The sequence below is a fragment of the Zootoca vivipara genome, chromosome Z (genome assembly GCF_963506605.1).
Source record: "Zootoca vivipara chromosome Z, rZooViv1.1, whole genome shotgun sequence".
NCBI classification, from domain to species: Eukaryota; Metazoa; Chordata; class Lepidosauria; order Squamata; family Lacertidae; genus Zootoca; species Zootoca vivipara.
The window spans coordinates 18073765-18214591 of NC_083294.1; the positions used below are offsets into that span (position 1 = coordinate 18073765).

General features: G+C 48.0%; 6 protein-coding genes across 7 annotated transcripts in view; 2 read left to right on the top strand and 4 right to left on the bottom strand.

Annotated features, from left to right (window-relative positions):
• Positions 1-20420: 20420 nt before the first annotated feature.
• CNGA2 (cyclic nucleotide gated channel subunit alpha 2) lies at positions 20421-36432 on the bottom strand. The gene is made up of 7 exons (XM_035112388.2): positions 36306-36432; positions 31918-32075; positions 29149-29247; positions 27511-27678; positions 25895-26002; positions 24790-24896; positions 20421-24194 (listed from the first exon to the last, which is right to left on the bottom strand). Exons 2-7 carry the CDS (start codon positions 32031-32033, stop codon positions 22783-22785), a joined length of 2010 nt encoding a protein of 669 aa, XP_034968279.1. The 5' UTR covers positions 32034-32075; positions 36306-36432; the 3' UTR covers positions 20421-22782.
• Positions 36433-40079: 3647 nt separating this feature from the next.
• On the bottom strand, positions 40080-52463 carry LOC118084327 (mitochondrial fission factor). Of its 2 annotated transcripts, XM_035113734.2 has the most exons (6): positions 46691-52463; positions 45801-45970; positions 44686-44771; positions 44163-44324; positions 42013-42091; positions 40080-41328 (listed from the first exon to the last, which is right to left on the bottom strand). In XM_035113734.2, the coding sequence occupies exons 1-6, from the start codon at positions 46887-46889 to the stop codon at positions 41197-41199; spliced, it is 828 nt and encodes a 275-aa protein (XP_034969625.1). In that variant the 5' UTR covers positions 46890-52463; the 3' UTR covers positions 40080-41196. The 2 variants fall into 2 exon arrangements, with proteins under 2 accessions (XP_034969625.1, XP_034969630.1); XM_035113739.2 differs by lacking the exon at positions 44163-44324.
• Positions 52464-64578: 12115 nt separating this feature from the next.
• Positions 64579-66494, top strand: CLDN2 (claudin 2). The gene has a single exon (XM_035114201.2). It carries the CDS (start codon positions 64740-64742, stop codon positions 65430-65432), a length of 693 nt encoding a protein of 230 aa, XP_034970092.1. The 5' UTR covers positions 64579-64739; the 3' UTR covers positions 65433-66494.
• Positions 66495-83154: 16660 nt separating this feature from the next.
• On the top strand, positions 83155-95969 carry LOC118084258 (G2/mitotic-specific cyclin-B3). The gene is made up of 11 exons (XM_060270305.1): positions 83155-83251; positions 83972-84055; positions 84457-84527; positions 85843-85951; positions 89239-89331; positions 89699-89791; positions 90573-90710; positions 91152-91307; positions 94656-94805; positions 95008-95138; positions 95705-95969. The coding sequence occupies exons 1-11, from the start codon at positions 83183-83185 to the stop codon at positions 95772-95774; spliced, it is 1164 nt and encodes a 387-aa protein (XP_060126288.1). The 5' UTR covers positions 83155-83182; the 3' UTR covers positions 95775-95969.
• Positions 95970-103857: 7888 nt separating this feature from the next.
• Positions 103858-120835, bottom strand: ARR3 (arrestin 3). The gene is made up of 16 exons (XM_035112206.1): positions 120819-120835; positions 119621-119651; positions 118964-119024; positions 118555-118599; positions 117503-117702; positions 114533-114592; positions 114150-114217; positions 112964-113099; positions 111569-111653; positions 111367-111439; positions 110302-110439; positions 109267-109350; positions 107994-108017; positions 107632-107684; positions 107169-107178; positions 103858-103954 (listed from the first exon to the last, which is right to left on the bottom strand). The coding sequence occupies exons 1-16, from the start codon at positions 120833-120835 to the stop codon at positions 103858-103860; spliced, it is 1182 nt and encodes a 393-aa protein (XP_034968097.1).
• A 12899-nt stretch (positions 120836-133734) lies between these two features.
• Positions 133735-140827, bottom strand: part of IGBP1 (immunoglobulin binding protein 1) — a 7941-nt gene continuing 848 nt past the window's right edge. The window contains exons 2-6 of the mRNA XM_035114041.2: positions 140054-140374; positions 139357-139552; positions 138180-138259; positions 135010-135122; positions 133735-134234 (exon numbers count right to left, since the gene is read on the bottom strand). Of these exons, the coding sequence (XP_034969932.1) occupies positions 134080-134234; positions 135010-135122; positions 138180-138259; positions 139357-139552; positions 140054-140374 (865 nt within the window). The 3' untranslated portion in view covers positions 133735-134079. The remainder of the gene's footprint in view (positions 134235-135009; positions 135123-138179; positions 138260-139356; positions 139553-140053; positions 140375-140827) is intronic.

Below are 140827 nucleotides of genomic sequence, written 5' to 3' on the forward strand. Positions count from 1 at the left end.
ACGTGGGATAGAGTGAAACCACCCTCATAGTTCAAATCATTATGAATGTGTAAAAAAAGGGGAGGTGTCTGAAGGGCTTAAAAAACAAAACAACTTTGTTGCCATTATTAACAACCTCTGCAGTAGCAGGGTATTACATAATACCGCATACAAAGCAAACAAACAATAAACAATGAGAGAAAGGAATAGTGACGCACCAATATAAATTCAGACACCCGCATTTACCATGTGGCATGGATGGTGAATGTTGAGCATCCAAACCATAGAAAATAGAATTCCAGCCAAGGGCGTACCCACCATGCGGGCTGTGCCCCTCCCTAGAAGCAGGGCTGGTGGGCAGAGGCGGAGCACAGCCCGGCGGAGCGCGAGTTCGCCATTCCCGCCGCACTGCGCCGCACCCTCCCTCCAGCTCCCCGTCGCGCCCTCTGGCAAGGCCAAGCGCGGCGGGGAACCAGAGAGCGCGGCGCGGCGGGCGGGAACGCTGAACTCGCGCTCCGCTGGGCTGGGCTCCGCCTCCGCCCACCAGCCCTGCTTCTAGGGAGGGGCACAGCCCGGCGGAGCGCGAGTTCGCTGTTCCCGCCCACTTTGTGGCCCCTCCCCTTCCGTGCCTTGGCCCCTCCCCTTGCCCCCCCCCCCTAGTTTTGATCCTGGGTACGCCCATGATTCCAGCAGGTGACATAAAAGTGTTCTGGAGCCTCCATCCCTCTGGAAATGGGCAGGGCTTTCTTTGAGCATTAGCACTGGAGTCAGGTAGATAATATAACACAGAAGAGTGAGAAGCAGGAAAAGATACCACTTGCTGTTGGATAGAGCAGTGGTTTTCAGTCAATGGGGTGCCTTGAATGATAGTCAGGGGTGCCACAGGAAACACTGGCCTCTGTCCCTCTTTCTTTCCTTCATTCCCTCCCTCCTCTGATGCCCTCTCAGGTCTCTGCTTCCCAAAGGCTTGCACAGCTACAAGCTCTGTTTTTTTTTTTAAATACATTTTATTCCAATTTTCCGAATTCAACAAATTAACAAAACCAATCTTTTATACAAAATCTTATATTCACATCTTTTACCTTGCTCCGCCGAGCTATGACTTCCCCCCCTCCCTTCATGCGGGTTTCTTGTTAATTCCTTTTTTTGCAGTTCCTTTTTTAACATATTGGTCAATTCGTAAGGTTTATTTTAATCCTGCGAGAGTTTTTAATGATCTACAGTTTTTCTCCATATAGTCCACATATTTACTCCAGTCCTTTTGAAACCTTGTCTCCCCCTGGTCACGAATCTTGCATGTCAATCTAGCAAGTTCAGCATAGTCCATCATTTTTATCTGCCACTCCACAATTGTAGGTAATTCCTGTAATTTCCATTTTTGGGCTAACAAAGTCCTAGCCGCGGTTGTTGCATACATAAACAGTGTTTGATCTTCTTTTCTAATCTCTCCTCCTATTATTCCTAACAAAAATGCTTCTGGTTTTTTTGGAAAGGTATATCTAAACATCTTTTTCAATTCATTATATAAACTTTCCCAAAATCTTTTAACTTTTTCGCATGTCCACCACATATGATAAAATTCACCATCTTTCTCTTTACATTTCCAGCAACTTTTATCACTCATTCTATACATTTTAGCTAACTTAACTGGAGTTAAATACCATCTGTACATCATCTTATATACATTTTCTTTCAAGGCAGTACATGCTGTAAATCTTAAAGTTTGATTCCATAGTTTCAACCACGCATCATATTCAATATTATGCCCCAAATCTTTTGCCCATTTAATCATCACTTCTTTTGTCAACTCATCTTTTGTATACCACTCCAACAACAGATCATACATCTTTGCCAAAAGCTTTGTTTTGCCTTCGCACAGCTACAAGCTCTGAAGGGAAATGGTCCTCCAGCAGCGGCATAGCTAGCTGCTCAGGTGCTCAGTGCGGTGCGCATGTCCTGCAGCCGGGGGTGGGGCAAGCCGCCCATGGAGGTGGGGTGTGTTACGTAGAGCCCCTCCTCTGTCTCCCCCTCAGCTGTAGGGTGGCTGAGGGAGAGGTGGTGGGCAGACGCAAGCCCCCCACTGCCATTTCAGGCAGTGCGGAGCCTGCAGGCGGCCAAGCCACCACATCACTCCCAGGAGAGATGCGTGGCTCAGGCACACTGCAGGCCCCACGGTAAGTGCCAGCCCCTGCGGTGTGGTGCCCAGTTCCAGCTGCTAAACTAGACTGAACTAAAAAGTTTTGTGAGCCCAATTTTATTATTATTTTTTAAACTCATATTTTTGTCATTTTGTCACACCCCTCAGTGATGCCTTGGCCATCTAGCACATGCTATGGGGTTCCACAGGACATTATTCTTTCCTTAGTGCTTATTTAATATCTGTATGAAGCCATTTATATAGTGGACAGCAGGAGTTTTGGTGCAAGGTGTTGCCAGTATGCTGATGACACTTGGCTCTACTTCATAATTCCAAAGTTTTGGATCAGTGTCTCGATGCGGTGGTGGACTGGAGGAGGACCAACAAAATGTGCTTTAATCCTGGGAAGATGGAGGCTTCCTTGGGTAGGTGGTTCCCTTGTTTGGGGTATAAGCAAGTAACCTGTTCTGGATGGGGTTGCACTCCCTCCGGAGGAGCACATGCAATGTTTGTGGGTTCTTTTGTATACATTTTTGTCACTAATGGCCCCAGTATCCCCTGTGGCTAGGAGAGCCTTTCATCAGCTTCATCATCACACACCCACACACCAGTCATGGCTCAACCTGATTCCTCTACCACAGGATGACTCCAGCACATCTGACAGTATCACCCTCTCCTCCCCTTCCTCCGAAAAGAGGCTGTATTACAGTCTGTATTTCCCAGAGAGCATTGACCACTATAACAAACTGGGTGACATCAGTGACTGACATATTATTCTGCCAATAGTGAACTCTCCCTCCAGGATGCTGTCTTGGGATTAATGAGGGGCTGCAGCTTCCACTCATGCTTTTACCAAAGCTATAATTAATCCCTTTGGCAAGGCCTTAAGCAGTGCATTAAAGAAACACACATCTGATTATTTTATTTTTTTAAGGCAGTCAAAATGGGAGCAAATCTCATCATGAGTGAGTGGGAGGGATGGTGACATTTATCCAGCCACTGAGCCTGAGGAGCATTTGGATAAATGCATGCTCCATGCACTACTGGGAGAATCCTTTGCTGCCTTCTCTCGTGGAATCAGGAGTCATTTGGCATCTGAATCTTGAGTCCCTGAATGCAGAATTTGACAAAGGCACCTGAAGCTGCTGCTGCTGCCCTCCCTACTTGCACGCCAGGCAGAACCTGTGATGCCATGTCTGAGATGTGCACTGCTTTGGCACAGAGGGGTTGTTTTCCTTGAATTCTCCTCCCACCCCACCTTCCCTGCCATACAGACAATAAGATCCATTCCCTTCCAGCATGGAGAGTTTGGGCTGCAACTGGAAATGAGAGCAAACAATTGCTCCACAAAATAGTTTTCATACATTTGGAAAAAGCATCCTTCCAAACTTCCCAAGTCATAATATGTTTAAATTAACATGCATGACCATTGCTTCGAAATATGCCAATCTCTCTTGCTTACTTCCCCAATTTAGTGCAATTAATTAACAGCTCTCATCAGCTCAAAGGATTCTAGGGTCATGCACATGGTCAGGAGTCACACAAATGAGGTCAAATTGGACAACTAGTAGCCTCACGTCAGCCTGTTCTGGAGGAGATTGCTAAGCAAGCAAATAAGCCACCTTTTAAGCGTCTTGCTAGGTGTTCAGTTGTTTATAAGCACAGAGAAAGAATCAGTGGACAGAGAGAGACAGAGAGAGTGTGTGTGTCCACCCAGCTAAGCAATTGGCATCTGGGGACGTTGAACCAGAAACCCCAGGGAAGCTTTGGTAACCAATTACTTGTCCCCAGCATTGAGAAACCCAAGGTATACTGCCACTAAATATGGAGCGTTCAGTCCTGTTTATTATCCATAGTAGGCAGCAATAGAGCTATCCTTCATGAATTTCTATAAACTTGTTTACAACTACATGTGCTATTATGAGCCCAACACTTCATTCCATGAGTTAATGTTCAAAAAGGATTCCAGAGCACAGCCACTGTTTTTTCTTGCCAGAGCACTAGACCACAATAATAGCCCTGCTAAATCAGACCAGTGGCCCATCTTGTCTAAGCTCCCATTCTCACAGTGACCCATCAGGTGTGTCTATTGGGAAGCCCACAAGCAGGATCTGAGCCCAAAAGCACACTACAACCATGTGTGCTTATGTGTAAGGAAATAATTTCTGCTTCCTGCAGGGCTCCCCATAGGCCAATGGGAGAACCAAGCACTCCCATCTCACTTCCCCCAGCCTTGCCATAGCCTCTCGATGTCCCCCCCTCCTTTTGTGTTTCATTGGGCATCCCATTCCACAACTACTATCAGGGTCAGAATGGCCTCCTCTCCGCTGTTCTCAACCATGTTCATCCCTGTTACATTAAATAATTCAGACCGTCACAAATCCCGTGGCATGAAGAAGGCGATTAGGAATTAATAGGCACAGGCTAGAGCTGCAGAGCCTGGTCTTTTTAAAATAAATGAGTTTAGATAGAGCACATGAGAGGGATACATCTAAAATTCAGCATGACTTATTGATGTCTATGCTGGATTCCCCCGTGCTATCCCTCTCCACTTCCTCTGCCTCCCTATCAAAAACTCCCTCCAAGCATACACAAACAGCCACATTGACTGCTGCAACCTCTGCTGCAACCACTCAGATCTATATGTAACCTGATACTGAGGGCAGGTGGGCTACAGGAAGGGGGACATTTTCTATTAAAGGGTCCTGAGCCCTGTTGAGACTGCTGAGAGCTCCAGGAATGCAAATTAATAACCATAGCCAGGGCTGTTGCTCAGGCAAGCAAGACACGCTCCATCCAAATCAGTGCATGTTGAGTCAAAATAGGAAGAGAAGAAGAGCCTGCTGGATCAGTCAAATGGTCCACCTACTCCAGCATCCTGTTGTCACAGCTGCCAGCCAGATGCTTCTTGTGTTAAACCTGCAAGTAGGATATGAGCACAAGAGCAACTCTCCCCTCCTGTGGCTTCAAGCAACTGGTATTCAGAAACATCGCCATGGAGGCAGAGCGTAGCCTTTGACAGCCCTGTCTCCTTCATGAACTTATCTAATTCCTTTCATAGGGGTTGTAGAATCTACACCCAGGCGGCTCATGAATTGCTAAAGAGCATGAATATATCAATATTGGGCTTCAGGGCTGGCTGTTAGAGGAATGGTTTTTGGAGAGGACTCAGCCTCTTCTTCGGAAGGCTAAGCTCTCTCTCACTCCCCCTCCTCTCTTTTAATCCTTTGATATTTTTCATGTCAGAAGGAACTGAAATTGTGTTCCAGTGATACAAAGATGGGCTCTGGATGTTTCACATAGTGGGGTGGGTTTTCAAACTGGGTGTGTGTGTGAGAGAGAGATTATTTGGGGAAATCCAAGTCAGGATTCCAGAATCCATGTCATGTAGTTATGTTATCAGCATAGGAGCCAGTGTGTGCACTGTGTCATGTGGTAGATTATGTGGGGTGGGGTTTATTTGGGCCCCCACAAATAAGATCTTGAGAGATACAACTGGAAAATCAACCTTGGAGGGAAGAGTAGAGGTCATTGTATGGCCTTGAGAATACCAGGAGAGTTCTGTAACTGGATCAGACTGATGGGGACCCATCCAGTCCTGTGAATCATAGCATAAGTATAAAGATTGACATAACTTAAATATGACATGGGAGTTCCATCACAAACCTTGCTTGATACCAGCCCCATCTCAAAACATGTCCTGAAGGCATTCAGGGAAACATCCTTAGTTTCTCACACCTTGCATAAAAGTCAACACACTTAAATCTAGTTGCCAAGTACACACAACTCAACTCTTGAATGGGGGTCATTAAAATAATGATAAGGCAGAGAGCAGACAAAATATAACCAGTTCAGTCACAGCCCACTAGAATGATTTTCATCCAAACACTTAATTTGCAAGTGAGGTGAGAAGCCAGAAGGAAATACTGGGATAAATTCAAATTCACAATAAAACTAGCTGCTCATGTCAAGGCCACACACCCCTCTATTGATGAGCCTTGTCCAAAAGGATATAAGGACCCTAAAATTTGTAGTCAGGGGTTCTCCTAGCTCCAATGGGGACCTTCATTCAGCGCTCACAAGGAATAAGCACACTTAAGGCTTTACATACTTTTCCCCTTTCCATTTCTCCAAAATTGTCAGACACTTCTGTAGGCTTTTGCAAATAGGCAGGGGTCCTTCCACTCTCTGGATGGAGATGTGTATGCATGGCAGGATATGCATGGCGATTTTGGGGAAGAGCTCGCCTTATTCAATCTCTCTGCCCATCTGCCAAGAAATGTGGCCCTCTCTCTCTTGCATTGCTTTGGCAGCAAATTAGATCCTTTCCCTCCCTCCCTCCTTTGTCTGGTTCCCTTTCTGATTGGACCTACCTAGAAGGTACTTAAGCATTCTTCCATGCATTTCTGTCGAAACAAATGCATGAGCCACTGCCAACTTCTCTTGAATGCACCAGAGGGATTTATTACAATGAGAGGGTTAAAAATAATAATAATAGACAATATATTGCTTTCCCACCCCTCCCCGCAAAGCAAGCACCAGAGAAATGGCACTGGCTCAGCCTCTTTGATACCAAGCTGGAGCCTCAATCTTAGCTTTATGATTCTTTCTCATCACATTAGGGGCATATCAAAGCCGCCGCCCCCACCCCGTGTCAAGGAATGTTCATTGACAGGCTTCCCCAGATGCACATAATCCACCCTGATTTTTGAACAAAAGCAAAGCCACTCTCTGGAGCTGTGCACAATGCCTGATATATGGATTGATATTCAGGAGCTCAGTCCAATATTCAGATCAGCTGTGGCAGTTTCTCCCCAGAGGGCGGAAGAATTGTGTTTCCTTCATATCTTTCTCTCCAGCCCACATAACGCTCCTTTCTGTAGCAAAGGAGATGGCATCTTAAAGGATTCTTGGAAGCAAAGATCAAATTAGAGAGCCTTTCACAAATTTGCCACACGTGTATGACTCTGAATCAAGTTGTCCAACTACCAAGGCACAACCTGCCCCCCCCCTTTAGGGAAAGGGTGAATGAAGGCACAGTGGCTGTGCTCTGGCTCCACAGATAGAAGTAGCTGAATACCAGCTACTGGATGTAATGCTGGTTTCCTAGCCAGTGTGAGAAGGGGATGCTGATTAGATGGGCCCCTGGCCTGAACCAGAAGGCTCTTCCTATGTTCATATCTTGCTATACCAGCCTGCCCCCCCTCTCTCTCTCCAAGGAGGGGAGCTGTATTGCTGTTGTTTTATAATCTTCATTTTTGTTTGAAAAATATGACAAAAATAGAAGTATACAAAATGTGTAACATGTTTTTATTCCATCCCCCTACCCCCAAGCACCAGTGATGTTCATTTGCTGGATTCTGGATAGCTGTGATGCTTGAGCAATGCTGCCAATTCATATCTCATCAGAGAGAGTTGTGAGATGCTGATGGGTCCCGCCTTCTCCTGCCTCTTCCTGTGGGAGCCACCATCCTTGTGCTCCTGGCATTTCCTCCAGGAGTTTCCTCCAGGAGAAGTATGGGCAGCTGCCACCTACTCAACAAGCTCTATTTCATCATCTACTGCCTCCAGCTTTACTATTTTACTCTCCTGTTCCTACAATCGGTTATCAATATTGTTCTCCAATGGTTCTGTGTCTTGTTTCTTTGGTCCATTTTCACTCACCATTTTATTCATCTCAGCTCTAATATCTTTTAGTTGTTCATCCAATAATTGCTGTAAGATGCCAACATTCAATGGGATGTCTAATAATATTTTCACTATACTGAATGTTCTTGGTTTTATTAACAACTCAATCTCCACTTTAGGGTCTTCACAATATTTACAACACACTTAAAAAAGGTGGCTTATTTGCTTAGCGGTCTCCTCCAGAACAGGCTGAGGTGAGGGTACTAGTTGTCCAATTTGACCTCATTTGTGTGGCTCCTGACCATATGCATGGCCCCAGAATCCTTTGAGCAATATTTACCTTAAGAGCTTCAGTCTCCCATCTCCAGCTTAAGGTCTTCACAGTGGTCCTCATCAAACCGCATTCTTTTCCCATAGTGATGAAGAGAAATTAGTTTCACTTTGAAGACACCACTTTCATTGAGGAAATGGAAAGTTTAAAATAAACCTCTTAGCTGATTATAAACTTTCTTGGTCACGAACAATTAAAACATGCTTTTTGTTTTGCAAAGGTCTTTTAATGATAGTCTCTTCTTAAATCAGCAGTTAGTTCATACTCCAGATGTAAATTTTATCCAGCAGACAGATCATCTCAATTGTGATTTATAACAATCTCAAAAGTAATTAAGAAAGAGAGGCTTTGCTGACCTTATGCCCTAAGGGCTGTTATGTATTTGGGCAAGAGGAAGGTTCCATTACTCTAAGTGATGCCAGTGTGGTGTAGTGGTTAAGAGCGGTAGACTCATAATCTGGTGAACCGGGTTCGTGTCTCCGCTCCTCCACCTGCAGCTGCTGGGTGACCTTGGGCTAGTCACACTTCTTTGAAGTCTCTCAGCCCCACTCACCTCACAGAGTGTTTGTTGTGGGGGAGGAGGGGAAAGGAGAATGTTAGCCACTTTGAGACTCCTTCGGGTAGTGATAAAGCGGGATATCAAATCCAAACTCTTCCAAACTCTTCTAAGTCACTCACCCCCATCAGGCTCCCTGAAGCTTCTCTGTCTCCCAGCATGAAAAGCCACTTTTTCAAAGCATCAGAGGTTGATCCCATGTTCCCTCTGTATTCCCAGAGTGAATCTGATAAACAAGATTTATGAAATGACTATCATTTATCACCATGTAATTATCTCTGTTGATGAACTATCGACAGGAGATATCTAGTCTGGCATCTTCCTCCTCAGAAGTTCATCATGAACAATTTCCTAATAGGTAAGTTTGTTGAAATATATTGGCTGCCCAGTAAGTGACAACGTGGGAGCCCTTTTATCAGCATCAATGCATGTATTGGGTGTTTGGAAATCAACCCATTGGAGGCTGAGCCAAACCTGGACAAACAATTGATCAGTGTCTTGTATATTGGCTGGTTTAGGAAAGTTAAACAATACAATGCAGTCAACAAACCAATAGAGTCAGCAGACTGCATGGAAGAGGCCAGGTTATTGCTTTCCAAATGTGGCTTAGAACTAATAAAATCTGAAATCTTAATTTGTTGTTTTTTTAAAAGAGATGGTGAATTCAGTTCTACATCACTGCTTAGGAGCACAAACTATCCTAATAAAACACTAAAAGAAATTTAAATGCAACCCTGCGAGGGGAAAAAAAGGTCTCATTGGGAGTAAGGAAAGCTGCCTGGCTGTGGGAGTGGGAAGCCTTCTCCTTCCTCCAATTTTTGCCCCACCAAAACAGCCAAATGACCATATAATTTCACAACTGCATCAGCCAGAACACAAACAAATAAAACAAACAAGCAAATAATGAGCTAGCATTTAATTAATTAAATATAAGTAGAATAAAATAGCCAAATGTCTTTCCCATTTTCCCTATCCCTCAAGATGTCTGGGTCCAGCTCAGAAGTAGCAGGAATGACTTGCAATATTTAAGAAGAATTATTGTTTTATAGAGTGATAAACAGTGTCTCTGCTGCTGAGCAAAGACCCTTAAAAAGTGGAGCTTTGCACAATATTTTGGGCTGGCGTTTCCTTGACAATTCCCTGCCTTCCCAAACATGCTTCCTCTCTAATGCTGTCTAATGCTCTTTTGCAGTTGCATGTTATGAATAAGCAGTTGAACCAGCTGCACAGATTAGGTGGTTTTAGATTAATGAGATCAGATCAGATTAGATTTTTTTTTAAAGGAGAGATTAGATGGAATCGATAAAACTAGATTTGGGGAAAGAGATAATAAGCATGAATCAAGAGAGATTAGGCCCCTTGAAAAGGAGACTCAGTGCCCAGTCACTGCAGAGAAAGTGTGTACATGTGTGCGTGGGCAGGGAGAGAGACCCCTTTTCAGGTCTATTTGTTTGGCTTTGCTTGGGGGAAAGCCACAATTATCACTGGTGCTGCTTTATTACTTATGCAGCAGAATCACAGGGATAGATATGGCTAACACCTTTGTGTCCTCCTCATTTTTCATGCTGTCTCTCTTCCTCTACTCTGCTTGGGAGTTAAAAATACGGGCAGCCAATGGTAAAATTTCTTCCCTGGGCTTCCCTGGGTAGCCTGGCTTTGCTGCCAATACTCTCTTTACATCAGGAGTGCTTTGATCCTTAAAGAAACCTCTTAGGAGAGGCAAATGATCTGCATATTCTGTATCTATTCCTTCTTAATGCATTCAAAATTCTATCATAGTATTCCAATGGATGCCCTTCTGGATCCTGTACTACTTACTCCCTGTACTTTAGTCCAATTCATAGTTGCTTCCCCATTCTTCTTATTCCTGCACTCAATTATTTTTTTAACATTTTTATTCCCCACTGGCTCTTGGGGGAATTTGAGTCCCACTATTTGATGTATGTAATCCACAGTTCCTAAGATTTGAGTGACATAAGTAGGTCTTTTAGTATTATCAACCAGGTCTATTTTGCTCATTACTGCCTTCACATGCACTAGCAACTCTCACTACTCAGACTCCCTGAAAAGGGTTCTTAATAGGACTTGGATATGTGCTCTGTTGCATGTTGGTCTAGGCATGTTGACTGTCCAGTTAGCCAGATCCATAGAGGAGAATGGTCTGTACCGTTTGTACAATTTGTACAATTGATCCCTTAGGATCAACTGGAGAGAAGGTTTAAACCCATGGTATGTGATGGCCAGGTCACTAAACAGAGAGTCTGTAAAGTTTTCTTGAATAATCCAACCCCCCAACACACACACACACACACACACACACACACACACACACACACACCATGTCTCCCCAGTGGGATAAATTACATTCTATGGGGCTAGGAATTCCTTTTAACTTCTGGTCTGGGTAATCCTTGCTATGCACACATGCCAATTTTGTCCCACTGGCAGTCACTGCTCTTTGCATTCTGCCTACTATTAGAATACCATCAAAATCTTGGAGAGTCAGTGGCAGTCTCTCTTCTACATGTCCCTGGGATCCAACCCCATTTGCCTCTGTTGCCTGCTGGGCAAAACTCCTCTCATACAGCCCTTTATTTATTTTATTCTGCGCTGGCATCCTTAAGACCTTTAACTGCCAGGCAGATGACCCAGTAATTCCAGAGGCAATGCCTCAATGTGTGAGGAGTTCTGAGCTGCTCCCTCCAGCTGCATGGCTTTAACCAGCCTCTTTTGTTTCAGACAGGAAAGGAATCTGAAACTAGCATTTTGCCTAAATGAATAGTTTAGACCTTACCATTTTGTAACCAGGCATATTTTACTGCCTATGCAACTTTTTCTGACTGCTGTATGGAAAAAGCACATGAATCTGACATTTGGAGTTTCTTTTAAGTAAACCATTTTATAACTTACCAGACATGTGGCCTGTTTTGTTAGGAAAGTGGGATACTTTACAATTCACTGGAAAGGCACATTCTAAAGGCTTTACAGCCTATATTTCTATGCCTTTTTGCTGCATGTTTTGCAATGTTAAATCCTTGCTGGGGTTCTTTTACCAAAGAGTAAGGTAAAGGTACCCCTGACTGTTAGGTCCAGTCGTGACCGACTCCGGGGTTGCGGCGCTCATCTTGCGTTATTGGCCGAGGGAGCCTGCGTGCAACTTCCAGGTCATGTGGCCAGCATGACAAAGCCACTTCTGGCAAACCAGAGCAGCACACGGAAACGCTGTTTACCTTCCCGCTGTAGCGGTACCTATTTATCTCCTTGTACTTTGACGTGCTTTTGAACTGCTAGGTTGGCAGGAGCTGGGACCGAGCAATGGGAGCTCACCCTGTCGCTGGGATTCAGGCCACCACCCTTCTGATCGGCAAGCCCTAGGATCTGTGGTTTAACCAACAACGGCACCCGCATCCCTCACCAAAGAGTACTTGCCCCCAAATTTGGATTTTGGCTTCTAGGATTCCAACACTCCTTATGCTCCATTGGAGGACAAGGTCAGCAGTGGCTACAAGGTAAAAGGCTATGGGCCACCTCCAGCCTCTGGGGAGCAGAGTGGAGAGTGTGGCTGTTGCACCTGGTTGGCCATTGAAACAGGTGCAACAGCACACTGGCACCACACACCATCCATCCTTGTCTGGGAACTAGGACCAGCCCAGTGAGGCAGACTGCACCAGAACCCACAACCCCGTGACCCTGGTAAGTGAGACAAGTGGGGGTAGCCCACTCCACCTCTGGTGGGGAGGCCATTGGCAGGGCAGCACCTTTGAATTTTACCTTAGGTGGTGAAATGGGATAGGTCACCCCGGTACAAACACTGGGAGAAGAATTTCTCTTCTTTTCTCCCCACCAAAACCAAACAGAGCAACAGAATGACTCAGTGCTGCAAAGTGTGAGAAGAAAACAGCTGTATTCCTGGCAGACTATTTGTTTCTTTTTGGGAGGGGGCAGGAAACTCCCTGATCTAGCCATGTAGAAGAAGAGCCTTGCAAAGTGTTGTGCCTAAGAAGTGTCCTCCTTATAAAAAGTAGGATAGTACTGCCCCCAGAGAAGACCAGAGAGTGGGATGTCCTTTTCAGGAACCCAGACGTCTCCCACCTTCAATTCCTCTGCACCCCCCTCCTTCCCGCACCCTCAATCACAGGCTGTTAAAGGAAATAAGCCTGAGGTCTCCTATGCTTCATTTTTCCTTTCATTGGAAAATGTGTTATTACAAAAAGGCACCATCCCTTATAAATCTCATTGGAAGAAATTCTTGTTTGTAATATATATATTTAAAACTAATCAATATTGGCTCTGGGCAGTGCAAGACCCAAAAGTGGTGGTTTGAATTAAAGAGAAGAAAAGAAAGAGCCATAATGATTAATGGGTACACAGGGCGTGGTAAAAAGAGCAATTAACAAGTCTGAATTATGTATAGCTTGGCTTGGGTTGCAGGGGCCCTGCCCCTCCTCCTTCACACTTCAAAAGTGCCTTCCTAGCATTTTCTTTTTCATCCGACCTTTTCACTAAAGTCTCCTTTATGCTGATGGGAATTCAGCTAAAGGAGCAAAAGGGACAGGAGTGATGAAAGGACCATGATCCCTCTTCAAAGGCAAGATCAGCCCACTCAACACGGTGGCATGAACTGACTGCAGAGGACAGGGAAGGCTCCCTAACAGCCCCTGATCCAGGAAAACATGAATCAAAATCTCTTTATTGATCTCAGACTGAGCAACTCATGATTCTCTGAGAGGCTAAGCTAGGATTTGAACCTGGAGCTTTCATCACCAAGATCTCTCCTCTTCAGGGAGGGGAGACTTTGCGGGCGGGACCCGCTCTACACGCCAAGCAGGGGGGCGTGTTTGGCCCCCTGCTTCACCTATACCTGCTGCCCCGCTCAGGCCTCTGGCTGGCCAATAGGGCCGGCCTGTGGGCAGGGTTTACCTGCCTTAAAACAGCGCGGCAGCATCTGAATCCCCCCTTCTGCTGCTGCATTCAGACAATGGTTGCCGTGGCCTTCTTTTAAATGACATTCAACTATCTAGCTCTGGGCTGTTAGTGCATATTCGGAGTTCAAAAACAGATCAGTGTGGCAAGGGTGCCTGGTTAAAATTAGCAGCATCCAAGCATCAAGGTCCCTGTCCCATAAAGGACACTAGGCGTTATTTGTATTGGAGACCTGCTGGCTCCAGCCCACTAATCATTCACGAGGACGGTTCCCGGCTGATGAGGCACCAATTCATGCGTGTCCTACATATGGCAATTGATGCATACGGGTTTCCAGCAAAAGAATATGCTGCCCACTCTTTCAGGATATGGGGCTGCAACCTCTGCGGCGCATTTAGGCCTCCCTACAGACAGGATCAAGGAATTGGGCTGTTGGAAGTCGAACGCCTATAAGGGGTACATACGTAAGAATCTATAGCTTGCATCCACTTACCTCTCTTTCTCCTACCTTCGTTCCGCAGCTTCACCTTCAGTTCAAATTTGGATTTGTGGGCACAGCATTGTGCACTGGGCACGAGTGCGGGCTTGTGATCGTGGCCTTGGCAACAACCTGGGTTTGCCAGCGGATGTGTGTGTTTCCTGGATTTCTAGGCGTGGTATGCGTTGGGAGGAGCTGATGCCTGCTGTGTTGGCTCAAGCTGCCACTTGCGGTCCCCCTAATATCCTCATTATCCAGCTGGGGGGAAATGATCTTGCCTACAGGAAGAGCGTGGAATTATTGCTAAATATAAAAAAGGACTTTGATGGACTTGCCTGGGACAACTTTGTTTTGGTCCACACTGCTCAAGAGGAGAGTGTGGCGCGAATGCTATAACCCTGTGGCTTTGGAGAAATCCAGGAAACTCTTCAATCGTGTGGTGGCATGCAAACTGCGCAACATGGATGGCCATGTTATTGAGCACCCTGGAATTCGGTTCAGTGAGGTGGCTCTCTTTCGCGATGATGGCGTGCATCTTTCCAATCAAGGAAACGACATCTGGCTAGCTGATATCACAAGAAGCATTAGGGCTTGGTTACAGCGGTGAGGGTATTGGCAGCGAGCCTTTTGGCTCGGGTGGCAGTGGGCATTGGAATATGGAGTTGTCTGGTGTATTTGAGGACTGGTTGTGGCCATCATCCAACCCTCCTCTTATAGGGGTATCCCCTTAAGGGATCCCACGGTCGTGGATCCTGTCCGATGCCCTGCTGGGGGCTAGGGCCATGGCACGACCCCTGGTGACAACAGGGGGAGCTTTCAGTTGTATTTGCATCAACAGGCTCCTCCCTTGGGGTGTTAACCTTATATGACCCCCGCGGAGTGGGGTGGAGTCATGTTTGCTAGATTGTCCAATGCCTAAGCCAATACCTCTCACTTGCTCTAACCAATAAAGTTGTGGCCTTATTTTACCCATTAACTCAAATTCCATGTGTCACTGTGTCTTCATTTCTCGCGGGGGGCAGGTCCTCAAACCGCAACTACAGTTCTGGCTCAGCAGCTGATCCACATGTGCCATCTCATCCCTACAAACACTACCACCCCTGGATAACTGCCAGAATGGAGATTCTGCGTGCATCCAACAGCATTAGCAACTCTGAATTGTCAGGAGAGGAAGGGAGAATTTCCCTCACTCGATCTATTTTGGATTTGTTAGACCCCAGCTAGAGCCCTTGCCCACTTCTGGGCACCATAATTTAAGATGGATATTGACAAGCTGAAACACATGCAAAGGAAAGTGACCAAGATAATAAAGGCTCTGGAAACCAAGCCTTATGCAGAATGGTTGAGGGAGTTGGGTATGTTTAGCCTAAAACAGAGGAGACTGAGAGGAGCCAGGAAAGCCAAATATCTAAAGGGCTGTCAGATTCAGAGGGGTACCCAGGTTCCCTTGCACCCTTGGCAAGGACCAGAAACTCAAAATGTTTGCCTTTCATAACCACTGTTGTATTAGGATTTCTAAGGCTTTGCCAGTACCCGGTTCATCCACTTGGCTCCTGAACCTGCCTCTGTCCATAGCTGCTTCAAGGCAAAATTAAGGTTAGGCAGATCACGAAGGTAGAAAGCATAAAAGGCAAGATGACCAGTAGATGCACAAGACAAAGGAGGCGCAGCATCTGCAGCCCATGTAAAATCTTTTAAGGGATAGTCACCAGCTCCAGGCTAGGATCTAGCAACCCTTTTGAAAGGGCAGGAAAATAAAACACTTGCTTATTTCAGAAATTGTTCAAATTACGCTGGAGAGAGGAGCAAGCTTTTGAGCTGTCATACACATCAATATTTAAGAGGCAAAGCTTTTCCTGACATGAAAAAGATAACTCTTGTGAAAAGTGTCACCTCCTAAAGATTGTGTGTGTGTGTGTGTGTTCAGCTATTGCTAAAAACACAGTAATAGGTCCAGTAAAAAGTGACAAGTACCAAGAGTACAGAGGTGGGGAGCAGAAAAGGCAGTGATAACATTGAAACAGATGATTGTGTGGATTTGCAAAGAGCAGAAAACCTCCTTTCATAACATTTTGCACTCTGCCTGTGCCGTCGGGGTAGGGTCTGCTCTGCTCTGCTCCACCTCCCCACCTCCTCCTCCATCAGTCCATCTCTTAACTTGTCTTCCTGCCTTCCTGTGCTTGCTGTTTTCCCTTCTGCCTCCAACCTTCCTCCCTTCCTTTTTTTCTTCCTCCTGTAACTCTTGCCTGCTCTCTCATCTTTTTTTCCTTCCAAGCCCTGCTGGGTGCTCAGCTCACACGTCTAATAGTGCAGTCAGCTGAATGGGGGAGGTCCCCACAGGGTTGCTGCAATGTCTCATACCCGTGACCTTATTCCTCCACTGAAGTCCCCGGAGGAGCCTGCATGCCTTGCCCAGCCTACCAGAGCAGGGGAGTGGCAGCCCATGTAGTATGCAAATGTGTGGGCGTGTGTGCTTCTAATCATTCCAAACCAGAGGGGAGGGGTGCATCCTTGGTGGGGGCCAATCTGACCAACCCTTAGGCACGCCCCTGGTCATATGCAAGATGGAGCAAGCTTGTTTTCTCCTGCTCCAGAGGGTAGGATCCGAACCAATGGATTCAACTTACACACACACACACACACACACACTGACGGAACAGCTGGAAGAACTTTCTAACAGTAAGAACTGTTCAATAGTAGAACAGACACCCTTGGGAGATGGTGGACTCTCCTTCCTTGGAGGTTTTCAAGCAGAGGTTGGGTGGCTATCTTTCAGGGATACTTTAGCTGAGATTCCTTCATTACAGGCAGTTGGACTTACTAGATGACACTCAGGGTCCCTCCCAAATCTACAATTATTTTATTGTATGCTATGACACCCCCACCCCCAGTGCAGCAGTCACAGGTAGCAGGGCCTCCCCCTGGAACTTCTCCTACTTCTGGGCCAGCTCAACAAATGGCCCTTTATAGGCTTCTTGCAAGAGCACCCCTGGTGGGGTGGAATTGTGGGCAAGAGCCACAGCTTAGTGGTCAAAGCACCTGCTTTGCATGCTGAAGGTCCCAAGCTCAACCCCTCAGCAGCATTGTCAGGCGACACTGGGAAAGGGCCCCTGTCTGAAATCCTGGAACCCTACATTCTCACCCTCACACATTTTTGGGAGTCTCAAGCTTGGGTGCTGTTCTTGCTGAAGTCTAGCTGATTACTGTACTCTTTGGCTCTGGGAAGAGCCTTTCCCATGATGGTTAGGCTGATATTCCTTCCTTCTTTCCCTTCAGAGGGAGGCCTCCATCTCATATCTGAGCATCCATAACTCTTTGATTTGGCTGCAGAGCTTGAAACATGGATTAATTAGAAGGAACCCCAAACCAACCACTAATGGCTTCATTTAAACCCCCCAAACAGCACTTAGAGTTCAGAAGCAGGGAAGCCAAATTGGCAGCAGTAAAGGTTGTTGTGTCAGATGCTATCCACAACCTTCTGTCTGATTTCCCTTGGCTTTGGTGGATTGGAATCAGAATCGCATTACTTTGGAGTAAATGCTAGTGTCAGGGGAGGAGGGAGGGTGGTGTTTGGGGCTGGTGTGTCCAGGAACAAATGGATAATTTGAGCATGTGTTCAAGTTCCTGGCTTGCTTCTCCATGTGACAAATCATGAGTATTTCCTTGCACCTGGATTTCAGCTTTTGCAGGATAGATTTATGAGGATAGCAAATAGTATTTTCCCACACTAATGAAAGGCATGCAGATATATGCAGAGACCTAGCAGTGAAGTATATGAGTGGGGCTAGGGCAGCAGGTGTCCTTTTGGAAATAAACTGCCCCAAGGATTTTACCTGTTGTTTGTTGTTTAGTCGTTTAGTCGTGTCCGACTCTTCGTGACCCCATGGACCATAGCACGCCAGGCACTCCTGTCTTGCACTGCCTCCCGTAGTTTGGTCAAACTCATGTTCGTAGCTTCGAGAACACTGTCCAACCATCTTGTCCTCTGTCGTCCCCTTCTCCTAGTGCCCTCAATCTTTCCCAACATCAGGGTCTTTTCCAAGGATTCTTCTCTTCTCATGAGGTGGCCAAAGTATTGGAGCCTCAGCTTCACGATCTGTCCTTCCAGGGAGCACTCAGGGCTGATTTCCTTAAGAATTGATAGGTTTGATCTTCTAGCAGTCCATGGGACTCTCAAGAGTCTCCTCCAGCACCATAATTCAAAAGCATCAATTCTTCGGCGATCAGCCTTCTTTATGGTCCAGCTCTCACTTCCATACATCACTACTGGGAAAACCATAGCTTTAACTATACGGACCTTTGTCGGCAAGGTGATGTCTCTGCTTTTTAAGATGCTGTCTAGGTTTGTCATTGCTTTTCTCCCAAGAAGCATGCGTCTTTTAATTTCGTGACTGCTGTCACCATCTGCAGTGATCAAGGAGCCCAAGAAAGTAAAATCTCTCACTGCCTCCATTTCTTCCCCTTCTATTTGCCAGGAGGTGATGGGACCAGTGGCCATGATCTTGGTTTTTTTGATGTTGAGCTTCAGACCATATTTTGCGCTCTCCTCTTTCACCCTCATTAAAAGGTTCTTTAATTCCTCCTCACTTTCTGCCATCAAGGTTGTGTCATCTGCATATCTGAGGTTGTTGATATTTCTTCCGGCAATCTTAATTCCTGCTTGGGATTCATCTAGTCCAGCCTTTCGCATGATGAATTCTGCATATAAGTTAAATAAGCAGGGAGACAATATACAACCTTGTCGTACTCCTTTCCCAATTTTGAACCAATCAGTTGCTAGGATTTTACCTAGCATTGTCCAAAGAAGCCAATTTCCAACAGTGAAAATACTGCTGGGGTGGGAAAGCTACTCCCTGAAGGAAACAGTTTTTTCATCTGAGAAGACTGCCTGGGAGGTACCTCGAAGGATGCTTTGAGGCCTCTTCCTCCTGCTTCAGACCTCAAGGCTTGGGTGAAATTTGCCACTGAGCTCTCCAGCTGCTGCAGTTGGCTGCATGGTTTCCTCCAATCTTGCCCTCGTCACAGGATTCTTGAGGCTGAAGCCAGTACCAGGAAGACCCTCAAGGGATGCCAGATGCTCCTCCAGCTTCTCCCAGGGACTGAGCTTCCCCCAAGCAATGCTGAGTCTCCCTATTGAGGTCCTCTACATTAGCACAAATGTCTGTTTATTTGCCACTGAAATGCTAGCCTTAATTTCATTAGGGCATTTGGGAACCTCTGAAGTCCAAGCACCATAAGAAACCAGGCAGGCTGCTTTGAATTCTGTCAAGTAATGGTTTAAAGGTTTAGAATTTTCCCAAGTAGGTTAATAGAGTGGGCTGGGTAGGCTTTTCAAGGAGCAGGCATGCATACGCTGTCACTGTCACCCTCATCATCAGCTCTTCCGTGTTTCCCTGGGATTGTATCTCTGCAGATGAGCCCTGCAGCCGCTGTCCAGAGTGCTGAAACAGCTCTCACTCTTGAGGGTTCTCTGTTATAAAAAAACAAACAAGCAAAACATTGTGTACACAGATTGCCCTTAAGCAGAATCTGTGGTCTTGCATTCCACCCCACACAAACTGACTTGTTGTGGTCTCAGCAGCAGCAAAGTGCATCATGGATCCTGGATTTTTCACACAGAAAATGAGTCAAATGCCCAGCTTGCCTCAAGCAGTAAGCAGTAATGACAAAGCAAGTGGCAGGCAACCATGTGGTCATGTGTGACAGGGGCCCTTTGCAACCCTTATTTTACTCCATAGCTGTCTACACCCACTGCCCTTCCCCCAAAGGGGTTCCAGTCACACATGACCTCCAAAACTATCCTCACCCTTCTTGCCATCAGCTCTGTGTGTATTAACAGGGTATTAATTCAGGGTCATTTGCAGATGACACAAAAATGGGAGGGGTAGCTAATGCCACAGAAGACAGAATCAAGATTCAAGATGACCTTAATAGATTTGAGAACTGGGCCCAAAGTAACACAAAGTAACACAATTTCAATAGGGACAAATGTTGGCAGGAATAACCAGCTGCACAAATATAGGAAGGGGGGCAACTGGCTTGACAGTAGGGCATGTGAATAGGATCTAGGGGTCTTAGCAGACCACAATCTGAATTTCAGCCATGCAGCCATGCAGCCTCAGTGAGGGAACCTGTTGTGGGGGTGTTGAGTTGGACCCCATCAGAATTCTGCACCCACGGTCACAGTGCCCCTTGCACAAACACCCCATGCTACACCACTGTGGGATCAGAAGGGTTAGGGGGAAGGAGACAAAGGATCCCAGTGGAACAGGACCCTGCCATGAGCAAGAAGGGAGCCACTGTCACACCATCCCTTCCTCACATGAAACATAAGATACAAAATGACAAAAGATGAGTTTTAGCAACCATATTTATAACTAATGAGTAGCCTCAGCAGGGAAACTCTTTATAAAAAGTATTAATGTGTGTGACATCTTGAAATGAGCCCTCCTTCCCTGGGATAGGTTCAGGAACAGTTGGGGGGCAATGCAATAGGCACTTCAGAAGCCTGAGGGTCTGTGAAATTCATGCTGACCCACAAGTCATTTGCATGCAGACTCCCTCCCAAAGGAAAATGAATGCAACAGCACATGGATTGGATGAGCAGACCAGCTCACCAGGCCTTCCGGCACAACAGGGTTTGATTTCCAAAGAGAAGATTTGCTTCTGGCTCCAGGGGAAAAGCTGGGCCTCTCTGCTCTGGGTTTCCGCTTGAGAGATGCTCCCACATTCAGTGTGTCTCCATTCCAAGCAGGCTGAGCCAGGCAGGACTGCAATTCATTCCACTGTACACAGCACCCCCTTGTGGCTCACCATTTGCAGTTGGGAAGCCAGAGGTTTGTGGGATCTGGAAAAGAATGTATTGCTGCTGCTGCTGCTGCTGCTGCTGCTGCTGCTGCTGCTGCTGCTGCTGCTGCTGCTGCTGCTGCTGCTGCTGCTGCTGCTGCTATGTAACATTGCTAGACACACACACACACTGCAAGGAGAGCTGCAGGGCAATTTGTTTGTTAAGTAAATAAGCTCATGGAACATTAGCTTGAGCAGACCCAAAGCCCCAGGGTAAAAGAGTCACAGTCTGCGTAGTCCAACCAGAGCAGCCAGGAAACCGGGGGGGGGGGGAGAGAGAGCAGGGAGGCACCTATGCAACCCATCTGCTAAACCCACTGGCTGCTCACATCTGAGTTCTTTATTTTGAAGATGTGTAACGTGCCCCACAGGACGCCTGTCAGTTGTGGCTTCCTTGGCTCAGATGTGTAGAGTCCACATCAAGTCATGTGCCTGCCAGACACACACTGGAAGCATTGTGGGCTTTTTGAGTGGTGGGTCCTGCTTCCATACCCAGCAGCTCCACCCCAAATTCTTGTGAGCTTCTGTTTCATTACAGAAATGGATCTGGAGGAATTCATGGTTCGAAGCAGGATCTGAGCAAACCCAGTCAAAACTTGATAGAAGCCCTTTGGCTAAGCATACTCCTCCTCCACAACTAACCTTGAGGAAAGTGGCCCATTTTCTTTTGGTGCATAAAAATGGAAATTGACAAGAGGGTTCCAAAACTGAAATCTGAGTTTTGGGCAAGTAAACAGCCTTTGGGTCCAAAGTTCCTTGTTCTGTGTAAACTGGCTCAGTCATGAACTGAGGCAAGAGAGGAATGGACAAGGGAGAGAGCTGCAGGGGTGGTGGTGTTTCCCTGAGAATGGCAGAGCTATTGTGCATTACCCAAGGGATATTGGTGGGTTAAACCAGAAAGAGGGGTAGGGCCTCAACCAAGTTTGTCCTGATGTTCAGCTGGCCATTTCTACTCAGCACACATGGGACAGCCACTTCAGCTTAATCCTTCATGTGAAATGCAAGGAGATTTTCCTCTCCAGCATTTCTGGGATAGGTTCCAGGGTCAGAATTTGTGTTGGGCTCAACCACATTCCCTGGACAATTGTGGGGTCCTAAAGTCGATGCAGTCGATGCTCTAAAGTCGATGCAGAAGGAGCAGTACGTCTTCAAGAACTGAGGGGGAAACTCAGCCAGGAGGGACCTTAAAAGCCTCAAAGAGCAGAAAGGGAACGAGACTGAATGAGACAGCACTGCCCGCTTGAGCAGCCAGGCAGCAGAACCAGGGCTAAAGAGCTTGTGTGGGATGGCAGGATTGCAGGCATACAAGCAATCTTCAAGTAACACATTTCCAAAATCTTATAATCCTCACTGAAGCAGGTGGGTTCAGGCCCTAGCAAACACCAACAGCCCACACACCAAAGTGCACACATCCCCTTCCTTTGCCCTCTATGCAGACTTAGGGAGCATGGTCAGCTCACAGGGAGAGGCTTTCTCTGAATGTGCTCCACGAACAGGAAGGACTTGGACCGGCTTAGAGAATTTCACAAAAGTAGTTGTCAAAATAAGATTGTGAGCAGGTAATGTGGTCCACTGTAGTGGGTTACTTGATGGGAATGTTCCAAATAAGCACCTGCCAGAGGCAGTGCTATTTGGCCCATTTGGGGGAGAGGGTGGGAGGAGGAACATGCAACTTGAGGAAAGAAATGGAGGGTATCTGACCTTCTCAAAGCAGTTCAAGAGAGACTTAAAGGGACCCTGGTGATAGTCACCAGGAACATACAGCTGGGAATGGGCTACAGAGAGAGAAAGTTTCAGCTAGGGAGCAGTAGTTTGGTGGAGACAGGGTTACTGCAAGGCAGTCTGGGTGGGCATCAGATGCAAGGAAATGCTGCTGCCTCAAATCCAGATGGCAGCACAGTAGGTTAAGGTTTGGCTTTCCCCTCTTCTGTGGATGGGCTAATGGAATCATCAGAGAAGAAGTCATCCTGCTGGTCTTGCTTCACTTTGGTCTCCAGGGAGGTGACACGCTGCTTGAGCTTCATCTGGGCAGCATCATACTCAGCCAGGAGGCGGGAGAACCGGGCATTCAGCATGTCCAAGCTGGCCTCCAGCCTGCTCAGCTTTTGCCCCACATCCATACTTTCCATGCCCTCTGCTGCAGTTTCTTCATCTAACAGACCTTCTTTGGTGAGGATCTCTCGTCCACGCTCCTCCAGGACTTTCTTGGCATCTGGATACTCTGTCACTGCTTCCATGAGGTCCTCCTTAGACAGGCAGAAGAGATCGGAATAGCCAATGCTCCGGATATTTGCCGTCCTCCGGTTCCCCATTTTGCTTCCTTTGATGTTGAGGATGCTGATCTCCCCAAAGCAGCAGCCTGATGTGAGCATAGCATACTGTGTCACGCCATCATCTGCCACAACAGCCAGCTTCCCTTCCTTGATGATATACATCTCCTTGCCAATGTCCCCCTTCCGGCAAATATAGTCTCCAGGGCTGAATACCTGGGGGCGGAGCTTGAGCACCAGCTCCACCAGAAGCCCAGCCTCACAGTCCTGGAAGATCCTCACTTTCTTCAGCGTCTCCAGGTGAACGTTGATGGCTATCTCTGCCCGCAGCTTGTCAGGCAGGTTCTTCAGGACCTCCCACTCCTCCACAGTTTTCTTATTGGTCCAGAGGTAGTCAAACCACTTGATCACCTTGGCCTCCATGTCCTTGCTCACTTTGCGGAACTGCATGTAATGCTTGACTGCATCAATCTTGGCCTGAAACTCTGCCCTGGTGGCGTTCATGTTGGAGATCATGGAGCCCACATTTCCCACAATGGTAGCAAAGATGAGGACACCAATCAGGAAGTCAAAGATGACGAAGAGATACTCTTCATCACGTACAGGCGGAGGGGTCTCCCCGATGGTAGTCAAAGTCAGTGTGGACCAATAGAGGCAGTAGATGTACTCCCTTGTCAAATAACCAAACTCTGGGTCTGAGATGTTGGGATACACCCAGGTGTCCTCTCCAAAGCCAATGGCCTTAGAGATAGCATAGTAAATGCAGGCATTCCAGTGGATGATGACCAAGATGTACATCACCAGGTTGCAGATTCGGAAGATGTTTGGGTAGCTGGTCCGTGTCTCTGTCCGGTCAAAGAACTCAAACATGCGGGGGAAATGCAGCAGCCGGTTGAAGCGCAACTCGGGGCGGTTTAAGCCGACGGCAAAGTAGGCAAAGTCAGTGGGCAAAACAGAGAGGACATCCAGCTTGAACTGCATGGTGGCAATGTACTTATCACGCAGCTTCTTGAGGTCCTTGACGAGTAATCCCTGCTCCAGGAAACCTGCCAGGGAAACACAGTGTGAGGCATTAAAACACAGCAAAATCTTTGCCTAGTGCTGTCACTGCAGATATGGTGATGTGTTTATTTCCATCCAATCTGTTCATTCCACATGCCTTGGATTTCACCCATCTCCAGCCTCGTAATCCAACTAGAGCCAGGTAGTAGAAGCATTGTGGAGAGCGGGAAGGACTTACAGCACACAGGATTCCAAGCAAAACAGGCCTCCCATCCTTGGAGTGGTGAGCTTGTAGGGTGGGTGGTGATTGTTGAAAAGATGTCCCAGCCCCAGATAGTGGGAGAGCACTCCTCCCACCCACCCAGCAGCATTCAGATCATTCATTAGCTCAAGATGATATCAAGACAGAGGCTTTTGCCAGACCTGAATATTGTTGCCCAGGTGGGTAATTTTAGGGAAATTATGCAGCAGTGAAGGCTGATAAATCTTTCATTGGGGAACTCTATTTTTCAGAACTGCTGTTAATAAGATTTGCTTTATTGGGGCCATTTTCTGTCTCACAAGGGCTGGAGGTGGAATCCTTAACCAACATAGTGAGAGGAAGGCTGAGACAGGCTCCTCCCCACACAGCACCCTCACCTGTGTGAAAGCGGATGACAATGTCTGTGATGTAGATGCTATCTGCGAGGTAGTCTAGAACTAGCCACCAGATCCAGTACTTCCTTTGAAGGTCGTTGAAACAGGCCCTGTGGTGAGGAGGGTGAGAGAGACAATTAGAAGGCAGCAGCCCTCTGGTGGCGCAGGCAGCTGATTGGTAAGCAAGGAGGCCAAGCTGCACCACTATCTGGACAGGGGTAGCCTAACTTCTGTTGTCTATGCTCTGGTAACCTCTAGGTTAGATTATTGCAACATGCTATTTGTGGGGCTGCCTCTGAAGACAGTTCAGAAACTTCAGCTAAGTGCAGAATTCAGCAGCCAGGTTACTCACTGGGGCAAGATGGTTTGGACATATTACCCTGCTCCTGGCTCAACTGCACTGGCTGCCAATTCATTTCCAGGCTCAATTCAAAATGCCTCACATGTGTTTCCCTAGCAGGTTTCCTGGAGCAGGGACTATGCATCAAGGACCTCAAGAAGCCCTTCTTCATGTGCCTCCTCCACAAGGTTTCTAGAGGGCAGTAACATGACAGCAGGCCTTTTCGGTGGTGGCACCCCGCTTGTGGAATGATCTCCCCAGGAAAGCTCACGTGGTGCCTTCATGACATATCTTTAAGCACCAGGCAAAAATGTTTCTCTATAACGAGGCCTTTGACTTATTAAGCATTCTATGACATTTTAAATATGTTTGGGGGTGTATTCATGTTCTCATTTTGTATTTTTTTATGTTGGGAACCATCCTGCGATCTTCCAATGAAGGATGGTATACTAATTTAATAAATGAATAAAATAATACTAATAAATAATTCAATGTGCTGGAAGTGTCATAAGCGACCTCCCAGAGTTTCAGCAGTGAGTTAACCCTGTAACTACTGAAACTCCAGCAAATTAAGGCTTGTTAAATCCATTCCTCCTAGGAAGAGAAGTTCTGGGGGAGAGGATCAGGAGAGAAACGGCAGGGGGGAGAGGAGGCACAAGGACTCACATCATGCTCTGCAGATCGGTGCAGATAGGAGCTCTGGGTGGAATCTGCACCCCCCCTTCTCTTGTGCCCCCAACAACAACAACATGGGTTCCAAGGACTCACCGTGCGACCAACGTGCACCAGTTATACAGGACTGGCACTGCAATGACCATAAGCCATCGATAATACCAGTCCCCTGCGGGATTCAACACAAAGACTTTCCATTTCTTCCTGCAGATAGAAGCAAAACATTTCAGTGGCCACAATGAGTCTTCAATGGCTCTGGCCTAGAGGGGAGATGGTGGTGGAGAAAGCCTGCAATCTTCAAATCCCTGGTCTAAATTGCAGCTAAGGCATGAATTCACACTGGGGGGGGGGCTGATTTGGAGTACATGAAACTGATATGGTTAAGTGAGCGCACAGAGACCTCCTTTACCCAGACAGATGACCGGTGGCCACAGCACAGTGACTGAGAAGTAACACCCCAGGCCCACCCCCTTCCTTCCATCCAAATGTCCAATCAGCCTTCCTGTTGCTGAAGTGTCTCATACCTTCCAAGCTGCCCAGCGAGAACATGAGAAGAACCCTGAAGCATGCTGATCAGGCTAAAGAGGGCCCATCTAGTTCAGCATACTGTTCTCTACAGTGGCCAACAAGATGCCCCAAAGGAACGCCCCCCCCTCAAGAGCTGCCTGCTCTCCATTCCAGGTGTTCTGAGGTCTCCATTCAGTACCTCAGATTGTTACAGAGGTGTCCAACCCCATCTTGGGCCTTATGGGAGGGGAAAGGGGTGGGCTGGCTCAAAGGACATTAGATGGGAGAAGGCAGGAGGTCCAGGCTGCTAGAATTACTAGAGCAAACCCAACCTCCCGGTCCCCTGAATGGTCTTGCTGGCATCCCTTGAAGGCTGTCAAAGTATGGCAAAAAAAATTCAGGCAATTTTTATTTCTAAATTGTAGAATGGGAAGAAAAGGAATGCTCCGTTCCTCTCCTCAGACTTGTCCACAGTGACCAACAACCTCAGCACTTGCACAACATCCTTACACAATGGCCTGGACACTCTTGTCTGCTCCTGTTTTGCAAAAGCCTCACTGGGCCACAACAGCCCAGAACCATTGCTGCTCTCTTTCACTCTCCAGCAGCCTGCCCTTCCCTCTTTGCTCAAATTACCATGCCTAATGGCAAGGTCCAGCCTTACCAATGAGGCCTGCCCCTTAATTATGGTGGAGGAGGAAAAAAGAAAAGGAAGAGAAAAAGGGGAAAGAAGCAGGAGGGGGAGATGAGGAAGAAGTAGAAGAGGAGGAGAAGGATGAAAAGAAAGGAAAAAGAGGAGGAGGAGGAGGAGGAGGAGGAGGAGGAGGAGGAGGAGGAGGAGGAGGAGGAGAGGAAGGAGAAGGAGAAGGAGAAGGAGAAGGAGAAGGAGGAGGAGGAGGAGGAGGAGGAGGAGGAGGAGGAGGAGGAGGAGGAGAAGAAGAAGAAGAAGAAGAAGAAGAAGAAGAAGAAGAAGAAGAAGAAGAAGAAGAAGAAGAAGAAGAAGAAGAAGAAGAGAGTGAAGAAGAGGAGGAGGAGGAAGAAGAGGAAGATGTAGGAGGAGGGGAGAAAGAAGAAAGAGGAGGAGGAAGATGAAGAAGGAGATACGGGGGGAGAGAAGAAGAGGGAAGGTGGTGGCCTATGATTTCCTCTCCTTGCCCATGCAGAGCCTCCCACAGCAGCTCCAGCCAGCCAGGAAGGAGTCTCACTTTGTCTTTCTGTCATGGGTATCAAACCCATCACCCCTTGCTGCAGCTACTGCCAAAGTCTTGACATCTGGCCCTCGAAATCGTTCCAGGAAGGAGTCTGTCCGCTCCTCTTCTTCTTTCAAGCTTTTATTGATCCAGCCCCGGATAACCATCACCAGGCGGGCTATCCTAGAAAGGGAAGAGAGAAGGGAAAGGGTCAAGCTTAGCAAATGGGGGAGGGGGGAGAGGACACCCATACATTTCCAGTGGAGCAGTGGGGTGGAGTCTCCCCTCACATTCACCCTGGGCAGGAGAAGTGTACAAGTTCTCTCTCTCCCCCCACCCTCTGAGCTGCAGTTACACAGCCCCACTCTGCCCATTGCTTCCCCCTAAGTGCCTAATCTAGGTGCTAAAGCATCTCACTCCTTCCAAGCTGCCAGGAGGGAACAAAAGAGCCCTGTAGCTGGATCAGGCCAATGGCCCATCTAGTCCAGCATCTTCTTCCCACAGTGGCCAGCCAAATGCCCGTTATGGGAAATCTGCAAGCAGGATTCAAACACAAGAGCACTCCCCTCTCCTGTGGTCTCCAGCAACTGGGATTCAGGTGCATTTTTGCCTTTAACAGTGCAACTGGAGTATAGCCATCCTGGCTAGTCGCCATTGATAGCCCTCTCCTCCTCCATGAATCTGTCCAATCCACTTTTAGAGCCATCCAAGTCAGTGGCCAGCACTGTCATCAGTTTTCCTGGGAATCAGCAAAAGAGGAAGACAAAGTCCTCGGGGCTTGTGAGGGTTATCCTCTTCCCCATCTTGTTCAATCAAGTACTTCTTAGGAGGGGAAACAGCTAGTAGGGCCTCCCCTGAAACTCCTGCCCCGTTCGAGGCCATCTCCACAAATAGCCCTTATGGGCTTTCAAGAGCACCCATAGCAGGGTGGAATTGTGGGCAAGGGCCATAGCTCAGTGGCCAGAACACCTGCTTTTCATGCAGAAGGCCCCAGTTTCAACCCCCAGCAGCATCACGAGGTGGGGCTGGGAAAGGACCCCTGCCTGAAACAGTGCATAGACAGGATTGGATCATACTAATCCTGCTCTGCCTAAGTATACAACAGTCTCTTATGCTCCTAAGTCTTGCAACACCAGCTCAGCTATGGGTAATGAATCAAAATAATAAAATCATAGAATTTTAGAATTGGAAGGGATCCCCAGGGACCACCTAGTTCAACCCCCTGCAATGCAGGAGTCACAGCTACAAGAATCCCTGGCAGATGGCCTTCTGACCTCTGTTTAAAACCTCCAATGAATGGAGAGTCCACCGTCATCTAAGGGAGTCCGTCCCACTGTTGAATGGCTCTTACCCTCAGAAAGTTCTTCATAGAGTTGAGTCGGAATCTCCTTTCTTGTAACATCCCCATCTAGAGCGGAGCAGCTCATGGAGACTATTCTTTGGTTTTGCCAATGGGCACAATTTCAGCGCAACCTCCACACCCATCCAGGCTGACACCCCCCCCCTCCACTTCCAAAGACTGCTCCTCCACAGAGTGATGGGCTCCTGTTGCATTTTCCATCTCCACTGCAAAGGCCACCACAAAGCCCGAAGAGGAGACCCTTTCTCTTGGCTGTGGTTCATCAACCCCACAAGAAGCCCCATAAGGAGTACCTGGAGAGGCCCCCTGTCTTCTTGGATTTCTCATCCACATTATCCAAGGCGGCAACACGCTGCAGTTCTGAGGACGTGTCATCATTGACTGACGGCACTCTGTAGAGAGACCAGGTAGGAAGGATGAGCCTTAGCTGCCAAGCAGAGGTGGGAATGGAGCGGAACACCCTCCCCTCATAAGGGGGTCTGCCCCTCTCCATGCCACTGCCTCCTCCTCAAGCTCCCTTCCCACATCAAAGCAAGAACTCCACATCAATCCAAGTTGATTGACATGGGAGTTGTTATGACTCTCATATTGGCTAGAGAATTGCCCCCCCCCACACACACACATTAGGGGAGTTGATTCATGACTGTGCTCAACATAGGCAGGAAAGCAAACTGGAGGACTTTGGGAGCAACAGCCTACTTCAGTGATGGCGAACCTATGACACGCGTGTCAGAGGTGACACACAGAGCCCTCACTGCTGGCACGTGCCCCATTGGCCCATTCACACTGTTGTTGTGTGTTGTGGGTCCCCCCAAACACATTTGTTCTCCCACTCCTCCTCACGCTACAGCTTGTCTCCACCCGGATCCTTTGTTGTTGTTGTTTGTTGATGGTAGCCAGAGATTGGTTTTTTAACCCCTTCTGTGCTGTTTTTTCTGGCGCTTTGGCAGACTATGATTGGGTGTAACAGCGTCCGTTTTTAACCCGTTCTGTGCTGGTTTTTTTGGCGCTTTGGCAGACTATGTCGGTGCTGCGTGTTAGTTCCAGTGAATGTATTATTCGTCATTTATTTCTGTTCTATTTCCCCCAAAAAAAGCATAGCAGCTTTGAGGCATCCCCCCAAAAAAATCAAAGCAACTTTTGCACCCCCAAAAAAACCTCCAAAACTTTGGTCAGCAGCTCCCCCAAAAAAGATCAACAACTCTGGGCACTTTGTGATAAATAAGGGGTTTTTGGTTTATTAAATACAGTTATATATTACAATTATACATTTTTGTTGTTTAAACTATAAATATCGCGAAATTATGGTTTTTTTCTCGAAGTGACACACCACCCGAGTTATGCTCGGTTTTTTGGCGAATTTTGACACACCAAGCTCAAAAGGTTGCCCATCGCTGGCCTACTTCCTGCCTTGACCACAAGGTGGAGTCTTATCCCTGAGATCCTATCCCTGCTGGCTGCAAGGAGAACCTAGGGGAGACAAAAATCAGATCTTCTCTCGCCTGTCCCAGCCACCCTTATTCCAGAGCACACCATGCTGAGATGCAGAGAAGTCAAGCATTTGCTTGAGAAATGGGGGTGGGATCTGAAAGGGCTGCTTCACAAAGGCCCAGCTGTGGAGGGTCCCAATACATTTTCAGAATCATAGATTCATAGAAATGTAGAGTTGGAAGCCACTCTGAGGGTCATCTAGTCCAACCCCATGCAGTGCAGGCGTCAGACCTCTTGGCTCATATGGGGATTGAACCCACAACGTTGGCATCATTAGCACCATGCTCTAAAAGTGTGTTTCCTATTGGAACTCAGAGTTGTGAATTCACCCATGGAGGAAACTTTTCCCGGGCCTCCAGTCTCACCAGGAAGGACCATTTGCTCTCATCCCTGAACTCCTTCCCAAGTGACCCCGAAAGGCTTCCCCTCCTCCTTTAGCCACAGTTATGCTAGGCAACATTCCCCTTTCAGGGGGATGGACAACCTGATTCACTTGCCCCAGGCCTTGGAGGGCTAAAACAGCTGGGGTCCCTGCCAAGGGCCTGGCAGACTTACACAATTAAGCCAAGAACAAGAACCCTGCCCTGGGCCTCAGACAAGCTCTATATGGCTATGCAGCAACCAATTATTGAAGAGCATGTTTTGGGTGCCTTTCTCTTACACACACACCAACACTGGGTATCCAGCAGAGCCGTCTTACCCATTAGGTTTAGTGGCACCCTGCACCATGGCACCCGCCCATCAGGAGCGCCCAGCAGTGGGAGCATAGCTGTCAACCATAGCTGCCAAGCTATCCCTTTTTTAAAGGGATTTTCCCTTATGCTGAATAGGCTTCCTCGCAAGAAAAGGGAAAATTTGGCAGCTATGCTGTCAACCCTCCCTTTTTTGCGGGAAACTCCCTTATTCCAAGCCACCGCTGTCAACTTTCCCTTTTTTTGTTGGAAATTCCCTTATTCCAGAGCCGTTTCCCGCTGCTATCCTGGATTGTTAGATATACCATAGACCAGGCATCCCCAAACTTGGGCCCTCCAGATGTTTTGGACTACAATTCCCATCTCCCCCAACCACTGGTCCTGTTAGCTAGGGATCGTGGGAATTGTAGGCCAAAACATCTGGAGGGCTGCAGTTTGGGGATGCCTGCCGTAGACTGTCCCCGGGACAAGTGAGGCTGCTGATCCCTTATTTTCAAATCCAAAAGTTGACAGCTATGGGAGTCCAGGACCGACTAGGAACAGCTGTGAGGCGAGGGCATGCTGGGGGGGGTGGTTCTTCCTACGGCCAGCCGCGCTCTCTCGTTTCCAAGGAGGCAGATGCAGTGCACAAAGCTATGAGGTGCCCTTCTCCCTCCTGCCCGCCCTGCGGCAGTAGCGGGACTCCTGAGGAAGCCCGCGCGGCAAGCAAGCCTCGAGCTGCCCAGCGCAGGGGGAGGGGCGCCGAGAATGTCGCCCCCTGCCCCTTCTGCTCCACGGCGCTGGATATGATTAAGACAACCCTGGTATCCAGTGACAAGCTGGCTCTTGGGCCAGGAACCCCCTGCAGCAGACCTCAAGGCCACCTGCTGTGACAGTTACCTGCTGTGGTTGCTGAGCTCCTTTCTCTCTGGATCCCCATTGGAAGTAGTTTTCATGGGTTCCTGTGGCTGGTGGTTGGCAGGGGAAGCCTTTAGACCGTTGGTTTTCTCCATCATTCTCCATGCACAGAAGGCAGCAGCGGCAGGAGGGAGAGGAACCTGTGCCAGAAAACACAGACAAGAACGAATACCCAGGAAAGATCCTGGGAACAAGACCTCTTCATGTTGCTTTCTTCCAACAAGTTGTGGGGAATAGATGCTGCCCCAGTGCAAACAGAGACCACTAGGGAGCTCCTCCTCGGCTTAAGGTGGGGCTTGCCAGCTGGCCTAGAGAGCTCACTCATCCCCTCCCACCATCCAAGTACATTTTCCTAGCCCATAAAAGCCCCACTGATTTTGGTGCCAGCTGCTAAATTAAAACAAATAAGAACATAGACACAGCATGGAAGGGGCCTGAGAGGTTGTAACATCATTTGGTGAGGGACAGGGGCACTAACCCCCTCTTCAGCTGATCTGTACAGGGAAGCACCATGGCTCAAGGGTAGAGCATCTGCTTTCTTTGCAGAAGGTCACAGGTTCAACCCCCCCCCCCCCACATAGCAGCATTTCCAGGTAGGCCTGGGGATGTCAGCTGGAAAGTATACTACCGATCAGGGAAAATGCCACTAGACTTAAGAGGAGCCCAGCATACTTAATATTTAATGAGCACTGTATCAGTTGAGAGAACAGTGCATTCCAAGGCAAGTTTTCCCCAACTCCAGAGGAAGTTTTTAGATCACATTGTAGTCAGCTTTTTAATGTTTTGCTGCCATTTTCCCATGCTTTTGTAATTTTACCCATTAGTTTGCTGGAATTTTATAGGATTTTGATGCTTATGTTCCCTGTTTTGGTATGTTCAGTTTAGAGATTGCTTATTGCTGCAGTGACTGTGTAGCCAGAATTTTTGTTTTTTTTGGGGGGGGGGGACAGAACCATTGTGATTGGTCAGGTAGTTAAGTATTTCTATTGTTTTACTTGATTTAGGGGAGGGCAGCTGCTCCTCCCTGCCTGCCCCTTGGCTAGGCCCATGGTTGGAGGAAAGACACCAACCACATATGTACCACCAGGCACTGTTCCCTCCAACTCACAGAGACAAAAGGCCCCTCTGCTTAGTCTTCCTGCCATGATTTGCTTTCTGGCTCTGCTCAGGAGCTCCCAGGGTCCCCATCAGATGGGCGACCTTTATCTTGGAAGAGTGAATTCTCCCAAGCCAGGCACAGGTTCCCTCTGGAACCCGGAAATTTGGCAAATGCCCACCTGCCATCTTTAGTGATCTGTGGCCCCCTCAGCTTCTTTCCAATCACCGAGGGGATGAAGATCAGGTGTCAGCCAACAGCCTTCAAGGACTGATTAGCTGTCCCAAATAGGCCGACTGCTTGAGGTGGCCAATCCCCATTTTCAGTTTCTCAACAGCATGACAGAGATGTGATTCATCTGCTTCTCAATTACAATAAAGAGAAATGAAAGCTTCATTTTAAAATGTCAGTTTTTGCCACTGTTTCCAGACTCTGCTAATGTGAACTGAGTACATGCATAAATGCTTGAAACTTTCATTTGAATTCTATAGTGTACAAGGGAATTCTGCTTCATGCTCTATTTCTCCACTCTTTAAACTCTCTGTCCCCTGCCTTCCACACCCGCTTTGTCTCCCATGTGGTCCCTCCATGTTATTATTCAAGGCTTCTCCCAGAGGCTTTCATCTTTGTCACTGTTGCCAAGGCAACCACATCAGCATAAGCCCTTCCCTAACAACAGGTGTGAGGTGCTCTCCTAGCCATTCTCAATAGGTCCACAGTAGTACCGTAATGAGAACCCTGGCAGATGGGTGGGGGGTGGGAGGCACTGGGGAAGAGTGTTGTTCATTCTAGACTTTACAATGGGTGAGAAGAGAGAGATGGAAATGGCAAATATCTGTTGACAAAGGAAACCACTATAACTGTGGGGGGGGGCGCTTCTGGTAGACTTTTGCATGGCAGGTATTAACTGTTGCTATAGCATACTTAAAGTGCCAAATTTTTTGCAACTGATTAATCCTCCCTTGTTAACTCTGGTTGTCAATTACTGTGCTTATTTCAGCAAATGTAAACAATCAAATCCCATGGTAGGCTAATGGTAATACATGCACAGTGCCTAACTTGTGGTTTACTTTGCACCAAAAACTCAAATTGTTACTTGAGTGATGGGTCTTGGATTGGGGGTGGGATACCACCAGTTATAACCACATAACGTTTCTGAGCACAGTTCAAAGTGTTGGTGCTGACCTTTAAAGCCCTAAATGGCCTCGGTCCAGTATACCTGAAGGAGCGTCTCCACCCCCATCGTTCTGCCTGGACACTGAAGTCCAGTACCGAGGGCCTTCTGGCAGTTCCCTCATTGCGAGAAGCCAAGTTGCAGGGAACCAGGCAGAGGGCCTTCTCGGTGGTGGCGCCTGCCCTGTGGAACGCCCTCCCATCAGATGTCAAAGAAAAAAACAGCTACCAGATTTTTAGAAGACATCTGAAGGCAGCCCTGTTTAGGGAGGCTTTTTATGTTTAATAGATTATTTTATTTCATTTTTCTGTTGTAAGCCGCCCAGAGTGGCTAGGGAAACCCAGCCAGATGGGCAGGGTATAAATAATATATTATTATTATTACTATTATTATTATTATTATTATTATTATTATTATTATTATTATTACGGTACTACTACTACAGTGGTACCTCTACTTATGAATTTAATGTGTTCCAAATGCACATTCGTAAGTCGAAAAAAATTGTAAGTCGAATCCCATAGAATTGCAGTAGGAGAAAAAATTCGTAAGTAGAAGCAACCCTATCTACAAATTCGTAAGTAGAAAAAATCTAAACCGCATCCAAGATGGCGGACGGAGCTCCATTCGTAAGTAGAAACATTCGTAACTAGAGTTATTCGTAAGTAGAGGTACCACTGCATTATTATTATTATTATTATTATTATTATTATTATTATTATTAGGGTTCACAGCAGCAGTAGCTTAAGAGAGGGCAACTGGGCCAGTTGAAGCCCAGCGACCATAGTCACTAAACTCCATTCAGCTCTCAGGCCCACCTCAACGTCACAGCTGTCTGGATACCACCCTGACTAGGATACCACCAAGCCTTTCCCTCCTCCTTCCCTCAGGCCTTTTGGTGCCCTTTTGTCAGATTGATTTCATGGGTGCATTAGGAACCCCCAATTGTTATGCCTATATAGATCCCAAGACTTGGGCTCCCAGCATGAGCAAAAGGGTGTTCCGATCTCTTCACTTACCCAAGTCGGTTCATAATGTAACAGACAGTAGTGTTGAGTTGGGTACGGAGAGGGGGACAAATGCAAAGCACCCCTCAGCTTTCGAAGGGCAGATCTCCAAGCCTCTCACTTCATCTGTTGCTCAGGTTGCACTTCCTGCGTGCTTTACCAAAACACTGGGGGGAGGGCAGGGTTTGGTGGTACTGGATGAATCTCAATTGAGCTAGTCCTGCCTTTTGGGGAGGTGGGAGTAGCTCCAGACAACAAGCAGGGATTGAAGCTGAAGCGGGGGAAGGAAGAGGGTCACAGAGAGTGTCCCCTGCCCCATACACACACACATACACAAGATCAGCTCTGGTTATGTGACATACTAGAAGTCCTCATCACCTTCTCCCTTGTGCCTTCTAGACAGAGGTAGTCCTGTAAAGTAGGGGTTCTCAGCAAGGAGCCAGGAAGGAGGCCCACACTCGACAACAGGAGGCACAAGGCAACGTGTGTGTGAGTGAGAGATGCCCTCTACACACCCTACTAGGATGTCACTCAACACCTGCACTCAGGACATTCCGGGGCAGTTGGAAGAGTCTGTTGCGGAAGCAGGAAGAAGTCAGTTGGAAGCCGAAGAGAGAAGGAAAGAGGCTTGTCAGCTGGTGACTGTCGCCCGGTTAACTACTAACTAACAAAACCTTGCCAGCATTATTGAGTAGACATTATTGACTGGTTGGTTGTTATTTATTTCCAGATTATTGGATCCCCTCTCTCTATGTCTCTTTGCCATGTGTAACAGAAAACTGTTTCCTGGCATGTGCAGAAGATGAAAGGCCCCATGGAAACACACACATGCACACTGACTGCATTTGTTTGTACAGAAACTGTCCAACAGCCAGCTAGGAATGGAATTAATACCTCTCCCCCACCCCATGACAAGGTGGCTCTAAAAGGTGGCCCTCGTGGGAGGAAACAGGAAGCATCAAGAAAGGCATGACAAAACTCATAGCTACTGCAAAGCACCCCAGTGCAAAGAGGAGGACACACTAACACCACACCCCCGTCTAGGGCAGGAAGGGTTTGGTCACCCCCTCTCCCCAAGCACACTTTTACTCACTAGTCAGGGGTCCTGCACACGGTTCTGTCTCAGGGCCAAACCCAGCATGAGAACAGGGCAAGGCAGCAGGACTGGCAGCTGGATTCTATGAGCATTGGTGGGAGCGCAGAGCAACCCCACTCTCTGGGCCTCGGTTTTCTTTTGCAACCCTTCGGCGTAAGTGGTGAGTGTCACTCTAGCTCTGTTCCTTCAGGAGGTTGCTGGGATCATCCAGGAGTCATCCCAAGGAGTTTGGAGGGTCTTCTTCAGCAGGCTGGGATGGCAGAAAATAAGCTGATGCCAACATGGTCTGTGGCATGAAGGAGCAGACACACACACACACACACACACACCACATAGAGCTTGCTGGCCATAGCAGCACAGGGGCCTAACCAACTAAACTGCAAGCCAAAGCATACATCTAGGAGCCAGTTTACCTGCACTTCTTGCTGCAGCGCACATGCCTCCAACTCTGAGCAAAGGTGTGCTCCACAACCCTTTATGCCTAAGGGATGAAAGAGGCTCTTCCTCGCCTCTTGCCTCAGCCGGTTAACCCTTCCTCTGACTTCAGTTCAGCAAGGCAGCCAGTCCCAAAGGAAGGATCCCTTTTACACTACAGCTGTTCCAGAACCCACACTGCTGCCTCCCTACGGAGCTTATTTGATAAGGGCTGGGTAGTTTAGTGAACTGGACCAATGCTCCAAAAGATGGACCTATTATTCAGCTAGCAAAAGTGCAGCCCCTCTTCTTTCAGAATGGGAGCGTGAGCCAGAAATGCAGGAACGTGCTCAAGGATTGAAGGCAGGTGCTGGGGGGGGGGGCGCAAATCATCTGTTTTGCAGTGGCAGTTTCCAAAATCCTTTGATAGCTAATGTCGTCAGGTTACGTTTAGGGCTGTCATTTGACTAAATAAATCTTAGGAGGGATTCCCTTGTTTGAGTTTCTGTTTGATTAATTGATCAGTTAGTCAACCCTGAAGCCAAAAGCATTCATTTGTTTTTTCCTAGATGATGGGTCTATGTGTGGCAGAAGGCATCACCTGGTAAGAAACATCCTCTCTGGCACACACATGCCCCTCTTAAGAATCATAGAGTTGGAAGAGATCATGAGGCACCTCTAGTCCAACCCCCTGCAATGCAGGAATCTTTTGTCCCATTTTGGGCTCGAACCCATGAACTAGGAATTAATAGTCTCATGCTATACCAAGCTATCCTTTGAGTAAAATTATCACTGCAAACCATCTGTAATTGTTGCAAATAGGCATGTGTTTGTATATATCCATATACAGTGGTACCTCGGTTTACAAACACAATTTGTTCCGGAAGTCTGTACTTAACCTGAAGCGTACTTAACCTGAAGTGCACTTTCCCATTGAAAGTAATGGAAAGTGGATTAATCTGTTCCAGACGGGTCCGCGGAGTACTCAACCTGAAGCGTACTTAACCTAAGGTATGAGTGTAATTGGTTCCGGAAGTCCGTACTTAACCTGAAGCGAACTTTCCCATTGAAAGTAATGGAAAGTGGATTAATCCATTCCAGACAGGTCCGCGGAGTACTTAAACTGAAAATACTCAAACCGAGGCATACTTAAACTAAGGTATGACTGTAAAAAGGTAAAGGGACCCCTGACTGTTAGGTTCACTCGCAGACAGTTCTGGGGTTGTGATGCTCATCTCGCTTTACTGACCGAGGGAGCCAGTGTACAGCTTCCGTGCCATGTAGCCAGCATGACTAAGCTGCTTCTTGTGAACCAGAGCAGCGCACAGAAATGCCGTTTACCTTCCCAGTGGAGCGCTACCTATTTATCTACTTGCACTTCATGCTTTTGAACTGCTAGGTTGGCAGGAGCAGGGACCGAGCAACGGGAGCTCACCCCGTGGTTTAGACCACAGCGCCACTCACGTCCCATATATCCATATATATGTGTATAAATACACACATGCATACCATATTTGTATCTCCCTTTTCCTCAAAGAAGCTCAAGGGGGAGCACGTGGCTTCCCACTCCCTATTTTATCCTCCTAACAACCCTGTGAGGTAGGTTTGGCTAAGAGATTGTGCTTCACAGATATTGCTCCTTTCTTGGACGCAGGTGCAGCTGAAGGCAGCCCAGTTGCTTCCAGGGAAAGGAAGCCCACAGCCCACTGTGATATTTGCTTTACTCTGGTGGTCTGGAACTGAACCTGCAGTTATGTGGTAGACTCAGAGCCCAGTTCCAAGGCTGCTGGAGGAAGACCCCTACACCCACCTCCATCTTCCTCCTCCCCCCAGGGCTTGCTGTTTGCTGCAAAGGAGCTCCTCAATCTGTGCGGCAGATGGCAGAGGAATCCTAGGCTGGAGCAGCAGTAGCTGCCCTCTGGTTGCCACTCCTTTGAAGTGTGCCTCTGGCCTCCTGGTGCTCTTCTGTTGCAAAACATACTCCCGAACACACAACAACCCTCCTCTCCTGGGGAAAGATGAAAGTGAGTGGCAGTGGCAGCTCAGGCAAAATGCCAGCTGAAGGAAGGGCAGCATGAGAATGTTAAACATGCTTGTTGCTTCTCAGATTGGCTAAATAAACAGAGGGGATTACAGAGGGCAAACTGAGGCATGCACCAGCCAGCTCACTCAGGGAGGACAAGTATGCTGTTTCAGGGCATGACGAGCAGCTCACCTTTAGGCCTTCCCTTGCACCCCCACTTCTGTTCAGAAATGTGCAGGTGGCTGCCAGCCTACCTACCTAAAAGGAGCATGGTCTCTTCTCCCTCCTCCCCCCCCCCAGCTTCTGTGCTTCTTTTCCCCATAGAGACCCAGCCCGGCTTCCCTTTGGCCGGATTGTTCCCAGCAGAATCACAGGAAGTGGGGGCGCAACACCCCCAGTCCTGAAAAGGTGCTGTTCTCACTTTGCCTGATGTTAGCGACAGTCAGAGACTTACTGGAGAGTCCACCCTACCCCTTCAAGCAACCACCTTGCGGTACTCATGTCTTCTCTGAAATGCGCATCCTTTGGCAACAAATAAACACACCACCCCAAGGGTTAGTGAGGTGGGCTCTGTCAGTCCAGGGGGCAGAGCAAAGGGCCAAAATGCTCTTCATGGTGGAAGGGGCCAGAGAGGCAGAAACAACAAACGGACAATCATCACCCAACCCAGGGATGCAAGAAGTGGGGTCTACCATGTATAGGTTAAGGAGAAAGCCCTTGTGCTTTTTTGCCTTGTTCACCAGTGACCAGGAGTTAGGGATGAGCATTGAGGTGGCCACATTCACTGATGGTGCCAGTTTGCTCAGGGTGGGAGAAGTTGCAAAAGCATCTTTCCAAGCTGGGTGAACAGGGAGATGAGGAGAGCCTGCTGACTCAGACAATGGTCTGTCTAGGCCAGCACCCTGTTCTCACAGTGGCCAAACAGATGTCTGTGGAAAACCAGGGAGAAGCACATGAGCACAAGAGCCTTCTTCCCTCCTGTGGTTTCCAGCAACTGGGGTTCAGTGTAAAAAGACCAGAGTCACAATGCCTGGCCCAAATCCTGCCTGTATCTCTTCCCTCCCATTTCCTCATGCCAAGATACCATTGTTCCACATATGGACAGGCCATGTCTGAAGCACTACCACCAACACTCTAGTTAAATCTGCCTGACTGGAACTCAAGATAAAGCCCTTCCAATTCACACCTATTCCCTTTCCAAGGCAAAGCAATGATAACCACACACACCCCACCACTGACTGCTAAAAGTTTCCCCTGTGTGTATGACCTGCCTCTCTCTCCCTCTGGATGGGATTCCACCCCCCAACCCCCCAAGATATAAGGGATGTTGCATTTATGGAGGATTCAATTTCATCAGACCATCTTGAAGAGCCAGTGGACTTTTGCAGCTTGCATTTCTCTCAGGTTATTTCCTGCTCTGTTAATTATTTTGGCCACTGTCTCACTCTAAACTTTGAATCATTTTGCAAGGTTGCAGAGGTGCCCAATTTCCTTGCCAAGCATGCCCTGCTGTACTTTGTGGACAGCTGGGAGGCTAAGGCATTTGTCTCTCCCTCTGATGCCAATGACTGTGGGCACAATAGGAGCCCAGAGAAGAAACAGACCTTCTTCCGACCCCACCCCTCCTTTTCATCACACACACACAGAGAGAGAGAGAGAGAGACAGAGACAGAAGCGCTTTACCATAAATTTTATTAGAATTTTAGGACACTCAAACTGTTAGATGCAGGCCCCCTGGCCAGGAAACCATCAGAGCACTAAGGAGAACTTGGCTTGCCCTGAAGGACCCTGAGAAGCCTTGGAGAAACCCTGGAGTTGTGACCTTCCCGGGGGCTGTTTGGCTCAGTCCTACCACTGTACTTCTAGCAGAAGCTGGCCACAAATACTGCCCACTGCTTTAAATCTATTTTACTATAGGGACTGAGGTCCTGAGAGCTTCCAGTGATCTCTTCCTATCCTTCCTGTTCCCATCAATCCTCCTGCAGGTGAGAACCTGACCCTGACCCTTCACTTCACCAACCCTGCCTTGATGGTGACTAGCATTAAGAAGCACACCAACCCACACCCCGAAGCCATCGTCTTAAGGCAACTCAACATCCCTTGTATGGGTGACAATCCCAACATCATAACTGCAGCTAGAGCTGCCTTGGACCCCCTCCCTAAAGGAATTATATCACATCAGGCCTGGACAAATCACACATATGAAGCCGTATTCAAAAGAAAGGTGAGTCCCGACTACGGAGTAGCTGCCCTCTGGAGGGCCCCCAGCCCTGCCCAATTTCTCCTCCTTCTGCACACACAAGGCACATTCCCCTCCAGCCTATTTCCCTTTTGGCTGCAACCCAAAACAAGGAAACCCCAGGACACCTAGGCAAGTGCTCAGTGAAAACTAACAAGCACAAGGTCGACTGCTGGCAGCGAGTTCTTGCTGCTTGGAGCAGGGTGGCTTCCTCATCTTTTGTTCCAAAGCCACATGTTGAGAAGGCAGGAAGAGGCCAGCACAGAGTAGAACAGCAGCTCCTTCTGGTGCCAGCCCACACGCTGCTTCTCCAGGCGCTGAAGCCGCCCTGAGATCTTCATCAGCTGCAGCCCAGAGAAGAAAAGAGCAACAGGGAGGAGGTCAGCCTCGGGTTGCTATGCGAAACAGAGGTCACTGAGGGAAAAGCCTTGCTGGGGAAGGACGCAGTAAGAGGGAAAAGCCTCACCAGAGGGAAGGGCAGCAACGCTCAAAGCCCATCCACCGGAACAAGAGGGCAAGCACAATCCCATGCAGGGGGACAAGACAAATATGTCACTTTCTGTGCGTCCCCTCCCCTCCCCCTGCTCCACTACCTGCTGATGGGCCAGATTGCTGATGGGGGCACAAGGCCGAGAACATGCAATAGCATTGTTAAAACGCCTGCATTGGCTGCCCACCTACAACTGAACCAGGCTCAAGTTCCTGTGTGCCTGAACCCTTCCATCCTAGCCTATCATCTGCAGGAGCGTCACTGGTCATTCTCTGAGTTGGTGAGGCTCTTTTGGCAACAGAGAAAACTGAGCTGCTACTGTCTTTGGCCCAGTCCTGTGGAACACCCTGCCACTTTTAAATGCCTGCTGAAAATGTCTCTATTCTGTCAAGCTTATGCAGGCAGTTAAGAAGACATCATCCCACAGCATCTGATTTCTGAGTCTAAGTCTAATATAGTGTCATGTATAATCGCTGTAAACGGCCCTGGTATTTATTTTTTAAATAAAATATAAATATTTTCATAAATAAATAATCACCTGCTTCCTCATTGCCAGAACCTCTGTGGTGCCAAAGTCCTCCGGGGAGCTCTCTGAGGCCACACTTCTCTCCAGGGAACTAAAAGGTGGGAGGAGAAAACATGAGCTTCAGAGAAAATATGAGGAGAGCTGCATAAGAGGTTTTGAAGGGGTGAGAGAGACATGATGAGTCCCCAAAGCTAGGCCAGCCCAAGACATTTTGTTCAGGTGGGATGTCACCACCCCGTGCCATACTGTATGTACAGAAGATGCACAAGCTGGAGTTGAATTCAGCTTAAACATTGCTGAAGTGACAGGCTCCACCGCCACACCTGAGCGCAGCAGGAGAAGCCAAGGAGGTGCAAAGCAGGTCACACAGGCAGCACACTTAGCTCTCCCCTCCGACACCTCCCTGTTTCCTTGCTGACCACTGCCAGTCAGTGCCAGTTCTCTGACCGATGCAGTAGTGTGGCTATGTGGCAACTGCTGGCCACTTCTCTGCCTACTCATGAGAAGAGCCCTGCTGGGTCAAGTCAAAGGGGACCCACCTAGTCCAGCCTCCTCTCAGTGGCCAACCAGATGCCCCGATGGGAAAGCAGGAGCGAGCCCAAGAGCCCTCCTGCAGTTTGCAGCAGCTGGCATCCGGAAGCACCGCTGCCTCCAACAGTGGAGGCCGGGACATCAAATAGAGGAGGCTGTGACATCAAATAGATATCTCCTCTGGTTAAATCTCTCCATGAGTTTTGAAGCCTCCCCCCGTAACATAGGATGGTTCTCTGGATCGATTCCTTCCTTCCTTCCTTCCTTCCTTCCTTCCTTCCTTCCTTCCTTCCTTCCTTCCTTCCTTTCTCAGGGCCTTTCCCAACTCTCTCAGTATGCATTTGGAGAGGGTGACAATGCAAGTCAGTCCAGGCCAACAAGAAGCAGCACCATTGCTGGCATCCAGATTGCCCATGGCTGCTGCCTACAACCTGCCTTCTGAGCTCAGTGCTTCATTCTGCTTAGGGCACAAGGTTGTCAAGGCCAGAATGAGAAGGCAGAACAACCACTCTCTGGTTTCCTCAGGCTTCCTTCCTTCCCCTCCTGTACCTGCACAAGTGTGCCAGTGGCAGACCTTGGGGTCTCAAATTTCAGGTGACCTGTGCAACACCAGAATTTGGCGCCCCTTACTGCCTCTCACCTTCCATCCTACATTATAGTTGTGGTGCCCCTGTGGCCCCCACCCCAAGCTCTGCAACCAGTATGACTGAACCAGTTGGTTATATAGTTACTCATCTCCTTGACATCTGATGGGAGGGTGCTCCACAGGGTGGGTGCCACTACTAAGGAGGTCCTATGCATGTAAGTAATAAAAATTATTTATTACTATTTATTTATCTTGCCTAAGCCCCCACCTTCTCCCCGAGGACCTAGGTTTTTAACGTTTGGTGTTTTTTTAGTGTTTTTGTATTTTGCTGGAAGCTGCCCAGAGTGGCTAGGGCAACCCAGTCATATGGATGGCATATAAATAACAACATTATAAAACCGATTGTGTGGGCACAGAGATAACCCACAGGTAGCCCGTCAGGTAGGGGGACCTCTTTAAGAAACAAGGGACAAGATCCACCTATCCATCCATTGTACAAATAGTGTGCAAGAAGCTCCTGAATTTATCACCAAAAGCCTTTCTGAACTGCCCAAGTGATTCATCTTCATGATTTCAACTGGGGTTCACTCATGAGGTCAGGTCCAAGAAGCCAGAGGGGGGACATTTCCAGGCCTGAAGGGGCAAAACTCCATGACCCTCTTTCTGGCCCTCCCCACAGGGAGCTGCAGCATACACATGGGTTGCAGCCCGCCCACTCACCTTTTGGTGTAGTTTTGGGGTCCTACCTTGGGTCTGAAGGCAAAGTTCTACCCACAAAACTCTTACAATCCCCAGGACAATGGTCTCTTCCTCACCACCTCCAATAATGGCACTGGAGCTGGCCATGCAGATGTGGAACCCAGGAAAACAGAGCATAGACTGGGCTGTGAGCATGGACATGCCACTAGGGCAAGAAAGAGAAGCCCAGCCAGCTGGAAGCACCCACTGCCAACCAGAGGCGCAGCTGCTGCACCATACAACACTCCTGCTTCGCACACATCCCAGCCAGCTGCATGCTGCCCTGAGCAAAGCCAGAGAGAATCACCTGCATTGGGCTTGGCCAGGCTTGCAAAACATCTGGAACATCTGGTGCCCCAGGAACCACAGCACTTGAAGGACATTCTGCAGGGAGTAGATCCTGCCCTCCAAAGGGAACAGAGGAAGCTGGGGGGTGGAGGAGGCAGGGGGTGGTACACTTGGCTTCTGCCTGCAGGGGCACAGGGAGACAACCAGGGTGGTCACTTCCTCTGGCACAAGAAGGGAACTTCCTGGCCTCCAGAGCAGCCACAACCTGCACCTCGGTCAGAAAAGGCTCTGCTGGCACCGGCTTTGCTTTGGCACAGCTACCCCAGAAGATGCCACCACCTCCACTGAACATGCCAGCAGCCCTTGGCATGTGTCTGGGGAGAGAGGCAGGCTCCCACCTGGCAGCCTGGGAGGATGGGATGAGCAAGGGAGGGAGGCTGCCAATGCCCCTAAAGCCCAACACCCCATCCCTGCCTGCCCCATAAGGGCAGCAGGACACTCAAGAAGGACCTGAGCAAATCCACTCCGCAGCTTTGCCTTACCAGTCTTGCCTCTGGTCAAGAGTTCCCAAGCCCAGATGAGGATTCTTCGCCAGCGCCCTCTCCTTTCTGGCCCTGCTTTGATGTGCCTGGGTGAGGGGGGAAGAGGCAAAGCTCCAGCTGAGGGGCTAAAGGCAGGACCCCCTTTCTCCAAAAATGGTTGCCCTTAGGCAACGCAGACCACAGGCAGTCACTCCAGATGCACTTGGAGCCGAGTAGGACAGAACAGCCTGCCAGGGCACACTATTCCCTAGTGCTGCCACAAAAGGCAACACCGCTGGTCACCGTCCCTAAGGAATGCCACCAGGTCCCGGGGGGGGGGGCATGACACATCCACCATGTCACACCAGCCGGCACTGCCAAAGGGTCTGTGCAGCATACACACAATATTTATAAATCCACACACTAGGGTCTACCACCGCTGCTTACTCCACTTTGCAACCCCCACCTACCCCTTTGCTCCTAACCAATCCCCTCTCCCTTTACGTCTCACCCACCCCCTCTCCTGTCTCCCCACAGCTTTCCCTGAGCTCCTTTTAAAGGAGGGGGAAGCGGCTCCACAGAGCACCTTGCTAAATCTACGCATGAAGTGCCTTTCTCCCCACCCCCCATTAAAACCTGTTCCAGGTGCCCCCCGTTAAAAAGCTTATCTGGACCTGCCTGTTGTTCCTCACACTGCAGTTGCACGAAGGGAGATTCTCTCCTCAGAGACCCACCTATGCAGGGGTTGGGAACCCCCACCCCATGGGCCAATCTTGGCCTTACAGGGTTTCAAATATGGCCCAGGTGGACATTCCCCATGAGTCATGCCCACCTGCCTTGACATCATATATGAAGGAAGTGAGGGGCAGAGAGAGATGTGGCTGTCAAGCAACAATTGAGAGTGGGAGAGCTGATGGGCTGAGGAGCCAAAGTCTGCTGGCTGGCTGCACGTGGTTCTTTGAAGTCCCAACTATGGGACTTGGAAGCACCTGGTGCCATTGTGACTTTGGGTGGTTGACAGGTGGTCCATGAGACTATATCCTGACAACTCCGCCCCATGGCTCCTTCCTGCAAAGCCACAAGATCCAATCTCCCAAATCTGTGGCTATTGCCTCAACCTGTCCCGAGCACAGTACCAGCCGTTTGGGTCTTGGGGATCCAGGTCCAGAGATGAAGGTGAGGAAGGGGTGCTCTCCGTAAATGGCTGGATGGATGGCTGGCTCCAGCAGGGGCTCCTCAAGAGGCGGGGGCTGGTGCGACAGCTGGCTTAGGAAGTAAGGCTGGAAAGCAGCATTCGTTGTCATATCTACAGAGGAAGAAAGAGATGAGAGAGGGATGGGGAAGGACTTCCATCAGCCCTGCAAGGCAGCTGGTGGCAAGCTGTCCACATAGCCCCACAGATGGAATGTCACTCTGCACAATCTCCCTGCAGGGACCAAAAAGGACTTTAATCAGAGTCTGTTGCTCCATACACTTGAGGTTTTCTTGGCAGATGCGGGAATACAGGCAGGCATTTTGATGCTGATGGGATTTTGTGGGTTGTGCTGTGAAAAGCTTGCCTCTGTAGGCAGCATGATTCCCACAATCACCCCCTTGTCTGCATGGACCCAGGGACATCTTCGCCTTCGAGCTTCAACACCAAGTGCTTTTGCCTTCAGAACTCACCCTACACCGGGGTGTGTGTGTGTGTGTTTTCAGCCCAGGGGGCATGTTCCCTTCCAGGAGTGGGTTGGCCACCCCACTCTCCATTCAGGCAAGCAAGAAGACTTGTCATCTCAGTTCAAAGGCACCTTCCAACCAGGAGGGATGCCAGAGAAGGGCAGGCAGGAGTTGTGGCCTGGGGAGGGGTGTGGCCTGCAGAGACAGTCCCCTAAGGGCCAGGTAAAGCTTTGGTACATTCAGTTCCCAGAGTCTGGGGTTTCCTACCCCTGCTCTATACAATACCCCAGTGCACAGATGCTACACAGAAGGGTTCTATCTCATCCACCATCTCACTCCCTAGTGTACAGCAGGCACTTCTCCCTACCTGCCAACAGGATCCTGTCAGGGATGTGCATCTGGTAGGATGGGGGGCAGTCCTTCGTGGTCACCCCCTGTAGGTCTCCTGCACTGGGGTCCTCTGCCACCTTCAGCCGGCTGGGGACTTGCATCCTTTTGTTTATAGCTTCGGTGAAGCCCAGGTCGCAGGAAGTCTTCTCCAGCTGCATGCTCCAAATGGGCCACATCTGTTCTCTCTTCCTTAGCCCCAGGGGTCAAGGCATTGGGAGGGGGGCAGTTACACTTATGGTGCACAACACCTCCTTCCTGCTCAAAAATTAAAAGGGGAAACCGAGATTGATCCCTTCAGAAGGACTGGGTGTTCCTATGCATTGGGCAGGGAATCTCACTGACCACATTCCTCTTACTCCTGCAGGCAAAGAAAACCTATTCAGCAACTACCGTTAAGTGCTCTCAAAGAGATGCTCTCCAGTCTTCACATATGCCTAGGGGGGGGGGGTATGCTCCTCTCCCCAAAATGGATGTTTGACATGGATGTGAACCCACAGATGGCATATTCTGCCCATGGCTATCGTGGTTCTTGCAGAGAAGAGAGAGAGAAAATGGAGGGGGAAGGAAGTTGCATATGCTCCTTCTATGGTCTGAGTCTCTGCCTCTCTGCAATACAGCTCTGTGGTTGCATACCTCTAAACTTACTAGCTAGCAGCATGCCTTTTTGGGTTTGACCACAACCTTCCACAAGCAACGCACACCCATGACATTGGAGCTGGAGCTCTGAATTTATTGCACTTAGAACCCACCTTTCCTCCAAGGAGCTCAAGGTGACATATATAGTTCCACTCCTCTGCCCCCTTCCATTTTATCCTCACAACAACCTTGTAAGGCGGGTCACTGGTCCCAACGTCACCCAATGAAGTTCATAAAGCCAAGTGAAGATTTGAACCCTGGTCTCTTCCACGTCCTAGACCAAACACTCTAACCGTTACATCACCATTGGCCTTCATCTATCAAGCTTCACATGGTTTGGGCCCAGCCTTTGCACAGACGTCTTGGGCTCCAACTTCCATCAGCCAACTTCCATCAGCCAGACAACAGCAGTCGCTGGACACTAGGTTGTCCCTGATCTTTAAGAAAATCAGGAAAGCCCTGTGGCTGGATCAGGCTGAAGGGACACACACACCCAAATTTAGCTCAGCATGCTGTTTTTACAGTGGCCAGTCAGAGGCTGCTGATTTCATTATGGCCCCTTCTCTCAAAGGCTGGAGCAGATGACCAGCGCATCCGCCTCCCCCACCCCACCCTTGCTCACCTTGATCTCTTGGACCCTTTGCTCAGGGTGCTTTGGATGATCAGGCCTGAGGTTTTAGGGAGGTTTTTTTTCCCTTGCAGGAACTTCACTAGAAGCTTTGTTTATGCACCGCTTTTAATAGTGCAAACCACCACAAGGCTTGACATGTTAAACAGAGTAAGCTTCAGGGTCAGTTGTGCAGACTGGCAGAAATACTCGTCCAAAATACATTTGCTTGGTAAATAAAAATAAAGACATTTTAAACCCACAGCTTTGTTCTTTTTATGGGTGCACTGAGAAGGAAGGAGCTCTGAGGCTTTTTCCATCAGAGAGGATGAAAGGAGAGACGAAAATTCAGGTCAGAAGCCTCCACCAGCCTCATAAAAGCTGCTGTCTCCTCTGGAGCCCCTGTGGGGCCACAGCATCACCACCAATGAGCCCCCCACCCAAGGGCTCGTGCAGCACCCACTTCTCCTAACCTAGCCTCAGCATGAATGATGCTCATTCATTCAACCTGAAACCCCTTGAAGGCTTCCGCTGAGGATATTAGCAGCTCAGGCTGGGCTGCCCTTCTGGGCCCTGAGCTCAACGCTTGAGCAAGCTCCCCCTGAATTGTCTACCCTTGTCATATGCAGGGAGCCCAGAAAGAGAAACTCCCCTACAAAAGGGAGCAAGAAATAAGATGAATAATACAGCCCAAGGCTTTTGTACAGTTGCAAAAGGAAGCAAGCAAGTACATAAGGAAAGAGCTCTTCTGGCGCCCTCTAGTGGGATGATGGGAGATTGCCACAGGTGGGAGATAACTGTGAATAAGCAGGGTGGGGGGCCAGAGGCAGATTTAGGAGATTCCAGCTGGTTCAGTGCCCCTGGGGGCGCTGCAACAATGATGTACAATGGAGATCCCAAGGTCTGCCATTTTGGGGTGGTGGTAGGCTAGTCAAATTAATAGTGGATAAAGCTGCCTGCGAACCGCCCTGGGGGACTGCAGGAGAGGGCTGCAAATGTGAATCAGGCTTTCCGCAGACTGAGTTTTGCTACAGTCCAGTGGTTTCCCCAGGAAAAGCAGTGGGGCAAACAGAAAACTGCTTGGACCCGTGCTTTCTAGGCACTAGACAAGTGGAAGTGTGAATAAACATTAATAATACTACATCCCCCAACAAAGGTCTATTGGTGTTTGTTTTTAATGTATTTTGCTTTTAGTTTGCAATACATTTTTGAGACAGTGGCATATAAATATTCTTTATAAATAAATAAGAATCCAACAACCAGGCTCTTGTGCTGTTTAACAACAGCAATAAGGTTTGACAGTAATAAAGAAAGTATGAAAATCACCTGGCTCGTCTGGTGAGGGCTACCAACCCACAGGCCTCTATTATACCTCTATTCATCTCAGTGAGGGCAAATGCAGAACAGGGGTGGGCTTGTCCCTTCCTGCATCAAGGGCACAGCCTCTTCCAAGCCTCCTCCCTTGGGTCACCTTACTGGCAGAGAAAAGCTGGTTAAACCTGTGGCAAAGGGCTGGCTTGGAGCAACAGGCAGTCTCTCTCTGCCCTCAAGAGTTCACAATACAGCTCTTTGCCAAGGCAGAAGGGAGCCTAGGTACCAATCAACCCAACAAGGTGAGGCAGGCAAGAAAAGCAATTTCTCCAATGTCTGCCAAAAACAAGAGGACCTAAGAAGAGCCTGGGTATAAGTGGATCAGGCCAAAGGGATCCCGGCTAGTCCAGCCTCCTGTTCATACGGTGGCCAACCTGACGCCCCAATGGGAAGGCTCCTACAAACAGGACCTGAGTGCAACAGCAGCACTCTCCCTACCTGTGGCTTCTAGCAACCGGCTTTCAGAAGCATCCCTACCTCTGACCATGGTTCAAGAAGAGGATGCCCTTTTGAGGACCCTCAAACTCCTACGGCTGCTGGCCCATGTGGCTTCTCCAGGAGATGTGTAATCTCTACAGACTAGCCCCCCTGAGCCACACCCAACTACAGGCTGGTGGAGAAAAGCAGCAAAGGCTGGATCCCCCAGGGGAGGGGAGAGCAGGGAGGGATTGCTGCTGGCACAAATCTAAGTGGGCCCCACCGGCTGGGATGCAGAGCCCGTATGTTCCGCTTTAGAGAGATGGGATCACAATGAGCTATAACAGAACACAATTTGTTTCAGTCTCCAAAAACTGCTTCTGAATCTCAGTTGCTAGAAACCACGGAGAGAAAAGAGTGCTCTTGTGCTCAAATTCTGCTTGTGGATTTCCCATAATGGGCATCTGGTTGGCCCCTATGAGAACAGGATGCTGTGCCACTGATCCAACAGGGTTCTTCTGATGCTCTTATGGAACCTCCAGGTCCAGAGTAAGTCTATCTAGATTGCTGTTCATAGGGGCCTTGGGCCACTGAGAGAATAGGATCCTGGACTAGAGATGGGTCCCTTTTTGCCTGATCCCACAGATGCTCTCCTAATGTTCTTCTGTTGCTTTTTTTTTCCTAATCAAAGTTCCTCTGTCCTGAGAAAGACTTCTGGACTTGGCTGTTTCCTTGCCAGCAGGGGAAAGAGGCTTTGCCTATGTGCTGAAACAACTTCGCAGCACAAAAAGCCAGGAAAGCTTTTACAAAAAGAGGGGGAGAAAGATGCAGAGATGACTAAATCCACCACCACCACCACCTTCAACCAGAATGAACCTGAGACGTGATGAGGAACACGCAGGAAGCCCATCCAGGTGCGCCCGCGTTCTTAGCGCTCGAGGTAACTAAAAGGAACTTCCGTAGCTAGCAGCAGTCTACCGGAAGCAGTAGGGAAGGCCCACTGGCTATCATCGAAGACTAGCCCCACCCCCACCCCTATCCCGGGTTTGAACCAGAGGAGACCTTCAGAAGTTTTGTTCGACAACGCTCGGCCGCTCCAGGGGAGTTCGCAAAGCTAAGGGTTCCTCGCTAGCAACGCCTCGGCAGCGAGCGGCGGCACTCTGCACATGCTCAGAGGCGCCTCCCATCTCAACAGAGCGCAAGAGCCGATGCCGGAGGAGCTTGGCCTGCTTGCTGCTTCCCTCCATTCTCTTTTTTCTTTCTTTATCTTTTTCCCTTTTTCTTATCGGGGTATTTTTTTTACGCACCTGCTGCTGCTGCTGCTGCTGCTGTGCTGCTACCGCGGCCAAGCATCCGTCGCCCGTGACGTCGCCCCGCGCTGCGATTGGCTGGGCGCTAACCCGCGCCCCCTGCTCTAGCAGGCTGGCCTGGGCCGGCCGAGCCCGAAATAGCCATGCCCGGGCCGGGTGGGTCACTGCAGGCCAAGCGAGCCGCGCGCTCAGAGCCAAGCAACACAAACAGGCAGTCCACAGGCGAGGCTTCTCTCCCCGCTGCTGGGGGAGCTGCTTCACCTGTTGATTTCTGCCTGCCGAGCCACAATAGGCTCCGCCCTCCACGAAGCAGGGCGAAGCCGAGCAGCCGTGGGATATTGAAAGCTGGCAGAGAATTGCCATTCACGTGCATCTGTTCTCTAATAGCCCTTGTTACGCTAAAAGGAGCCACGAGGGAGCTCCTCGTGCTAAGATCCGCTGCTGCTTCGGGCAGGAGCAGAGAAGCATTCTAGCTATGCTATACTGTCGCAATATTGTCTCTCGAATATTCACTGGCATGGAACGCAAATCAAGCCCTGGGCAGGATACCGGTTTGTGTGTGTTCCTAGGAAGTTGCCCCAATCCAAGGCCACAGGGTGGGGGCTCTAGCTGCCTCAGCAAAGCGCCTGCTCTCCCACTGAGCCGAGGCCCCTTGCAATTCGGCTCTTCTCCGTACGTTTGCCTGCGAATACGAGGAGTGTTGGGAAGTCACCCGGTCGCCTCTTCTTCCACATCCACCATCAGTGTTGAGGGTATAATGAACTGCCCCCCTAAATAAAGCCAATACAAATCTGAGGTTCTGCTCCCCCCCCCCCCACAAAAATCCTGGATACGCCCACGTTGCAAAGGTGGGGGCTTTATTCAGATGGTTAGCAGAGTGTAACCCCTGATACCAACCAGGTCTAAGTGAACACAATATATTTCTATCCCTTAGATATAGGTAAACGGACCCCTGACCCCTGACCATTAGGTCCAGTCGTGACCAACTCTGGGGTTGCAGCGCTCATCTCACGTTATTGGCCGAGGGAGCCGGAGTACAGCTTCCAGGTCATGTGGCCAGCATGACAAAGCCGCTTCTGGCGAACCAGAGCAGCGCACGGAAACGTCGTTTACCTTCCCGCCGGAGCAGTACCTATTTATCTACTTCAGGCATCCCCAAACTGCGGCCCTCCAGATGTTTTGGCCTACAACTCTCATGAATGATCCCTAGCTAATAGGACCAGTGGTCAGGGATGATGGGAATTGTAGTCCAAAAGATCTGGAGGGCCGAAGTTTGGTGGTGCTTGATCTACTTGCACTTTGATGTGCTTTCGAACTGCTAGGTTGGCAGGAGCAGGGACCAAGCAATGGGAAGCTCACCCCCTGGCAGGGATTCGAACCGCCAACCTTCTGATTGGCAAGCCCTAGGCTTTGTGGTTTAACCCACAGCACCACATACGTCTCATCCCTTAGATATACAGAAAAGTAAAAACTTTACCCTCAAAATGGTCTATGGATCATAGCCACCAGAATGTGCCAAATGCTCGCACATTAAGTACCCAACAACAAAAGAGTCCAAAGGAACAATAGGCTGAAACCTTGACAGGGCCGTCTCAAGCCGGTCGGGCGCCCGGGCGCCCGGGCGCAGAGATCGCTCCGGCGCCCCCGCCCTGGTGGGCGGGCACAGTGCATAGCATGGCTTCTGCACGGCTTTGCCGCACAGCGCCCTCCTGCCGGCCACGTGCCACCGAGACTACCCCTAGAGCCGGGCCTGAACCTTGAAATCCAAAAGATAAAAGAGGGCTGCAAAAGGTGCATTTCAAGAAACCTACATTTCAGGAAACCTGCCCTGCATTTGGTACATGTGAAAGGCAGGCAGAGCGGCCATTTTTTTTTTAAACCCACTTAGCTAATGGTGCACACACCCAGGCTTCTGTTGCAATATAGGTAGCTCACAACTTGCATACATTCAGCTTTACATGCTTGGCAAATAAATAAATAAATGGAAAGTGGGTGGGTGCCTGGGGGTAAAAGACTGGGAATCCTAACTGCCATTGAATCCAATGTGTTTTGACTATGCACCATTTTGGCTTTGCATTATACCATATTCCGAGAACATCACCCCAGCATGAGCTGAGAGTTGACTGTTTTGTATAGCCAAAACTTGGTACATTCTGTTGGCTGTCAGCTTTTCCATAAAGATTTAAAATTTTATATATACCTATGTGATAGAAATTTCTTATGTTCATTTATGCTTTTATTTGCGGCACATTCAATATTCATATTGATTTGTAACTATTTTATTCCTTATTTTAATTCCTATATTTGCATTTTATTCTACAGAATTCAAATTGTGACACAATAAAGTTCAATTAATAAGAAACAAAAGGAGCCATAACAGTAGAATTAAGAGGATGGTGACATCACTGTCTAAAATGGCAAAATAATCTGCTAACTCCAACCCTCCAGCTATTTTCAGTTATTATAAGCTTCTAAAAACTAAAGGATACCTGGAAAGGACTGGACTCTGAACAGGTATGCCCATCTCACCCCAAATAGCTAAAGAAAAATCATTCAGAAGCTATTTTAGCTCTAAAAATAACAGTGGAAGATCAGACATAAGTGAGGAAGAAGCAAGATCAATGGCTCCAAAAATGTGTCTCAATAAAGAAGACTTTGAACCTTTCCAGGACCTCTTAAAACAATTTCAAAAAGATTTATCAGCGGAATGGAATGCAGCCTTCAAAGACTTCAGAGATGAAATCAAAATGGAACTGAAATACTTACCTACAAAATTTACTTAATTGTCTGCTTCAGCTAATGAGGTTTCGGAACTAGAATCATAGAATCATAGAGTTGGAAGAGACCACAAGGGCCATCCAGTCCAACCCCCTGCCAAGCAAGAAACACCATCAAAGCATTCTTGACATATGCCTGTCAAGCCTCTGCTTAAAGACCTCCAAAGAAGGAGACTCCACCACACTCCTTGGCAGTAAATTCCACTGCCGAACAGCTCTTACTGTCAGGAAGTTCTTCCTAATGTTTAGGTGGAATCTTCTTTCTTGAAGTTTGAATCCATTGCTCCGTGTCCGCTTCTCTGGAGCAGCAGAAAACAATCTTTCTCCCTCCTCCATATGACATCCTTTCATATATTTGAACATGGCTATTATATCACCCCTTAACCTTCTCTTCTCCAGGCTAAACATACCCAGCTCCCTAAGTCGTTCCTCATAAGGCAGGCATCCCCAAACTGCGGCCCTCCAGATGTTTTGGCCTACAACTCCCATGATCCCTAGCTAACGGGACCAGAGGTCAGGGATGATGGGAAATGTAGTCCAAAAATCTGGAGGGCCGAAGTTTGGGGATGCCTGTCATAAGGCATCGTTTCCAGGCCTTTGACCATTTTGGTTGTCCTCTTCTGGACACGTTCCAGCTTGTCAGTATCCTTCTTGAACTGTGGTGCCCAGAACTGGACACAGTACTCCAGGTGAGGTCTGACCAGAGCAGAATACAGTGGTACTATTACCGGTACTTCCCTAGATCTACATGCTATACTCCTATTGATGCAGCCCAGAATTGCATTGGCTTTTTTAGCTGCTGCATCACACTGCTGACTCATGTCAAGTTTGTGGTCTACCAGGACTCCTAGATCCTTTTAACATGTACTGCTCTCAAGCCAGGTGTCACCCATCCTGTATTTGTGCCTTTCAATTTTTTTTATTTTTTATTTTTTTGCCCAAGTGTAGTACCTTACATTTCTCCTTGTTAAAATTCATCTTGTTTGCTTTGGCCCAGTTGTCTAATCTGTTAAGGTCATTTTGAAGTGTGATCCTGTCCTCTGGGGTATTAGCCACCCCTCCCAATTTGGTGTTGTCTGCAAACTTGCTCAGGATGCCCTCAAGCCCATCATCCAAGTCATTAATAAAGATGTTGAATAAGACTGGGCCCAAGACAGAACCCTGTGGCACCCCACTAGTCACCACACTCCAGGATGAGGAGGAGCCATTGATGAGCACCCTTTGGGTTCAGTCAGTAAGCCAGTTACAAATCCACTGAATGGTAGCATTGTCTAACCCGCATTTTACCAGCTTCTTTACAAGAATATCATGGGGCACCTTGTCAAAGTTTAAATCAATATTTAATAGTATAATTATTTAAGGCTGTACATGTACCTAAGATTGTGTATGGATGTAAAATAATAATAATAATAATAATAATAATAATAATAATAATCATAATCATAATCATAATCATAATCATAATCATAATAAAGCAGGGGGAAGACACTGATCAAGCAGGATTTGTTAAAAATAGACATAATTCAGACTCTATATGCAAAATGCAAAATGCAGTGTATTATGGAAAATCCTCAAGGTAATAACCTCTCTAGGCACCCACTAAGCTTTCAGCAAAGTTCATTGGAAATGTTTCTTTCAATTATTATCTAAAATGAACTTTGGAAAAATTATACTAATTTAAAAACAAGTTTTAAATTTGGTGTTGTGTATTAAAGTAATAGCATAGCCAAGTATTATTGTAATATAGAGTTTATTGTATTGTATTACAGAGTTTATTTGAATGTACAAGTTCCAGCGGGAACGTCTATCATTTGCTGGTATAGGGTGCAGAATTTGGATCCTCTGCCGGATTGGTTTCCGCGGGAGGGAATCCGTGCCATTGGTTCCCGCCAAAATGTATCTTTTCCCTGCTAGTCCTCTGTTATTATATAAACCCCAGTTTTCCCCATTCCTGTGTTCTGGCTCTTACCTGTTCTTTGAAGTAAAGAGATGTTGTACCAGATCCTCACCTCCAGCTTCTTATCTGCACTGGGCTGAAATCACTGAATACTCACTACACAACACTTGGCTACAATATATTTCACATTTTGAAATCAACATCACAAAGTCACAGATGCAATTATTTATGGGAAGGGTAGTGTCAGTTTAAATGATGAAATTACCAACATAAATTGTTCTTGTTTCAAACTCTGCATATATGTATTTTAACAAAGACTCTAAAGAAATGGGGGGGAATGGGGGGGAAATGATTTTAAGTTTTATTCATGAGGGCAAGAAACCTAGACTGAGATTAACAGTATTCAGGGCTTTTTCCCCAGCTGGAACTCACTAGAAGTCCGTTCTGGCACCTCTCAGGTAGGCTCTGTTGCCATTATAAGAGATGAAGGGAGGAGTCATAGTGAGTTCCGGCACCTCTTTTTCTAGAAAAATAGCACTGACTGTATTATATCGACACCCCTAGATAATTATAATTCTGATAATTAGTTCTCATGGGAAACTTGCAGATTCTTGCTTCACATAATTAACTCAAGGCAGTGTCAATTTACTCTTGGCAGAAAGCCAAGGTCTGCCTGGCCTGGCAACAGCTCTCTGATAGGTTAATGACCAGCACTGAACTCTGTTATCTAGGAAAGCTAGCACAGGTGTTTCTTATTGGGTGTTAGGAGTAGGAGTGCTGTGTATATGGTTGGAGAGAGAGAAAGTAAGGATTTATTTTGCTTTGCTTTGTATGCAGAAACTGCTGGTTTTATTTTCTTTTAATAAATTCTGTAAATAGTTATTCTGTGTCTAACCGACTAGTCATTTCCACCTCAACTAGTTTCTGCGCTGTGCAGGAAAACTCTGCTATGTTTGGGCTAAAGCCACTAGAGCTATGCCTGACACTTTAAAATTCTAAGATCTAAAACTCTGCATATATGTATTTCAACAAAGACTCTAAAGCACGGGTGTCAAACACAAGGCCCGGGGGCCTAATCCGGCCCGCCAGACCTCGTCATGTGGCCCGCGTAGCCGCCGCAAACAATAGCTACTGACAGTAGTTCTGGAGCCTGCGATTGGCCGAGGGTCAAAACCAGGGGCGGGGCTGCAGGCGGAGGCCGGGGCGCTGGAGCCGCGCTGACGGCCTTGGCCAGGGAATTTCAATTTCGAATGAGGCTGAGGGAGGCGGTGGCACAGCGGCCAGATGGGGAAGTGAGATGCAGGAGGAGGAGGAGGAAGCCCGCCGAGGAGGTAGGAAAGCCCTACAGGCGCCGCCGGCAAAGTTGGTGCCGGGACGGAGCAGCGCTGGATTTTTTTTTGGCGGGCTTTGCTGTTGTCTCCGAGAGCGAGTGAGGTGGCACTGGGGAGCCGCCGCCCGCCGCTTCCCTTCCTCTCCTCGGCTGCATCCGGGAGGTGGGCGAGCGAGCGGGCGAAAGGGACGCGGAGTGAGCCTGAGGGGGAAGTAGGCGAAGCGCAACAGCCGCTCTCTTGATGGAGCCGGGTTTCTCTTCCCTCTTCCCCCGTTTTCTCCTCATAGACACTCGGGAGGGTGCCTGGCTTTTGCTCTGCCCCACACCCCCGAGCCGCCCTTTGGCTTCTCAGTTCCGGCGGAGCTGCTCCCCGGGGGGCGGCTGGGAGGGAGGCGGCGGCGACGGCACGGGTTCCTGCTCTTCCCGCTCTGCCGCCGCCTCCTCTAAGCCCCTCGTGATGTAGGGCTCCAGATGGAGTCGCCTCGAGGTTTGAGTAGGTGGGAGGGGAATTTTTTGGGGGGGGGAGGTTTTCAAGCCTCCTCTGCCTGCAGTCCTGGACGACAACAGCGCGGGTGGGGGGAAGAGCAGCTCTGAGGCGAAGATGCACGTCCGCTGGGGCTGCCGCCGCCTTCCTCCTCAGGAAATCCGCTGCCCTCCCTCAGCGCGAGGGGAAGGGACTCTGGCGCTGAGGAGGGAGGATGCAAAAGCAAAGCAGGGAGTTGGCGCTGCACCGCATGTTCCTGCCCCTCTCCAAAGCATGGGGTGGGTTGCAGCGTGTGGCATCCTGCCTAGCGGGGTTTGGGTGTGCGCAGGGCGGGAGAGGGAAGCCCTCTTTCCATCTGCAGGTTTTTAATCCCAGCAGTGGCTTTCTCCTTCCTGCCGAAGGTTTAGTTGAGCCCCCCCCCGAAGCCATCGATCCCCACCTTTTGTTCAAATTTCCCTCATTTATATCCCCTCCCACACACGCGCCACAACACAGGAATGTGATCTGCGTGGGGGCGGGAATGAGCTTACATTATTACAAAAAACAGTAATAATTGAATGCAGTGACAATAATTTATGATAATAAAGAGTGGACACATAGTCCTACAGACACATCCGGCCCTTTGAGGGTAACCAAACTGCTGATGCGGCCCCCGATGAATTTGAGTTTGACACCCCTGCTCTAAAGAAATGGGGGGGGGGTAATGATTTTAAGTTTTATTCATCAGGGCAAGAAACCTAGACTGAGATTAACAGTATTCAGGGCTTTTTCCCCAGCTGGAACTTACTAGGCTCTGTTGCCATTATAAGAGATGAAGGGAGGAGTCATAGTGAGTTCCGGCACCTCTTTTTCTAGAAAAATAGCACCGACTGCATTATTTCAACACCCCTAGAGATGGGGTATGGGTCTACCACATTTGCAAAGATCATGATGCCGCCCATATACAACATGTTATTAGTATGATAAATAATGTAAAAGAGAAGATTTGGATAAAAATTGTATCATGCCATTGGAATCTGATAAACCTGTGCAACACAGAATACCTGGTCTTGATTCGTAACGAAACTATCTTAGAAATAATAACAACTCCATTTTTCAAAAGCAGAATTAAATGTCTTCTGGTGATTTGGGATATCAAAATTAACACCACTTATATCACAATTGATTCCCTTTGCATTGTACCCCTCTTTCTATACACCTGATAGAAAATTGATTTATATTAAACGGAAAGAAAAAGACATGTATAGATTGGTACACTTCTATGAAAATGTTATTTCTCTTACCGCAGGGCAAATTTTGGGAAGAATGGAGTGATGTAGTATGAATTGTCTATTAATCTATCAGGTGATATATTTTATCTCAGATTCTACAGTTAAATCTCAAGCAGTTAGACCATTGACAACATTTGAAAAACTGATTCTGAAAATGACTGTACTAAAATTGTCCATTTTATAAAAAATACTGACCTAGCTATTGGACAATGCTTGGCTATTAAACAAAGGACCTAGGTACAGGGCCGTAGTTAGGGGGTGGTGAGGTGGGCCCCCGCCAGGGGCACAGGCGAGGGAGGGGGCACGCAAAATCGTCTAAAAATATGTCCATAAATATGTCTATAAATAAAATTATTGATTATTGCCTCATAAGAAAAAGTTTTAAATAGAGGGTGAATTGAATGGGTGGAGGAAAGGGGTTGGAGGAGAGGCGGAAAGAAGAGCTAACTTGTCTTTGGCGCAATCTGGATGGTTCTGCCAGCAGTGCAAGATCACCTAGCTATGGCTCTGCCTAGGTATAGAAATTAAATAAACAAACTGGAACAACATAGCAACAACCCCACCCCCTTCAACATCAACCCGCATCAGAGAAAACTATTTCAATATAATATGTAGGTGGCATCTAACATCTCTAAGACTCACATGCCCTCCAAGATTTCTCTGATGAAAATAAGGATGTCCTATACAACAACAACAACAACAACAACAACACTATTTATAGCCACCCGTCTGACTGGGTTGCCACTCTGAGTGGCTACCAACATATATAACACATGATAAAACATTAAACATTAAAAAAAACTTTACAGGACTGCCTTCAGATGGCTCAGGAATCGGATAACTCCATACCCTCCAAGATTTCCCCGATGAAAATAGAGATATCCTAAGGAAAAGTAGGACATTCTGGGATCAAGTCAGAAACTGGCATGGCTTCTGTAAATCGGGGACATCCCTGGAAAATAGGGACACTTGGAGTTTCTGGACTCAGCTATATAGACCAGGCATAGGCAACCTTGGCTCTCCAGATGTTTTGGAACTACAACTCCCATGATCCCTGACCACTGGCCCTGTTAGCTAGGGATCATGGGAGTTGTAGTTCAAAACATCTGGAGAGCCAAGGTTGCCTGTGCCTGATATAGACAAAGCATCATCAGCATGCTGGAGAGGGTGCAAGGCAATTAGCATGACTTTCCATATGTGGTGGACATGTGAATCAGTGCAACCAATTTGGGAAAGGGCATTTACAGAAATGAGCAAAATTATGAACTAGGACGTACAATGTGTTGGGTCAATCCATCAACCTCTGATGGGTGATTTAGAAGGATTGGGTCCAGTATCACTTTTGCTGTGTGTGTGTGCCAGTATTCATACTGAGCACAATTACATCTCAACGCAGCTCCTTCCATGGAAGCATCTTCAGGGTTGAAGATATACACAGTAGGCAATAAACACTCATGGATGCCATAAAGATTCGGTCAAGTGTAGAAGTTTACTTGGCAGCCATAAAATCATATTGGTAGCAAATACCGGTATATACAGACATTCACCAATGCTGTGATCAAGGCATGCTTAGAGTCCAACAAGAGTCCAAGACACTCTCTCTGCTTCTTGCAAGGTGCAGTAGAAATTGGAGTTCTTGGGAAAGTCCAGAAATAAACGGTAAATTGCAAGAACTCAGGCCAAAAGAAGATGGATTTCAAATAAATATTCACAAGGTTTTATTGATGTGATGCGGAGTTTAAATGGGAATCAATCCCAATGTTGAAGGCAAATAAAGGAATTTAAACTCCGCATCTTGCAAGGTGCAAGCAAGAGATTCACAACAAGTTACACAGAACCATCATCAGTACTTCCTGTCACACTGCAATGTCCAGAGAACAGTTCCCACTACACACACAGTTGCAGGTCAAACTTCCCGACACTGACAATGTGGAACAACTACCTGGCTCCAAAGAACCTCAAAGACACCTCCAAAGACAACTATTCACAGACCATGGTCAAAGAACCATGAAAACACTTGTGCAACCTTTTCACTCCTGACTGTTACTTTAGAATTGCTAGATTCCCTGCCATACTGCCAATTTCTGACGAGGCAAATGTGGCAACTTGTGATACACAGAACACTCTCTTTCCATCTCTTTCTCTCTGATTTCCCTCCTCTCTTCATGTTTGGGAGAAAATGGACTCTGCCTTTTGGGAACAAAGATGCACGGCTCTTGGCTTCTTCACTAGCCTAAGAAGAATGATAACAGGGGAAATTGCTCCCCCTCTATGAATTCTCCTCCCAGAATGCTGGGTCCACTCTACTGGCACAGAGCAAGAACCCCCTCTTTAAATAACAAACATTCACTCCCTGTTCCTGGAGATTTAGCAGCTATGGGCACAGTACTCAAACCCAACAACTCAACCCAACAACAGAGGGGCCCCTTCCCCTTATCAGGGGCTGTTCATGCCCCTGTCTTTTCACAAAGAAAGTTAGATGATGCCTCCTCTTTCCCGTCCCCCAGGAAATCTAGGAAAATTCACTGCAGCTAAACACAAGTAATGGGGAGGGGAGGGGAGGTCTGGTGGCTCCTCGATTTTTATAGCCCTTAAAGGGTTTAATTCTGATCTGGACTAAGCCTCTGACCCAGGCAATGATTTGCAGATGGATTTGGCAAAGCAGCAGTGAACAATCAGGCAGCCCTTAACCCTCTGGGCCCAGCCCTCTCCTCCCTCATCCACCGAGGCACCCTCCCTCAGCTGCCAACCTCAGCTGCCACAGCCGATGTCCGACCGTGGGCACCCAGGCGTCTTGGGGGCTGCAGCTCTGGTGCTCCCTTGGTAAGTCTCCCAGAGCCATATGTTGCCCACCTCACCCACCTCCTTGTCTGTCTCCCCCAAGACCCAACACCCCCCCACTTCCTCATTCCTCATGCCACTGAAAGCCCTCAAGTGAGTTGGAGGCAGGAGCTATGAGGGACCCTCCAGAAATAGCTCTCATTTCTCCTCTTCCCTCCTGGGCCACCCTCTGGCCTACAGGGATCTTCTCTGTCCCAACAAGGAGAACCTCACTTCCTCGGGTGGCCAGCAATGAGAGTGGCTGCTGCCCTGAGACATAGCGATGGGCTGTGGTTTAGATGCCTCCTAAAGGAAGTTAGAACAATGACTTAGTGGGGGGAGGGGGAGGATGATGTTATTAGGCATGGTGGCTAGCCACTAGCTTGCCTTCATGCCCACCAATTGTGGGCTTCCTAAAAACTCCATGGTTGGATGCTGGACAAGGCAGAAACTGGTCTGATCCAGACAGGCAGTTTGAACCTTTGTTTATAAGTTGGGAGGTCCTTTGGAGGCCATCTAATACATTTCCACACTCCACCTGCTCAGAGCAGCTACAGCATCCCTGACAGGCAGCCACACAAGCTCTGCTAAAATGCTTGCAGCAGAAAGAAGAACTTGGCATCTCTGAGACAGGCACAGCACAGCACTTGGTGCTACAAAGTTTCTCCAAACATTCTGGTGAAATCTGCTCCCCTGCCATTTCCTTCCCACTGGTTCTGCCCTTGCCCTCTGGGGCAACAGAAGAAAGAGGATGCTGACCTGTCACCTGCATGACTGACAACCCTTCAGATACCTGGTAACCTGGAGGCAGCAGCTATCATGTGAGTCACCTGTAGCAGGCCAGAGCAGCCTGGAGAAAGTGTGGAGAAAAAGGGATAAATCTGTCCCTTAGGAAGGGCAAAGCCCCTTTGCTCAAGGACCAACCCCAAGACCTGAAGAGGCAGGCAAGGAAAGCTATGGGGGGGGGAGGCATGAGAGAGAGAGAGAGAGAGAGAGAGAGAGAGAGAGAGAGAGAGAGAGAGAGAGAGAGAGAGAAGGGGGGGAGGCCAGGAGTCTAAGAGGATTTCTGGAACAAAAGCTGGAGCCCTGTGAGGCCCCAAACCAGAACATGGCTTCAGAGAATGATTGGTGCTGGGAGAGGCTGATGCCCAGAAAAAGTTAATGAAACTACATTAAGAGTAGCATATATATATTAATGCATCAGAAGCATTAAAAGTGGATTGGTTACATTTTCCTTCAAAATTATAGGAAGGGTTTCGTATGCCAGCTTTACCATTTCCTTCATTTTGTGCAGTTCTTTTATTTTCAGTATAAACAAGAGTCCGCGTTGCACCTACACACACAGGGGGGGGGCTCCTGTTTCCAAAAATGGTGTGTGTGTGTTGGGTGTTCCAGATCACTCCACCACTTTTGTTCTCTGAGACGTGGAGGGCGGGGAGGAGAACTGGAACATTCGGGGATCAAATAAAAAACCAGGGTGGCACCTGCAATTCCAGGACTGCCCCTGGAAAATCAGGACACTTGGAGGGTATGCCTTCATGATCAGAAGCACCTCATGCCCTGCTTGTGGCCTTCCCATTAGTGCATCTGACTTCACAGGGCTCCTCTTAGAGTCTTACGTACCACCATGAAAATTCATGTTTCTGTTGTTTTGGTACCCTAGAAAAAAGTGCATTTGCCACAGTGTTCCATACAATGCCAACCCCACCAATATTGCAGTTCTCAGGAGCAAACTGAGCATGATGTTTACTGTGTGAAGGCAATGACCTGCTGTACACATTTCTTTTTGCTCTGTAAATAGCTGAGCCACCTTGGGGCCAGTGCTATTTTGTATGCAGAAGGTCCCAGGTTCAGTCCCCAGGTGGGGCTGGGAAAGACCCCTGTCTGCCAGCATGGCGCTACAATTCCCAGCTCTCCTCCCCTTTGGGCCATCCTGACTTGATGGGAGTCATAGTTCAAAACATCAGGTTGGCAGGGTGTTGGTCACTGCTGGTATAGACAAGACTATCCTACAATCTGGAATCTCTGATGGTCTGAGTCACTTTACTGTATTAGGGAGCTCCCTGAGTTCACCTGATGGTCTGAACAAAAAAATACTCACTCTGGAGCTGTTAGGAAGCCTCTACTGGTGCCAAGTGGAAGACCCAACTGAAATGCAAACAGCAGATTTGGGGAGGAGAACATGGCAGCAGGGGGTAGCCAAACTCCCCCTCCCACCCTGCAGTCAGCAAAGCCCCTCAGCCCCCCCCCCAAAAAAATCGACTGCCTTTGCCTAATGAAACTCCACTGATGCAACAACGGCCATGCCTAGTCTGGCTGAAATAAAGTGAGGAAGGTCTGGAACCTGAGCACATAACTTTGTCTCCCGTGAGGAGAAGCGGGCAACATACGGAGGATAAGATGACTATCAGTGGCTACGAGCCACAATGGCTACCTTCTCCCTCCAGTGTCAGAGACCAGTTACTGGGGAGCACATATGGGCAGGGCGCAGCTTCTCGGGTCCTGCACAGGGGCTTCTCATTGGGGCATCTGGTTGGCAACTGTCAGAACATGGGCCTGCTTTCACTTGATCCAGCGACATCAGGGCTCTTTTTGGGAAAGAAGGCAGCAGTGTCAAAATGGGGCTTCTTAAACAGGGGCAGAAGGGAGCAATTCCTCCTCACAGGCTGGTTAGCATTCCCTGCTCCCACCCCCTTCTGTTGTCAGATGCTGACCCAGCAGCCCAGGACAAAGCAGAAACGGCAGAGTGGCTAAAAAGTCTCTTACTTTTAGGAACCATCATGAGTGGCTGCTGTTCTCTCTCCCTTCACCCTGCTTATTATTAATATTATTGGGATTTTCCAAATGTAATTTCTACCAGCAACAGGGATCAAAGGGGCATTTGGCATTTCTCAGAAGCTACCAGTCAATCATTAACCAAGTGTGGCTTCTTTCCTCCCTCCCTCCTAGATAACCTTTTCTCCCCCACAAGAAGACCAGCACACACGGACCTCCTGGCAGCCCCAGCAGCAGAAGAGAGACTAAGGAGACGGCAGCCAACGGCATCCTCTCATCAAAGGCCAGGCAAGCACGGAAAAGGCAGCTCCCAGCAAGAGAGGGAGAGGAAATGGTCTCTGTGGGTCTCCAGCTGGTGGGCTATGCCCTGGGACTCTTGGGCTTGCTGTGTGCCTTCGTGGCCACCCTGCTGCCCAGCTGGAGGACCAGCTCCTACATCGGCTCCAGCATTGTCACAGCAGTCGGCTTCTCCAAAGGCCTCTGGATGGAGTGTGCGACTTACAGCACAGGCATCACCCAGTGTGACGTCTACAGCTCACTGCTCAACCTGCCCACTGACATCCAGGCAGCCCAGGCGATGATGTCCTCCTCCATCGCTGTCTCCTTGCTGGCCTCCATCATCTGCGTGGTGGGAATGAGGTGCACCATCTTCTCGCAAGGCTCCCCGGCCAAGGACAAGGTGGCGGTGGCAGGCGGGGTAGCCTTTGTCCTGGGGGGGCTCCTCTGCTTCATCCCTGTGGTGTGGAACATCCATGTGGTGCTCCGTGACTTCTACAACCCCATCGTCCCCGACAGCATGAAGTTTGAGCTTGGGGAGTCCCTGTACCTGGGTGTCCTCTCCTCCCTGGTGTCTCTCATTGGGGGCTTCATCCTCTGTGCTTCCTGCCCACCCCGAGACCCACATGCCACCTATTACAGCCCTTACCGTTCTCGAACCATGGTGGGCAGGAGCCAACCAGTGCCAGCCACCTCTCCAAAGGCTAAGAGCGAGTTCAACGCTTATAACCTGACAGGCTACGTCTAAGGGTGCTGGGCTGCTGCACACCTTCCTGGGGGCCCCTGGGCAAGGATCCTGTTGCCTGCTTGGATGGACCGGCCAGGTAAGGAGGCAGGCAGTTGAGCTCATCTTTCCCACCCTTGCTGTTTTTCCCTGGGCACAGCTTATTCCTCAAGGAACTATTTCCTCCCAAACTCACCAAAGACACTTCTCCTGGGTGCAGCTTGCAAACAGCCTGGTAGCTGCAGCCTCTTTGGGGAACTCAGAGCTGAATCTTCTTTGGGGAAAGCCTCTCTGCATCCTGAAGAACCAAGCAAGGTGCCCGTAGTCCACATCTCTGAGGCATCAAGTTGCTGGTGCTGAACGTGGAGCAGATGAGGACATGGGTACAACACCTGCCAAAAACTCAGTGGCCGAATGTATGTGGATCTGTGGGGTCTTGGATGCCCCCGTAGAGGACATTGTGCCTGAGGGATACCTAGGGAACTTGGAAAGTTGCAGGGGAGGGAACTGTTGTGCCTCTTGGGACCTGCATAGCTGCTGGCTTCAGGAACCAGGGGAAGTTCACCCGGGACTAATGATGGCGCAACAGAAAACCAAATACCAGGTCACACAGTGTATGGGGCAGAGGCTGCCTCAGATGGGCCCTTGGAGTGCTTAGCAGCTGTTCTTCGACACATATCACAGCTCATCGTGGCCAGACCAGGCTGTCCGTGAAGTGGGAAGAATGCCTTCCTTGTTGGAGTATTTTGAAGAGGACCACAGCATGCTCATAGCAAGATCTCATGGTGTCCATTTGGGCCTCTGCCTTTGAAGAGCTGTGCCTCTCATCTGCGGGTGGGCAGGCAGGTGCAGCATGGCCTTGGCAGAGGAGCTGGCTCCACAATAAAGAACCTGACAGGAGAGAGACTGGCTGATTGGGTGCTTCTGATTTGGGGCAGCAAAAGTGCCAGTCTTTGTGGTTGGGCCAGAGAGCCCTGGTCTGTGGGCTTCAAAGAGGCATCAGTGTCAGGAAAGGCAGCACTGAATCAATGAGACAGAGTTGGGGCAAGAGGAGGGAGCAAAATCCAGGACACGAAGGGGGGCCCAGGGGGGACTTGAGGCTTTGGGTGGCGGCAGGGAGGGGTAGAGTTCAGAACTGAACACACACACACACATTCAGGGCCCAATTTGGTAGGGAGGTGTATGAAAACCAGGCCTCCTGGGGCCTCCTGGAATCTCCCAAGGAAGAGCACAGGTGCAAGGCTAGCCAGCTGCTCAGGCTCATAGGCGCCAATTTGAACAAAATATTGGAGGAGGGCAAGCCAGGAAAAGAGGGCAGTGGCTGGCTGGGGGGGGGTGGCTGCCCAAGGAAGGGAGGGAGGGAGGCATCAATTTGCAGAAAATACTGAGGGGCAGTGTCCCTAAATATTTTATTGGGGAGCCAAAGGGTCCAGGGTCCCATGGAGTTGGCACCTATGCCAGAGGTTCATTGCATTCCCCCCCCCCCCCGCTACTTGGGACAGGGAATGTCAAACTCTTAGTACACCAAACTTAGTACTGCCTACACTAACTGGCAGAGGTGTTCCTGGAGTCCTTTGCTTCCTTGGCGAAGAGGGGTATCGGTGCACCCCATCATGGGGGAAAAACACTTTGCCACAATAGCTACATTAGAAATTACTACAACTTAGGTGGCCTAAGTACTTGAAAATCTGGCAAGCCTTGTAGTTTGGCGCATAAACAAAGTCCTTTGCTAACTGAACTGTTTTGGGGTGCGGTTTATTTCTTTTCTGAAAGCAAGTTTTCCAGTGAGCATCAGTCCAAAATACTTGCAAAGTAACAACCCGTCCCTGTGCACCTCGACCTATATATTGGGCAAGGCTTGTAAAGCGTTGCATCAGCAATGCCAACGACCCAATCCTCTGCAAGCCTATTCAGAAAGAAGCCCCATGGAGTTCAATGGGGTTTACTCTCAAATCTCTCAGCAGGATAGACTCATATCCTGAAAGCACTTTCTCTCCTGTCCTGTCCTGCCAGTTGTTGCAGGATCTCTCCCAGTTAATCTCCGGTGGTGATTTTTGGGACTGTGTTTCCACCACCACCACCACTACCACCAGTTGCCAGTTTCGCCAGCCTCTAGGTTATGCCTCTGGCATTTAGTAATAAGCCTTGCCAAGGTCTAGAGCAGCAGAGAAAATAATCAGTAAACTTAACGGTGGTCAGACTTGTCAAGAAGTGCAGTGGATGGTGCATACGCCATACACTCAAAGCACACAGCTTCCTCCCCAGAGAATTCTGGGAACTGTGGTTTGTTCAGGGTGCTGGGAATTGCAGCACTGAGCAGTAAATCACAGTTCCCTGAATTATTTGGGGAGAAGCCATGTGCTTTGAATGTATGATATGCTTTACAATGAACTGCTAATTGGCAAACTGTCAAATGTTGCAATGTGCTGGTATTATCTGTTGCGGCTACTAGGTAGTATTCTACTTAAATTCTTTGCTTTCTATGAACCATTGTGCACACTGGCTGCAAAAGGAAGCGGGGGGGAGGGGGTTTGCAGCAGTTGGCTGGCACTGCCCACGAACTGTGTGACCCCTCTATGCCAGGCAGCCAGCCACTTCCCAAAGGCCTCTCCCTTCCAGGCTTCCTAATGACACACAAAGGAGCTGGCAGATTTCAAAGATTCCCAACCATAAAATGATGCAAGGAGCTGAGGAGGCATGAAGGTCACTGCCATGACTCCCACACAAACCTTGATAACAGTCAAAGCTGCCGCCGGAATGCCTCAGATAATAGGGGCATAACAGAGTAAACAGAGGCCAAGGTGCTTGAATCCCACTGGGGCAGAGGGTGAGACCTTGCCCCAATACATAGACCTATGCAAGACTGGGACCTCCCCCTCTGCTCCTGCTCCCGGAAGAGGCAAGAGGGGGTGTTGGTGGGTCACTTGCTGCCCTTGACCTCTTCCTATCTCCTAACACTAGGACTGGTTGGCCTCCAAGGAAGCTGAGTGCTGGAAGATGCAGGACCGAGAAAAGAAAGTGCTTCTTAGTTAACCTATGGAACTGCCTCCCACAGGAGGGTCATCAGTGTGGATGGCTTTAAGAGGATGGGACAAGTAATGCTTCTGAATTCCAGTTGCTGGAAACCACAGGAGGGGAGGTGGCTCTTGTGCTCCAGTGGGCCAGAAGGCAAAAAAACAACCACAGGGAAAGACTGGGGGGGGGGGGGTGCTCAGTGCTCTCTCTTAGCCACCGAAGTCCTTCTTGGAGCCAGGCTGACAACAGAGTTCAAGCAGCCCCCCCCCATCACTTCCTGAGAGTGTCTCTCTGGGAGGGAAAGGGCTGTTCTCTGGCCCACCGTCACACACCCCCACTTTGGGCAATAGGCAGCATCAGCCCATCAGAGTGTTTTGGCTGGAGTCCCTGGAGCCAAATATTAGCCATGCCAAAAGGGAACAGGATGGTGCTGAGAGAGGGGCTGTGATCAATGAGCTGGAAGGGTAGAGAACATCTCGTAAGAGGTGGGGTGGGGTGGGTGGAAGGAAGGGGGCAGAGAAGCAGCAGCAAAAGCTACCTGGCGACATTCACCCACCTGGGCTGCTAAGCTAAGAATAGCGTTTTAGATCTCTCTCTCTCTCTCTCTCTCTCTCTCTCTCTCTCTCTCTCTCCTCTCCTCTCCTCTCCTCTCCTCTCCTCTCCTTCCCTGCTCTCCCTCCCATCAAGGAACTTTGCACTAGGCTGGCCTGGAGTGTCTGGAATGGGGGTCATTGTCTGGGATTGCAGGAACAGTTGAGGATCCAGGAGAATCCCAAGGTGGCACACCAGAGAAGTTAAACATCTCTCTTCTAGGTCTTCTACACGTTGCCCCACTCCGCTCCAAGAAACGAGCAGAGTCCAAGCAGCTGCTGCCTAGGGTAGCTCCAACCATGTTGCCACTGTTCAAGGGAACACAACCGAAGGATCCCTGAGTGAGAGGGGCCACCTTCTCTTCTCTTGCCCTCCCCAGCGACAGGAAGGGCAAAAGCCAACACAGCTCTGCTTTGATCCCTGAGCTTTGATCCCTGAGCCCCATTATAAACAAATATGTTTTTATCTGGGAAATCAGAGCCATTAAATGTCATTTAATGGGCAGTGATGCCTCCGATCAGAAAACAGTAGCAGGCCCTTATCTTTAGTTGAGACAACCCCTTCTCTCTCTGGAGGAAGAGGAGGAGGAGGAGGAGGAAGCACACATGGGCCATGCTTAACACCTACAGGGGCTGGGCAACATCATGGGGAGCAGAGGCTGTGCCTCTCTGGAAGACAAGGCCCTTTGGGGGCACTCCAGCCCCCATCAGCCAGCATGGTCAAGGAGGGCAGGAGTTGTTGGCTTGACCTACAGAGTGTCCACAAAGCCTTCAGTTTAATTCCAGGAGTTCAGACTGTGTACAACTCTGCCCTTAGCTCTCGGGGCAGGACTGGGCCAAACAGCACAAAGTTTGGGGTTCCCTGGAAACTGCATGTGTCAGGGCTAGGGGGGTGTCTGTGGCCTGCTACCTGAGCACCCTGTAATTGCATCTCACTCTGGGAAGGCAACACTAGCCCCTCCTCTGCCTACAAACCCTGCTGAACACCAGCTTCAAATTGCTTTGTTTCTTCTTAAAGGTAAAGGTAAAGGTACCCCTGGCCATTAGGTCCAGTCGCAGACGACTCTGGGGTTGCGACGCTCATCTCGCTTTACTGGCCGGGGGAGCCGGCGTACAGCTTCCGGGTCATGTGGCCAGCATGACAAAACCACTTCTGGCAAACCAGAGCAGCGCACCAAAACGCCGTTTACCTTTCCACCAGAGTGGTACCTATTTATCTACTTGCACTTCATGCTTTCGAACTGCTAGGTTGGCAGGAGCAGGAACCGAGCAACGGAAGCTCACCCCGTCGCGGGGATTCGAACTGCCGACCTTCTGATCGGCAAGCCCTAGGCTCTGTGGTTTAACCCACAGTGCCACCTGCATCCCACTTTGTTTCTTCTTACTGCAACACAGTAAGCTAGCAGGACCAGTGGTCAGGGATGATGGGAATTGTAGTCTCAAAGCATCTGGAGGGCCAAGTTTGAGGAAGCCTGCTCCAGAGAAAGGCAAGAACCAGACCCTGCCATGATGTGGAGGAAACAGTAATGGTGGGTAGTGTGAGAGTTTGGGTAGCAGTGGGGTGGAGATGTGGGGAGCGGGGAAAGAGAGAACCTCGTGTAAGGCACCATTGAAACCACACACACATTTTCACCTGAAAAGCTCTTGCAGCCAATGTGGGCATAGGGTGCCACCCAGTGGAGAGACCCATGTACTGCAGCTCCCCAAAAGCTGGGATAGGAAGGTGCTGTTTCTATATCAGGGAGCTCCTAGCAAAAAGCTCCCCCCCGCCGCCCCTATTTCAGCTACTGGAGGCTGTTCATAAAGCATATATCACACCTCCATTTGTCCTTATTTCTCTCCGCCAAGAATGTGTTAAAAGGGCTGATCGAGGTCAGGGCAATGAGAGGTGCATTTTGTACCAAATTGCCCATTTTCACTGATGGGCACCGTGGGGGCATGCTTACCTGCAGGCAGAAGTGGGGCAGAAGAGACAGAAGAGCTAAGAGGAACAGTAGAGACAAAAGTGCACAGAACAGCACAAGGTGGTCCAGGTGGGCAGCTTTAACGGGAGCTGGACAGACACAGCTTCCGCACAGACTCCAAAGCTTCAGGGGGCCTGGGCAGCAGCAAAGGAGGAAACTTCACTATTTTTGATAATGGGTGTGCATTTGTTGTGCTTAGAATTTGGTGACTGAGTATGAGTTGACAGGAAGACAAAGAATGAGTAGCATCGGAGCAGAGAACCCTCCTTCCTTTTTCCCTTCCCTCTGCACTTCCCTGCTCTCACTTCAGAGTTTCTGGGGGACTTCCAGGCTTGACCCTGGAGGGCTGTGATCTCCTGCACACTCTGGTACAAATCCTTGAGCCTCTTTTCTCAGCTCACCTGAACAAGAGAGAGGGCAGCTTTGAGCTCCCCCAGGGAAAGGACTTTGCAGTTATGCTAGATACATGGTTGAAAAGCCGCTCCCAAGCCCCTGGTCATGTGTAAGCAAAGCCCTGGGCCTGGAGACATGGGTGCACCAAGGAAACAGGCTCACACATTAACTTACCCTTGGAAACCGGGCCTTTTCCTTCTACTCCGTGCAAGAGTTCAGCAGAGGACGCCAGAGTCACGGGTGGCAGCTGTAATTAAAGCAGACAGCCCTGCAATCCCTTAATCCAAATGCTTGCCATTCCCCTCTCCAAGGCGAAGAAGAAAGTTTAAGGGCTGGAGTTAAAAAAGGAAAGTAGAGGAAGTGCCCTCAAACTCCTGCTTTAATCAGATTTTCAGCTAAGCTCTTCTCACTGCCGCCCCCTGTCCCCAGAGGGGGGGACTTCTGTTCAAGGCCAAGGGCAGAGTAGATGCCTACGCTCCTCCTTCTGAGAAGCAGGGAGGTGCGGGGGGGGATGCCAAGCCCACCTAGCCATCAGGACTGGCCATTGGGCTCCTGGGCAAATCTAGTTCATAGGCTCAGCAGAGGAGGCCTGGCAAAGACCAGGGATCTTCACAATGATGTGCTTGCTGCAGTCTTGTGGAAAGGGAAGAGGCTGAGCTGAAGGGCATGGGGCACTTGGCCAAGGGTGTTGTGGGGGATTGGCAATCAGCCCCTCCCATGGCTCCACCAGCAAAGACACCCCTACAGCTTCGCTGCCTGCTCCCCAGCTCTGCCAATGAATGACACACTGGAGTAAGAGGGCCTGATCCAGCAGGGGCAAATCATTGTCGTCATCAGCCTTCTGCATCTGCACTCCCGACAGTTCAAGTAAAACTATTGCCCTCTGGCACCCAGCCCTCCTGCCAACCTAGATGCAGCAGAGATGGAGTTGCCCTGGCGATCTGGCTGCACCTTCCTCAACTCCAAGGCTCGGAGGAGGTCTGTGTGTTGTATGCTGCCACCCTTCCCTTGAGAGCCATCTCAGTGGGCCTGGGAAAGGGCCCATGTAGCTCAGGGGCAGAACACCTGCTTTCCATCCAGAAGGTCCCAGGTTCAGCCCTGGCAGCATCTCCAGGCAGGGCTGAGAATACCATCTGAAATATACTCGGAGTCGAGAGTGAATTTCATGCTCTTTATTCAGCTCATATTCATCAAGGAGAAGAAGAGAAGACGAATGGCTCTTTTCCCAAAACCATCTGCTTATATACATTATTTACACAATGGGCCTTGCGTGATTGGCTACTTCAGGGCTACACCTGTGGGCCAATTATATTGTGGATTGACTTCTGCCTGCAGCCTGATTGGCTGCTCCTACAGGCCAATCAGGTAGCAGATTCACTTCTGCCAGCCGCCTGATTGGCTGCTCCAGCAGGCCAATCAGGTTGCGGATTCACTTCCACCTGGAGTTGGATTGGGTAGCTCCCGCTGATTCTGAATCCTATTGTTCTAGGATTCAGCTCAGTACATAACACCCCTCCCCTCTAAGTTCCAGTCCTGCCCGGGAAGTTGCATTCGTAGTCCCCAAGGTCTGCTGGCCGCCTCCGTGTGCGTTGTGGCCTGGGGTGTTCCTTGGTCAGGGGTTCTGGTTCTGGCTCGTGTTCCGAGGCTGCTGGCTGTGCCGGGGCTGTCTGGTCTGGCGCCACTGAACCACTAGGTTGTGACTCTGGTTCCGGTGTCCTTCCAGCCTCGGGGCGCCCCTCTGTGCCTACTGCTTCTGCTTCCCCTGCCCACCCCTCTCGCTCTACAGGCCTCACTGCCCTGCTGTCCCCTTGGGACCCCTCTGTCCTGCTCTCCTCCCGGGTTCCTCCTGGGAATCGTCGCCGTAGCTGGTCGCAGTGGCGGCGCCAACATTGCCCCCCTTCCGTTAGTACCTCGTACGACACGGGACCGGTCACCTTGGTGACTGTGGCGGGTACCCATGCTGGGCCTGCCCCAAAATTCTTTGCATACACTGGGTCCTGGGCCACAAATGTCCGGGGGTTCCTGCCTTTCCCCACCACTACCTCATCCTGAGCTCTGTCGGGGTGAAGTCGGTCCAGTCTAGTTGCAAGGCGCCGGCCCATGAGTAGTTCAGCTGGGCTCCGGCCCGTCGTTGTGCTTGGGGTGCTGTGCTGTGCTAGAAGAAATGTGGCAAGGCGGTATTCCCAGTCCCCTTGTGTTATGCGGCGGAGGCTGTCCTTGGTGGTCCGCACCATGCGCTCCGCTTGGCCATTGGTGGCAGGGTGGAATGGTGCTGAGCGGATGTGGCGGATGGCGTTCTGCGCTGTGAAGGTCTGGAACTCCTCTGACGTGAATGCGGTTCCATTGTCCGAGACGAGGGTGTCAGGGAGCCCGTGGGTTGCAAACAGCTTACGTAGTACCCGGATGGCTGCCGCCGTAGAAGTGGATGGTACCAGTGCGACCTCCAGCCATTTGGTGTAGGAATCCACCACTATGAAGAATGTTTTTCCCTGGAAGGGGCCAGCGAAGTCCACGTGCAAGCGTGACCATGGATGTCGGGCGGACTCCCAGGGCTGGACTGGGGCCCTTGGGGGATCCGGGCGGGATTCTTGGCAGGTCTGGCAGTGTTGGACCCAGGCCTCTATCTCTCTGTCAATCCCCGGCCACCACACATAACTCCTGGCAAGGGCCTTCATCCTCACTACCCCTGGGTGTGTCTCGTGTAGGGCTGTGAGGACCCTTTTGCGGAGGGGCTGGGGAACAACAACCCTGCTTCCCCATAACAGGCACCCCTTGTGGGCCGACAGTTCATGTTTGCGGTTTGTGTAGCCAGCGAATTCTGGCCCGGGGCTGCTGCTGGGCCATCCTCGCCACACCCAGTCCAGGACCCGGGAGATGACCCTATCTTTTGTGGAATGGTGCGCAACTTCTTGTGCCTGAATGGGTCGGTCGGGAAGCAGCTCCAGGGTCATAACCTCTTGCGCAGGCGCTGGGTCGGGGCCTGTTTCTGGTAGTGGTAGCCTGCTGAGTGCGTCTGCGTGGCCCATCGCCTTCCCAGGGCGGTGGATCAGTGCATACTGGTAGCCGGCAAGGAAAATTGACCACCTGAGGACACGTGGAGACAACACTTGGGGGGTCTGCTTCTCGGGGGCAAACAGGCCAAGCAACGGCTTGTGGTCAGTCACTATGGTAAAGGGCCGCCCGTACAAGAAATCATGGAATTTTTTTACGCCCTTCACGATTGCCAGACCCTCCTTGTCAATCTGTGAGTAGTTTCGTTCGGCTGCAGCAAGCGTCTGGGAGAAGTATGCCACCGGCACCTCTCTTCCATCCGGGAGTTGGTGTCCCAGGACAGCGCCGATGCCATAGGGAGAGGCGTCGCATGCCAGCACCACTGGCAGCCTCTCGTCGAAGTGTGCCAAGACCGAGTTCGAGACGAGCAAGTCCTTGACTGCCTGGAATGCGGCCCTTTGTCGCTGGCCCCACACCCAAGGGGCCCTTTTATCTAGGAGTCTGTGTAGGGGCTCCGCTACCGCTGCCTTATGGGGAAGGAAGGCATGGTAAAAGTTCAATAGTCCCAAGAATGACTGAAGTTCGGGCTTGCTCTTGGGCGCTGGGGCCTCACAAATGGCCCGCACCTTGTCACCGGTTGGATGGACCCCTTCTGCGTCCACCTTAAATCCCAGAAAGTCCACCTGCGGCACTCCCAGTAAACACTTTTCCCGCTTCACCTTGAGGCCCGCCGTCTGGAAACGGTGCAGGACGGAGCGGAGGCGGTCCTCAAATTCCTCTGGTGTGGGCCCGGCAATCAGTACATCATCGAAGAAGGGGGTGACGCCAGGAATCCCTTTAAGGAGAGAGTCCATTAGATTCTGGAATATGCCTGGTGCCACGCTAACGCCAAATTGCAGCCGCTTTACTCTGAATGCCCCTCTGTGCGTCACAATCGTCTGAGCCTCTGCTGTGGCTTCGTCCACAGGCAACTGTTGATACGCTTGGGCCAAGTCCAGTTTGCCAAAGATTTTTGACCCAGCCAGGGTGGCGAGGACATGGCTGACCACTGGCACTGGGTATGCATGGGCTGTGAGAGCCTTGTTTATGGTGCATTTGTAGTCTGCACAGATGCGGACCGAACCGTTAGGCTTGACGGGTGTGACAATTGGAGTTTCCCAGGGGGCGTTGGGCACCGGCTCCAGTACTCCTTGCTCCACGAGCCGGTCCAATTCCTCGTCTATGCGGGGTTTCAGGGCGAACGGGACCCGGCGGGCCTTGTGCCTGATGGGTCGTACAGCGGGGTCTAGCTGTAGGGCAATGGGGGGTCCTGTATATCGTCCCAATGCCCCATCGAAAACCCCTGGAAACTCTTTGCATATGGTGTCCACGTCCACTTGTAAGCTAGTGCGGTTCACCCCGGTAACGGCTAGCCCCAGAGGTCCAAACCATGCCAGTCCCAGTAAGCTAACGTAGGGGCCCTTAACTACCAGCAAGTCCAATTGTTGCTTTCGCCCTCGATATTGCACCCTGAAGGTCCCCACCCCCATTGTAGGGACCTTACGTTTCTGGAAGTCCCGGAGGGTGAATGGGGCCGGCCTTAGTTTGGGACCCCCATTAGGGCACAGTTCCCTTAATGTTCGGGCCGAGATTATGGATAGAGTTGAACCCGTGTCCAGCTCCATGCGGCATGGGGCTCCCTCTATCTGTACCTCTATATAAATTTTCTCTGTGCTGGGATGGGGCAACTGGAATACCTGGTAGTCCGTGATCTCCGTCGAGTTGCCTTGGTGCATGGTGCCGTGTGACCTGGGGCTCCTGGGTCGGTCATCTGATGCTTGTCGACGGGTGAGTCGAGCCCGACACACCCGGGCGATGTGTCCCAATTTTCTGCACTGCCTGCACTCTGCGTTGCGGAAACGACAGGTCCTCCTCTCGTGGTTCTCCCCGCAGCTTGCACAGTTCCCTCCTTCTCGTCGAGGCTGCTGTGGTGTGTGTGCTGCTTGAGTGCGCCGCTGTACTCGGTGTACTTCCTCCCTGTCAGATTCGGATTCGTCGGTGAGGTCTTCGTGGTAGACCCTCGGTTGGGATGGCGGGGCCGGTCGTGCCTCTTGCGTTGACCTCTCGGCGGCTTCGGTTGCCAGGGCTTCCTCCAGAGCAATCTGGAACGTGAGGTCTTTTTTGGCGTAGAGGCGTCGTTGCAACATCTCGTCCCTCAGGCCACCGACGAGGCGGTCACGAAGCATGTTCTCCAACTCTGAGAAGTTGCATAGCCGGGCGGCTTGGCGGAGGGAGGTCACAAACCCAGTTATGGTTTCCCCCGGGGCTTGCCGCTTTGCGTAGAAGGCATTTCGGCAAGCTACCACCGAGGGCTGTGGTGAAAAGTGCTCCTTCAGCCGTTCCATTATTGTTTTGTAAGAGACGGTAGCGACATCTCTAGGTGCAAGGAGAGCCCGGGCGATTTCAAACGTCTCCTCTCCACAGACGCTGAAGAATGTCGCCCTCTTCATGGCATCGTTGGTGACTTCTTTCGCTTGCAGGAGGAAGTTGAAACGGGCGGCGTACCCTTCCCAGTCTCCTGATGCTGGTTTGAATGGCAAGAAGCTGCTGTCGGTTGCCATTCTGGGTTCCTTGGGTCCTGGAGCTGAAGCCTGGATGCACGGTGCGATGCAGCGGTGCAGCAGGTGGCGGTGCTGCGGTGCAGTGCGTGGTGGCGGTCAGCTCATCAGGATCCCACCTTCGTCGCCAGTGAAATATACTCGGAGTCGAGAGTGAATTTCATGCTCTTTATTCAGCTCATATTCATCAAGGAGAAGAAGAGAAGACGAATGGCTCTTTTCCCAAAACCATCTGCTTATATACATTATTTACACAATGGGCCTTGCGTGATTGGCTACTTCAGGGCTACACCTGTGGGCCAATTATATTGTGGATTGACTTCTGCCTGCAGCCTGATTGGCTGCTCCTACAGGCCAATCAGGTAGCAGATTCACTTCTGCCAGCCGCCTGATTGGCTGCTCCAGCAGGCCAATCAGGTTGCGGATTCACTTCCACCTGGAGTTGGATTGGGTAGCTCCCGCTGATTCTGAATCCTATTGTTCTAGGATTCAGCTCAGTACATAACACCATCCCTGCCTGAAATCCTGATGGGCTATTGTCCGTAGTCAGGGGAGCAGACCTATGAAGCAAGATGGACCAAAGGCAAGGTTGGTGTGTTACAGCAAAGCTCCCTGCTATGTTCCTAGTTCCAGCATCAGCAAGCTATTTCATGTCATGTGTAGTTGCTTAAAACTGGCTTGAGGGATGGATTTGCATGGAATCCCTTCCAGAAGCTGAGCTACAAACAACGAGTCCTCTGTATCCTGCACTTCTGAGTTTACTTTTTAACTCTCAGGAAGGACCATGCCAGGACAGCTTCCACTCTTGATTTTCTCCCTCCCTCCCTCTTTGGGATCATGCCTAGTGAACAAGGGCATCCAGGTTTATTTTTACAATTCTGACGTGTTCCTCTTTAAACACGGGCACTGTACCAGCATCACACACCCAGGAAGTGATGCCACAATCGGGGTGTATAAATAAAAGGGATTTTTTGGAAAAGGTCACATTGCAAGGAAGCATGGAAACAAGCTTTCAGACTGGAAATGGAACATTTATTTATTTTCTCATTTATTCATACATACCCCACCTTTTTCCTGACAGGGCTTAGAGATAAAAATAAGAAAGCTAAAAACATGGGGGAGGGGAATAATTAAAAAAAAAACAATTAGACATCTATAGAATTAAAACTGAATGTATACACATTAAGATCTATTAAAACCATGAAAATAATTCATTAAAACAGAATTGTGGTAGATTGATATACATGCTGGAAGGGTGCCCAAACCTCTTGTACTGGCAATATGCCCAGAGTCTTTATCAGGGTAAGTTAACAGGTAGAAGTACGGGAATGAGAATGATATATAAAAAGAAAAGAAAATAAACACGCAGAATCTTTCATTATCAAGCATTTTCAAAGGGATTCATGTTTCTTCTTTAAGTCATCAAGTTTTTAGCCACCCACAGATGTAATTGTTGAGATGTTTCTGCTTTCAACTCCCAGGGATGATCCATCAATTTAACATCAGCAGCACAGAAACAAATATTCCACTCTCTTGTTACAGCTTTAAGCTGCACAAGCACCTTTCTCCACTTCCTTTGCACTTGATACAGCTCCCTGCAAAACAGACATTCTGCAAGTACAAAGCTCCACTAAGTTTCATACACAATGCACACAAACAAAGCACTTCATGCACATTAAATGTACAGTATATCTTTTACAGACTGGCCATCTGTGATGGATTTTCTCTGTGATTCCTGCAGGGGGTTGGCCTGGATGACCTTCCAATTTTATGATTCTAGGTCACATTGCCATCCACAGTGAGTTGTAAACAATACAGTATTTCCTTAGTCATGCTTCTCCAGTGACAGAAGCATAGACCAGGCCACTGCTACATAAATCAGCCAGGAAAGAAAATAGGACTGTAGAGCTGCAGTGTCCGAAATCTTATCATTGCTGGTCTATGACTGTAATAAACTGATTGATTGATTGATTGAACTTCATCGTGTTAAGGTATGAGAGAAAAAGGCAGCTTTGAAGAAGCAATTAGAAAGCTGGAAAGCAGCCAAGTTGGCTGGAGTACGTAACGAGAAATGTTTGCCCTAGCAACAGGCTGTGATAGGATGAAAGTTTCCTGATAAGCAGCATGACACTGCAAGGCTGTTGTTGGGGAGTTTGGAGCTAGTTGGTGTGTGTGTTAGATGAGAGAGCTGTGAATAGTAACTTGTAAATAGATTTGCTTTACTCTGTTGTATATAATAAAAGCAACTACAACTCAAGTTACTGTTCCTGAGGTTCTGTTCCCGAACCGGTATACTGGATTGCAACGTCTGGCAATTGTTGGTAGCAGAGGGATCGGTCTAGATACATCAATACCTCACTGGGCTTGTAGCTCCTTGGAAAGGGCAAATCTGCACATGAAGTTAATTGCATACAGTACTTACAACTAAGCTGTCTCAGATTAAAAATGTAAATAAGAGGTGCTAGAGGGGCGCTTTTCGACTGGGTGCAGTGGAGGGAGGGGTGAAGTAGGTGCTATGTATAAGAATAGTCTCAGGAGATCAATTTTTTGTGGGGCAGCAGCAGGAGGATAAATGATTTAGCCCCTCCTGGGCTGTGGTTCTGATCTACCCTCTACCCATTATATTTGCTATTTAAAACTTAAAGGCACAGGCACACTAGTCAGCTTTATTTGACAGTGGTTGCTGGTGGGAGTTGCACACACACACACACACACACACACACACATACACACACACACACTTACACTTACCATGATGTCTAGGTAAAGGTAAAGGTACCCCTGACTCCTTGATCACTGCAGATGTTGACAGCAGTCACGAAATTAAAAGACGCCTGCTTCTTGGGAGAAAAGCAATGACAAACCTAGACAGCATCTTAAAAAGCAGAGACATCACCTTGCCGACAAAGGTCCGTATAGTTAAAGCTATGGCTTTCCCAGTAGTGATGTATGGAAGTGAGAGCTGGACCATAAAGAAGGCTGATCGCCGAAGAATTGATGCTTTTGAATTATGGTGCTGGAGGAGACTCTTGAGAGTCCCATGGACTGCAAGAAGATCAAACCTATCCATTCTTAAGGAAATCAGCCCTGAGTGCTCACTGGAAGGACAGATCATGAAGCTGAGGCTCCAATACTTTGGCCACCTCATGAGAAGAGAAGACTCCCTGGAAAAGACCCTGATGTTGGGAAAGATTGAGGGCACACGGAGAAGGAGACGACAGAGGATGAGATGGTTGGACAGTGTTCTCGAAGCTACGAACATGAGTTTGACCAAACTGTGGGAGGCAGTGGAGGACAGGAGTGCCTGGCGTGCTATGGTCCATGGGGTCACGAAGAGTCGGACACGACTAAACAACAACAACAACAACCCCTGACTGTTAGGTCCAGTCACAAATGACTCTGGGGTTGCGGAGCTCATCTCGCTCTATAAGCCAAGGGAGCCGGCATACAGCTTCCGAGATCATGTGGCCAGCATGATTAAGCCGCTTCTGGCAAACCAGAGCAGCACACGGAAACGCCGTTTACCTTCCTGCCGGAGCGGTACCAATTTATCTACTTGCACTTTGACGTGCTTTCAAACTGCTAGGTTGGCAGGAGCTGGGACCGAGCAATGGAAGCTCACCCCGTTGCGGGGATTTGAACCGCCAACCTTCCAATCGGCAAGCCCTAGGCTCTGTGGTTTAGACCACAGTGCCACCCGCACTATTAAAAAGAGTTCCTCTCCTCCATGTATTTTCCCAGTGCTCTTTTCAAGCCATTCAAGTTAGTGGCCATCATTGCCTCCTGTGGAAGCAAGCTCCACAGTTTAACACTGCACTGCATAAAGAAGTCCTTCCTTTGATCTGTCCTGAATCTTCCAACATTCTGTTTCATTGGATGTCCCCAAATTCCAGTGTTAAGAAATAGGAAGAAATTCTTTTTCTGTCCACTTTATCCTGGAAAAACACCCAAATGGGAAAACACCATGGCTCATTCTGCACAGCCTTGGCTGCGGTGGGGTGGGGTGTCTAGCCAGGGTTTCTGCCCCGGGTTAAGCCTCCAGAGGGGCACCATGGAGGCTCAGCCTCAGAGGCATAGCTAGGGGGACAGGGGGGCACACCTCAGGGGCGGCACCACAGGCCCTGGCCTGCCACGAGCCACACAAGCTACTATGTGAGAAATTCTGGAGGGACGATGGAGCGGCGGGAAGCTGAGGAAGAGAATCAGTTGAACAAGATGATCCTTGGGATCCCTTCCATCCCCACAATTCTATGATTCTATGATCCTTTCAGAACTTTGAATGTGTTTAAATAGCTAAGGCTGAGTCATTTTACAGATAATACAGTGGTACCTCACAAGACGAATGCCTCGCACAACGAAAAACTCGCAAGACGAAAGCGTTTTGCGATGTTTTTGGTGACTCACAAGATGAAGTTTTCTATGGCCATGCTTCGCAAGACAAAATTCAAAGTTCCCTCCTAAAGTTCCTTCCTAAAATAATTGCCAATGACCTGAGGGAAAACAATTTACACCAATACACTCATACCTCGGTTTAAGTACGCTTCGGTTTGAGTACTTTCAGTTTAAGTACTCCGCGGACCCTTCTGGAATGGATTAATCCACTTTCCATTACTTTCAATGGGAAAGTTCACTTCAGGTTAAGTATGCTTCAGGTTAAGTATGGACGTCTGGAACCAATTACACTCATACCTCGGTTTAAGTACGCTTCAGATTGAGTACTCCGCAGACCCTTCTGGAACGGATTAATCCACTTTCCATTACTTTCAATGGGAAAGTTTGCTTCAGATTAAGTACTCTTCAGGTTAAGTACAGAGTTCTGGAACCAATTGTGTACTTAAACCGAGGTGCCACTGTACATAACACAAACAAAAATAAAATTGAATCTTTTTGAAGCTTACTCGGGAGTAAATTTACACATCAAAACTTATTGAAAGGGTTTGCACAAGGGGTGGGTGGGGGAAAGCCTCAAAGAGGAGAGGAAAAACATTTTAAAAGCAAACCAGAGGATCTTGGATGACCTTATGGAAATACAGTTCTAATGATCCTGTGACCAAATAAATCCAATTAAAAACCTGACCACAGATATCGACAATTGCTGCACATGGAAGTTCTACTTTTGACAAACAATTTGCTTTTACTGGAAGGGATGCTCATTTTCCCTTTAGTCATACAGTCATAATACTTCTTAGGATTCCTTTGTATTCAAATTATATATTGCCTGCTTTTTATGCCCTTTATGAATAAATGTGTTGAGGTGTGTGTGTTCGCTTGTTTGTATACCGTATGTATGTACCGCTTACTCTGAGCAAACTCGCTGTTCGTCAAATTCCGCGCCGCTATCCCTTTAAGGCGAATTTGCTCTCGACTTCCCTCCAGCCAATCAGGGAGTGAGGAAGAAAGCGGAGCTCACGCCTGCCCTGTTTCCATTGAAGCTCCGCTCATTCCTATTTGTTGCCAGAGCTGGATTTTTTAAAAATTCTAAAATAATCCAGATGGCTAGACAGTGCTCTTGAAGCTACAAACATGGGGTCACAAAGAGTCGGACACGACTAAACGACTAAACAACAACAACAACAATAATAATAATAATCCTGTGCGCCCCGCCCACTCTGGATAACGTCCGCAGGCATTTTCGGCTCTCGGATTGGCTGCTGCGGGGGCCAATCGGAGGCCGCCATTCACCCATTCGCGTGCTTAAAAGCGCACTTTCTGCAGTGGAAGAAGCGACGCACCAGCAGCAAAAAAAGCGAAAGCAGGTACGTAACTAGATGGTCTGGTCTGGTCTGGTCTAGTCTGGGTCCCCGCCCCGGCCCCTCGGGAGGTAAGCCTTTCCCCGCTGGATTCCTGCGGGGGCAAGGCTCCCGGTCCAGCTTCCGCCCTGGGAGTAGGATAGAAGTCCGCGTCCACCGCCGCTGCCTCTGGACACCCAAGGCACGCCTTGCCCTTGCTGCTCTGCGGGCAAACCCCCTTGAACTCTTCAGCATCCTTCTTGACCACGCATTGTTTCAGGGTGCCCAGCTATTGCCAGGTCTTTCCTCTCGGGACTCCCCTGCCCCGTAAGCCAAGCAGTCGCTCAGCCTGTGTTCCTCGTCCTTGCGCCCGTGGGGCAAAACTAGGCTTGCTGGGCTCTCCGCTGGGTGTTGCCCTCCAATATGTTAGCATTTCAACCTCCATTTTTCCGCATCCCCAGGTTTGGAGAGGTTGGCTTCTGCTTGCTTGGAAAGATGCCTCGCCCGCGCATGCCGTCCCAAGTGGACGGAGCAGCAGCTGCGGATAATGCCCAAGCGGAGCAGGTGAGTTTGGGAGGAGGGAGGCCTCTTCATCCACTCTCCCCACACCCCATGCTGAGGTGTTCTGCCTGTACTGAACATTCTACCACCCCAACCTCTTGCTTGAGGGCAAGTGATGTCTGTCTGTGGCTGCTGCTGCTGCTGCCCTCCCTTCTGGGGTTTTTTAAAATTGCATCTTTGTCTCATTATTTTTCTCCAGGGAGTGCAAGGTGGCGTCCATGGTTCTCTCCTTCCTCATTTAATCCCCACAACAACCCTGTAGGGTAGGGTAGCCTGAGAGGCAGGATCTGGACCCTGGTCTCAATCTGACACTAACCATTCTCATTCTGCTGGCTATCCTTTTGTTGAGAGGGGAAACCTCAGAGGTCTAACAAAATATCAAGCAAGTTCATGGAGTGGTATAGATCTACAGCTGTGAGTTATGAAGGATAGGTAGAACTTCCATGTTCAGAGGCAGTGTATCACTGGTGGACAGCAGGGGGAAGCTCTTGGCTTAAAGCCTGGCTTGTGGACTTCATGGGGGCATCTGCTTAAGAACACAGGAATGTGCCCTTCTACTGATACCCTTAGCTCTGTTTCAGAGAGCTGCACAGCCCTGCCTGCCTGGTCTCTGTGTCTGCAAGGACAAGGCTTTGGGTTTACGGGAAGGGGTGGTTTGAGGGAGTTCAGGTGAGGGCCCTTGTTGAATGCAGGCCTGTTTTGGCTAACCTCTCTTTACCTTAGGAGCTGAGCTTTCTGGCAAAGCAAATCCCACCTTCCCCCTGTGACGCTTGCCCAAATCGTTCTGCATTTGGGGATATGACCAATGTAAGTATGTGCTCTTCTTCCTGGGGGTAGGGTTGGGGTGACTCCACTGCCTGTGTTGTGATGGTGCCATTAGCAACCTGCCTGCCTCCCCTCCTCTCTTAACGTGTCTGGGAAGAATGGATACCGTATATTCTGGCGTATAAGACGACACCCAACTTTTCCAGTTAAAATATAGAATTTGGGATATACACGACGTATAAGAAATACAACCTGGCGTATAAGACGACCCCCGACTTTTGAGAAGATTTTCCTGGGTTAAAAAGTAGTCTTATACACAGGAATATAGTTGTCCAGGGCTAAGAGAGAATTATCTGTGGAGCAGCCTTTCTAAAACCAGGAGGTTGCAGCCTCCATCAAAGTGGATGTGTGCAGGTAACAGCCTCTCTGCCTCTCCCTTGCAGGCCCACAAGCCGTTACAGAAGCAACAGAAGAAGGAGGTGGCCAAGAAAGCCTCGGGACACATCCTGAAAAGGTGAGAGGTTGCGCACATATTGGGTTAGGGTGCCCCCATCTCCCCTCCCACCACTTCTGGGATGTACCCCTGTGTCATGAAAGTACAAAAAAAAAAACCCTACTAGGTGGTTTGGAGCTGGTGGCACCTAGCCAGGTGTCCTACCAAACACTGGCACCAGCCTCTCGCGTGTCAGTGGCTTTTTGCCTGTCTCTAACAAGGAGAATGGGTCGCATTGATGGCTGCATGTGCTTCTCTCTGCCGCTGCTAGGCTGGTCTATGTTTACTGTAGAATGTATAGCAGGTTTCCTCCCTGTTCCATCACAGATGCCTACAAATATTGGGGTTTCAATTCCCACCCCCACATTCTCTCTATTTTCTCAGTTGGAATCATTGTCCTATCCAGGTAAGGAAGGGCTCAGTGGTTAGAGCAGGCATCCCCAAACTGCGGCCCTCCAGATGTTTTGGCCTACAACTCCCATGATTCCTAGCTAAGAGGACCAGTGGTCAGGGATGATGGGAATTGTAGTCCAAAACATCTAGAGGGCCGAAGTTTGGGGATGCCTGGGTTAGAGCACTCGCTACCCATGCAGAAGGCCCCAGGTGCAATCCCATATAGCATCTCCAGGTAGGTCTGGGGAGAAACTCCCTCCTGAATCCCTGGAGAGCCATTGCTGCCAGCCAGTATTTACAGTACTGAGCTAGGTGAGCCAATGGTCTGATTCATTGTGAGGAAGCTTCCTATGTTCCAGAAATACCTAGGCAACATTTTGCTGCCTGAAGACCAAAAAGGCAGCAGTTAAAAAGCTCTGGGAAATGCTGACAGGAAGTTAAACTCTTTCTAAAAGGGACTTTGTCATAGCTGCCATTCTGTTCTCCCCCCCTGGCACTAAAGCAATCATTTATTGTGTAATTTCCATTAATCCTGAATGAAGCAAGTCCCAGCAAATACCACTTGGGAGCCACCCTAGCAAAAAGCCATTCTTTGAATCGTGAGCACTGGCCTCTTGATACAGATCTGGTAGTGCTTGGGTGGCTTGTTTCTTTTATTTTTAGAATGATTCTAACTCACTGTAGCTGGCGATAAAACTGACTGAAACTGAGTCTCCTTATGAAGGTATAGAAACCAGGGAGGCAGTTTGCGGTTGGAGAAAGTGTTGTCATTTAACATGCACTCTTGGTGATGCTTGGGAGGCCTTAGGTCTGCTCTTTTAATGCTGGGAGTCATGCCTGTCCCTCGTGGCAAACAGAGGTCCTTGGGGTGAGATATCCCACCCCAGCCAAGCAGTCCTAATGTCCCATTACAGCTCTGAACTATGCCTCTGTCCCCTTTCAGGCCTCCAAGCAAAGCTTCCTTTGAGGAAAAACAACTAAACTCTGACCACTTTGCTAAGAAGGGTGCGACTAAGGACAAAGAAGAGGAGGTAGACCACTCCCTAACATCGGTGGGTAAAATGGCGTGGGAAATGACTCCCACTTGCTCTGAGACAATGAAGGTGTGTTTTGATCAATGGCTACTAGCCACAATGGCTGTGCTCTGCTTCCATGGCTGGAGGCAGCAAGACTTCTTAATACCAGCTTCTGGAAATTGCAGGAGGGAAGTGTTGCTCTTGTGCTTTGGTCCTGCCTGAGGGTTTCGCTTTAGGGCAACTGGTTGGCCACTGAGAACAGGAACCTAAAACTCAATCCAGACAGGACAGAGGTGCTCTTGGTCAGTCAGAAGGCAGAACAGGGAATAGGGGTTCAGCTTGTCCTGGATGGGGTCACACTCCCCCTGAAGATGCAGGCTTGCACTTTGGGTGTGCTGCAGGACTCAGCCCTGAGCATGGCTGCTCAGGTGGACAGGAGTGCATTTGCACTAGTGCACCAGCTGCACCCAATCCTGGAGAAGTCAGATTTGGCCACAGTGACACATTCCTTAGCTCCCTTTCTTAAAAGGAAAAAAAGAAACTGGTGTGTCCAGAGATTTGCCAATCTCCTTCATCTTCTTTGGCGGTGGCTTCTTCCTTCTATAGGGATGGGCTGATCTTGGCCTGGCATCCGTTCTCAGATGCAGGAACAAAGTTTTTTGTGTGGTAAATCCATTAAGTCCTGTAGCTTCCAGAATCATAGCTTCAATTTTAAGTCATTTTCAACATTTTCTTCAAATCCTTATGTATCACATCCCAGGCTTTCTTAATAATTTTACATTGCTACCACATATGGTAGCCTCTCATACGCTTTACTGAGCTTTCCTGCTTCATCTCCATCACCGTCAAAACTTCCCAAATCAATTCACACAGGGTATCATTTTTATCATAGGCCTCCCAAACAATTCACACAGGGTATCATTTTTATCATAGGCCTCCCAAATCAATTCACACAAGGTATCATTTTTGTTATAGACCAACCTTACTTTCCCTTGTATTTTCTTCAAACCTCGCACCCCAGCCTTTCCAACCTTAATAGTTTGTGCATTCACCTCTCTAAGTTGTCCCACAGCCTCTGACAGTAGTTTAGTATTCCCCAAACTTGAGAAGCTGTCTAAATTCTTAAATTCTAAAAGCAAGTCAACTATGCTGTTTAGTTTCAGCATTGAAATTTTTGCTTCTGCCATTTCTGGTTCAAGATGGGGGGGGTGAGTTCCCCCCCCCTTATCCCAGCTTCCTTTTTGAGAATAAATTCCAAAACAAAAAATTCTTTCCCACCAGAGAGAGTTTTCTTTTAACCTTATCAGTACTTTGTCAAGGTCATTTAACTAGATTCAATAAAATAGCCCAGTACATTCGGCCTTCTCCCTCCCCCCTTTTGACTTTAGTCACAAAAATAATTTTAAGCAGATTTAACAATTGTATATCTCCTTCTTAACATCCATTCATTTCAAAATACCAATATACATAAAACTGATTAATTTAAAAAAAAAAACAGGCCAGTATTTGCAATGAATATTATAGTCCTTTTTATTTTCTTAATTTTTATCCAGCTTTTACCTTTTAATTAAATAAATCCACAATTATTATTCTGTTAGGTTAGATGTCTTCAACACTCTGAGGCCTCAGAGACTTCTTTACCGAAGATAGTGTAGGTTCAGAAGATAAGTCCAGTCTTTCTTCCTGAGAGGAGATTTGTAGTGTTCTTCCCTGTGGTAACAATGCAGTTCTTCTCCAGTTTGGACAGTAATCAGTTTAACATTGTGGTGTTGGGGCTCTCTGATGCTTCTCTGATGCTTCAAGGAGTCTGACACCCCCTTGCCCTTTCTGTCTCTCTATTCCATGATCAGAGTAAATGATCTTGTCCTCTTCTAAAATAGTTTCCAGAGAGACAGTTCAGTTTCAGATTAGGTTCAAGTTCTTTTTTAAAAGTCTTGAGATTGATGTAAGCAAAAGCAATGTGTATTCTTTTAGTTCTAATAATTCATTAGTTATCTTATCTTCCAAAATGAGTTTCATCCACACTTCATTTGCATATATTTTGTGCCTATAGCACCAGTAATGGGAGTGGACTTCCTTTTTTCACTCCCAGTTTTTTGCCAGATTGTCCAAATTAATCAATTTTTCTTCACCTTCCAATCGGCTCGATGTCTGGAATGGTGACCACTTGTGGGTGGATTCAGTGGCTTTGCATTCCATACAGCTGCGCTAGTGCCTAGCCCACTGGCTTCTTTGGCTTCCCCCTCCCCCAACTCTCCGTTCCTTTCGGGACAGAGGCAGAGAACAGACAATCTGCGGCACCATCCGTGAGACTGCAGGACCCCAAGGCACCCCAATGCTCCTCTTGGAGGTTTTTGGGGAGATGTGTCACCCTCACGCTCTTCCCCTCGCTCTACGAAGCCGAATCTGACGGGGCCGTCAGATTCTCAGTCCAATTGCCATTTTGCGGAAACCAGGAAGTCCATTTCTCTGCAGCTTTCATGGCTTGCAGACATTGATGGATCTACATCAGAACACAGGAAGTTGCCTTATAATAAGTCAAACCATTGGTCCATTCAGCTTAGTATTTTCTACACTGACTGGCAGCAGCTTTTGTGGGTTTCAGGCAGGGGACATTCACAGCCCTATTCTGAGATGCCATTAGACACTGAACCTGGGACCTTATGCATGCCAGGCAGATGCTCTGCCCTGAGCTGCTATCCTTTTCTGTCTGCTGGATGGCTTTAGGCATCTGCTCAGAAGCTTGTCACATAACAAAGGTCATGTGATGGGCCTTGCGGCTCTATGTACACCCCACACCTCTGTGCAGTTCTCCCTGCATTTAAGCCCATGTCTACAGGCCCAGCTGCAAGCTACTACAATTAGAAGCCCGCCAACCCCACACTATGAGCACTTAGGGAGGAAGACTGGTGCTGGGCTGTAGTTCAGGAGTAGAGCTTCTGTGTACATCCAAAGGGCAGAGCTGAACTAAGATCTCTAAAGCTGGTTTTATTTCCTGTCAGTGGAAAATAAAGCAGTTTGAGGCCTGGAATGCGTCTTTCTATCTATCTATCTATCTATCTATCTATCTATCTATATAAATGTAAAAGTGGTGAAAGTGTGGGCTCCACTTTTCTCCATAACTGCTTGACCAATCGTCCTGAAATTTGGACACAACAGTGTCCTACCGAAACACAGGGATGAGCCAGGGGGTTGGAGGCAGGGGGGGTGGGATACGTCATGGATGGGACAGGGTGGGGGGAATCACAGGGATGACCCACAGCAACGTGTGGCCGGGCCAGCTAGTGTATCTACGGTATATTTATACACTCATACTTGTGCAGGTGGTACCAGTCGACAACAATGACCAGCTGGACGACTTTTATGCCAACTGTGAATATGCCATGGACATCTTTATCTACATGCGGGAGCGTGAGGTAGTGTGGGAATGAGCGCTGGGCCTTGGAGTGGTGGGTGTGGTTTTCTTACTCCACAGCTCAGCCCCCTGGAGCAAAGGAAGCTGGCCAGGATGTGCATGAGTTGAAGCTGCCAATATTGGGAGTTATACCATCAAAGGCAGTGTGCCTCTGAGTAATTCTAGTTTCTGCGGATCCAAAAAGAAGCCATAGTTGGTGCAAATTCTGGCACCACCCATGTGCCAATTGCTTTGACATTTTGCTTGGTCCTAGAACAAGGACTGTTCTTCGGTAGTCCTCTTCCCCATGGAAGTTTTGGGTGGCTGCTGGGGGTGGGCAGGGGCACCTTGCTGGCACAGCTCCTTCTCACCTATTCCCTCCTTTGCAGAAGAGATTCTTGCTCCAAGACTACATGAATTATCAGCCTGACATCAACAAAAAAATGCGGGCCATCTTGGTGGACTGGATGGTGAAAGTACAGGTGGGTGTCAGAATGGTAGAGTTGGAAGAGTTCTCCAAGAGCCCTCTAGTCATAGTTTAGGGAAGTTTTTAATATTTAATGCTGTATTGTTTTTAACACTCGATTGGGAGCCACCCAGAGTGGCTGGGGAAACTCAGCCAGATGGGCGGGGTATAAATAATAAATTATTATTATTAGTCCAACCCCCTGCAATGCTGCCTATGTAGGTGGCATCCACCCATCCAAGCAACACAATTCATGTCCCCCTGCTTGTGATTGAGCCTAGTTGGGCAAGGAAGAAAGCTGTAGGTGGACTGTTAGCAATGAAGGAAATAGGAAAAGGTCTGTTTGGGACTCAGTGATTCGTTTTCCATGGAGGGAATTGCCCACAGCTGCCGTGTAGGGTGGGAACTAGTCCCATCCTCTGGCGCTCTTCCTGCAACACTGTCCGTTGACCCTGAAGTTCTTGGTCATTGGATTGGAGCACTGCAATGTGAAGCAGAAGGTGGGAGCGAGTTCAAATCCTGTCCCTGGTGGGAAATACTATACAGGGGGTAGCAGCTCAGGGGCGGAGCTGCTGCTGCTGCATACAGGGGGCCCAAACTGAAAGAAACCCCTTTCTGCCCAAGAGCCATGCTGGGTATAGACCAGCTGCCTGCTTTTGCTTTTTGCCTTTAAACATCCTGGCAGGACCAGCTTGCCTTTAAAGATAACACAGCCCTCAAGTTTCTATCCTTTAGGACTTAGGGCTTGGAAGTTTTTGGGCAATGTGTAACCTGGCTTGTTTTGCCTCCCTCTTCAGGCGAACTTTGAGCTCCTTCATGAGACACTTTACTTGGCAGTCAAGCTGTTGGACCACTTTTTGGCGAAAACAACCCCCAGGCGAAACAAACTGCAGCTCATTGGCTCCACAGCCATCTTCATTGCCTCAAAGTTTGAGGTTAGCCCAAGCAGCAAGCCATCATGATGCATGCCTTAGTCACCTCCCTTCTGAACTACTGTAGCACGCCCACTGTTGGGCTGCCTTTGAAAAGTGCTTGGAAACATCAGCTAGCCCATATTGGGGATGCGGGAGGGGGCCTTCTTGGTGGTGGCTCCTCTCAGACAACTTGGAAACTCTCTCCCTAGAGAAGCCAGACTGGCTCCTTCCTTGCTGTCCTTCCATGGGCAGGTGAAGACCTTCTTGTTCCAACAAGCTTTGGGGTACTGACTGCTTTTAAGGAAAGGACTGGCACTGTGTTGTTTGTTTTGTAGAGTTTTAATATATTTTTTTGAGTGTGTGTGTGTAGTTCTATCAATGTTTAGTTGTTTTTTAATGATTGTTTAAAGGATGTAGCAGGAACCACCCTTTCCCCATCCAATCCTTCCTCTTTCCCTGCAGGACCGCGACCCACCCCGTGTAGATGAGATTCTGTACATCTGTGACTATGCATTCAGCGAGAAGAGATTCCTCTCCGCTGAAAAGATAATGTTGAAGGTGCTCAAGTATGACATTAACATCCCCATCGCTTACAGCTTCCTCCGGCAATATGCCAAGGTCAGTAGCAACACTAGGGTTTGGCCCCTGTGTTTGTGAAACGTTACCTGGGCCTTTTCTTTTCAGCTAGGCCATCATCAGAAGATCCCAGATTCAATCCCCAGTGGCATCTCCTATTGCCTGCCTGAAGCCTAGGAGAGCTGCTGCCAGTCTGTGCAGGTAGTACTGAGCTAGATAGACTGATGGTCTGGCTCGTAAGGCAGCTTCCTCTATGAGGCTCATAACAGCGACTGTTAGGTCTGCTGGGCTTTTCTCCTCCACTTTTTCAGGAAAGTTGCGGAAGCGGGTGTTGCAGCGTCTATTATGGTCTTCAAGGTCCACCTGTTTGATTTTCATGACTGTATTTTCAGTTTCTATTATTTCCAGGTAGCTTTCCAGTTCAGTCAATGTATTATTCACACGTGTGTTTTCCTCCTAGTACTTCTCTATTATTCTTTCTTTATATTTGGTTCTTGTTTTCTAGAGTTTCCACTTTGTAGGTTAGGTCACTGAATGCTTTCAGTAGTTCTGTTAGTCTCATTTTCACTTCCTTTAGTTCTCGTTTTGTTGCTGGGTCATTGTCATCTGGGGGGGTTTGTTGTGTTCTCAGTGCTGTTTGCCATCTCCCTGGTTGGTGTCATCACAGTCTCACTGATGTTTTTGGTTTGAGACCTGCTTGGTGTCCTCTTGGAGAAGGGCGTGTTGTGGTTAGGAGTTAAGGTGGTGGTAGTTCCTGGGTGTTGCTGAGCAGGTGTTGTTGACTGGTGGCTTTTACGGAGCATCTGGATTAGGCGGCCATTAGTGTTCTGTCTGGGCTGTGCTTTGAGGGCTTCTCTGGGGTTCCCATAGTCTCCTCAGCGGTGTTGCCAGGGTGGGAGGGTGCAAACGAGCAGACAGACAGACGGGTAAGCCAACAGTCAAGACAGTTCACGTAAAGAGGTTGGTAGGCAGTGGTGTGAGAGATTGATGGGGTGGGGCCAGAGGAAGGGTGTGGGGGGGTTATTCGTGGGTGCACCTGTGTGTACATGCCTGTGCCCTCATAAGCACCAAGGGGGTATTGGGGTCCAGTGGAGGGTGGGGTTATGGGTTCGTAGAAAAGAATTAAGAATTTAAGGTTGGCAAGGGTGTGTTCAGAAACAGAGCCAGACAAAGCAATATAGAGGTTAAAGATGAAAAAGGAGAGGAAAGGGGGAAGAGCAGAGGAGGGGAGGAATGGAAGTTAGGGTAAAATAAAAAGGAGAGAGAGAAAAAGAGGGAAAGAGAAGGAAAAGGAAGGAAGGAAAAGGGGGGGAAGTGACAAAGAAAGATGAAAATACTTGGTTGCAGCGGTGATTCTAGTTATGGTATGAGATAACACTGCGGAGGGGGGATTGCTAAGTGTGAAAGTGTGTGGGAAGGTATGTGTATGTAGGAAGGAAAGAGGGACCAAAAAAAGCAGACTAAACCAAAGAAGGGAGGGGAAGGAGATGAGGGATCTGAAGATGTCGAGGTTGTGATGCCTGGCATTAGTATTTGTATATCAAATGCTAAAAGTATAAAATAATGTAGAAATAAAAATATCTATAGAGCCCTTTTGAGAGGGACAAATATAATACAATATGTGTGTGTGTGTCCGTGTGAGTGTATGTATGTGTTCTCTTTAAAGAGGAGGTTGGAAGGGGAGAGAGAAAGAGACCGGGGGGGGGGGGGGAGGTAGGAAGAAGGAAAGGAAAGGGAGGGGGAAGGGCACCAGTAGCAATAGCACTGGTGTGGAGGGGGGGAATATATTTATTTTATTTTTATTTTTAGAGAGGATGGTAATAGTAGTGGGACGATGGAGGGAAGTAAGGCTCCCCCCACAAAAACAGACTAACTAAGATACTAAAAGGGACTTTAAAAAAACACAATTCTGTACCCCCCCCTTTTCCCCAAAAAATAGAAATGAGGGTGAAAAATAGAAAATGAGATTAAAAATAAAAAACCAAATGCAGAAAATAGGGGAAAATAAATTAGAGAGGGGCAAATTGTCTGGGTTGGAGTGGCGATCCCAGGGAGCGGCCTGCAATCGATCAGACCTCTCTTCTGGGCACCACCATTTTTATTTTTAAAGGAAGGGTTTGAGGTAGAAATAAAGATAAAGATATTTTTTAAATAAAAATTGAGGGGGTGGGAAAAGGGGGGGAGAAAAAAGGGGGGTTGGGAGGTAGGCTTCAGTCGGGCCTGGGTTTGGCTGCGTGTTCCTTCGCAGCCTCCCTTGCCTTCCCGGCGCTCTCCTCTTCTTTCTTCGCTGGCAGCGGTGGTGGTGGTAGCAAGGTCGGGGCTCCTCTCTCCCTTCCTCCCCCCCCCCCGGTTGTCGCTTTGGCTCTGGGTCCCTCCGGCCTCGGAGCTCCGCTGGGTTGTTTGGGGGGGGGAAGGGAGGCTGTGGCGCCCCCAGATTTCCTCTGGTGTCGGTGGAGGCAGAAGCAATGGGGCCTGGGCTCCTTTCTCTCCTTCCCCTCCTGTTTCCATGCTGGCTCTGAGGTCCTGGGTGGCCAGGTGCCCTTGGTCCTGGCTCGGTCAAGGTCACTGGGGGGGGGCGGAGGTTTGCTCTGGGCGCCCCCGGTTCCTCTCTGGTATCAGTGCTGGCAGCGGCAGTTCCAGGAGCCAGCCAGGTAGTGTTGTAGGTTCTGGCTGGCTTCAGGAGCTGCCCGCTGCCGTGGCGTCTGCCATGCTGCCTTCTGAGCCCCCCTTTGGTGAATCACCCCTCCTTCCATGGGTGGGATGTTTTAGTCCCTCCTTTTGAAAAATAATTGTGGGTTTTAGGTTTTGTTGGCTTCACGCTGGTTTTAAGGTACCGGTGAGTCACTTTGAGTTACTTTTCTTACAAAGTAAAAATAAGGTGACAAGTTTAACTAATAATAATAATAATGGCCTTAGTTTTGTCTTGGGCTGTTTCTTTCTGTCTTGGATCAGGGTGCTAGAATCTGGGAGGGAAAGGAATTGGGATTCTATGGCTGCTAGAGCTGGCAGGTCTTGTTCCTTGGGCGCACAGGCTGGAGAGATCCAGCTCAGGCAGCCTCCTAGTTGGGGGCACATGAAGGGTTGGCTAAGCCCCACAGGTTGCTGTGAATCTAGGCTATAGAGGCCATAGCTCAGTAGTGGAGCGTCTGCTTTGCATGCAGAAGTCCCCAGGTTCAATCCCCACTAGCATCAAGTAGGGTAAGTGTAAGCAGTACAGTGTAAGCAGTAATCAGTTAGATTGACTGAGGATCCAACTTGGCATAAGGCAGTTTCCTCTTCCATGTCTCATAACAGTGACAGCTACCAAAGGCACATTTGACAGTCCCTTCTGACTCTGTGTCAGGCCTCTTCTCACAATGGCTTCCTCCTTCTCGTTCTCCATTTCTGCAGTATGCACACATCAACATGGAGACACTGACGCTGGCTCGCTTCATCTGTGAGCTCACCCTGCAGGATTATGACTTTGCACAGGAAATCGCCTCTCAGCTGGCTTCCGCCTGCCTCCTTTTGGCGCTCAAGATGAAGAAGCTTGGGGGCTGGGTGAGTGGGTGGCCTTGGAGCAGTGGCAGGGAGGGCAGGGCCTTGCAGCTGGTGGCTCCTGAACCTGGCAGAGAGGCTGAGGCCCTCGAAGCAGGGCTCCCTTTGGGTGGAGCAGCCAGAACCAAGTCACAAAGCTGCTAGGGGAGCCTCCGGTTGTGTGAATCCTCAGGCATATCAGGGTATACTCACTCTCTCCCAACAGGATCCCATACTAGAACATTGCAGTGGCTACAAAGCTCAAGAGCTTTATCCTCTGGTGAAGAAACTTAACTTCATGCTGACCTACAGGCACGATGAAAAACTCAAATCTGTGCGCAGCAAGTACTCCCACCGGTAGAGCTTTTTCTTACTCCCCCTTGAGCTGCAAAATAATGTGCTTAAGCAGAATCCTTACTTGGCTACTCTCAGTGCTGGCAACACCACAGTCATACATTCTTGTTTGATAAAACTAGTTTCTCGCTTCGCTTGCCAGCATATCATGCTCTGCGAATTCTCCATTTTCTTTTGGGCTTAACATTCGTACTACACATTCAGGACAGGAGATAATAACTCCCTAAGGTGTCTGGAAGCAGCCACCACCAAGAAGGCCCTCTCCCACACCCCCACCAAGCGTCCCTGGGAGGGTGGTGGGATGGAGAGAAGGGCCCCCTCCGAATATCTCAAAGCCCAGACAGGTTCATAGAAGGGAATACAGTCTTTCAAATAGCCAGGAGCTAAGCTGTGAAATACTGGAGCTGGCTCAGTAACATACTCAAAAATGTGGCTGTAAAAAAAAGGCTTGGAAGGTAAAGTTCCTTCCAAATTCTAAAGCTCGAACTTCACGTTTTGAGTGTTGAAACTGCTGCTGTGAGGTGGGGCCTCCTAACAGTGTTCTACTTATCTATCTATCTACCTTACAGGGTCTTCTTTGAGGTAGCCAAGATACCCCCCATGGACATGCTGAAGCTGGAGGAAGCCTTGCAGAGCTAGCTCTTCCTTGGCAGGACCCAATGAAGTGCCTTGGAAGATATTGTGCTAAGGTGCTGCAATGCTGCTTGACTGTAGATAGACATGTACCATTATCCCTAGAGAACCCCTCCTCTCTCTTTGTAACATAAATTGTTGTTGTTGTTTAGCAATATGAAAAATATATTTTAAAAATGTGTGGTGGGTAGTGGGGGAAAATAAAACACATTACTTTTGTTAGATGGTTTTATAAAGACAAAGTTAATAAAGTATATTCAACTGCACCTTGTTAGCAGCCTTCTGTGGGCTTGTGGCACCCCTTTCCTCAGCAGAGACCAATGGGTGGTCCCATATTTGGGGAGAGGGGACATGCATGCAGTGTGTCCCTTCAGTTGAATGGGACCAGGTGCTGGAAAATATATTTTGGGGAGCTCTCATCCTCCCTTCCCTTCTGGCCAGGCTGCTTGGACCTGATGAGAGTGGGGAGTCTAAAGGGCTACAGGTCCCCCGATGAGCCTCTCAGCACAAGACACTTCCTGCTATTTTGCCTGTCTTCCTTCTGGGCTGCTGTGCAGCTCCATCAACAAGAAAAGAGCCTGTGGCCTGTCCTGCTTCTCCCTGCAACTGATGGGGCCTGGCCTCACCTGTCCACTCAGGGCAGCATGTCCCTGATCACCTGCATAGCCTGGTGGGATTGCAGAGAAACTATTGACTGGGGATCTTGCTGTCTTCTAGCTGCTGTGGAACTGCAGTTCCCTTCGGCCTCAATAGCCATGCTCTCAACATCTGCAGTGTTTTGAGGCCTGGGACAATTTAGCAAAGGAGCCAATTATTTGGAAGCAGGCTGGTCTCTCCTTGACTACAGGTATCTAAGTACAGGCTAGGCCAGGGGTAAGCAATCTAAGGCCCGGGGGCCAGATGCGGCCCAATCGCCTTCTAAATCTGGCCCGTGGACGGTCTGGGAATCAGCGTGTTTTTACATGAATAGAATGTGTCCTTTTATTTAAAATGCATCTCTGGGTTATTTGTGGGGCATAGGAATTCGTTCATTTTTATTTTTATTTTCAAAATATAGTCCGGCCCACCACATGGTCTGAGGGACAGTGGACCAGCCCCCGGCTGAAAAAGGTTGCTAGGCAGTCAATTGCTGATGCTGTTCCAGTGCCTTCCTTTCCCAATGTCAGCAGCCCAGGGGTGGGGGTGAGGGCAGCACCAGCCTTTCCCAACCTTTCCATGTTCTTTGTGGGGTGGAGGCCAACAGCACACTGTGCAGGGTAAAAAGGCACCCCCAAAAACCTGCAGATCAGACCCATTTTCGAGTTTGTAGTCCATGGTGTCTGAATCGATGGGCTGAAATTCAAGTTGCTTTTGCCCTGCTTCAGAAGTGTGGGATACTAGCATTACCCAGCTATTTCCAAGCCACAGCAAAACCTTCTTCCCAAAGCGGCAATGTCAGTATAATGGCACTTCTCCCTGCCACAGAACCCTCCACATGCAGAAAATGCCCCATAGCCAGTGGCTGTCTGGAGACAGCTCTCTGTATTCCTGTGTCAGCAGTACTATTTTCTTTCATTGCAAGCAGCTATCCAACAGGTAAAGCTCTTGCTCATAGGTAAGACCAGGCACCCCCAAACTGTGGCCCTCCAGGTGTTTTGGCCTACAACTCCCATGATCCCTAGCTAACAGGACCAGTGGTCAGGGAAGATGGGGATTGTAGTCCAAAACATCTGGAGGGCCGAAGTTTGGGGATGCCTGGGTAAGACAGTACCAAGCGATGGTCTGCCTCTAAGGTTATCTACGAAGGGTCCCAAAAGTGTGGAGGGGGGAGCTGTCATATACAGAGAATTGGTCTGGGCAATATCTAAAGGAAGCAAGCAAACGGTTTCTGGAGTACTTCTTCCATGACAGGAGTGGGCAGCATGTGGTGCTGCACATAGACCTCCCATAATCCCTGACCTGTTGGCATCCATCTGTTTTGGGAGAAATGGAGTTTGCCTTTAGGGGTGAAGTCAAATTTAACAGCACCTGCTATGGCTGTAGAAACCAATATGGGAGAGACCTGTTTTGTTGCTGTTGTGGTCATAGGAACATAAGTAGAGTCTGCTAGATCAGGCCATTGGCTCATCTAGTCCAGCATCCTGTTCTCACTGGGAAACCTGTAAAGCAGGATTTGTGCACAAGAGCACTTTCTCCCTACCTGAAGTTTCTGGAAACTTGGAAGCACCACTGCTTCTGACTGCGGGGGCAGAGCATGGCCATTCTGGCTTGAAGCCATTGATAGCACTCTCCTCCTCCAGTCCTCTTATGAACCACCCAAGTTGGTGGCCATCGCTGCCCCCTGTGGGAGCGAGTTCCAGAGTTTTAACTAAGAATGGATTTTTAAAGGTATCCTAAATCTTCCAACACCCAGCTTCACTGAATGCCCGTGAGTCCAGCCACATCTGGTGACCAGTGTCCTTAGGATATATGTAGTTACAGTGGTGCCTTGCTTTACGAATGCCCTGCTTAACTAAATTTCCGCTTAACGAAAGGTTTTTTCGAGCGGAGGTTGCCTCGCTTAACGAATGGTTTTTCTCCTGGCCGCAACTTGCTGGACGAATTTTGTCCCTTATTTTTTTCCTGGGTTTTCCCGCCTTTTCCCCCCGTTTTTTTTTTTAACGGAAAAACGGCCCAATACCCAGGGGGCATTGTATCTGGGGCTTTAGAAAGCCTCCCCAATGCACCCTGGGCTCACTTCTCGAGGGCAGTTCCAGGATTGACTTCAAGGAGAGAGAGAGAGAGGAGAAAAACTTTTTGGAGGATTTCTACAGTGTGCAGTACAAGGTCTCCAGCTTTTCAGCACTTAAGGTAAGTTTATTTCAACTTTACATAACTTTTCATAACTTTTTAAAACTTTTTAAAACTTTTTAAAAACTTTCTTTAAAAAACTTTTTATAAACTTTCTTTAAAAAACTTTTTAATGTTTTTAGTGCCTTTTTAGCTCTGCTTGGTTGCATGGGGGTTTGGTGCCAAAAAACTGCCTTTTTAGGTCTGCTTTGGTTGCCTAGGGGGTTTTTTTTGTAAAAAATGTGCTTTTCTCAGATTGCCTTCAAATGTTTTCTATTCCTTCCCTTTTTCCTCAGGTTCAGACTGACTTGGGTGACTTCTCCACATTCAGTTTGAATATTTTTGAAAGGTGTTCATCTACAGTCAGTTAAGTTTCTTTGCACTTCTTAAAAACTGCTTGGGTGGGGTTGATTTTTTTTTTTAGCATGAAAAAGGTGTTCCTTTAAGACTGCCTTCTAAGATTTCCTATTCCTTCCCATTTTTCTTAGGTTCAGACTGACTAGGGTGACTTCTCCACGTGCAGTGGAAGATTGAAGATTTTTGAAAGGTGCCCAACATCTTGCATTGAGGTGAGTTTCTTTGCACTTTTCTTAATTTTTTCATAAAAATTTTTTCTAAGGTTTTCAGTGTCTTTCTTTAAGTTTTTAAAACTGTCTTCTTTTTTCCCACTGTAGGAACATGGGTCCCAAACAAGCAGCGGCCGAGAAGAGGACCAAGGAAAAGATCACCATAGAGGTGAAGAAGGAGATCTTCAGAAAGTATGATGATGGCATGCTGGTGACAGACCTCGCCAGGGAGTACGGGAGGAATCTATCCACCATCGGGACCATCCTGAAGACCAGGGAGAAGATTCTTGCGATGGATGCAGCCAAGGGAGTCACCAGGATCATGCCCAACCGGCCAGCTGTTCTTGAGGAGGTCGAGAAGTTGCTTCTCATCTGGATGCAGGAGAAGCAGCGTGCAGGGGACACAGTGACTGAGGCTGTCATTTGCGAGAAGGCCAAGGCCTTGCACACAGACCTCATCCAGCAAAAGGCAGGATCCTCAGACGCAGAACCAGAAGTCTTCAAGGCGAGCAGAGGCTGGTTTGAAAGGTTCAAAACCAGATCCGGAGTTCACAGCGTGGTCAGGCATGGAGAGGCGGCCAGTTCGGATGCTCCTGCAGCTGAGAAGTTTGCTCCGGAGTTCCTTCAGGTCGTGGCTGAACAGGGCTACCTTCCACAGCAGGTCTTCAACTGTGACGAGACCGGGCTGTTTTGGAAGAGGGTGCCCAAAAGGACCTTCCTCACTCAAGAGGAGGCCAAGCTGCCTGGCCACAAGCCCATGAAGGACCGTCTGACCCTCCTCTTCTGTGCCAGCGGTGACCTGAAGATCAAGCCCATGCTGGTGTACCAGTCAGAGAACCCACAGGCCTTCAAGAAACACAAGATCGACAAAGGCAAGCTGAGAGTGCTGTGGCGATCCAACAGTAAGGCTTGGGTCACACGCGTACTCTTTGTGGAGTGGGTCAATCTGGTTTTTGGCCCTGCTGTCAAGCAGTACCTGCTGGACAAGGACCTGCCACTGAAGGCCGTGCTGTCTGATGGACAATGCTCCTGCTCATCCTCCAGGCCTTGAAGACGACTTGCTGCCAGACTTCCGCTTCATCAAGATCATGTTCCTGCCGCCTAACACCACCCCACTTCTGCAGCCAATGGATCAGCAGGTCATCACCAACGCTCTACACCAAGGAGCTTTTCAGGCGCTGCTTCGAGGTGACCGATACCACCAACCTCACCCTGCACGATTTCTGGAAGAACTACTTCGACATCGCCAGCTGCGTGAGGATGATCGTCACGGCCTGGGACGGGGTCAGCCAGAGAGTCCTGAACTCTGCTTGGCGCAAGCTGTGGCCAGACTGTGTGGCAAAAAGAGACACTGCTGCTTCTGCGCCTGCACCAGAGACAACAGTGCTGGAGGACATTGTTTCATTGGGGAGGGACATTGGCCTTGAGGTCACAGCGGTGGACGTTTGCGAGCTGCTGGAGGAGCACGACCAAGACCAGGAGCTGAGCACCCAGAAGCTGGTCGAACTGCAGGCAGAGGCTGCGCAGGAGGAGACCCAGACCCCTTTGGAAGAGGAAGAGGCGGAAGTTGAGGAGCACGTGTCCTCCACGGAACTGAAGGACATCTGTCGACAGTGGGAAAGCGTGCAGAGGTTTGCACGCCAAACACCACCCAGACAAGAGCCTGGCACCCCTGGTCTCCGAGCTGCGCCCCCTGCCCCAAAGAGAGTTGCCTCCTCACAGGGACCTGGGAAGCAACCCTGGCCAGCCCCAGGGGTACCATTCTCCTGGGGAGCTTGTAGCCAGGGCTGCTGCAACAAAACAGCTGTGCAAGCCTTTTGGAGGCAGAGACATGAGGGCATCAGAGGAGGAAGGGAAGGAAAGGGAAGGAAAGAGGGACAGAGAGCAGAGTTGCCTGTGGCAACCCTGACTATCATTCAAGGTACCCCATGATGCCATGGCACACTGGCTGAAAACCACTGGCCAGGAAGCTGATCTGGTATGATTAAATTTTAGCACTTGATGGACCCAGGGATTAAAGAGGTTTGGCACACACAAACTTACAACACTAGGCTTGTAGCACTTTATTCCCTTATGCTTTTGAGAATGCCTCCTTCCCGCTGAAAAGTGGACTAAGACTCTCCACCAATGTTTCCTGTTACTTTCCAGGGGCAAAAAAAGCCAGCAAGCCTGCCTGGATCACCATCTTTGTTTGTTGTAACGTAGTAGTCTAAGGAAATACAGTACCATGCTTCTGCAGGTTACCCAGCTCCTCTGCAGAACTGGTGACTGGTGCCATCTAGTGGACATTTGAGAGCTTTTGCAATCCTTAGGTGACTGCTCCCAATGTGCTGAAGGCCTTTCTCTACCCAGAGAGTCCAGCTGTTGCCGTGGAGAGCAAGGAAGTATTTGCAACCCTGCCCCCCAGAGCCTGGGTGTTGGTGCTGACCTTTAAAGCCCTAAATGGCCTCGGCCCAGTATACTGGCAGGAGCCTCTCCACCTCCATCGTTCAGCTCAGACACTGAGGTCCTCCTCTGAGGGTCTCCTGCTGGTTCACCCACTGTGAGAAGCAAAATCACAGGAAACCAGGCATAGGGCCTTCTCAGTAGTGGCGCCCTCGCTGTGTAACGCGCTCCCTTCAAATGTCAAGGAGATAAAGAATTACATCTGAAGGCAGTCCTGTATCAGGAGGTTTTTAATGCTTGATGCTTTTATTATTATTTTTATTATGTATTTAGATATGCTGTAAGCTGCCCAGAATGGTTGAGGAAACACAACCAGATGGGCATGGTATTATTATTATTATTATTAATATAAGCTGAGGGGCAGCATTTGGAAGATTCTGTTGGAATCCTGGAAGCAAAGACCCACGTTTGGAGCAAACACCCTTTGGTGAGAGAACCCCAGCAGAGATCTAACATTATAAAACATGCAGCATGGAAAAACATGGGAATACAGGATGTCCCCTTTTAAAACCTCTTTCCAGCCTTTTCCACTACCCTAGCAGACAAGAGACCACACATTTGTTAAGTCATAAAATGGTTTACTTTGCCAAGGGTCAGATTCAGGTGCTTTTCCATACAGCAGTCAGAAAAAAAGTTGCACAGGCAGTTAAAATGTTGCTTAGTTACAAAACGGTAAAAGTTCCTGAACTATTGCTATAGTAGAGAAAAAACTCCATTGTGGACTGAAACAAAAGAGGCTGGTTAAAGCCATGAATTGCAGGACACTGACTAGATTATTCTTAGAGCTCACTTCCAACCCCACAGTCCTTTGATTCTATGACCTCAGGAGGTTATGGACTTCTTTTCGTTGCAGGTTTTTAAGCAGAGGTTGGATGGCCCCAGGTCAGATATTTTTTTCACTCTGATTTCTCCATTGCAGGGGATTGGACTGGATGATCCCTGGGGTCCCTTCCAACTCTACAGTTTCTATGATTCTATGAATTCTAAATTCTGAAAAGAACTTTTCTTTCAGAAAACTAGGGTCAGGGGGAGGCTCCAATGTCTTGATACCTTTACATGTGCTTTAGAATTTGTTTCCTAAAAAAAAATGTGTAGGTACCAGGATAAAGTGATGAATGTTTTTGTGGTTGTGATTTGTGAAGGATTGACTTACTCAAAAATCTGGCACTGCAATCTCAACTCACGTGTTTCAGTCCTGCTCTCTAGACAACAAAGAAATATGCCCACACACATAACTTATTTATTTATGTGTTTAATTTCATAAAATTTATACACTGCTTGATTGTTTTTTAAAAAACAGAGCAAATAGTTGCAATGGGTAAACCCGGAACCTCCATCCTTTATGGGCAGTCTGAGGGCTTGGCCACACTTTCACTTGACCCACATTCCGATTGTAGAATCATAGGCTCAGAGAATTGTAGAGCTAAAAGGGACCTCCAGGAGTCATCTAGTCCAAAGCCATGCAATGTAGGAATCCTTTAACGGTGTAAAAGTTAATTCTGGGTCAGAGAGCTTTTCTGGTCGTTCTGGGCCTTGCAAAAACCCACTCGTCGCTGAATTAAGCAAAGCCTCTCCTCAGCTTGTCTGCAGAAGATCTGGTTCGGCAGGTCAGCTTGGGGGTTTGTAAGGCCCAGAATGATGAAAAAAGCTCTTGGATCTGAGAGATTAAATTGGTACGTGATATAATCATAAGAACATCAGAAGAGCCTGCAAGACCAGGCCAGTGACCCACCTAGCCCAGTATCCTGTCCACACAGCGGCCAACCAGATTCCCCAATGGGAAAGCAGCAAGCAGGATCCACGCACAAGAGCCCTGTGGCTTCTGGCAACTGGTATTCAGAACCATATCTGCCTCCAGCTGCGGAGGCAGAGCATAGCCATCATGGCTAGTACCTATCAACAGCCATATTCTCCTCCATGAATTTGTTCAATCCTCTTTCGAAGCCATCCAAGTTAGTGGCTATCACTGCCCTCTGTGGAAGAGACTTTCACAGGTTAACTATTCCCTGCATGAAGAAGGACTTCAGTACGCGACATGATCAAAATGCAGGTCAAGCAAAAGTGTGGATGAGCAGCAAGACTGAGGACTCGGTGCCACAGCAGTTTGGGGGTTTTGTTTTGAAAGGTGAGAGCAGCAAGCTCAGCAAAAACTACCACATCACAAATGCAATACGTACTCTAGAGAGAAAACATTTTTCTGTGGGGATAGGTGGGGAAGACACATGGGAAGGCTGCCTAAGGTTTCTGCAGTGGTCTGGTGGGTCATGCCCTTAGCTCTCTTTGTCTTCTTCTTCCTTCTCTTCCTCGTCATCCTTCTCCCCTTTGAGCTTTTGGCGAGCAAATTCCTCGATCACAATATCTTCCTCGCTGGAAGAAATGAGAGAATGAAACAATGTAGGAAGAGCCCCTGAATCAGGCCAGGGACTCATCTTAGTCCAGTCAACCTGTTCTCAAAGAAGCCAGCCAGATATGCCTCTTTGGTGGAACACCAGCAAGTAGGCTCTGAGCACATCCCAAATCCCAAACCCCATGGTTTCCAGCAACTGAGATGCAGAAGCATTGCTGCCTCCAGAAAAAGGTGAAGCTTCCAGTGGGAGCAGAGGTTGGTGCCCGTGTCTCTCCCCACCCCAATTGCCTTTGAGGACATAGAACTGTAGCTTGGAAGGTACCCCAAGGGCCATCTAGTCATCCCCCCTGCAATTGTGGTGATCTGTTATTCCACCTATGGTCCTCAGCCCCCATCTAATGTTCCCAAGAGGCTCTCTCTGTCAGCTTCCCGGATCCTTTTGTTGTTTTTATTATTAGTTTATATTACTTTATTAAATATTATTATTAATATATTATTGTATTTAGTAATATAAATAATACGGTGGTACCTCAGTTTATGAACACAATTGGTCCTGGCAGTCTGTTCATAAACTGAAGCGAACTTTCCCATTGAAAGTAATGGAAAGTGGATTAATCTGTCCAGACGGTCCGTGGAGTACTTAAAACTGAAGGGTTCATAAACTGAACTGAACTTTCCCATCGAAAGTAATGGAAAGTGGATTAATCCGTTCCAGACAGGTCCGCGGAGTACTCAACCTGAAGCGTACTTAACCCAAAGCATGGGTGTAATTGGTTCCGGGAGTCTGTTCATAAACTGAAGCGTTCATAAACTGAAGCGAACTTTCCCATTGAAAGTAATGGAAAGTGAATGAATCCGTTCCAGATGGGTCCGCGGCGTTTGTAAACCGAAAATTCGTAAACCGAGGTTCCACTGTATTGTATTGTTAAAATATTAATTAATATTGATAATAATGATAGATATTAATATTTTTATTTTATTTTATTGCCCATCCTTTACCGTAAGATCCTAAAATCAAAACACATCGTTGAAAAGAGTTTTTAACCACCTTCCAATAACAATATAAGGAGTGTCCTAAAAATATGCAGCTTGAGTGTCAAGAGCTAGGGCAGGCATCCCCAAACTTTGGCCCTCCAGATGTTTTGGACTACAATTCCCATCATCCCTATTAGCTAGGGATCATGGGAGTTGTAGGCCAAATCATCTGGAGGGACGCAGTTTGGGGATGCCTGAGCTAGGGCAAAGAGGTGCATCTCTACCATCCTCCAGAAGCTGTGCAATGAAGGTGCCAGATGCACCTCTGTAGGGAGGGAGTTTTTCGCTTAGGGGATGCCACAGAGAAGGCCCTCCACCTGCCAGGCCACTCCCCCACTTCTCCTCTGATGGAGGAGGGAACTATCAAGAAGGCCCCCTCTGCCAATCTCAGCACCCAAGAGGGTCTTTAGGGAAAGAGGTGACATTTCAGGTGGATCTACTTTTAAGTGACCCCACAAAGAAGTAAATAAGAGTAGCTAGTTACCTCCTTGGAAGAGCAGAGCACATAAGTGCAGATATCCAGGATGAGCCGTTTGCAGGGTGGAAGAGGAGGGAGGGGAAAGAAGGAAAAAGCAAACCGTCAGTTTTCAGATCCTCCACATGCAAAGCCTAAGAAAGTGTCTTGGGGCATCTTCAGAGTCCAGTGGCAGTGAAATGCAGATTGCGCAGTCAGGTGAGGTTCAATGCATACAGAAGGAGGACAGCAACTATTCACACCAGTGGTAAAATCATAGAATACAATGGTGCCTCGCTAGACGAATGCCCTGTTAGACGAATTTTCCGCTATACGAATAGGTTTTGCGATCGGAGGTTGCCTCGCAAGACGAGGTTTTTTATGGCCGCCGCTTCGTCTTGCGAAGCATGGCCATAAAAACCTCCGATCACAAAACCTACAGGGCATTCCTCTAGCGAAAGGGGAACGGGTTGCAGCACAGGAAGAAGGCAAAGGAAGATCAGCTGAGAGGCGCTGACAGCTGTCACCACCTCTCAGCTGATCTTCCTTTGCCTTCTTCCTGCGCTGCAGCTCGTTCCCCTTTGTGTTCCGCTGGAAGAAGGGGGGGGGAGAAGTGGATTCTTCCCCACCACCACCAAGCCAGTCCGCAGTGGGGGCTTTTCGGATCCTCCACTTCCCCCCCCCCCACCGCCCAACAAGGCGGGGATGGGATGAGGCTTCTCCAGCCTCGTCAGATTCCCAGGCAGTGTGTGGTGGGGGAAAGCAGAGAATCCTGCGCTTCCCCACCACCACCACCCGACACGGGTTTGCTAGGCGCCGTTGGAACAGCAGCTAGCAAGCCTGCTGATGTGAGGGGGGGGCGGGAGCAGCCCCCCCTCATCTGGGCGGGCTTGCTAGGCACTGTTGGAACGGCGGCTAGCAAGCCTGCTTTTGCGGGGGGCGGCCAAGCCAAGGGGAAGGCAGCAGGCAAAACACCCCCACATCGGCGTGCTTCGGCCCCGTCATCCGGAGCCAAAGTGCGCCGGTGCAGGGACGTTTTCGCTGGCTGCCTTTCCCTTGGCTTGGGGAAGGCAGCCGGCGAAAAGCCCCACTTTCCCCTCACCCCGTCTGACACAGCGCAGATCGGAGGAGGCTTCTCCTCCGATCCGCGCTGTGTCGGGCGGGGTGGGGGAAAAGCTGCCGGTGGCAGGGGGAGAAGGAAGGAAGAGAAAGGGCTGCTTTCTCTTCCTTCGTTCCTCTCCCCCCACACACACACACACCCAACATAGCCCGCATCTGACGGGGGTTCGGAAGCCCTGTCAAATGCCAGCTCTGTTGGGCAAGGCGGTGGCACACACCTGTCTTGGCTCGGGGAAGGCAGGCAGGCAAGAGAACAAGCGCCTGCCTGCCTTCCCCGAGCCAAGAGAGCAAGTACCGCTGCCGCCGCCAGGCCCCCGGAGCCCATAGGAACGCATTAATTGACTTTTAATGCGTTCCTATGGGAAACAGTGCCTTGCTACACAAAATTTTCGTAGGACAAATTGAGTCCTGGAACGAATTAATTTTGTCTAGCGAGGCGCCACTGTAATGGCATTGGAAGGCCTCCCCAACCCAAGGATCATCTATTCCAACACACTGCAATGCAGAAATCACAGACAAAATACATTTAGCTGTAGTCAAGAACTCCAGACACACATATATGAGAACTCGTGGATATTTCGTATCTCTTGAACACATACTCCCTGGAATGTTTAATTTTTCCTTACCTTGGTGTAGCTGTTGACGATTCACACATCAGAGGGAGGCAAAATAAAAAAAAGGTGTGTATACTGATTAGTCACATTGATAATTATTATTATTGTTCCTAAAGAACCTGAAATAGAAATGGGTGCAAAATGTGTGGCTGTGTACACACTTCCATTTACTCAGCAACCAGTGTGCTCCCACCACTGGGCTGGGAATCATAGAATCATAGAACTATAGAGTTGGAAGGGACCCCAATTGTACACATGCAACATTAGCCATCCACAAAGCCACCTGCATTAAGAAAAAGGACAACCCAGCTGTGTTTCAAGGTGGTCGTGTGTACACAGCCTGTCTAAGAGAGTTCTAGGGAGAAGGAGGAAGGTCAGGGAATAGGTCCTTAGTGCTTCCATCCCGAAGGACTCTTAGAGAACGCCAAGCTGTGGGGATGGTGTTTATATCTCCTGCAAAAAGCCTTTTACTCACCATCTTCAGGTTTGGGATGCATCAGGACAACAGGCATCTCCACACCAACATCGCTGAAAAAGAGATGAGGTCAGAGGACTGAATGGGAGATGCCTCAGAGAGCAAACAGAAGCTTAAAATCGGAGAATTCTAGGGGCCTCCACGGACATTCAGCGCAATGCCTGGCAGTGCAGGAATCACAGCTATTTGTTCACACTGTGATTATTTCTAATTGTTCATAATACGTTTCCCTCCCTCGAATCGTTATAAATATTGTTGATTGATTGATTGATTGTTTGTTTGTTTGGTATGATAGGTGAGTGCAGTGTGGGAAAGTGACACACAGATGAGGTGATGGTGATGGTCAGTAAATTGGGGCTTACCTTGATGTGAGATCTCCCAGGATGCTGCAAAGAGAAGAGGAGATTCAAGGTGGAGGGCTGCACAAAGGTGGAAACATTTCTTGGGAAGGCTATCCCTCCCGTCCCAGCGTGAGGACACCCAGGCCAATTCAGATGGTCAGTTGGGAGCCCCTTAGGCTTCCAGTTTTCCATCGCTTAGTGCTTCATGTCAACTCACAGACCAAAGACAGAGCCTGGATCTATCATTTGGACCTATGTAGACTTCAAGAGACACAGAAGAGCATCCTCTTCTCACAGTGGTCAACCGGATGCCCAAATGAGCAACCGGCAAACAGGATCTGAACACAAGGGCCTTCTTCCCTCCTGTGATTTCCAGCAACTCACATTCAGAAGCATTGCTGCAGAGGCAGGTTTAAGGGAGTGTGACTGGTTAGGTTGCACTGGGCACAGCCTCAGGGGTCCCGCACCTATTATTTATAATGGAGTGTGAAAAGGGGAGGGGTACTGAATTTTGGTGTTGCACAGGGCACTGCTGAAATTTGAGACCCCCAAATCCGCCACTGCATTGCTGTTTCCAGCTGTTGAGGAAGAGCATAGCCATTATGACCAGTAGCCATCAATAGCCCTTTTCTTCTGCCATGACTTGGTCACTCTAATCCTCTTTTAAAGCCATCCAAGTTGGTGGCCAGCACTGCCTCCTGTGGGAGTTTAACTAAGAAGAACTTTATTTAGTCTGCCCTGAATCTTGCAGCATTTGGCTTCACCGGATGTCACGAGTTCTGGTGCTTTGAGAGAAGGACAAAAACTTTTCTCTCTCTGCCTCCTCCATGCCAGCCATATTTCTATAAACTTACATCATATTGCCTCTCACTCACATTATCTATAAACTAAAGGTAAAGGGACCCCTGACCATTAGGCCCAGTCATGACCGACTCTGGGGTTGCGGTGTTATTGGCTGAGGGAGCCTGCGTACAGCTTCCAGGTCATGTGGCCAGCATGACAAAGCCGCTTCTGGCGAACCAGAGCAGCACATGGAAACGCCGCTTACCTTCCCGCTGTAGTGGTACCTATGCTGCAGCCTTTCCTTACAGGGTTGAGCCAATAAAATGTGTCCTTTATAGGGTGCATCCTCATATCTCTTCAGAAATGCAACCTTCCCAAAGGGAGGGAGGAAATAAAATAATTTCCAAAACAAATTCACCCTGACCAGGCTAGGCCAAGACTGAGCAGGACAGAATAACAAGGCAACATAACCCAGAAATGATAGTTCCCTGCCCATAGAAAACATCCTCACCCTCCTCTGGATACCATCAGGTTGACTTTCACTGTGTAGGAAACCAGGATCCCAAGAACCTCCTTGTCCATCCCAGGTCTCAGACTAAGGGAGAGAAAACAGGAGACATTCAAACAGAAGTCCTCATAGGCAAGAACATCAGAACATAAGAAGAGACTGGAGGATCAAGCCACTGGCCCATCTAATCCAGCACTGTCTTCTCACAGTGGGGAACAGATGCCCACTATGGGAAACCCACAAGCAGGATCCGAGCACAAGAGCAACTCTCCCCTCCTGTGGCTTCCTGCAACTTGAATCCAGAAAAAAATTATTCCTCCAGTGATAGAGGTAGAACATAGCTATTGTGGCTAGTAACATCACAGTAGCCCTTTTCCCATGAAACAAATTTTTTTAAAAAATTCCTTCCAGTAGCACCTTAGAGACCAACGAAGTTTGTCATTGGTATGTGCTTTCGTGTGCATGCACACTTCTTCAGATACCATTTTCCCATGAATTAGTACACGCCTCTTTTGAAGCCGTCCAGGTTGGTGGTCATCAAGAGCATGGTTTATCAATGTGGCGCCCACGGGTGCATCTGCAGAGGCCTTTCAAGGAGCTCTCATGGCCCTGCCCCTCTGTGTGCTGAAATGTGGCTTGGAAGAAGCATTTGTTGACCAATATTTTGTATTTATTTATTTATCTGTTGAATTTCTATTCCGCCTTTTTCTCTAAGGAACTCAAGGTGGAAACCATAGTTCTCCCCAATTTCATTTAATTCCCCCTACAACAACCCTGTGAGGTAAGCTGGGCTCAGAGGCAGTGACTGCCCTCCCTAAGGATGCCTAAGTGAGCTGCATGGCCAAGTGAGGATTTGAACTCTGGTACTCTCCCAGGCCCTTGTCAGGCACTCTAACCACCACACAAGTGTTTCTCTGGGCCTCAAAAGGTTGGTGACAACCTCACACTGCAGAGAATGGGCAACACACAGAAGAAATCTCTCTGTTCCCTGCCCATCTCCGGCCTCCAGTATGCTCCTGAGGGTATTACAGGACTTACACAGTGGTGGAGGCCAGGTTAGTGTCCTCATGCTTGAGCTTCCCATCCAGGGCCAGACCCCTCTTCTCCCGGTTGTTGCTCAAGCTGGGGGTGATGCTGTATTTTTTGGAGAAGGTGGAGTTGGCAGCCACGTTCTCCCTGCAGAAGGACAGCAATGGAGGTGATTAAGAAGCCCACCTTGCCTCAATTTAAAACCACACACCTCAAGAATCTTAGAATCATGGAATCATAGAACTGTAGAGTTGGAAAGGATCCCTAAGGGTCATCTAGTCCAACCCCTGAAAATGTAGGAATGGAGGAATCACACCTAAGGATTTTTTTATTATTACAGTAGTACCTCAGTTTACGAACTTATCTATTCCAGAAGTATGTTCTTAAACCGAATCCGTTCTTAAACCGAGGTGCGCTTTCCCTAATGAGGCCTCCCGCCGCCGGTGCTTTTCCACCATTCAGATTCCATTCTTAGACTGAGGTAAAGTTCGCAAACCAGGACACTACTTCCGGTTTTGCGGAGTTTGTTCTTAACTGAGGTACCACTGTATTTAAATACAGAAAGTCAGATTTCAGATTGGGGGGAAATGAGAGTTGGGGAAAATTCAAATTGGCGTGTCCTTCCATCCCACATTCTGAACAATGAGACCCATCCCCAAGAAGAAGTAGAAGAATTTTTCTATCAAGCAAAAATAATAATCAGGGTGGAGAATTTCAAGAGCTCATTTTGCACACAGCTCTAGTACAACCCTCTTGCAAGGTAGGCTCATCTACAGGAACGTAATTATGTGGAGTGAAGTGTTAGACTCATGTCCATGTGTAACTACACAAATTAAACACAGGAAAAGTTGAACTCCTCAGACATTTCTGATAAAAGTTAGCATTTTCACAATGGATATGAAAATGGTCCCAGGGCAGAAGAGACTGCCTGCCTCTGTACCTCATCATTAATTCTTTTGGGGGGGGGGGAACTGACACTGATCCAGATTTTTCTCACGAAGATCCAAGACCTTGAACAAGTTGAAGACATCTGTGCAAAGACACAGTGGTCTGGTTAGATATCTGTGTGCTTACATGAACTCCTCTGTACAGACAGCCTTGGTGTATTTGTCCAGCGAATATAGAACCACATCTGTGACTTGCTCAACTAAACAGTGAGAGAGAGAGAAATTATTGAGGTGATAACATAGAATCATAGAATTGTAGAGTTGGAAGGTGACCCCAATGGTCATCTAGTCCAACCCCCTGCAAAGCAGGGTCCTATAGGTTTCCTTACCTGTTATTTTGATCTTCTTCACAATCTTGTTGGTGGTGTTGTTGATGTTGACATTAACGCCAATTGGATCTCCGTGGTAATAAACCTGAAATGGCAGGGGATTGTTGCTGAAGAAGGAGAAAAAGAAGGGAAGGAAATCCCAAACTTCTCCTGGACTCACAACTATTTCCGGAACCATCTTTTGCACCATTTCGCATACTACATCTTGCGATGACTGGGTTACTGCACTGATCTGGAAGCTAAAGTCATTGCGGAATGCAGCAATACAATTGCTTATGAGAGCAAGGGCTTGTCAGAATATAACCCCTGTTCTCAGAGATCTGCACTGGCTGCTCGTTTGCTATGGGGCCAAGTTCAAGGTGTTGCTATTAATGTGCAAAGCCCTTAATAGCATGGAATCAGTTTACCTGCAATATCACTTTACTTCAGGCATCCCCAACCTGCGGCCCTCCAGATGTTTTGGCCTACAATTCCCATGATCCCTAACTAACAGAACCAGTTGTCAGGGATTATGGGAATTGTAGTCCAAAACATGTGGAGGGTCGAAGGTTGGGGGTGCCTGCTTTCTGCATAATTGGCACCGTTAGAGGTGCCACCTAATCCCTGTTCTTCATTTGTAAGACATTGGTCTTTTAGTGTGGCAGCACTTTAACTCTGGAACTCCCTGCCTATTGACATCATGCAGGCACCTTCACTGTACTCTTTTCAGCACCTGCTAAAAACCGTTTTGCTTAAGCAAGCCCATGCACATGTTTAGAATGTTGGTGTCTGCTTTAATCTGTTTTTATTTAATTGCTGGTTTTATCTTCTGAATGTTTTACAGAGTTGTTTTACTGATCAAAATCCATTGTTTTATCTTTTTCATGAACTGCTCTAAAGGGTGTTGTTGTTGTTTTTAAAAAAAACACCCCAGAGGTGTATAAATTTGATGAAATAATTTTTTTTAATGGCAAAATTGATCAGAAAGGCCACAAGTTTGGCCAGATGAACTGACTGCAAATCAAGGTGTGGTTAAGCAATGGACTTGTAGAAGTTGAAGGTACTATATGACTTCCCTTGGTCTAGACTAGGCATCCCCAAACTGTGGCCCTCCAGGTGTTTTGGCCTACAACTCCCATGATCCCTAGCTAACAGGACCAGTGGTTGGGGAAGATGGGAATTGTAGTCCAAAACATCTGGAGGGCCGAAGTTTGGGGATGCCTGGTCTAGACCTCTGTTGATGCAGCTTAGAACTGCATTAGGTTTTGGTTTGTTTTTGCTGCTGCTCCACATTGTTGGCTCACTTTAAGGGTCAATAATGTCTCACTAAGCGTGGGGCAAGCCAGAGGCCCTCTGGAGCAGAGACACTTGCTGGAGGGGAGAGAATGCCTTAAAAGGCCAACACGCAACACCCACCTCCTTATCTAGAGAGGCCTCCAGGTGCAAAGGCTTATCTGACATCATGAACTGCCTGGTCGTCTCCGACTTTGGGGCTGGGCCTGTCTGGGCAGGTGCAAACTGGACCTTCCGAATCACCAGCCTCACCGAATTTCTGCACAGAGAAGACGTGTGTTATCGAGAGAGGCATTTAAGTCCTCCATAAAACTGCAGAGCTGGAAGAGACTCCAAGCGCCATCTACCGGTAAGCCAACTCTCTGCAATGCAGAAACTGCATTCAGCTCTTCCAAGAAGAAGCCAGTGGGAGGCAGGTGCTTTCATCAATTCCATAAATCCTCTCTCCAAGTTCAGTAGAAAATTAAGAAGAGGCCAAAGATCAGGCCAAAAGGGGTTGACCAGATGCCCCGGTGGGAAGCCTCCAAACAGGATCCAAGCACAAGAGCAATTCTCCTTTCCTGTGGCTTCCAGCAAAGGTTCCTAACATATGAGTAATGTATAAAACAAATAAATATATATAATCTATATTGCTAGAGAATCATCATGGTGGAGTGGCTAGTCAGGGCCGGCTCTTCGCAGACCCCCGGTGGCGCAGTGCACCATGGCGCGGGGCTGGTAAGCTGGGCGCCGGCCTGGCAAGGAGGGCGCCGCGCGGCGAAGCCGCACGGAAACCAATTGCGCCCTGCGAGGGCGGGGCGGGCGGCGGAGCGATCTCCGCCCCTCAGCACCAGGGCGCACGATCTGCTCAAGACGGTCCTGTGGCTAGTGTGTCAGATAAGGATCTGGGAGTCAGCCACTGTCTTTCAGCTTCATCTACCTCATAGGGTTGTTGTGAGCAAAAAATGGGGGAGGGGACAGGGCAGGGAGGAGAACTATGGATGCAACCTTGAGCTCCTTGGAGAAAAAGTTGGGATATAAATGCAATGAATAATAATAGTAATAGATTATAATAATAGATTGCAAACTGTCTTATTTTCCTTGTTGATTTTACATAAGTGGATCTCAGAGCCTTTTCCTAGAATCATAGAACTGCAGTGTTGGAAGGGACACCGAGGGTCCTCTGATCCAACCCCTGCAATGCAGGTACCCCAGCTAAATGGCCCTCCAGCCAATCATTCTGTTCTTTGCATCATTTATTTTCAGCTGAAGAGCAAACTAAAAATGCTTTGAATAAATGAATAACTGTTCAAACTTATGCTGGGGTTACCTCTTGTGAATTTTCTCCTCCAGGTTTTCAGCACAGAATCCTTTGACCTCAAAGTCGACCCCACAAGACTGAGGAAAATGCAGAAGAAAGTTGGTTAGGTGTTAAGGGTGGGTCATGCCTCTGGACTACTATTTGCAATTCTTGATACAAACACAACTAAGTCCTGAAGTGCCTTTAAAGGCTCATGGTTTTGAGGACAGAAAGCCATCCCATTGGGGTTCATAGAAAAGGGTTCATAGAACCATAGGTTCGTACAGTTGGAAGGGATCCCTGAGGGTTATCTAGTCCAACCCCCTGAAGTGCAGGTATCACAGCTAAATAAAGATATGCTTTAATTTCCATTTGCTTTCCAGGTTTCTTGGATGCTTTTGGACACAACTCACCTTTCCAGCATCATCTGGTCCTGGCTGGAGGGTGACAGAACAAGGGAGGTTGGTTGCCATCTAGAGAGAAAATAAATAATATTTTATTCCCTTTTAATGTCTACGCTTTTCTAAAAAGCCGTTATTTTCTGGAACTGCTTGTCCCAAATGACTTGTTGGGCAGTACAAGGATTACAGTCCACATTTGGAATATTCCACATTTGGAATATACTGTGTACAACCCTGGTTGCCTCTCCTCAAAAAGGAGGTTGTAGAGTTGGAAAGGGTACAAAAGAGGGTAACTCAGCTGATCAAAGGGGTGGAGTGACTCCCCTATGAGGAAAGGTGGCAGTGTTTGGGACCTTTCAGTTTGGAGAAAAGGCAAGTAAGAGGGGACATGATTGATGTTTATAAAATGTATCAGTATCAGTATAAAAACCTTTATTGGCATCACTTACAAACATTCAAAGTAAACAGGCCAGGACAATCTTGTCGCCATATCATCAGTACAGTCACTTGCCAAAGGGAAGAGGGGCAGCAATCTATTTCACCTCTGTGGGTTGGTGGAGATCATGATGCATTTTACATTTGAGGACCATGTGAGCTAGAGTTTCCACCAGGTGGGCAGATCCTATCTCCTTCTGCCATCCCCACGAACCTACCCCAGAGGAGGTTAGGGGGATTAGAATTGAACCTAGCCAGTGAAAAATCCCTTCTTTCTTGTGGGTTAAACAAAAATTGTAAATAATTGGGGTTAAATTCCAGCCCAAGAGAGTCGAAAATAAAAAAGGGAGCATGTTTTTTCCGCAGCTGAAATTAGTTCCTGACGCTCTATGTCCCATAACCTAGTTTTTAACATGGCTTTGGCAAATGGAAAAGCCACGGCACCTAGGAGATCCTCTGAAAGCCCAAGTTGGCGTATCTTTGTACAAAACAGTTGTAGTCCTGGGGAAGGGAAGGAGTCTGACAGAACTTCACTAAGTAAAGTGTCTTTGTCTGCTGAAAAGCAAATGTTTAGCCAGCATAAGAGAAAACCTGTCCAGGCAACGGTCCCTAGCTTATGTTGGCTTCCTTCAGGACATAAGGTTGCATAAGGTACACAGCGTGGGACAGCGGAAATCTTAAATAGAAAGGCTGTCTGCACTTGCTCCACTGACTGGGTAAACCCTGACATCCAGATTGGAATTCCATAGAGCACTTGAGCTCTAACTTTGGCATTAAAAACCTTAGGGGCAGAAGAGATGTGTTGGTTACCTCTTGTTACAAAGAAGTGCATTATGGCCTGCATAGACAGCTTACTGGCATTTACTGCCGCTGCGCAGTGCAAGGACCACCAGAGCCTGTGATGGAAAGTGATCCGCAGATAGTTGAACTCGGATACCTGCTGGATGCGTTTCCCACCCAAAACCCAACTAAAGCTCTTACGAGAATTCCTGAAAACCATTAATTTGCTTTTCTTGAAGTTCATGCTCATTTTCATTCTGGACAGATAGTCAATACAGGAATTTAACAGATGCTTTAAGTCAATTATTGTCCGTGAGAGCAGGATCATGTCATCTATATATAGGAGGATGGGAAATTTTGATGCATTTAGTTTTGGGCTGTGAGCATCCACCAGTTTTAATAATGGGGCAAGGTCATTTAAGAAGAGGTTAAAGAGAGAGGGAGCGAGTACACAGCCCTGTTTCATGCCTCGATTTATAGCAACAGGGTCTGACACCTCGTCCCCTGGGATTATTCTTGCACGACTGGTGTTATTTGAGTAAAGCTTTTTAATCAGGAAAAGTAACCTAGGATCTAGGCCTAATGACTCCAGTTTGGACCATAACAGCCCCCTATCCTATCGACTGAATCAAAAGCAGCCTTAAGATCTAAAAAGGCCACGTATAGGCCTTCTTTCTGGTACCATGTGTACCTGGTGGCTAGATGGGCTAACACTATACAGTTACGCAAGATGGATTTCACGGGCCTAAACCCTGCCTGGACCTATGATGATATTCACGTCAAGCCACGTGGTTAGTTTGGATAATACATGTTTTGCATACAATTTCCCAATATTTCATAGTAGACTTATTGGTTGATAGTTAGGCGGCAGCTTTTTGTTCCCCTTTTTGAAGATTGGAATAATTATGGATTTCTGCCATGAGTCAGGCATAATTACAGTACTATCCACCACAGTGAATAGTTCCGTTAGAATCGGGTCCCACCAGTCTGGCTTGGCTTTGATTAGTTCAGACGGGACGGCATCGGGGCCTGCAGCTTTGCCTGTTTTCATCTGAGAAATTAAATTTATAAAATGGTACATGGCATGGAGAAAGTGGGTGGAGAAAAGTTATTCTCCCTAGACACCCAGTGGACACCCAATGAAGCTGAATGTTGGAAGTTTCAGGACAGATTAAAGCAAGGAATTTCCTCCTGCAGGTGACAGCGATGGCCACCAACCTGGATTGGACAAATTCATGGAGGGCTATTGATGGCAATTAGCTACGATGGCTATGCTCTGCCACCACAGTTGGAGGTAGCAATGCTTCTGAATGCCAGTTGCTGGAAACCCTAGGAGGGGAGAGGGCTCTTGTGCTCAGGGCCTGCTTGTGAGTTACTCTTTGGGGCATCTGGTTGGCCACTGTGAGAAGAGGAGGCTGGAATCTAGGTGGGCCCTTGACCTGACCCAGCAGGGCTCTTCCCACATTCACCTTTCCTCCCAAGGAACCCATGTTGGCATATATGGCTCTCCGCCCTTCTCACAACAACCCTGTGAGGAGAGGTTTGTTAGCCTAAGAGGCAGTGCTGGTTTCCCAAAAGAGGCCACTTTGAGAACAGGTTGCTAGACCAGGTGGGCCCCTTTTGGCCTGACCCAGCAATGCTCTTCTTAAGTTTTTATGTATACATATAATCATGTTTTTAGGATATAAAAACAATGACTCCCTTGATGGGGAAAGATGGGGGGGTCTTGCATGGGGAAGAGGAAGATGCATCATCTGAACTGAGTACCTCAAAGGTGAAAGGGTAAGCATGTTCCCCCAGCTTTTTCATCAGCTTTTCCTGCAAAGGAGTGAGCGTCTTGGGGACCTGGTCAGGCACAGGAGGGAACATCTGGGCAGTGAGGACATAGATGTCCTTCCGGAAGGTGAGCCCAATAACGTCCAGGTCGTCGCGGCCATAGCGGAATGCACAGGTCAGTGTCACATACACTGTGGGGGAGGGGGCAGCAGGATGGGGAGAGGAAAAGAGAAGGAAGACATGGGGAGATGGGAGTTGAGGGGGGAGCAGTTGGGGGGGAGAAGATGATGGTTAGTTTGGAGAAAGTTTCTGAATTCAGATTGTAAATTAAATCTAGAACAGGACTCGTACAGGAGCATAGCTGTCAAGTTTTACCTTTTCTCATGAGGAAGCCTATTCAGCATAAGGGAATTTCCCTTTAAAAAAAGGGAGAACTTGACAGCTATGTACAGGAGCAGGTCTAATGTGCTATGTGTGTGTATGTTTTCGTTTGAAGATTAACCATCCAATCTAACAGAGGAAGAAGTACAGAATTGTAGAGTTGGAAGGGACCCCGGGAGTCATCTAGTCCAACCTCCTGCAATGCAGGAATCAGAGCTACAAGAATCTCTGGCACCCAAAGGGAATCCAACCTCAGTTTAAAACCTGCAATGAAGGGAGAGCCCACCACCATACAGGGGAGTCTGTTCCACTGTCAAATGGCTCTTACTGTCAGAAAGCTTTTCCTGATGTTGAGTTGGAATCTCCTTTCCTGACACTTGAAGCTATTGATTTGGGTCCTCCCTACTAGAGCAGCAGACAGCAAGCCTGATATTTGTATCATTTTGCCCACTCTAAGCTTCTAAATAGCACCAGAGGCAATAAGGGTGGGATGGAGGAAGAGGTGGTTTCATGGCTGAGCAGAGTTGCCTTGAACTAAGCCAGTGATTTCTGGGATAAAGTCTCTCCCAAATATTCATGTGTTTGCAATGAAAACTGTTACAAAATTGTTGTATCCATCCCAAGCCTATAAAATTGGAAAAACAAGACAATGAGAAAATTACCTTTCCGGTCTTTCAGGTACTCTGGGTCAACCAAGACAATCCCATCTGCAAATACATGTAAAAGAGAATCGGATCAAGAAGGAGGAAGAGAGCCATTATGGAGGTGGTAGATTGTAGAATCATAGAATTGTAGAGTTGAAGGGGACCCCAGGGGCTTGTACCCCAACCTTGTACAAGGCAAGAATTCTATGATCTACAAGCAATAGAATTGTAGATTGGGAAGGGAACCAAGGGCCATGTACATGCCTGCAATGCAGGAATCACAGCTTTTAAAAGCCCTGACAGATGGGTACTCAAGTGGAGCTTAATGCCCTCCCCCAAGTCATCAGGTAAACAGGCAATGTCATCAGCCACCATCTTTCCAGCTGAAATCCAGATGACTCAAGGGGATAGAAAGAAAACCACTCACCGACAGGTTCCACAGATTCCACATGGTCCACAAAATCTCGTTTCCCCAGGTAGATGGATAGCTAGATGGGCAGGAGGAGGGAGGAAAGTGTTTGATCTGCTAGCAAATTTAGTCTTATGGCATCTTACAGCCATCAAAATAAGGCAGGTCCTAAAAACATACACCTCAAGGGCAAAGAAGTGTGTCTTTAGCATCCTCCAGAAGCTGTGCAATGAAGATGCCTGATGTACTCCTTGGGGGTGGGACTCAGGGGCCACACAGAGAAGCCCCCCCCCCAGGATCTGAGGGTGGTGATGCTACCAAGAGGGCTCCTACCAAGACTTCCAAAGCGCAAATATTTGTTTATGGCACATCAATTTCAGAATCAGAGAGTTGGAAGCATAGGAGCCAACTCCTAGGGGCCATGGGGGCCTTAGCCCCCACTATAAAATATTTGAGAGGGCCAGGCTCCTGCAAAGTTGATGAGCATTCCCATTCAAATGGTGTGTGGGCACTGTGTCATGTGATCGATTATACGGGGTGGGGTGGGGCTCGCCTGGGCCCCCCACAATATTTTATTCAAGTTGGCACCCCTGGTCGGAAGAGACCCAACGGTCACCTAGTCCAACCCCCTGCAATGCAAGAATAAAATAATATATATTTACACGGTGATCTTACCTTTCCATTGGGGCAGGTCTTCTTGTACACTCTGCCAACAAAAGTATAGGGAAGGGAATAAACTCAAACCATTTTTTGAAATATAGTATTCCATTAAGTACTGTGCTGCATATATTTATCTAATCAAGATATTTAGGCTAAAGCTAATGAGCAGAAAGGAGACAGCAGAAGACCAACTTCCTTGGTAGAACAACGGTTCTAGAAGTCCTAGAAGTAAAGAGTTGGAAGGGGTCATCTAGCTCAACCCGCTGCAACACCATTTTTGTCTGCCTGATTTTAAATGAAACCTAGCAAACAGAGGTTGGACTAGATGGCCCTCTGGAGTCCTTGCAACCCTGAGGTTCTGTGGCCAGAAAAATGTGTGTGAGTGCAATAGGGTGCATTTGTTTGGAGATTGCCGAAATACATACTCTGAGCATGTAGGCATGTGTATGTTTGCATGGGATTTCTTGAGAAATGTTTGCTCAAGATGAATAGCATAAATTAATTAATGGTTTTTCTTTATTTAGAAAAAGGACATAGGAAGCTGCCTTACACTGAAACAGACCATTGGTCCATCTAGCTCACTATTGTCTACACTGATCGGCAGCTCCTCTCCAGGGTTTCAGACAGGGTCCTCTCCTAATCCTCCCTGGAGATGCCATCAGGGATTGAACCTCGGGCCTTCTGCATGCAAGTCCCCCTGGGAAGCTGACATAGTGAGTCAGACTATTGCTCCACCTGGTTCAATATTGTCTGCACTGACCGGCAGCAATGGCTCTCCAAAGTTTCAGGCCAAGGATTTTCTTAGGCCTGCCTGGGAATTCTTTTTCCCACTGAGCGACAGTCCTCTCCTTCAAAATGACATAAGATTCCAGTCCTCATGGCTCAGTGTAAAAGGCCTGACTGAAAGAGCAACACCGGAAGCTGCCTTCTTTCTGTGAGTCAGACCCATCGCTACATGTGCCTTAGTGTTGTCTACATTGACTGGCAGGAGCAATTCAGGGCTTCAGGGGGGTAGTCTCTCCGAGCCCCCCCTGGAAATGCCGGTAGGGACTGAGCCTGGGATCTTCTCCTGGGCGAAAAGCTAAACATAGGTGAGATCCAAGTTGGGGCACCCCCTCCACCATCCTACTGGGTCCAAGGTGAGTCTGATGGGGTGAAAATGAGCCCAAATGAGCTTGGTCTTTTCACATCTAGCAGGCAAAAGTTGACTTACTTTGACCCATCAGCCATATCCAATTAGTGTAGCAGAAGCAGCAGAAGCAGAACTGTGGAAGAAATCGAAAGGCTAAGTTAGCTGTATGGCAAAGGAAGGATTGCCCTTAGCCTTTTTAGTGCCACAAGACAAAAAAAAGGATTTGCCTCCTCCACTTGCATCCTGCTTCCCTGTCCGCAGAGTCCTACGTTAAGGAATCATAGAAATGTAGAGTTGGAAGGGACCCCAAGGGTCATCTAGTTCAACCCCCTGCAATGCAGGAATCACAGCTCAATAATCCCTTAGAGATAGCCGTCCAACCTCTGCTTTAAAATCTCCAGTGAAGAAAAGTCTGCCACCTTCAGAGGTTGTTCATTCCACTGTTGAACATTTCTTACCACCAGAAAGTTCTTCCTAAGTTTTAGCCGGAATCACTTTTCTTGTCCTTCGAAGCAATTGCTTTGGGTCCTCCCCTCTGGACCAAAAGGAAACAAGCTTGCTCCATCTTCCATGTGACAGCCCTTCAGATATTGAAGGCTCCATCTTCTCTTCTCCAGGCCGAACATACTCAATTCCCTCCACCGTTCCTCACAAGGTTTGGTTTCCAGACCCTTGATCATCTTGGTCACACTCCTTTGCACACCCTCTAGCTGGCCAAAATCCTTCTTAAATTGTGGTGCCCAAAACTGGACACAGGACTTCAATTGAGGTCTGACCAAGGAGAAAGAGAGCAGGACTATGACTTCCCTTGATCTGGGCACTCAACTTTTTTTGATGCTGCCTAGAATGGCATTAGCTTTTTTTGCTGCTGCACTACACTGTTGCCTCAAGCTAAGCTTGTGGCCTACTCAGACCTCTAGATCCTTTTCTCATCTCTTGCTAAGAGGTGCCCCTTATTCTATGGCTGTGCATTTGGTTATTCCTCCCAAAGTGTAGAATGTTCTGCTGATGTAGCCTTGAACTGCATTAGCACGGTTACATCACATAGTTGGCTCATGCTGTTTGTAGTCTGCTAAGACCCTGAGATCCTTTTCACATGGACTGTTGTGTCTGTATTTGAGTTGCCCAACTTTAACCTGGGAATTAAAGCATAAGTATCTATCTTTAATCAGTGGAGTTCTGCAAGATTAACAGGGATGAGCCCAGCTCCTTAAGCAGGTCGATCCTAGCAAGCTGGGAGCCAACTACCGGTAGCAGGTGTCACAATGAGGGGCCCATTTATGCAGCTACAACAAAGACATCCCTCAACACCGGCAAAGCAGCTGTGTATTGCCATTGACCATTTCAACGTAGTCTGTGCTGAAATCTCGAACTCTGAAAAAACGAATAGCTTACAGTGCGGTTATTGATTGTATAGTGAGCATTATTTTATAGAAGGCAGTCCTACCCTCTCACAAAGGGCTTGGATACTATCAACCCTAAAATTCTAAAGTAATAATGATTTTATAAAAAAAATTCTAACTGCAAAATAGACCAAAGTACATATGTCAGTGACTTGGAGATGCAAATGAACTTTTCTTTTCACAAGGAAACTTTCATTAGTGTTTGCTTGCTTGCCTGTCTGTCTGTCTGTCTGTCTGTCTGTCTGTCTATCTATCGGTCTGCCAATCAATCATCTATCTGTCAGTCTATCACCTCTCTCTCTCTCTCTCTCTCTCTCTCTCTCCCTCCCTCCCTCCCTCCCTCTCTCTCCTGTCTGTTAGATATGTATAGACAAACAGACATGCCTAACAATCTATGTATCTATCTGTCAACTTATCAGTCTATCTATCGCCTGTTTGTCTATCAGTCTGCCTTTTAGTTGGCTGGTCTAGCTATGAATCATCTATCATCTATCTATCTGTCTATCATCTATCTATATCATCTATTTATCTATCAGTCAAGGAATCAATCAATCACCTTCTGGTGCCTATACACCAGCTGAAAAGCGAGATGAGCGCCTCACCCCATGGTCGACTTTAACTGGACTTAACCATCCAGGGGTCCTTTACCTTTCTCAACTTTTACCTTTTAATCTTTTATTTGTCATCTATAGTTACAATTATTCTCTGTTAAATAGACATTATAAAATGAAACTATCAAACTTTGAAAAATAATAATTTTCTGGTGCCAGATATATTTATCTAGTTTAGATTTTGGTACTCAGAGAGAGACACCTGCTAAATTCCTCTGAGCTCTGCTGGTCACTGCAGTAAAGAAGAAGAAGAAGAAAAAGGTCCATCCAAGATGCCTTACCTGAAATCAGGAGAGTCTCTTGAGGTCCACACACCTCTTTGCACCAATCCTGGAAGGCTTCTGACTATTGCACTGGGGCTTTTTATAGCCCCATTGTGGTCCCTCCTCCATTCATTGGGGGTGTAAAGTGTGTGCTTATTTTTGAGGACAGAATCCTATTAGACTATTAGTAAAGGGGACTCTGGTTGAGTAACAGAATGGGCTATAAATACGTTTTCTTTGGGAAGACGATTACAGGGATTGAGAAAGCAGGCTCAAGCACCAAGATTAGTCAGGCACAACAGTACCTGAGATCAAGCCACCGGTGTGGGTGTTCTTACTATACAGATGGCATCGTCCTTCTTTGAAAATGTCCAAAATGTTCTCTTCTATATCACTTAATTGCCAGAGAGGATGCAATAAACTTGGTGAATATTCTAATTTATGGTGGAGACATACGCTGGTGCAAGATGTGGGGGATTTAATATTGATGGGAATGATAAATATTTCTAAATTATGGTTGCCCGAAATTGATGTAACATTCCCAGCATGTTCGCACTCCTGTCTCAGTGACATCTACAATGGCTTGGTCATGTCCACAGAATGGAAGATGGCAGGATCCCCAAGGACATGCTCTATGGAGAGCTGGCTTCAGGTATTAGGCCTCTTGGCAGAGTAACTCTGTGCTACAAAGATCGTCTGCAAATGTGACACGAAGGCTGGCAACATCAACTCTGCCATGTGGGAATTCCTTGTGGACAACCACAGGTGCTGGGGACAGACAGCTGGGTATTGTATCCACAGCACTGACCAAAGGAGGAAATACCGCTGGGAGGAGTGCAGAGAGAAGAAACATCATGATGAATCTCTAACAGTGAAACCGGACACCTTCATCTGCCCCAGATGCAACAAAACATGTCTCTCCCCTATTGGCCTCTACAGCCACATAAGGCTGTAACCTTCCAACAGTTTGACTTCACTCCCAAAGGTGCATTCCTCCTTTGTCTCCTGAGACAGGTGGATGCCAGCAACAATAAGTTATAATGGTTCTTTCTGTTCTATATATATTTTTCAAAAGAGTTCTGTGTGGATTTCCAAATTGCTGTGGTTTTGAGAAACTCAATGCAGAAACTTTTTCTAGTGGATTAAATGTTCTTTTTCATTAAGAATATAAGAAGAGCCTTGCGGGATCAGGCCAATGGCCCATTCAGTCTATCATCTTGTTCTCAAAGTGGCTAACCAGATGCCCCTTGTGGGAAACGGGATTCAAAGGAAAGAGCACCCTCCCCTTCTATGGTTTCCAGCAACTGGAATTCAGAAACATTGCTGCCTCCAACTGGGGCTGCCCCAGATCTCCCCAGTCATAGTAAAAGGAAGGAAAGCGAGTGCAGTACCTGGCAACACCAACAGCATGTGTTTGGAGAGATTTGAGGTGGCAGATTGGGGGCATCCTAAAAACTATGACCCATGTTGAGCCCACTCCAGCAGGAATGTCCCCAAATGTCTAGGTGCGTTGGGCAATGTGCTTAACCACAGGAATTTCCTGCCCGGATTTCCCCCCCTGCGACACAGAAGCTTGTTTTCTTCTACTCCAGAGAGGAGAATTCAAATTACAAGGAGATTCTGACAAAACATTAGGTTTAGTTCCTGGATTGGTGGCTCCATTTTGGCTTCTTTGGGGACCTTCCAGCAGATGTGGATCTCCAAGCAAGAATATGAAGAAGGAGGAAAGCAATGTGTAGAAAGAAAATGCCCATAAAAAACTGGTTTTTTAATTATAAAAAAGACAGCTGCCTTCCCCAGCGCTTATAATATTGGATAGCTTTAGCATACTCAGGAATCAAAAGTTTTGTGTCTCTTTTGTAGGAAATATATACTTTTTTGTGCATTCTGCAATCTCCCAATTTCTGATGGCAAGAGTGTTTAAAGAGTAGAACAGATTCCCTCAGAAGGTGGTGGACTCTCCTTCATTGGAGATTTTAAGTGAGGGGTAGTCAACCTTTTTATACCTTCTGCCCACTAATGCATCTTTCTTGATGGTAAAATTTTCTTACTGCCCACCAGCGCTCGATGGGAGGAGGATTCAGCTTGTGCTGTAGAACCCCCTCCCGGCCACCTAGAATCCTGAAACGCCCACTAGTGGGCAGTAGGGACCAGGTGGACAACCCCTGTCTTAAGGAGACAGGTTGGATGGCCACTTGTCAGGGACTCCTAAGCTGTGATTCCTGCACTGCAGGGATTGGACAAGAATGATCCTTGGGATCCCTGCCAATCCATTGATTCCACCATTCTGTTATGCTATCCTGCTCTTCCTCCCAAAGGGCATCAAACAACAAGCAGTAAACCATAAAAACACATATTGAAAACATTTATGGGAAAGTGTATTTCTATTCATGCATCGTAAGCTGCTCAGATGCCTTCACGTTTTGCAAATGTTTTTTAAATGAGGGAAGAGTGGAAAATGGTACCGTACCTTGAAAAGTATCTGCTCTACCATCCCACTCTGCTGAGAATATATCCTGCCAAGTCTCTTATCTCTGTGTTTTGTGTCTCTCCTGCCTCTGCGGGAGCAGTTTTATCTCTGAGGCCACAGCAGAGCTGAGCATCAATGTGCAGTGTGCCATTGGGGTCAGCCTACTTCCACCCATTATGAAACTGATCCCAGGCATCTCCATCTTCTGGGTATGTGTGGGGTGTGTGTGTGTGTCTATCCTTCACCCTGGCTTGTCTTCTTGAAGAATTTCTGCATTTGTACCTTGAGTTAGGTGGACCAAGATGGCAAGTAGGATCTATCAGCAAGTGTAATTCTGCAGTTAGAGTGTCAGTCGAGGATGTGCAAGATATCAGGGTTTGAATCCCCACACAACTGTGAAGCTCACTTGGGTGACCTTGGAGGCTAGTCACTGTCTCTCAGCCCAACCTACGTTGCGTACTTGATGAAATGTGGAGATAATATTTATGCCACTCCGAGCTCCTTGAAGAAAAAAGGCAGGGTAGAAATGGAATAAACAAATGCAGGAGTGGTATCTATTTATTTATTTATTCATTCTGTTTATTTTATTTTTATCTCAAATGTATAAATGTTAACAAGGGATGAATTTTTGTGTGTGCATACAAACAAGAAAGTAACAACAACAAAAATGCACTAAAATCATATGGAATGTAGCATCTGGTGGGAGAAGACAAAATGACTGCAATGTTTTCCATGTAAAGATGCATTTTCTTAAAATAAGGGATTTCTCATGCAGAATCACACAATAATCACCACAATAATAAGACTTTGGCTGAAGCCTTGTGCCAACATACTTAGTCCAGGGCCAGATTTAGGTTTGATGAGGCCCTAAGCTACTGAAGGTAATGGGGCCCTTTATATGTCCAGCTGTCCTTTGTCAACAACAAATTGTCCCTGTTGTTTTTTCTTGTTGAATATATTCTATATAGTAATTTATGAACCTAATAGGTATCTAAAGCGATTTGCACATAACAAATATGTATTTTATCAAAGTAATTGTTGAACTGAAATACAATTAAGAAGAAGTATATTAATAGTGAAATACTTTTTAAAAATTTGTTGGGGGGCAAGCAAAAGAGTAGGGCCCTAAGCTATAGCTTGTTTAGCTTATACATAAATCCGGCACTGGGTATGTCCCATTAAGCTCAATTGGATTTACTTCTGAGTAGACATAAAGAGGATCAGGCTATTAGGCTGCAGTCCTATGACACTTACTTGGGAGGAAGCACCAATGAATTCAGCAGGGTTGATTTAGAAGTAAATATAAGTAGGATCTGGGTAGGGTCATCTAAACAAGAGTGTTTTCAGCATGAGTCCATATCAATAGGCAATGAATTCCGAGGTGTAGGTACTGCCACATTAATGATCGAGTTCTTATAAATGCAGAAGGTAGAAATGTAAACGGACATTGCTTTGGAGTATAGGAAATTATTAGAACCGAAGACACCGTGGTGGGCATCACCCCTCGAGATGACGGCCCTGGGGGGGGGGAAATAAAGAAAGATGGTTAACATACCAAGACCTGATAAAAGTGATAGACAACCAATATATCCTGAAATCATATGAGGAAATTAAGAATCACTGTGCAAGCTGGCTGCAGTACAATCAAATTCAAAGTCTGTTTATGAAACATAAGGGAATTGGCTTCCAAGAAAAAAGATCAAAATTACAAGAGATGTTAATTGAAGGTGGGGAAAAACATTTGGCAGCATTATATAAATTCCTGTTGGAGTGGAATCTAAAGGATGAGATAGTCAAAGTTGTTATGGTAAAGTGGGCACAGGATTTCGGCAGAGTTAGTGATTGTACACAGTGGGAGAAATTATGGATAGAAAGTATAAGATTTACAGCCTGCACAGCGATAAAGGAAAATATCTTGAAGATGGTATATAGGTGGCACCTAACGCCAGAAAAATTAGTAAAGATTTATAAAAAAGGCTCAAATAAGTGCTGGAAGTGCCATGTGCAAGCAGGATCGTACATGCACTGCTGGTGGCAGTGCAAAAAAATTCAAGGGTTCTGGAATATGATTTATGAGAAGCTAAAGAGGATGCTAAAATGCACATTTGGAAAGACCCCAAAGCTGTTCTTGTTAAGCATGATACCCGAGGGCATACCCAGTGACAGGAAGAACATCTTATTGTACGCGGTGGTAGCGGCAAGGACTCTTATAGCACAGAGATGGAAAGGGGAAGAGACACCGACATTATGGGATTGGCAAAATAAATTAATAGAGTATATGAATTTAGCAAAGATGACAGCCTACATAAGAAACACCCCAAATCAAAAAATCCAAAGGGAATGGAAATTATTAGAGGAATATTTAACAAAGGAAGGTTTAAAATCGGAGTTGGTGATTTGCTTAAACTAAAATCTGTACAAATAGACAATATATTTCAGGTAAAAGTAGGTAAATCTACCCGGAAGTGACCGGGGGCGAAAGTTGGAGTAAAACAAGTAAAGAAAAGACTACAATACAAGGTATCAGTACGCAGACAACTGGAAGTTTTTTTTTTGTTTTTTTGTTTTGTCCTTTTTTTGGTTTTCCTTTGTTTTGCTTTATTTTATTTTCTTTTTTTGTTTTTGTTTTTGTGTGTTTACTCCTTATTCTTGTTTCCATATGTATCTACATTAGGTACTCTGCATTTTTCTGATTTTCCGTTTTTTGTATCATCCTTTGTGTTTTTTTGGTTTTTTTTTCTTTTTTTCTGCATTATGCTTGATGTTTAATGTGCGAGTTATGTGGGAATCAGTTAGCTTTTTGAGTTAGTATATATATGCATGTAGGTACATATATATATATATACATGTTATTTTTTATTATTATGTTTGGCTATTATGATTTCTGTATGTTTGGTTTGGTCTATGTTTGAATTTGAGTTCTGGTTCATATATATTGTTTATAGATTATTTGGTTTTTTCTTTGGTTTCTCAGTTTCTTTTTGTGTTTTTTGTGGGTTTTTTGTATTATGTAAATTTTAAGAATTTGAAATAAAGTATTTATTAAAAATATATATATAAATCCGGCACTGGGTATGTCCCATTAAGCTCAATTGGATTTACTTCTGAGTAGACATAAAGAGGATCAGGCTATTAGGCTGCAGTCCTATGACACTTACTTGGGAGGAAGCACCAATGAATTCAGCAGGGTTGATTTAGAAGTAAATATAAGTAGGATCTGGGTAGGGTCATCTAAACAAGAGTGTTTTCAGCATGAGTCCATATCAATAGGCAATGAATTCCGAGGTGTAGGTACTGCCACATTAATGATCGAGTTCTTATAAATGCGGAAGGTAGAAATGTAAACAGACATTGCTTTGTGTATCTATCACATTCAGCACCTTTTCTGTTGCCCTGCAGTTCCTCAGCCGAATGAATGAATGAATGAATGAATGAATGAATGAATGAATGGGGAGTTAACACAACTGTTTTCCTTGCTTCCCAATTACTAGCAGTCCAGCAGAAATATGAAGAACATATAGAATCATAGAACTGCAGAGTTGGAAGGCACACCCTAGGGTCATCAAATCCAACCCCCTGCAACGTGATGCACAGTGAATTACAATGCTGTTTTGGGGAAACATGGAGATCTCTGGAGGACGGACTTGGTCAGTGTGGGACACAGGAGTGGCCTCTCTTCCTAATCCACCATTATTCAGAGAGTTTCCTTGGCCAGCCCTCTCAGTGTGAGCCCATCATTGATGTGCAGAACTCCGTAAGCTGAACTGCTGGGCCCTTGAGCACGTTGCCCAGTGGTAGGACTCCTGATCCCATAATTGTTCACTCCAGAGCAGCTTAAGGTCGGCAGATTAGCCGCAGCTATTTCTGTCAAGGTTAAGGGATGCAACGAACTTGCTTGTTTCAAGAAACACACTCACTCCAACCAGCCTTTACTTAAATAGAGAGTTTGTTGTTCAGTTTTCTGCGAACTGCTCTGAAAGCCTTTTCTGACTAAAGGAATATAGTTGTATTAATGACAACTGCAGCCAGCTAAAGAAAGAGCTTTGATTAGAGCGATTAGACAGAAGCTATGGATGAAATGAAAGGTAAGGAGAGCCATAGGTGCTAAGATTTCTCGGAAGAGAAATGAGTGGTGGTTGTAAAAATGAGCCACCAGCAGTTATAAAGTCTTCCTCTATAAGAAATCATAGAATTGTAGAATTGGAAGGATCTCAAGGGTCATCTAGTCCAATTCCTGCAATGCAGAAACCACAACTAAAGTATCCCTTACAAATGGCTATTCAACTTCTGCTTTAAACCCTGCAACAAAGGAGTCCACCACTTTCTGAGGGCGCCCTCTCCGTTGTCTAATGGGTGTGCTTCCATTAAAAAGTTCTTCCTAATGTTTAGCTGGAATCCTATTTCTTATCATTTCAATCCATTGGTTTGGGTCCTCCCCCACTGGAGCAGCAGAAAACAAGCTGGCTCCGTCTTCTCTATAACAGCCCTTCAGGAATTTGAAGATGGCTCTCATGCCACTTCTTGGTTTCCTCTTCTCAAAGCTGAACATCACAGACTCCCTGGCCTAAACAATGTCTTTTGGTTTCCAGACCCTTCATCATCTCAGTCATACTCCAGGTGGGGCTTGACCAAGGCAGAATAATAGTGGTACTATTCTATCCTTCAATCTGGACACTTGATTTGGATGCAGTGTAGAATAGCATTAGCTTTATTCGCTTTATTCGCTGCTTCATCACACTGTTGCCTCAGTGTAAGCTTGTGGTCTTCTTAGAGCCCTGGATCCTTTTCATATCTCCTGCTGTTTGCAGGACTTGTCTTTGGGGCATCTGGTTGGCCACTGTGAGAAGAGGATGCTGGGATAGATGGGCCACAGGCAAGTTCTTCTTACAGGGCCCTGTGTACAGAACTGCCCCCTCCACTGGGTGGGAGAAGCCAGGGCGGGGTAAATAGTGAGATGTTGCAGCTTTGGTAAATTGTGCACAGGTACATAGGAAGCTGCCTTATACCAAGTCTGTTGACAGTACTGTCTAGCTCAGCACTGATAACAATCCCTTCCAGCTCTACGATTCTATGATTTGAAGCCTATTGTTAGTTTAAAACATTTGGATTTTTTAAAAAAAGACTTTCCAGATAATGAATCATATTCTTTTCATTTCGACAGGTAGGGGGTGATTTTTGTTGATTTACTTTGGCTTTAATGTGGAGTCCGTTTGGGCAGGTCCCAACCTGGCTGCCCTTCCAATCTCCTGTGGTAACAGATGGTGGTCACTGCTCATCTGTAATTAATTGAACTTTGTTGACTGCAGTCTTCCTAATGCAGCTCGAATTATCTCCTGGGCAGGCCGGCTGCAAATGCCTCGCCCCATCCAGCCCTTACATAAGGATTTCCCAACACCAGCTTATTTCCACAGCTGATCTTTGTGCACCACTCGTCAATCTGGGAAGGAAGCCCATCTAGGAGAAGGAAAGCGCTAATCCTAAACCTTCACTGCCTTGTGGGGTATCTTCAGGTGAAGAAAAGGGTAAGGAATAAACCCTACACAAGGCTAGAGTGGAGTCCCTAAACTGGCTGGATAGCGCCTTGTATGCCTCCTTCCGGCAACTTGTGCAGCCAAGCTGGTGCCAAACATATAGCTCGGCTTTTCTTTGGACTACATCAGCGCAGCCCAGAGGGGAGGTGTTCTTGTTTTGGCAGCCTAGGACTATTAATAGTGTTTTATAGATAGGAATTATTTTATTCATGATTTGTTGATTATATGATTGATGCTGTACTTGTCATGTTCTGTTGCAGGCTTCCTCAAACTTGGCCCTCCAGATGTTTTGAGACTACAATTCCCATCATCCCTGACCACTGGTCCTGTTAGCTAGGGATCATGGGAGTTGTAGGCCAAAAACATCTGGAGGGCCGAGCTTGAGGAAGCCTGTTCTGTTATTAAGGTTGCCAGACTCAATAGTGGACAGGACTTCTGTGCCTTTAATTGCCCTGCTCTCTTTTGAATCTGGAAACCTTGAAGAGAAACCAGCAGACCCTTTGCTTGGAAATTAAACAAAGGGTCTGCTGGTTTCTCTCTAAGGTTTCCAGACTCAAAAGAGAGCAGGGCAATTAAAGGTACAGAAGTCATGTCCACTATTGAGTCTGGCAACCCTATCTGTTATGTTCCCATTAATTGTTGGTTGCAAAGCTGCTTTGGGATTCATAAAATAAAATCAATCAAAGCAAATCACTGAAATTTGGACATACCTCAGTTGGAAGAGCTTCCTCCCTTGAAGATGCTGTCAATAAGTGGCAGGGAGGAAAGAAAAGCTATTTGCATCCACCTGTCTCAAAAGACAATGGTTTGTGCCTTCCAGATGCTGCATTAGCAGCATCTAAGCCTGGGGCACCAGCCTGGACAGTCGAATGGAGGTTCTGGGCTACCCAGATGACAAGAAAGCTTCCTACAGTTTGACTTCACCCTCAAAGGTGCACTTTTCCATTGTCTCTCAAGACAGACAGATGCCAACCAACCTACCGAAAAGGAGGCAGGTATGACCACCAATTTGGATGGTTTTTAAATGAGGATTGGACAAATCCAGGGGGGGGGTTATGCTCTGCCCCCACAGTCAGAAGCAGCAAAGCCTCTGAATACCAGTTGCTGGAAACTGCAGCAGGGGAGAGGGTTCCTGTGTCTGCACAAGTGGATGAGCATCCTTCAATTCCTTCATCCAAGTCATTTATAAAGAATGAACTACTACAGGCCCAGGACAGATCCCTGTGGTGGCACCCGACTTGTCCCTTTCTTCCAGGTGATGAGGAACCATTAGTGAGCACTCTTTGGCTTCAGTCAGTCAACCAGCTACAAATCCACCTAAAAGCTATCTCATCTAGCCCACGTTACCGCCTTCTCTGCAAGAATATCTTGGGGGACTTTGTCAAAAGTCTTACTGAAATCAAAATGCACTACATCCACAACATTCCCAATATACCAAACTTGTATCTCTTATCAAAACAAGAAACGAGATTCATCTGGCATGACTTGTTTCTGAGAAACCCATGCTGGGTCTTAGGAATCACAGCATCCTTTTCAGACTGATTGTTTTAATTATCTGTTCTAGGACCTTTTTCTGGTATCAATGTCAAGCTCACCAGTCTGTAGTTACTTGGGTCCTCTTCTCCCCACCCCCCTTTTTGAAGGGGACATTTGCCCGCCTCCAGTCTGCAGGGACCTCACCTGTTCTCCAAGAATTCTCAAAGGTTATAGACAGGTTCTGCGATTACATCTGCAAGCTCCTTTAGTACCCCTAACTCACCAGGCCTTGGAGATTTGAATACATTTAAAGTGGTTAAGTGTTCCCTTACCACCTCTTTCCCCATCTTGGACTGCTGCTCCCTCCTTACATTATTTATTCTGTTATCACCAGGTTGGGCTTTGCTTTCCTTTTGGAGAAAGGCAGAGGCAAAGTAGGGGTCGAACAATTCCACCTTCTCTGTCATCCAGTAGCATTTCTCCACCTTCTCCACACTTGCTTGTTCCTCCTCTTGTTTCAAACATAGCCAAATACCGTAAACTTTTATTATTTTTTAACCTCTCTTGCAAGCCTAAGCTCATCCTGAGCTTTGCCCTGCCTGACTTTCTCCCCGAAACTATTCTTGACTACTCTTCATGAGTTCCCCATTCTTCCATTTCTTATATATGCCCTTCCTAAATCTCAGTGCATCTGTAATCTCCTTATGCAGCTACATCAGTTTCCTTAGATGCCTCCCACTTTTCTTTGTTGTTGGAATCGTCTGCCTTTGGGCCTTCAGTATTTCACCTTTAGGAAACTTTTATCCATCTTGGACTCCCTTCTCTTTGAGTATTTCTGACCATGGGATCTCACCCAGTAGCTCCTTAAGCTTAAACTCACCTAATCCTGCAGGTTCTTCTAATATTCTCATGTTCTTATCAAACACCAGAGGGCTGGAGCTTTCTGACTAAACAACAGCTGTATGCCCAAAGCTCAATGAGGTCTCATGGAGATCGGGAGCAATTAATCTGAATCTTCCTTCCAGCAACCAGGCAAGAGAACTGTGTGCACTTCAACACTCTTTAAGTGGTTACAGAATCAATTGGTAGGTATCCCCAAAAGCCATCTACTCCAACCTCCTGCAATTAAGTCTCTCCTATGTATTCCGTTCTGCTCTTTTGCCTTTCTCTTATTTTTATTGTATCTGCTTGTTTGATTCACTTCAAGAAAACTGTTTTTTCCCTTAAGTGATAAACTGAGGAAGGCGTTTCATGTTACTTTATTTAAATAAAGAAAGAATAAGTTACAGCAACTGCGAGTTAACCCCACAAGGCTTATCCACTCAGCTTGCTGAGGATTCCTTTAGGAAACAGGGATAACCAACTTCTCCATAGGGATTGTCCGTCTGGGGGAAGATGCTTTCACTACTTCCAGATTCCTGGCCAGGGGAACCTGACACAAGCCCCCAAACAAAACAAAAAAACCAGTCTCTTTTTGAAAACCTTCTCCTCTAGAGAGAGAGGGGTCCCCAGGGTGGGGGGCTCAATCCTCTGGTTCTTGTGGAGGGCGCTTCTTGTGGAGGGCTCCTCCTTTCGAAGAGGCACTCGGTCAGCCCATGTTCTTGCGGTTGCCGTAGCCCCTGGGGTGAAGTTCCTTCCATTCATCCCACTCCCGGGCTTTGCGCAAAGCTTCATCATCATCACCATCCTTCTCCTTCTCCTCCGCTTTCTTCTCTTCTTCTTCCTGCTGCTTTTCCGGAGCTGCTGCAGGACCGAAAAAGGGAAAAGCCAGACTGAGAGAACAGTAGGGAGGAAAACTCTGAATGTACTATGCTTCCTGCATTGCAGGGTGTTGGGCTAGATTACCTTTCTGGGTTCTTTTCAACCCAACAGTTCTGTGATTCCATGAACAACCACAACAGTTCTCTTACACTGCAGGATTTTAAACAGAGGATGGGTGTGCAGGGATTCTTTCCTGCATCGCAGGGGGTTGGACTAGAGGACCCCATGGAGTTCCTTCCAATTCTACTATTCTAAATCCTCAGCCTATTGTTATCTGCTGCTGCCGGAAGGCAGCGGGGAGACATTGTGGGGGAGACATTAATCAGGGCTTTGGCTAATTAATATTCTTCAGCCTTTTAAATGTGTTTGTGGGAAGGGGGCATTGTTTTGTTGTTTCTGTTCTATTTATACATGCTTTTATCTTGTATTTTTATCAAATAAAACCAATCAATAAACAAATAAAACAAAGCTATTCAGAGTGGGGGATTTCCAGTCCATGCTGTTCAGACACAACTTTTGTCCCACCTCTGTTCTTCCAGAGTCTCAAGGTGGCATACACAGTTCTCTCTCCATCTGCATTTCATCCCCACAACAACCCTGCGAGGTAGGTGATACTGAGAGGCAGTGACTGGTCCCCACGGTCACACCCAGGGAGCTTCACAGCCAAGTGGGGATTTGAACCCTGTCTCTCCCGGGCCCTAGTCTCTCACCATTACAACAGGCATCCTCCCCCCACACCCCTGCCCCAAATAAATACCTGAGGCCGCTTGTGGTATTCCCTGATCAGGAAGGCTCCCTTTCTTTCGATGCTGCTCATACCAGTCATCCACTGTCATCGTCGCCAGGCTTGGGTAGCCAGCACCAAACACGCTATAAGGAAAGAACATTTGTATCATTTAATCATTCAGCACAGTGGTGGAGCAGAGCTGTGCTCTAGTCGTAGCAAGATGGCTGAGGGGTTCCCATGTTCGGGAGACAGGTCTAGGATGGGGCTGCCCTACCTCTGAAGGGACAAGTGTAGAGCTACAGGGTATTCCTGGATACATATCTGTCACTTACAGAATCATAGAACGGTAGAGTTGGAAGGTGGTCCCTGAGAGTCAATGAAAGAATATGAAGAAATAAAAGAGCATCTCCAAAGTTGGTTGCACCATAGACAGCTAAAGGATATTTTCAAAGAGGACAATAAGAAAGGCTTTTTATATTCGGTTTCCAAATTCCAAAAGGAAGTAATAGAGAAGAAAATTTGAAACTATTAAAAAGGCATATAATAGCCTTTTGGAATGGGAAACTAAAGACAAAGAAATAAAATCGGTAATGATTAAATGGGCACAAGACATAGGTCGCAATATACAACTTGAAGATTGGATAAAACTGTGGAAAGTAAATTTGGAATTCACAGATTGTATATTATTCAGAGAGAATTATATGAAAATGATGTATAGATGGTATATATCACCCGTTAAATGGGCAAAAATGTATAAAAATGAAAAGAGTGTTGGAGATGTGAGGCAGAAGGCATGTTTTATCATATGTGGTGGGATGGCAAAAAGGTAAAAATGTACTGGGAAATGATATATAATGAATTGAAGAAAATGTTGAAAATAACATTTGCAAAACAACCAGAAGCTTTCTTGCTAGGTATTTTAGGCCAAGATCTACCGAAAGAGAAGAGGACGCTATTCATGTATGCTACTACAGCGGCGAGAATTTTGATGGCACAAAATTGGAAGACTGGAGAAATGCCAACTAAAAAGCAACGGCAAGAAAAACTGGGGAACTATGCAGAATTGGCAAATTTGACGGACAGACTTTGGAAAAAGACAACAGTGACTTTGAAAGAGAATGGGAACCATTTATAGTACTGTATATTTGCAGAATAGGGACCCAGGTGGCACTGTGGTTAAACCACTGAGCCTAGGGCTTGCTGACCAGAAGGTCGGCGGTTCGAATCCCTGTGACGGGGTGAGCTCCCGTTGCTTGGTCCCAGCTCCTGCCAACCTAGCAGTTCGAAAGCACATCAAAATGCAAGTAGATAAATAGGTACTGCTACAGCGGGAAGGTAAACGGCGTTTCCGTGTGCTGCTCTGGATCGCCAGAAGCGGCTTTGTCATGCTGGCCACATGACCTGGAAGCTATACGCCGGCTCCCTCGGCCAATAATGCGAGATGAGCGCGCAACCCCAGAGTCGGTCACGACTGGACCTAATGGTCAGGGGTCCCTTTACCCTTTACCTTTATATTTGCAGAAACAAAGGAAGACTGTTGACTTGATGGCAGGATTTAAATAAACACTCACACCTTTACTAACAAAAAATATGTAGAAGATAAAGAAATAATAGCACCCAGAGCTCTTGGTCTATCTCAGGGGTTCCCAAACTAAGGCCCGGGGGCCGGATGTGGCCCAATCACCTTCTAAATCCGGCCCGTGTGTGTAATAAGGGAAAAACAAATCAGAAGTGGAAGTTGGGGGAAGCCCAGGAGGGGAGGGAAGAGGGAATGTAATATAAATGTTATGGATATGAGAGGTATGTAATGATATAAAAAGAAAATTTAAAAAACATTTAATAAAAAGGGGGGGAAGAGTTGGTGCATGAATCACAGTTCAAGAATACATGAAAGGCGGTCATCCAAGTTTCACTTAAAAATATTAAGTGAAGGAAGACTGTGGTTGTTATTGTTATTGCCACCATTATACACAGAATCAGCTGTTTATTATTATGTTTATCATTATTAAAATTTGTATACCACCCTTCATCTGTAGAGTGCAGAGCGGTTCACAACACAAACATACATAAAATTACAATATAAACAAACACAAAATACATGATTAAAACAATAACAAAAGCAAATCAATCCCTCCACCACAACAAATTTAAAAGGGCATTGGATGCAGTGGCGGACGAAGACTTTCCGTGGCCCAGGGCGGCACCGTGGGTGTGCACCCGTGGACTGGGTGTCACCCCACGCCGCGCACGATGCATGTGCCATGCACGGTGGCTCTGCGCATGCGTGCTGCACGGCGGAGCGGCCGGCAGACTTCAGCGCTGAGCGGGGATGCTGCCGCCAGGATCCTCCGCTCGCGGTTTCATCCCCGCGCAGCGCTGGGGATGTTTGCCGGTGGCTCCATTGCATAGCGGGGCGTTGGTGGAGGTGGGGAGAGGGCGCTGCCTCCCCAGAGTGGAGCCCGGGGCGCCCCACCCCTATCCCCCCCTCTTGCTACGCCCCTGATTGGATGTCACTCAGCCAAAGGCCTGTTGAAGAGGAAAGTTTTTGCCTAGCACTTAAAGTTGTATAATGAAGACACCAGGCGAACCTCCACAAATGAGGAACCACTGTAGAAAAGGCCTGTTTTCATGTTGCCACCCTCTGGACCTCTTGTGGAGGAGGCACACAAAGAAGGGCCTCAGATGGTGATTGGAGGGTGCAAGTAGGTTCCTAGGGGGAGAGGTGGTCCTTGAAGTATTGTGGTCCCAAGGCATTTAAAGCTTTATAGGTCAAAACCAGCACTTTGAATTCGGCCCAGAAGTTAATGGGCAGCCAGTGCAGTCAGGCCAGGATTGGTGCATTATGCTCAAACCATCTTGCCCCGGTGAGCATCTTGCCACCAAGTTCTGCACCAGCTGAAGTTTCTGAACTGTCTTCAGAGGCAGCCCTATGTAGAATGCATTGCATCAATCTAACCTAGAGGTTAGCTGGAAAATCCCCCAGAGCCATCTGGAAACCCATTGGGTCCATCAGCCTCTGAGAGCGGACCATCCTCATAGGTTCCCCACCTCTGCAGAATCATAGAATCGTAGGGGGGGGGGGGGCCAAGTGTCATGTAGTCCAACCCCCTGCAGTGCAGGAATCGCAACCAGCATCACACACCTGGAAGGAGCCAGCCCCCCCGAATGCCCCCCCCCCGAAAAGAGCAGAGCACCCATACTTTGCCTGGGCAGCATCCCGGGTCAGGATGAAGGGCTTCATCGGAGGCCCAAGTGGGCGTGGAGGCTGCCTTGCTGTACCCTGGAGAGGATAAAAAACATATTTCAGCACACAATCTAAAAGACACATGCCACCCTCCACAGCCAACTGAAGAGCCCCACCCCATGACACCCACCCAGTGTCAGGTGACAGATTCTGCTGCCCACAGGTCCCCTCAGATTCTCCCAAGTGGAGAAGGACCATAAGTCAGTGGTGGAGTATTTGCCTTGCAAGCGAAAGGTCCTGGGTTCAATCCCATCACCATCTGCAGGTAGGGCTGGGAGCCATTGCTGCCAGCCAGTGTTGGCAGTACTGAGCTGAATAGGGCAAGGGTCTGACTCAGTATAACGCAGTTTCCTATGTTCCTATATACAATTTACCAAAGCTGCAACACTCAACTACCTACCCTGCCCTGCCCCGGGCCGGATCTGGAAGAGGGGGCTGTTCTGTACATAGGGCCCTGTAAGAGGAGCTGGCCATCTCACCCAGCCAACCAGGTGCCAAAGGGAAACCCGCAAACAGGACACAAGCATAACAGCACTCTCCCCTCCTGCAGCTTCCAACAACTGGTATTCAGCACAAAGTTAAACTGTGGAACTCGTTTCCATAGGAGGCAGCAATGGCCACCAACCTTAAGAAAAGGATTAGGAAAATTCATGGAGTAGAGGGCTGTCGATGGCTAAGAGGCTGCAGTGCTACTCTTGTGCTCTGAGACTGTCTGCATAGGTTCCCTTTGGGGCACCTAGTTGGCCCCTGTGAGAAGAGGAGGCTGGACTAGATGGGCCATTGGCCTGATCCAGCAGGGCTCTTCTTATGTCTTCATGGGTGTATTCAAAGGATATGGGGAGCCCAGGCTGCTCCAGGGCCTCCGTGGCACCTCTGTGGGGTGGGGTGGGGAGTGGTATTCTAACAGAGGGCTCCCCTGTTTTTCACATGTAAGGGGTCACACTGCTACCACCACCACCACCACCACCACAGGGGACCACTCAGATGCTATCTCCCCCTTGTAGAACCATATAACTGAAGAGCAGGAACAGACCCCCAAGGGTCATCTAGTCCAACCCGCTGCAATGCCTGAAGTGCTTTCAGACCCCACAAAGGCAGAGAGGCCGTGCCCCTCCCCAGTCCGACCACTCCACCTGCTTCATGGCATCCCGCCGAATGAGGATGGCAGTTTCCTGATCAATGCTCTCGATTTCCTCCAGGCTTGTGCTAATCCACTTCTTGATCTGGAGCAAGTAGAACTCCCGGATCTGCTCCTCCTCTGCCTGGCCACCGTCGATGAAGGGCTTCAGGGTGGCCAGCTGGTTCTCAAGCTCCTTCTTCTGCTTATATCTGTTTGGGGAAAGGACATGGAGGGGTTGGCCTAGATGACTCTCAGGGGTCCCTTCTAACTCTATGAATACTAACAGTAATAACAACAACTCCTTCATTGGAGGTTTTTAAAGATAGGTTGGATAGGCATTTGTCAAGGATTCCTGCTTTGCTGGGGGCTAGACCGGATGATCCCTGAGGTGTCTTCCAGGATTCAAGGGATAAGGCTTTGAAAATTTGAGCACTTTGCTTTCCCTGTTTTACAAAACAGCTGCTTTGAGCCTGTTTTCTAAACTGCTATCTTAAGTTTAGGTATTCAACCACTGCATTATTTTATAATTATGGTTTTTCTTATGAAATTATTGTTTTATTTGTTTGCTTAATTTAATTATTGTTTATTCTGAAACATACCAGAATTTAAATATTACCAAAAAGATATCACAGTAACTGAATATATTTAAAATCAAATTGACTTGAAATTGACATTTGCCACCCATTATCCAGGAAGGCCTCCGCACTCACCTTTCGATCTTCGCCTGCCTGTTGGACGCCATGGCAAGGATAGCCGCCTGCTGATCAGACCCCAGAACGGTGTTGAAGGAGCTACCAGAGGACCCACTTTCATCCCCACTCTCCACCTCCACCTCCCGTGGGAGTTTGAAGTGTCCAATTCCATAGTCTTTGCAGACCTTCAGGAAGTCCATGAAGCCAGCACGGGCCCTCTGCACATGCTCCAGGCGCTTGCTGGGGTTGACCTGCTTCAAGATGAGGGCTGCCAACAGAGCAGGGACCAGCATGAACTTCAGGTCAGCTGAGGAGATCTCCTCCAGCTCTTCATTGTGGCTGAAAGGATAGAGCAGAGTAAAAATCATAGAGTTGGAAGGGATACCCCAAGGGTCATCTAGTCCAGCCCCACTGCAATGCTGGAATTAGAGCTAGAGAATCTGGCCAAGCTCTGCAGAAAAAACCTCCAATGGAAGGGAGTACACCACCAGTTTCCCACCCTCTTTCATAACACTAGAATGCATGGACAATTTTTTTTTCAAAGTCCTTCTTCACACCCCACATAGCTAATTCGTGGAGTTTCCTACCACAGGGGGCAGTGATGGCCACCTATCTAGATGGCTTTAAAAGAGGACACGTTCATGGAAGAGGAGAGGGCTATGAATGGCTACTAGTCACAATGGCTTAGCTAGCTGGGTTTTCCCCCCTCGGTGAAGCCTACAGAGGGGCGCCATTGAGGCTCCCAACGTGTGTGTGTGTACACAAATGCGTGTGGGGGTGCCAAACTGGGTC

Coding starts and splice junctions, on each gene's coding strand:
- CLDN2 (XM_035114201.2), top strand. CDS start 64,740: ATGGTCTCTGTGGGTCTCCAGCTGGTGGGCTATGCCCTGGGACTCTTG.
- ARR3 (XM_035112206.1), bottom strand. Junction 118,600..118,963: donor GGAATCTGTGGAACCTGTCG/GTGAGTGGTTTT, acceptor ATGTATTTGCAG/ATGGGATTGTCTTGGTTGAC. Junction 110,440..111,366: donor GTCTGTACAGAGGAGTTCAT/GTAAGCACACAG, acceptor GTCCTTCTGCAG/GGAGAACGTGGCTGCCAACT.
- LOC118084327 (XM_035113734.2), bottom strand. CDS start 46,889: ATGTGGCCCATTTGGAGCATGCAGCTGGAGAAGACTTCCTGCGACCTG. Junction 45,971..46,690: donor TGACAGGATCCTGTTGGCAG/GTAGGGAGAAGT, acceptor CTTCCTCTGTAG/ATATGACAACGAATGCTGCT. Junction 44,325..44,685: donor CTTGACCAGAGGCAAGACTG/GTAAGGCAAAGC, acceptor GTGCCCCTGCAG/GCAGAAGCCAAGTGTACCAC.
- CNGA2 (XM_035112388.2), bottom strand. CDS start 32,033: ATGATGGAGAAAACCAACGGTCTAAAGGCTTCCCCTGCCAACCACCAG. Junction 24,897..25,894: donor TGGTGCACGTTGGTCGCACG/GTGAGTCCTTGG, acceptor TCCTCACCACAG/GGCCTGTTTCAACGACCTTC. Junction 24,195..24,789: donor TGTCATCCGCTTTCACACAG/GTGAGGGTGCTG, acceptor TTTCCCTGGCAG/GTTTCCTGGAGCAGGGATTA.
- LOC118084258 (XM_060270305.1), top strand. CDS start 83,183: ATGCCTCGCCCGCGCATGCCGTCCCAAGTGGACGGAGCAGCAGCTGCG. Junction 94,806..95,007: donor TGAAGAAGCTTGGGGGCTGG/GTGAGTGGGTGG, acceptor CTCTCCCAACAG/GATCCCATACTAGAACATTG. Junction 95,139..95,704: donor CGCAGCAAGTACTCCCACCG/GTAGAGCTTTTT, acceptor TCTACCTTACAG/GGTCTTCTTTGAGGTAGCCA.